Source organism: Halichoerus grypus, chromosome 4 (genome assembly GCF_964656455.1).
Source record: "Halichoerus grypus chromosome 4, mHalGry1.hap1.1, whole genome shotgun sequence".
NCBI lineage: Eukaryota > Metazoa > Chordata > Mammalia > Carnivora > Phocidae > Halichoerus > Halichoerus grypus.
In genome coordinates, this window is record NC_135715.1 from 179,795,261 (window position 1) to 179,939,439 (window position 144,179).

The 144,179-nt window shown below is 43.0% G+C and overlaps 2 protein-coding genes across 2 annotated transcripts; one reads left to right on the forward strand and one right to left on the reverse strand.

Annotated features, from left to right (window-relative positions):
• Window positions 1-1,736: 1,736 nt before the first annotated feature.
• MRPL44 (mitochondrial ribosomal protein L44) lies at window positions 1,737-10,817 on the forward strand. The gene is made up of 4 exons (XM_036098715.2): window positions 1,737-1,995; window positions 3,539-4,007; window positions 7,723-7,901; window positions 10,282-10,817. The coding sequence occupies exons 1-4, from the start codon at window positions 1,817-1,819 to the stop codon at window positions 10,451-10,453; spliced, it is 999 nt and encodes a 332-aa protein (XP_035954608.1). The 5' UTR covers window positions 1,737-1,816; the 3' UTR covers window positions 10,454-10,817.
• Window positions 10,818-19,481: 8,664 nt separating this feature from the next.
• Window positions 19,482-80,172, reverse strand: SERPINE2 (serpin family E member 2). Its single transcript, XM_036098716.2, has 9 exons — window positions 79,954-80,172; window positions 44,799-45,079; window positions 41,993-42,220; window positions 35,882-36,079; window positions 27,527-27,725; window positions 25,820-25,920; window positions 23,641-23,727; window positions 21,180-21,263; window positions 19,482-20,262 (listed from the first exon to the last, which is right to left on the reverse strand). Exons 2-9 carry the CDS (start codon window positions 45,055-45,057, stop codon window positions 20,225-20,227), a joined length of 1,194 nt encoding a protein of 397 aa, XP_035954609.1. The 5' UTR covers window positions 45,058-45,079; window positions 79,954-80,172; the 3' UTR covers window positions 19,482-20,224.
• Between the last annotated feature and the right edge of the window lie 64,007 nt (window positions 80,173-144,179).

Sequence of the window (144,179 nt, forward strand, 5' to 3'; positions counted from 1 at the left end):
CATTGTTGTATTTACTGAGAAACTCTCAATACAGAGACACCTCATTTTAACATATTATTTGTTTCAACTAGATTATTAGATTATTCCTCCCTATAAATGGACTAATAACAGTTCCTTGTGCTGTCTTCTAATATATTTATTTGATGAATGTTCAATGAATTTTTTTTAACAGGCAGTGTAAATTAATGAAACACAAAGACCAATCTTCTCTCATCCCTTCTTAGAGAATTTGCTTCACCCAGAAATCCATTAGCTTGTTTTATGGTATGTGCTAAGCCGCCATTTCCTCTCTCCCTCTCCAAAGAAACCCTTTTCTAGGCTTGGATGAACCATTCCGACAATAGTTAAGAACAGATTTTATTCAGGAACTATTGCAATAAGGGAAAAGAGACCTCTCTATAGAACTGAGCTCAATTCCAAATACAGCATGGACCAGGGGAAACTTATAGCCATGGGGGCTGGGAGGTGTCTGTGAACATTGAACTAAGTGGAAACATCACAGTAAGGGTGGGGGGCAGGGGTCTAGCTAAACCAACTTGACAGGATTCTTCTGAAGGCAGGCCACCTGGGGATAGTGGTGGGTGATGAATTTGATTACATATTAAGGGTAATCAGATATTGAGGGTGGGGGATCCTTTCTAAACTGACTTAGGATTCTTGCTGAAAGTGGGCTATGCAGGCCTGACAGACAGCAAAGCCTAAGGTCGAGCCTCTTTGAAACGAGGGCTTAGGGGAGCCTGACTCAAGTTTGGTCAAGGGGAAAATCTTTGCCAGAGCCTCACATTAGAGATTCTTGAGCTAAGTAGTAACATGCCTGAGTCTGCGTTTCAGGGAAATGGATGAAGACGAACTGTGTCTAGGGAAGAGAGGAAGGCGCAACACGTGTTTGGAGGCCTGGCAAGGAGGTAAGGATTGCCATCAGGTAGCCGCTGTGGACATAAATTGAAAAAGGACTTGGCACCTGGATAAAAGTGGGTTTTTGTGGAAATAGGAATAATTGAATACATAGGAGCCCAACTGGGTAACTGTGGGGGGACAATGATGCCATGAACAAATAGATCAACAGTAAGAGGTGACTTTTGGGGTCTAGATGTTCAGCATGCAACTCAAAATTGGAAATTCAGAGAAGTCTTCCTTTGTGAATTAATATTAGATCAAAACATTTATATTAACAGTTTGGTAGGAAAGTTTCCACTAAAGAGTGGAAGATAAAGGGGAAAAAAAGACTTATAATTCCACTGTTCTCATTTTGATATATTTTTTTTCCCAGTCTTTGCAGGGGCGGGGGGGGGGGTGCTTTAAAAAGTTTGTACTGTTAGAAATTTAAATTTTGGTTAAGTCAATATCCCTTAGTCTAGGGCTCCTGAAAAGAAGGCTTCTGGAGACATGCTGGGTAAATATTTGCTCCTAAATAGTGGCTGGATTGATGTTCTGTAACTCTTAAGACTAAATACATACTGACAATAAGTGTTTTCTTTTTTTGAGACTTTTACGTGTTTACTTTAGACTGAGAGTGAAACAGGTCTTTGCGCTAATGAGAAAGCAAAGAACAAGAAAGCAACTGAGGGTGAAGCAACTTCTTCCACACACTTCCGGATCCAAAGGCCCCACAGTCCGGACTCACCCCAAAGTAAGCCCTAGGTGGGCAGGAGCCAGAGCTCACGCATGCGCAGTAAAACTCAACGGCAGCCCCCCCCCCCCGCCGTGAACTAGTCCCGCCCGGGCCTCGCTCAGTTCGCCCAATTCCGGGGGGACTGGGTTACCGCGCCACTGGTCCGACTTTCTTCCTTCCGTCCTCCATTGCTTTTCCCCTGTAATGGCATCCGGCCTGGGGAGACTGCTTTTGCGGGGGCCTCGCCGCCTCCTGGCGCCGGCCGCCCCGAGTCTCGTCCCGCCAGTTCGGGGCGTGAAGAAGGGATTCCGCGCCGCCTTCCGCTTCCAGAAGGAGTTAGAGCGGTGGCGTCTGCTCCGGTGCCCGCCGCCGCCCGTGCGCCGGTAGGAGCCGTCTCGGAAGGGGTCGGGGTGGGGGTCGAGGACCGGGCGGGTTGCTCCTCGCTAAAGCGCGCCTGGCTGGAGCTTGGGAGGTTTGCGGTAGAGACACCGGAGGAACCTGGGCGCGCGGGCTGAGGCACCGGGGATAGATCTCTGCTTCGGGGTGGAACAAGGGTGCACGCCCGACGCCTGGGAACTCGTCCTTGGAGCCTGTGAGCTGAGTTTGGAGAAATGAGGCCTGCTGAGGCTAACCTTTATGTGGGCTTGGGGTTGCAGTCTCTCTGTTGTAATGGCCGAGAATTCTTGGGAGAGAGAGATAAGAGGGCAGAAAGCATTCCACAGCATCGCGAGAGCAAAATTAAGTATATGCAACTACAAGTGCATTTGCCAGAATAAAAGGAAACCAGTTGAGCTTTGGTTTTTTTTGCCCCAGTTAATCTTGTTTCTTCTTAATCTTGTTCAGTAGTGTCTGGCGGTAGCTTGGCAAAGAAGTCCAGTAGTCTGGCAGAGAAAGACATCTTTATAGCTCCAAATGAGATCTACTGGACCTGAGGTCTCGAACCTTTTTCTCTAATAATGTGACTTTGACTTGTAGTCGTGGCGATGTAAAATAGACGCATCTCATTCTTTTGACTCCATTCGTAGGTATTTGAGTTCCATATTATTGCTATTATAACCGATGGAAGAGTGATTAGCTTTGAAGTTATTACTCCTTGGGAAATTTAGTATGAAACTTTGATAGGTACTTTAATATTACCCCCCAAAATTGAACCAATTTATACATCTGTCCGTAGGAATATACTTGTTCATATTCCTATACTCTTTCAAAACAATATTATTTTTCTAATAGGCAGAAAATAGTATTTAATTCACGTTTCTTTGATTATTGTGAAGTTAGTCACTTTTGGCTTTTATAGTTGGAAGAAACTAAGGATTATATAGGTTAACATACATTTTATGACTTAGAACCACGATCTTTGTATTTTCCTATCCATTTTTACTTAAAAGAGTTTTATTTGAATTTATTGTCTCCTTTTAAAAAGACCTTTTAGCCATTCTTGGGAATGATTACGAACTTTTAACCTACTTGTAATGATACTAGATTATTTAGATGCTAACTTAAATGGGTGTTTTTAACACTTAATAAGAGATAAATATAGCATACTTCTTGTTTAGAGCTTGAACCTGTGAAATTATAACTCCTATTTCATACCTAGGTATCAAGCATAATTCCATGGTTATAGCAGAAGTAAAGAATCTAAAAGGTAGGGTAATGGCTTAGTCTCTGACGTTGAAGAACTTTAATGTGGCAGTTGGCTCAAAGGGAAAATGAATCCACCAGTGAATATAGCAAAGAACCACAAGTTATCATCTGACTTAAATTTTAACTTCCAGAAAATCAAACCGTGGTGTTAAAATGAAACTCGGTCTTTTTTTATTGCCTTTACATAATCAATAAAATTGTATCACAATTAAAGTTTTCGTGTTATTTTAACATCTTGTTCTCTTTACCATCTCTTACTGTCTTCTGTTTTTACATTTTCAGTTCAGAGAAGCCCAACTGGGATTACCATGCTGAAATACAAGCATTTGGACATCGGTTACAGGAAACCTTTTCCTTAGATCTTCTCAAAACTGCCTTTGTTAATAGCTGCTATATTAAAAGTGAGGAGGCCAAGCGCCAAAACCTTGGAATAGAGAAAGAAGCTGTTCGTCTGAATCTTAAAGATAATCAAGAACTCTCTGAACAAGGGACATCTTTTTCAAAAACTTGTCTCACACAGTTATTTGAGGATGCATACCCAGACTTGCCTACTGAAGGCATTAAAAGTCTTGTTGACTTTCTCACTGGTGAGGAAGTGGTGTGTCACGTGGCCAGAAACTTGGCTGTGGAGCAGTTAACACTGAGTGCAGAATTTCCAGTTCCCCCGCCTGTTTTACAGCAGACTTTCTTTGCAGTGATTGGAGCCCTGCTACAGAGCAGTGGCCCTGAGAGGACCGCTCTTTTCATCAGGGTAGGTAATGCTTAATTGCACATGCTGGGACCTGCTTGAGGTGGAAAGGACGAAAACTTTTTTTGTAATTCGTTTCTTTATTATATGATCTTAGAAGGTGATCTGTGAATTTTTCTCCCTACCAAATTCTGAGAAAGACCTAAAGCTTTTTTTTTTTTTTTTAAGATTTATTTATTTATTTGGGAGAGAGAGCACGCACATGCATGTGTGCACATGGGGGCAGGCAGAGGGAGCGGGAGAGAGTCCTAAGCAGACAGCACCGAGTGTGGAGGGTTGGCAGAGCCCGATCTCACGACCCTGATATTACAACCTGAGCCAAAACCAAGAGTTGGAGGCCTAACCGACTGCACCACCCGGGCACCCCCACATGTGCATTTTAGAAACATACTTCTTCATACTATCTCCCTGTTCTGGGAAATGGGATTAGAATATTCAACCTCCACTCCCACTGAAAGTTCTAATAATAAACTAGTAAGACCAGAAATCTATAGGGAAAAAATAGGCATATGTGATCACCAAAAAAATCTAGATTTCTTTTTACATTCCTACCAATACCTTAGGCATTAAAATTGTTTTTCCATCACCCTACAGTTGCTTATTCTATATTGCAGATAATCCAGGGATTCATTCATAGGTGTAAGTAACCATGTGTCTCATAAGGCAACTCTATATCTGTACATTAAAAGATTGAAAATCCCCTACTGAGGACTTAATAAATTAAAAAAAAATTTTTTTTAATTCAGTATAATTAACATACAGTGTTATATTAGTTTCAGGTGATAAATATTTTTTATTAACGAAACTGAACTAGAGTTCTGGTGCTTGGGCAAGTGTTGTAAGGAAATTATTTTGTGAACTGTTATTTTTCTTTTTAACATTTCTCCCCTCATGTCTCCATTTACACATCCTTTATTATATACTGTGTTTTTTAACACAAGTTAATTGCAATATATTGTGAAAATTCACGTTCCTATATTTTCTGTCAACATTGGTAATGTTTTTTATTGGTAAATGAATTCTGCTTTGAATGTTCATAATTTTTCCATTTTCTTAGTCTTACAAATTGAAAATATTATCAAGTCTTAAACAGTTTTAAAAGACAATGTGAAATTATTTAAATGATTTTTTTTAAATCATGAATTTAAATAGTGAAGTACTATTATCTGGAGGCCCATAGTACTTTTTTTATAGGAGTTTCTGCCAGAAGTTACTACTATTTATTCATTAATTCATTTGTTTTAAAAATATTTTTCTTACTGATGAAAGCATATTTCTTAGTTATGAGATAAGATTTTACCTTCAACTATGAATTTTGGTTTTTTTTTTCAAGTTTTTATTTAAGTTCCATTTAGTTAATATATAGTGTAATATTAGTTTCAGGAGTAGAATTTAGTGATTTATCACTTACATATAACACACACTGCCCATCCAAACAAGTGTACTCCTTAATACCCATCACCCATTTAACCTACCCCCCTGCCTACCTCCCCTCTAGCAGCCCTGTTAACTCTCTCTAGTTAAGAGTCTGTTTTATGGTTTTCCTCTCTCTTTTTCCCCCCCAAGTTCATCTGTTTTTCATTTCTTAAATTACACATATGAGTGAAATCATTTTGTATTTGTCTTTCTCTGACTGACTTATCTTGCTTAACATAATACTCTCTAGCTCCATCCATGTCATTGCAAATGGCAAGATTTCATTCTTTTTTATGGCTGAGTAATATTCCATTGTGTGTGTGTATACCACTTTATTCATCAGTTGATGGACATTTGGGCTCTTTCCATAATTTGGCTACTGTTGATAATACTATAAACGTTGGGATGCATGTGTCCCTTCGAATCAGTATTTTTGTATGGTTTGGTTAAATACCTAGTAGTGTAATTGCTAAATCATGTGGTAGTTCTATTTTTAACTTTTTGAGGAACCTCCATACTGTTCTCCAGAGTGGCCACACCAGTTTGCATTCCCACCAACAGTGGGAATCCTCGCCAACTTCTGTTGTTTGCTGTGTTGTTAATTTTAGCCATTCTGAATGTTGTGAGGTGGTATCTCTTAGTTTTGTATTTCCCTGATGATGGGTGATGTTGAGCATAGTTTCATGTGTCTGTTGGCCTTCATGTGTCTGTATGTCTTCTCTGGAAAAATGCCTATTCATGTGTTCTGCCCATTTCTTTTCTTTTTTTTTTTTTTTTGTGTTCTGCCCATTTCTTAACTGGATTATTTGTTCTTTGTGTGTTGAGTTTGATAAGTTTGTTACAGATTCTGGATACTAACCCTTTTCAGATATGTCATTTGCAAGTATCTTCTCCCATTCTAAAGGTTGCCTTTTAGTTTTGTTGATTATTTCCTTTGTTGTGCAGAAGCTTTTTGTCTTGATGAAGTCCCAGTAGTTCATTTTTGCTTTTGTTTCCCTTGCCTCTGGAGATGTGTCTAGTAAGAAGTTGCTATAGCCTATGTCAAAAGAGGTTGCTGCCTGTGTTCTATTCTAGGATTTTGATGGTTTCCTGTCTCATATTTAGGTCTTTCATCCATTTTGAATTTATTTTTGTGTATGGTGTAAGAAAGTCGTCCAGTTTCATTCTTTCACATGTTGCTGTCCAGTTTTCCCAACACCATTTGTTGAAGAAACCATCTTTTTTCCAGTGGATATTCTTTTCCTGCTTTGTTGAAGATTAGTTGACCATATAGTTGTTGTTCCATTTCTGAGTTTTCTATTCTGTTCCATGGATCTATGTGTGTTTTTGTGCCAGTACCATACTGTGTTTTTTTTTTTTTTAACTTATTTATGTGTTTATTTCATTAATATTTTTATTTTATTTTTGGGATGGGGAGGGGCAGCGGGGGAAAAAGAGAGATAATCTTAAGCAGGCTCCACGCCCAGCAAAGAGCCTGACACTGGGCTTGATCTCACAATCCTGAGATCATGACCTGCGCTGAAATCAAGAGTTGGATGCTTAACCCACTGTGCCACCTGGTGCCCCAGTACCATACTGTCTTGATCATACAGCTTTGTAATATAACTTGACGTCCAGAATTGTGATGCCTCCAGTTTTGCTTTTCTTTTTCAAAATTGCTTTGGCTATTTGGGGTCTTTTGTGGTTCCATATAAATTTTAGGGTTGTTTGTTCTGTGAAAAATGCTGGTGGTATTTTGATAGGAATTGCATTGAATGTAGATTGTTTTGGGTAGTATAGACATTTTAACAGTATTTGATCTTCCAATCCATGAACATAGAATGTTTTTCCATTTCTTTGTGTCATCAATTTCTTTCATAAGTGTTCTGTAGTTTTCAGAGTACAGATCTTTTACCTCTTTGGTAAGTTTATTCCTAGATAATCTCACGGGTTTTGGTGCAGTTGTAAATGGGATCTATTCCCTGATTTCTCTTTTGCTCCTTCATTATTGGTATGTAAAAATGCAGCAGATTTCTGGACATTGATTTTGTATCCTGAGACTTTACTGAACTCGTGTATCAGTTCTAGCAACTATTTGGTGGAATCTTTTGAGTACTCTTGCCAGAGTATCATGGCATCTGCAACAACTATGATTTTTGTAATAAAACTTACATGAAAAACTATATGGACATGAAAAGGAATAGTACATTTTGTCTTTTTCAATCCCCATTAAGTTTTTAAATTCTGTTAAAAGTGTACTTTGAATATGATCCTTATTTTCTTTATACTACTTTAAATGTATAAATTGTATTTTTATATGCAGGACTTCTTAATTACTCAGATGACTGGAAAAGAACTCTTCGAGATTTGGAAGATAATAAATCCCATGGGGCTACTGGTAGAAGAACTGAAGAAAAGGAATATTTCAGCTCCTGAATCTAGACTTACCAGGCAGTCTGGAAGCACCACAGCTTTGCCTGTGTTTTTTGTTGGCTTATACTGGTTAGTAAAATCTTATTTATTTATTTTAAAGATTTTATGGTTAGTAAAATTTTAATCTTGACTTCATAACATTGATTGGAAGCCTTAACAACTGACCTTTCACAATTCCTTAATATAAGCTCTAATTGCATTAACAGATTTAAAAAATCTCATTCCCATGATTATCTATATACTGGTTCCTTTTCTGCTGGTCAGTCTTAGGGGAAGGTCAGTAATCTGTGGTTTGTTAATAGTAGCTTTTGTTAACCAACTATACATTGTAGAATCCATTCATTTCAATGAGTAAGAATTTCATGTTAACCTAAACATTTCTGTAGACAAATAAAAGTACTGATTCATAAGTGTTAGAGATTTACCCCTAATCCACACTTGTAACAGCTTCAACTGAGCCTAGGACTGGAAAAGGAAGGGTTTAGTTAGTTGTCCATCAAAATATATAAATCAGCCCACATTGAGACTGTTTTAGTTTTGTTAGTAAACAGTTGGCTTGCCCCCACTGATTGAATATTTAAGAAACTTGGTTAAAATTTAGGTCAGTATTTTTCTGATCTTTATATGATGTAGGATTTTATAGGTTAAAGGCAATGGAAGGACATCACAAAGGAGAAAATGGACAATGTTGTAAAAAGTTTCAACTGTAGTTTTAATTGAAATGCAAAGCAAAATAACGAGGTACTCTTTTGCTTATTAGCTTGGTAAGTCTTAAACACATCCTTTATCAGCAGTTCATATATTCCTAATAGAAGAAAAGAGTGGTATAGTATTTCTGTCAGTAATTTTGACCAAATGCCAGGAGTCTTTAAATTCTTCATGTTCTTTGATTTGGTATTCTCACTTTGGGTGTGTCTCTCCAGGTTACATAAAAAATGTGTAAACAAAGATGTTCATTTGTTTACTCTTTGTACCCCATGCCTAGAACAGTTCTTAGGACATGGTAGTCAGTAAATAGTTGTTGAACTAACAGCATTTTTTCAGTTAGAAAATTAGAAATAACTTTGGTATCCAGTAAGAGGGAAATAATAAATGCACATGATAGAATATAGTACAGCGAGGACAGGTGATGTTGTTAAAGGATTTTTAGTGACATATGGAAGTTTTGAAGAATGCTCTCTTATTTTTAAACGAAGCAGTTTGCCCTATTACTAACAGTGGTTGTCATTGGGTAGTAGAATTATTTAATTTTTCCTAGATTTTATGTAATGGTATTTTAAAAAATGATCCGTGATACACTAAGACCATCATTGGACTAGAAACATGATATACATCTTGTGCTTGAAATTCACTTAGATGATTTTCTCTATTCCATACTATTACAAATATGTATGTGTAGAATTATTACTGTAAAGTTTAACCTATATGATTAATCTTTGTTTCATTTCAAATTACTGCCACAGAAAATAGTTCTTAGCAAATTCCTTCCATGTTGTTGTTGTTTTTTTTTTTCCCCTGTATAGTTTTGCTCATTTTTCTTTAATTTGGTTCTATTCTTCCTTGGCTTTCAAGTCAACTTATATTAAATCTGAGCTACTAAGTAAAGTTGCTGTTTATGAGATTTTCATAGATGCTTCTTTTAGTTGGATAGGTAAAGTTTGGGGTCAGGAAATTTCTTGGAAGTACTTAAATGTAATTGAGAAGTAGCACATCCTTTCCTCCCTGTGGGAACACTTTTACATTTTTGGAGATGAGTTTGCTAGTTATCATAATAGAAATCTCACTAAAGCAGGAATACCCATTTTTGTTTAATTTGGCTTTACTAGAACACCGATAACCTTAAGTGTTCACTGCTACCTCAGTATCTTCTGGGAATAAGTTAGAGCGGATTATAATATATAAAATAATGTTTTAAATCTTAGCAAGTTTTAAAGATCTAAAGCTCTTAATTTAAAATACAGAACTGATTTCTCATTTATTTTAAAGTTTAGATGAGAAACCAGAAAGGCACAGTTTTTTTTCCATAAAATTTTTCCTCATATCACAGATTTAAGATGAATTAAAAATAATGTAGTTATAGTTTCCATGAATATTTTTAATAGTTTCAGGCTTTATAGCAAGATTTTTATATATTCTTTAAATTCTTCCATCAACAACAATAACAACAAACCCATACTTACTTAGATGTGCCTTGGTTTTTTGATTTGAAAAATATTGGACCTAGTGAGTTGTTTATATTTCTATGGAAATGTAAATATTTCTTTTCTAACTGCTATATATAATGAATTTGCAACAAAACTAGTTAATTTTCGAAAGATACTATATCCAAAGCTCCTGTGTTACTTCTGGTAGATATTATTGCCAAAACAAGATTGAGAAACCATAACCCGTTTGTGGACTGTGTCTTATGATCACGGGTAATTTCAGACTACTCTTGGTTTTTTTCTAGTGACAAGAAGTTGATTGCAGAAGGACCTGGGGAAACAGTGCTGGTTGCAGAAGAAGAAGCGGCTCGAGTGGCACTTAGGAAACTCTATGGGTTCACTGAGAACAGACGGCCCTGGGACTATTCCAAGCCCAAAGAGAATTTAAGAGCAGAAAAGGCTATCACTGCCAGCTAACCTGCCAGAATTGTGGCAGCCTGAAATTTGTGAGCCAGAGAATGAGATAAATGTCAAAGATGTTCAAAGCTGGACATTTTTCAAATTGTAAAGAAATAGGTCTTATTTCTCATAATGAGTTCCTAAAATTAAACAGATATTTATCAGGTCATTGATTTTTTTTCTTTTTCCTTTTTGTTTTGTCAAAAGTCTTTTTTGGATGTTTTTCCAGTAAGTTTTTTCTAAAGTCCTTGATTTTATTATTTTATTTAACATGTATAGTTAGGTCTATTTTATTCCCGGCTAGCTTTGAGGTATCACCATAATTTGCATATGTGTTTTACGTGAACTTTCATACCAATAAAAAAGTCACTCTTTCTCTAAAGATTTTACTGTAGTTTAATTTGATATACCCAGGTTGGTGAACTTTGTCCCTTTAATAGGATTTTAGCTAAAAGAGTAATAACTCTTAACCTTTAGAAATGTAAAAGTGCAGCTTATCACAGTTAGATGGGTATTTACCTGACCCCTAGATTCTGTCTAGGTTTGAAATTCTGTATACTAATTCATCTCATAGTTATTCAATTTCTATAAAACAAATAACAGAAAAGATAAACTTTATGCTTTTAAAAGAAAGTCGAAAGCAGCTAACTGAAAAATATATATCAATGTTAATGGAAAAATAAGGCATATATTTATCAATTGAGTATTCCATAATCATAATCATAGCCACTGTGTACCAAACACTGTTCTAAGTATTTTACTGTAACACATTCAGTTTCTAGAGGACAAATCTTAAGAGTATGTCCTTCTGGTTCTTCAATCATTGTGTTGAATTCAGTAATCCTCCAACTGCAAATTCTTTGTTTCTTTGTTTCTTTTTAGCTCTTTGGCAATAGTGGTAATTTTTAGTTTGAATTTGTCAGTAGTCACTCAGGCGTTAACAAGAAAAATGGGACTTGGGAGTTGAGAATAGAAATGTTAAAACTGACAGCACTGGGACGCCTGGGTGGTTCAGTCAGTTAAGGGTCTGCCTTTGGCTCAGGTCATGATCCCAGGGTCCTGGGATCGAGTCCTGCATCGGGCTCCCTGCTCTGTGGGGAGCCTGCTTCTCCCTCTGCCTGCCGCTCACCCTGCTCTCTCTCTCTCTAACGAATAAATGGATAAAATTAAAAAAAAATAAATATGTAAATAAAAATTTAAAAAATCTGAAAAAGAAAAAAACACCTGACAGCACTTTTGCCATAAGATCTTTTTTTTTAATTGAAATATTTTTATGTTCAAAGAGCTAGCATTAAGGTAGATATCTTGGATGAACCATTCAGGGTTAATCCAACTTCCTGAAGCCTGCATCCTTTTACTGATGAAGACGCTGGTGGGACACACTGGGGCCATATTTCCAGATCAGAACGAGATCCCTGGCTGAGTTTTCGCGGCTCCCATAGAGCTGCTGGTGACCCCTCTTGCTTTCTCGGATGCAAGGAGGCAAAAGGCTTGCCATAAAATCTTTTTATAAAAGAGGATAAAGGGGACCTTTGAAACCCCTTTCCTGAGACTGGTCAGAGAAGTGGGAGTTTTGTCGTATGTAAGGGGGCTTTCAGCTATCACAGGTAAAGCAGAGGCTGTTTTCAGAGGGGGAAGTTTGAGAACTACCTAACTGGCCAAATTGGTAGGTTAAATGATTTCACCTTTCTTTTGAGAAACTCCTAACACTTGAACCCAGGGATAGAGGGCCAAACCCAGTAGTAAAAAATGCCACACTCAGGTGCGTCATCTACAAGTAAACGTGATTTGATAAGCATCTCCTGGACACCAGAGAAGAGATCATAGAAAGTTTCTGAGAAGCAAAAGACAGTAAATGTCCTCTAACCACTTACTCATCCAGTATATGCAAAATGTCAGGTTTAGCTAGAATGTAATGTTATTTTAGGTGGACATTTTTTCCAAGGGTCTTTGGAGAATTCAGCTGCAAAGTTAGTAGTCCTTCATTTCCCCCTAAATGGTGCTGATAATGTGATCCCAAATTTCTGTTTAGGGCATTTTGCAGGACCTTATCCTACAATGTTGGAGGGGAACTATCCTCATTCTTTGATTTTTGAGCTTCTGAACCTTGAATGCTTTTAGATATACATGTGGGACAAATCTAGCTCTAGTTCATAAAAGCTACTTTGCAAGTAGAGAGATCCAAATCACTTAGGAAGAATGTGATTTCAACACATTTCTAAGTCTTCCCTGAATTTAAGTTGTACTTTTAAAAGGCACCCACTAAACTATGATGGGCTGGAATGTAGAAAGTAAAACACATTTTCGCAGTTCCACATGAAATTGCTTGATACTTGGAACCAACCTCTAGAGAACTTTAATTTGCTGTATAAGAACCAATAAATACAAGGGGCACCTGGGTGGCTCAGTCGTTAAGCGTCTGCCTTCGTCTCAGGTCATGATCCCAGCGTCCTGGGATTGAGCCCCACATCGGGCTCCCTGCTCAGCAGGAAGCCTGCTTCTCCCTCTCCCACTCCCCCTGCTTGTGTTCCTGCTCTCGCTGTGTCTCTCTCTGTCAAATAAATAAAATCTTAAAAAAAAAAAAGGACCAATAAATACTGTGTAAATGTGATGTGTGGGCAAGAGGAACATAGGTGTGAGAATGTTGTCAACGGAGTGTGTGACCAAGAGCATTCAGTGACCATGTGGAACACTGCCTTTTTGACTAATGTCTGATTCATGTTGGGAAGACAGTCATGACCATAAGGAAGTTGGAGAAATACAGTAGCACTAATACTTGAGCTTGGACTGGCACCATTGAAAGATGTTAAAGTCATTTACTTTGAAATTCTGACATCCTTTCCCACCATTTCTCACTGGCTAGTTCTCTAAGCCCAAAGTGTAACATTGAGCCAAAAATGCATGATTGAGGTCTATAGACTCAATTACATAAGCCTTATTCTTTTTAGTCCATATTGTTTTTATGATATGCATATATAAAACAGGGAACAGCATTCTTAAAGTGTTTTATGTGGTCATGAGAGAGTGAACTATTACTAGAAACTCTACCTTCCAAGTAAAAATGGAACAAATAGGGGCTGTTTTTGTGTGTGTTCACATTTTTTAAACTTTGGCCACAAGGTGGTGTGGTAATCCTACTTCATAGTTTAGTATGCAAAGTGCCCATTGCGGGGAACACTTTTCTCCCTCCACAGGAAGGAGAGATGGATAAAGCAAAGGATTACAGTGAAAACTGACTTTTCAAGGCCTCTTAGAGCTCTAATATCCTATGAACGTGATTGTAGAAACTAGCTGAACTTGTCCCTTAGGATGTTAAGAGTCTGATACATGAACACTTTACCTAAGATGCCAAGGTATGGATGTTTGAGCTCTTTCATATTTCCTGAAAAGAGGGAAAGTTGTAGGGTTGCCATAGATAATACTATGGCCCCTTCTTCCTATTCTTTTCTTCCCTTTTTTTGTGGCAGGAGAAGATGCACTGCAGACTCAAGGGAATCTTTCTGTGCATCTTGACCCTTGATGAAACCAGATGTGGACGTTCTTCCCCTGTGGGGGACCAGCTCACAACTCTCCCAGGCTGAGGGGGGCCCACTGAGGAGGCCCTGCTGGTAGTAAGGAAGTTAACGTGTGTATCCCTAAGCCCACTTGGTTTTCTCCTCCCTTCAGTTGACCCTGGTGTCATCTCCAAATCTAGTGTGTAAAGCCTGTCTACCATCGTCCCCGAGGACCCAGAGCTGAGGCTTATAACTTTGGATGGCTATCAGAGCACCTGGAAGCCATGGTTCTCTCTGTAGAATACCAAAGAATGATTGTTAGATTAAATCCCATCTTGCAAACGAAGAACAAGTTTTTTGTTTTGTTTTGTTTTTTTCAGGAGAAAATTCATGCAATCAAAAATTGTAATCACAAGCACACATGCTCCTGGAAAAAAAGCAGTTTTGATGTTGGTAGTAGCTGTGCTTTCCACTAACACTCATTTGTTCTCGTTCAGGTAGCTGGGTGCCTGTTAATGCTCACTCACAACAGAAGACTAATAGTTTTAAGAGAAATTTCTGGGAGAAAAGCAATTAAGAAAATTAAAAACATTAACATATTCCCCCTTCAACTGAGGAAGAACTCCATTATTTGATTGTTTGCAGAATACATTTTTACCACATCTGTTATATATTAAAATCATCAAATGAACTAATGAGTTTGTTCTAATGAGTTTTGCAGAAGAGATGAGTAATGAGGTCATGGGGTGCTGGAGAAGAATATTCCTAATCAGAGCAATTGCCTGACTTTCCGAAGACACTTCCTCTATGTACGTTATTGATCAGTGTCTACCCAGCAAGACAACAAATCAGTCAGGGCCAGAGATATTTATCAGTAGGCAATAGAGTTAATAAGACAAATACAGTAAAATAAAATCAGCTGATCATCCTCAGATTAACCAACCTGACAGTGATGTGTCTGGGGCTCCTGAAAACCTGCCTCTGGGACTGAGCCGTGGGTACTTGCATTATTCCCTCGTCTATGAGGGACAAGTGCAAAGGCCTACTACCCTTCTCTTTACCTTTGGTAAAGGGATTAAGATTAGAAACTTCAGATGAAGGAGGTATAGCGCTGAGAAATTTAATAATTCACTTCCATTTCGGTACCTCCTATTCAATAATTTAATCTGCAAACACTAATAATGTACCTGCTATCATATAAAACAGTGATTTCTCATTTAACAAATTTCTCCTTTAAATCACATCTGCCTCCTTTTTTCTTCAAGATTTGGGAGAGGGTCCAAGGGACAGTTGGGGAATAATCAGAAGAAACGGGCTTTACAGCCAGTGGCGCCTTCCACTCTTGGGTGGCCTGAAGTGGACTCTTGAGGGACACGGGGTCTCTCAGCGGTCATGGGAGGCCAAGGACAGAGAAGTCCTCCACCAGTTAGTTAACTGGGTCTGCTCCTCTCCCCAGGCAGCCACCGATGACCAGTCCTAAGAAGTGGTGTTTGCCAAACTGAAGGTTGCTGGAGTGGGGGGTGGGGTGGGAGGGATGGGGTGACTGGGTGATGGACACTGGGGAGGGTATGTGCTCTGGTAAGCGCTGTGAATTGTGCAAGACTGTTGAATCTCAGATCTGTACCTCTGAAACAAATAATGCAATATATGTTAAGAAAGAAAAAAAGAAGAAGAATGTAGCAGGAGGGGAAGAATGAAGGGGGGGAAATCGGAGGGGGAGAAGAACCATGAGAGACGATGGACTCTGATAAACAAACTGAGGGTTCTAGAGGGGAGGGGGTTGGGAGGATGGGTTAGCCTGGTGATGGGTATTGAGGAGGGCACGTTCTGCATGGAGCACTGGGTGTTATGCACAAACAATGAATCATGGAACACTATGTCTAAAACTAATGATGTAATGTATGGGGATTAACATAACAATAAAAAAATTAAAAAAAAAAAAAAAAGAAGTGGTGTTTGCTACTCTGGTGGGTCAGAGCAAATCCCTGCTCCTCCCACTTCAGTTTCTTAGACCCTTTAATGTGGAACTCATGGGTCATTCGGTTTTTCACTTTCAGAAGAACAAAGAGTTACTGGGACAAAAGTCACTCCCTTGTGTCTTATGATTGGCATTTTTTCCAAGTTACTTGTCATCAACTTTTTAGGACAAAGACTCAAAGGCCAATAAGACAGAGCTTTCGACTTATTTGGGTCAGTGCCTACTCTTTTTTCCATTGTGTCTCGGGCAGAATGGAAAATCCTCATTTCATTAAGTGTCAGAAGAGTGATTTTACTGGTTGTTGGCCTCGGTTCCATAGGTCTACCATTTTGTTACTTTAGGAAAATTGCAGCCTGTCTCCTACCCACACTCAATGTGACATCTAATCTATATGATAAATTGTTTGCTCATATGTCTACATACATAGCAAATATTCTGACACCCAATTCCAATGTGTGGGGATTTTCCCCCGCATCACCAATACTCAGACACCAGGTGGATATCCTACAATTCAATTCAAATCTAACACCAGCTACTGAGAGGGAGTATCACATCTCACCCTCACCCGTTAGGGGCTCGGGCCCACAAGGCTGCCTCCCCCAACCCCCCACTTCAGATGCTGATTGCCACCCAGGTTGTCACCTGTACTTCTGACCCTTTGGCTATAAATCAGAGAGGTTCCCAGGACCCCCTCCTTGGGTTCTATTAACTTGCTAGAGTGACTCACAGAACTCAGAGAAACATCTTACTTACTAGATTGCTGGTTTATAAAAGGATATAACTCAGAAACAGCTAGATGGAAGAGATGCATAGGGCAAGGTCTGGGGAAGGGCGAGGGGCTGCCCTGCCATCCTAGTGCACCACTCACACAAATCCCCAGGTGCTCACTGACCCGGAAGCTCTCCGAACCTGTCCTTTGGATTTTTATGGAGGCTTCATTACAAACACATAGTCAATTAAATCATCTGGCCATTGGCCATTGATTCAACCTCCAGCCCTTCTCCCCTCCCCAGAGGTCAGTGGGGGTGGAGCTGAAAGTTTCAGCCCTCCAATCACATGGTTGGGTCTCCTAGCAACCAGCCTCCATTCTGTAGTCATCAAGGCTCCCAGGTGTCTCTCTTTGGAGGATACCCTGGCCAGCCCTCCAGGGCTAGCCCTGGCTAGCAGTCCAGATTACTGCAGGTCTGCCTTCTGTGGAAATATGCACGTTTATGTAGGTGAGGGCTTGGAATTAGGTAGATGCCTTGTAACCTCAAGGGCTCCCTCCCATGACCCAGCCTCTCTGGATGCTTGCCTTGTTTGGCCAGAAGTTACTCCATTAACATAACACAAGAGACCTTTATAGCTCTCTGTCACTTTGTAAATTCCAAGGGTTGGGGGAGCTCTGTGCCAGAAATGGGGATGAAAACCAAATACATATCTCTTATTATAAATCACAATATTGGGGCACCTGGGTGGCTCAGTTAAGCCTCTGACTTCATCTCAGGTCATGGTCTCAGGGTCCTGGGATTGAGCCCCGGGTGTGGCTCTGCACTTAGTGGGGAGTCAGCTTGTCCCTCTCCCTCTATGTACCCCCCTTATACTCTCTCTCAAATAAATAAAATCTTAAAAAAAAAATCACAGTATCACAGCAAATGTGATCTTTTATGACAGGTCTGCAATTTTTTGTGGCAGTCTCCATATCTTAAATTTATTTCAGTTTCCCTCAAATAAAGTAGTTTTTCTAAATTTTATCTTTTTGAAGACAAGGCCTATTGACTCATTGAAGTATATCGAAAGATAAAAGTTGAATTATGTAATAGTAATAATTTGAGAAGACCTTTCCCCCAGTCCAGAGATTATCAACAAGTTCTAGAAGCTGCAAGAGTCAGGTCAGAATCTGGGTGCTGATGGGTAAGAAAGGGCTAAAGATGAGCTGGGAAGATCAAGTGAAACAGAGAAGAAATATAGTCTAGGAACCTTGATATTATGATTCCTCTATGAGATTCTTCCAAGTTCTCTATATCATAAATTTGAAACTTTACTATCTAATATACTGAAGAGGCATTCAGAAATGGGACCAGATACTTCAAAATTTAATGTGCTCAGTAAAATATGACCAATTTCTATTTTGGGGGAACAGACTATCTGTAACACGTAACAGGGCCACTCTACTAGGTAATATTGGAAAAGCAAACTCTTGGGGTGCCTGGGCGGCTTAGTCCATTGGGTGTCTGGCTCTTGATCTTTACAGCTCAGGTCTTGATCTCAGGGTCATGAGTTTGAGGACTGCACTGGGCTCCACGCTGGGTGTGGAACCTACTTGCCGGGGCGGGGGGGTGGGGGGGGGAAGTAAAGCAAACTCTCCTGGTCTTTTCTGGAATGAGCACTGCTGGAGCCAAGAGCTCAGGGATTTAGTCTTGGCCCTGTATCCACTTTTAGGCTTCTTTTTTGGACTAATGCCCACTTGGTCCTACTTGCATATCTTGTAAGTACACTTACACAGGTTAGGTATTTGGCCAAGCTAGAATTCACGCTCTCCCTTTCATGATTACCTTACTTGGGGAAAGGACATATTTATCTCTGTACCCCCTAATGCTTGGTGTCCAGTAGGTACCCAAATGAATAAATGGAGTGTATAATTATTGGATCACTGCTAACACTATTTCTATCTTAAACTATTAAAAATAATATAACAGAATGGGACCAGAAAACCAGAAAATGAGTAAAACTGCCTCTAAAAGGCATTAATAACTATACTAGCATGTTCGCTAGAGTACAGGGAGTCTGTGTTAACCCTTCAAAATAAATTTCTGGCATTTACTCTTAATTAAGGAAAGCAATTACCCGCCCCCCTTCCTTTCTCTCTTGGCTAACCCAAGTACCCGTACTTAAATAGTTGCAAACAGCAAAGCTCAGCCCACTTGACAAATAAGAATCACAAATGGCGAATTGTTGGACTGTTGGGTGTAAAGTTTTAATGTATAAAGAATGATGAGTCAAGCTCATGGGTCTTAAAAGAAATGTTTTTAAGTTTTGATACATATTTTAAAGCATTCTGATATTAGATGACTCAAAACGTTAGGAAATTAGTAAAGCAAAAACAACAACAAACTAGGCAAACAAAAAATGGTAACCTTGGAATTGTGAGCAGTTCTCCAGAAACAAAAGAAAACAAAAAATCTTGTCCTATCAGGAAACAAACACTCCGGCCGATCGCCAAAAATGTAACATGCGCTGTTCACTCCCGAGTTCAAAGTGTCTCAGGACCCAGCACCTTCCGTGTGTACTTGCTATAAAACCCTACTCTTTTGGGAACATTCTGAATCCTGCGCTGAGGGAGCCACTGCTGATATGAGGGCTGGGATCGCCCCGGCGCAGCCTCCTCTCCTCCTAGGCAGGGACTTGGAAGCTGAGAGGTGGTGAAGCAGGGAACAGTGTCTGATTGCCAGTGTTAGAGGAAAACAGGAGGACAAGGCCAGGGGCCGTGGGTATTCTGCTGCGTGCCCGAGTGCAAAGGTTTAGTAGAAGAAGTTAAAGTATTTTTAAAAGGCTCTGTTTCTTTTGTTGTATTTTCAATCACAGAGAAATGGCATTTTTTTTTTTTTTACTACTCATAACACTTTATTTTTTACTTTGTACAAAATACAAAAATGCAAATCCAAAGAGTACAGACCAGTAGTGACAGGCACACTGCACAACAGCAAACCTTGTCTAGCAAGACATTCGTATTTTAGACTTTATTTTAGTGAATACATGCATTATAGAAAACAACAACGACAACAACAAAAACACTCAAAGAGGCTAGAGATTTCACTATTTCTACCCCCGAAATAATACTTACTATCAAGACTTTGGATGGGACCAAAACAAAAGAATTAAAAAGGCCAATAATATTTTTTTCATAAAAAAGTAAAAGCTACCATAAAATGTGTTGTTGCGTTTTTTTTTTTAATTTTTTTAAAAATTTTTTCCCCGTCACACTGATTCAATTTCTTCTGAAATGCCACACATGTAAACAAAACAAAACAAAACTCCTGAACTGGACAGTAAATACTCAAGAGGGTTAGCTCAGTAGTTTAAAGGATTTTTTAGACATTTTGAAGCCTTTCTATTCATTTGTCAGTACAGTGTTCCAGCCATCCTGCCCCTTTTTCCCTTTGATATATGTCCCAGAACAGAAATGCTTGCATCATTGAGTCTCTGTTCCCAAGAACTAGTTTTGAAAAAGAAAGTAATGTACAAAAATATTTAACAGAACTATGAAAGATGTAGGAAAGGAGTCTTGTTTTCATTGCAAAGGAGCCTTTGCTTTGCGTGGTTTCTCTTGTACACTCTTCAGGGTTTGTATATCTGCCCCATGAATAAGACAGCACCTACAGAATTAGAAGGAAACAAGGTGTAACTCTATAAAAAACATTTCTTAAAATAAGATAATAAAGCGTATTTGAGGGATAGTCTCTAGGCTGCGAGTAACCTATTGTTCTCAAGCAGTACGATCCTATAGAACTTTCTGCAGTGATGGAAACACTCTATATTTTCATTGTCCAATATGGTAGCCACTAGTCACATGTGGCCATTGAGCCCTTGAAACATGGCTAGTCTGACTAAGAAACTGAATTTTAAGTTTTAATTATTAAAAGTTAAGGTTAAATAACCACGTGTGGCTTGAGGCTCCCATACTGGACTTTGGTGCAGAAGCACACAAATTACGACATTAAAGATACGGTGAGACAAAAGGTTAAGGAACAAGCTTGTGTTAGTCAGCTCTCCACAAAGACAATCTGACTTATTCTTCATAATTGTACTAAGCGGTAAGAACTACTGTTATCCACATTTTAAAGATGAAGCTGAAGGACAGAGCCAACTCTGAACCCATGACTTAGGGAGCCAAGATCTATCGAATTAACAATTCTCGGGCGGTAACAATAGAGGGGGCTTACAGAGGTTGAGGACAGGTAATTTCTTATAAAATTTAACTACTGCATTTACAAAAATGTGGACAAAAAGATCAACAGCTGTCAAAAATCCCCGAAAGGGCTGCAGAGCTCTATGTTAAAAACAAACAAACCAACAAACCTAAAATCAGTGTTTAAAAGATTCCATCACACTCTGTAAACACAGCCATGGTTTTCCTATCTCTTCAAGGTGGGCGGTTCTATTATTCAAAGTGTTGGCAATCGTTGACACAAGGGAGATGAATTAAGAGAAGCAAGGTTGGATTTAACTATGATTCCATATACCTTTCTGAATTCTAACAGCTAGCGAACAATGGAAGAGAAGAGCCGCTTACCTGTAGGATTATGTCGGATGAAAAATAGAAAAGGTCTGTCTACTATAAACCAGGGAGGTGATGACCTTGCAATTAGAATCGCAGCTACGGGAAGAAAAAGAAAATGTATTGTACACCCAGCGTGAGGCCAGCAAGGATCTTCGATGCTGGAGTTAGAGGACACAATGCCCGTCCCATGGGCTGGCCAGGTTAGAACAGGCCCAATGGCCACCATTTACTGAACCCCTCTCATGGGCCAGGCCCTTTCCATTCCGTGTCTCATTCAGTCTACACAGCTACCATCTTCTTTAATAAATGTACTCACTCCGTAGGGTTTTTATGAGGATTCAACGACATAGAACATATTATAAACTCTGAGAAAAGTGTTTGTCACTTAACAAACACCTAATGCACATTCACTCTTATTATTACCTATTTTTTATTCATACCATCTGCCTTGCTGATGAAGGCCCCTTGGTCCTTGTAGCCTAGCCAAATCCTTCCTGTATATCAAGGCCCAGCTTAGTTTTCAACCATTTTGTCTGTGCCTTTTCCTCTGGTGGGTCCCCTCTGCATGGTAACGGAGACCTCTCACCTGGGACCCACCACCCCATGCTGCTGTTCAACCTAGCTGGTGCAGACGCTGGAGTCAGAAAGCAAACTTCCTTAGCCCACAGTCCTAGACATGCTCCCTCGGCCATGCTTACTCACGGTGGCTTCAATTTCATAAGCCTGTGACACGGCCCTGCAGGAGGGTGGGTGCTGGGGATAAAACTGCACCGCTCTTGCCACAAGGGCCCAGTTCTCTTCCTCAAACCCTGGGAAGCACTAATGACTTAGGTTTGATGTCACAAAGGAACCATCTGCAGCTATGTTGAGGTAAAGCACTCAACCCAGGGTTACTGAAAAGCAATCAAGAGTTAGCAGGTCTTGTGGACTGAACTGTACCACCTCAAAATCCCTATGTGGAAGCCCTAACCCCCAAGGTATTTAAGTTTGAATGAGGTCACGACGGCGGGGCCCTGACCCAATAGGACTGGTGTCCTTATAAGAAGAGAGGGAGACACGAGGGATGTGTGTGCCCAGCGCAAAGGCCACGTGAGGACACAGGGAGAAAGCAGCGCTCGGCAAGCCACGGAGAAAGGCCTCAGGAGAAACCAGCCCTTGATCTTGGCCACCCAGCCTCCAGAACTACGAGGCATAAACTTCTCCTGCACAAGCGCCCCTGACCCCATCTGTGGGCCCGCTCTAATAGCAGCCCTGGTGACGGAGCCAGCAGGGCTGGCCTCCTGGGCGTGTGGCCTGGCAGGCACACTCACGAGAGCCCCACGCTCGGCTCAGTGCTCTGCTGCTGCTGTCGTCAAAGTCTTAATTAAGTGCTCAGTGAGGGCGCCATCGCTACATTCTGCACAGCGCCCTGCAGATTACGGAGCCAGTCCCGACAGTAACGCTAATTGGCACAATTAGTCAATAACTGGCAAAATTCAGCTCTCACAATTACCCAGAAGAGACAAAAAGCATCTGAAAAATTTGAAGCACTCGTATTCTAGGCTTTTGTTTTTAATGCTATTTTAAAGGATTACAAATTAAATGTTTATTCTAGAAAGGCCATAAAGTGTCTATTGGGAGCATAAATGGTACCTTTTAATGACCAGAAATATGTGACCCAGGTACAAGCAGAGCTGGGACATTCCCTTTATGAGTTCAGAGTTTGGCCAGATCTATCCACTCAGCCTCAGATGGGTAATTAGGGGGTATGAAAACCAATCTAGGAGTGTTCTATTTTCTCCTTCGTTATTAAACCATGAGGAGAAAGCAGATGTGGATGTTCTACTTATCGAAGGAGGTGGCCCAGCAATCCCGCTGTAACGCAACAGTTGCTCGCTCCTTCTTCACTTTGTCCCGGACAGACCTGACCTGCCTAGTTCCTACTGGTAGTTGCTATTATTTAAGGTTTCAATATGAAGATTGGGATTTTCTGCCAAGAAGAAGCCAGAATATGCTTTAACCTTCTGAGGGCGGGGGTCACCAAACCCCAGCCCTCGGGCCAAGTCTGAGGGGGTCAGATCCTGCTTTTATAAATAAAGCTTTATTGGCACACAGCCACACCCACTGGCCCCCATCAGCTCTGCGGCTTTCCCGCCACAGGGGCGGAGCTGAGAAGCTGCAGTGGGGACAGCACCGCCCACAAAGCAGAAAATACACACTATCGAGCTCTTTACAGAGAAAGCTTACCGACTCTTGTCCTGGAATGTCTCGCACTGAGGGGCTTTCCTTAATGAAACAGACTCTGAGCCTTGAGGAGGCAGGTCCTCACTCTGTCTAAATTCACCCCCGTCACCTGGGGGGCAACCCACACACAGTGCTGAGGGGGGGGTGAGGGGAACCGGGTTCGCTACCTATTGGCTGAGTGGCTGGGCGGGCGACAGCACGCTCGTGCCCCTACACCGCAGCCCGTCCTGGCTCCTGACCCAGTTCTTACTTGTTGCTGCTGAGGCTTTGGTTCCATCTTCGCTGACTTCAATTTTTGCTTTCTGCAAGATGTGAGAAACATGCAGGTTTTCTGACCCTGTTTCCAGAAAATAAAACAAACACAGCATTTGTTTGATACGCAGGCCATCCATTTGGCTGGGGAAGTAACTTCAAATCCATGGCAAATTCCAGTTCTTAAAAGGTGTCAGGAGAAGTGACCTCTTCCAGTCTGGTGATTGAAGGCTGTAGGGTGACGGTCACCTGCCGTGAATTTCAGTCTCTGCTAAGCGAACTGCGGTATCACTTCTGAGGAGGGACTCACCGACCCTGAACGTGTCAGTAGCTCTATCAATTCAACTCTGATCACTCAGCATTGTATAAAAAAATAAAAAGAGCAGAGCTTTAAAAAGGAAGTCCAGTTTTCCAGAAGAAGCAAGGCAGTAATATGATTTGCAAAGGACAGCATATCAGATCCAGAAAGGCCATTTCAGATGGCCTTTACGGATAGGGGAAACTGAGGCCCAGAGGGTGAAGAAATCGGCCCTCAGGTCATATGGCTGGTTAGTGGCTTTTCACAACAAAAGCCAGTCATCTCAAGGCCGTATTAGTGAGAAGACTGTTGAACGTAAGAAGGATTTAGAACAAGACTCAGAACGGCAATTGTGCCTCTGGAACCTTCTAGTGAATTCACTTTCCTTCTCAGCAAAGCCTTATCACTCCAGCAATACCCACTGGCCACGGCATTGGAGGAGAATGCAAACAGAAGTTAATGATAGCCTTGAGGGACATAGGTCTGGAAGCAAAGGGGGAAAAGTGGACTTTCAACAGCACAGATGCTGGGCTCTAATATGACCAATGGGGAATGAGAGGAATGTCTGCAGGGTGCAAGTCACCGGAAGGTAAAGCATAAGATCTCAGGAGAATTTCAGGCACCTGGTCCTCCTTCCGAGCACCTGTGAACTCCCTGTGGCCACGGTGTAGGAGGTGGGCCACAGAAGAGAACCTCGGGGGGAACGTGCTCTCTAACGTCACTGGGCCGAGGAATCCTGCTAAAATGATTCTGATTCAGTAGGTCTGGGTGAGACCCAAGATTGTGCCCTTCAAACAAGCTCCCAGGTGATGCTCAGGCTGCTGGACTGGGGATGAGTTTGGTTATCCAAGAATGAAAGAGCGTCAGAATATCCCTACAGCTGCAAGTTCACCAGGCATGTCGTGTGTAGCCCAAGGACGGGAACACAGGTGTTTACCTGCAGGCCATCGAGGTCAGCAATGAACTTCAAGGGGAAAAACACAAAAGGAGTACAAATAATGTTTAAGCCATGACTTTTCTTTGGAAGGAGGTTGCTGTGCTCCAAATTAAAAGGACCAAGAACTGAGTTATATTCACTAGGAACATAACTCTAGGAAAAGGTACATATATTGGCAAAGGAAGCGATAGGATACCAGGTGCATCCTAGATGCTTTGGCAAAGAAAGGTTCCAATCAGAGCCCCCTGAATTTATACTATTTCGGATTAATGGGCATTAAATGCCAAAATACATATCTGGATATGGTACATGCCTATTGCTTGATGGAAGCAAGTGTCTGAGAGTTTAAAAATCTTGATTCTTCAAACACAGGGGAATAGTTTGCGTTTGAAAAAGAAAGACTACTTAGGAGCTAAATTCGTAAGTAATACAGACGATACACGAAGGTCTTCTTTAACTGTAGAGTCACTTGGGCCTCATATGAAATGTACACGTGAAACATAGGGATGAATGATTTCTGCTAATTTAGATGATTGAGGATGAACAGCATCATTTGGTGATAAATCAGATTAAATCTTGGAGAGTTTCAGGCCAGCATACTCCTAATTTTGATCTTTTCTTTCACTCTTTTTTTTTAATTTTAAAGACTGATTTATTTATTTGAGAGAGAGAAAGAGAGAGCAGGGGGAGGGGCAGAGGGGGGGGAGAGAGAGAGAGAGAGCGAGCGAGCGATAATCTTAAATAGAATCCCCACTAAGTGCAGTGCCTGACGTGGGGCTCGATCCCACGACCCTGAGATCATGACCTGAGTCGAAATCAAGAGCTGGACGCTTGATGGACTGAGCCACCCAAGCACCCCTGATCTTTTCTTTCTGAACAAATCAGAGACCCAGTTTGTAACACAGTCTTCAAGTTTAAGACAAAGTTTTAAATTGAACATACTTGTTATTTTTGCAAAATTTGCTTTTGATGGATCAAACATCTCAGTGATGCCAAGAGCTTTCAGAGGCTCCTTCAGGTCTGTTTGTGCTACGGCTGTGAACCTAGCAGGAAAGGAGAAGATAAGGGAAAATCATTATACCATAAACAATGTAAAATGATATAATCAGTGCCGGTGGGGAAGTGTTGATAAACTGATTCCTTTTTAAGTATGCTCTGAACACCAATCTACATTGTATCTGAAATTGTAGTTCCAAGATATAAGTAGAGAACAACTCATCTCTCAAACACTTAGCTGGCAAAATGAGCAGTACACCGTTGCAGCAAACAGGGGTGGCCTCACCCTCATGTGCTAGAGGCCCCCCCTTTCCAATTCTTAGGGAGATCTGCAGAAACACTTTCCCTCACGCTGATGGGGGGGTATCTGGAACAGTGACTGGAATATCTACAGTTCTTCCCCATTTCTAACCAACCAAACATCATGGTGGCTGCCATATTGGGGATGGTCAAAAGAGAGGAGACACATTCCTGCTCCTTCCTGTTGGGATTTTGAAAGCATTTTACTAGGAAAACGGGAACCAACATTAGGACTTGGTGACAATGCACTCATTCTATTTGGGTGTCACAAGAGTTTCAGATCCTTGAGACCTATCTGGCCTTAGAACCACACTTATGTAAACGTCAGCTATTAAACCTATCATCAGAGGGTGTTTTACCAGGCTTTCTCCCACTTGGTGGAAGAGCGATCAGGGTAGTGAGCAGATCTTCCTCACAGATGGGCTCTGATGATAATTTTACTGTTATAATTGTGCTTTACTTATAATGTCAACCTACCATCTTGTTCATTTATATCAAGCCCTGCCTACATGAAAGCTCACTTCACAATAAAAAAAAATCTTGGGAGGATACTAATACTTATTATGAATGGACTCGTCAGATTATACTTAACTTAGTGACTGGAGAATTAAGAGCTATTAGAACTGGAAGGTATCTTTCCCACCCTGAGATGCGGCTGGTTAAAAGCTCTGGGTACTGGCGACACGATCACAGACGGGACGTTTACTGCCTCTTTCACAGGTCTGGGTATAAAGCATTCTCTGACCTGTTAGAAATTTAGGATTCAGGCAGAATTTGGGATTATTTTCCCCTTGGTTTCAAGTCATAACAGTTCAAATTCCACCAACATTATACTTTTAGGGTGCAATAAAGAACTGCCATAGTATGATACTAATGTAAGAATTCTGCCTGGATGGTTTCAAAATATTTCCTTACCACCTAGCTTTTGGACCTTGGCCTTCAGGAACTTCCAGCTAAAACTTAAGAAGACTAAAATGAAACTCCTTATCAAAATACCAGAAACATGACTAACCTTTACAGTTATACATGTGTTTTTCAGTCTTTTGAAGAAAATTAAATATGTTAAAAGCCCTCAAAATGGTATAAGGAGCTTGAGGTCTTGTGGAGACTCAGAGGCCAGGCCTTCTTTCCTTCCCTCCCCATTATCATTCTCCTGCCACATGAGAGGCACAGGAACTGGGGGGTGGGGGGGAAGCTTCTACAAAAGCAGAGCCTTGTATTCCCACCATGCAATTTCTGGAAAGTAAATCAGCTTTAGGATTTAGGCTCTGCCTTTCCTAGCCTCAGGTCCGGTATTGCTACCAGGGACTGAGCACTCCCATTATTTTCTCTTCAGGGAGAGGCACCACTTACTTGGGCAAGATGACCTGTACTCTCTTGGGCACCATGGCGCTCATCCAGCTGTCTATGGTCTTGGTGCTGATGTGAGGGATGATGGCCGACAACGGGGTGGAGCTCTCGGTTGGCAAGGCAATCAGCATGCTGATGCTTTCCCCGTGGTAGGGCAGTTCAATGAAGTTGTACCATAAATCGTTGGGGGTGCTTGTAGACCCTAAAGAAATCAGAGGCAGGTTCAGTGTATCCCCGATGACTTCTAGAAGTGGCGTGAGTGTTTGCTGATCACATGGGTAGCTTCAGAGGGAAGAGGGCGATTCAGTTTAAAAACTTTTTTCCAAATATAGTTTCCTTAGGAGGATAAAGAGACACTTATTTCTTCTTTCTCTGGTAAAGAATTATCTTTCTTCAATTTTGACATGTCTTAACAGAATGCCTTTGGGCGTCACTAAAATAACATTAATTCTGTTGAGTTGAATTGAACTAGATCATGAGGCATTTAGAATACAGGGCTTTGCAAGAAGCTGACCCTTATCATGTGAATAAAGGAATGAGCTGGAACTGCCTGAGAACGGTTCTTTTGGCTGAGCCCATGTGAGCATGTGAAGAGAAAGGAGAAAGGGATGAACAGCTCCATTGTTTAGGTCCCCCGCCAACCACTTCAACACATTTAGAAGCTACCGTGCCCCATGAGGTAGTACAAGCAGTCCTATTTCACAGCTGGGGAGGCTACAATTAGAGAAATTAAGTAACTTGCCAAGGGACACGTGGGCTAAGAAGTGGAACGCCAGGACTTGGACTCAATATGCCTAATGCCAACGATGACCTTCCTTCTCCACTACCCCGACTCCCTACTCACTCTTCACCCATTCCAGTAACTGTCCTTATGGCTTTTAGATACCTTATGATATTTATACTTACTAATGAAAACCTGAAAACAATTTAGACCAGCACTTCTCAAAATGGTGGTCGTCTGGAGAACACTCAACCTGTATGTCGCCCAGTAGACAAAGAGATTCCATATCCCAGTAAGTTTAGGAAGCACTGGACTGATTCTTCTTGCAGCTTCCTAATATATACCAGTGCTGTAAAGGCTCTGAGATGTTCTGAAGGAGAGCTGTTTAGCTATCCCCAGGTTTCCTGAACTCATTTGCTCCTAGAACCCTTTTATTCCATGTAAAACATTCAAAACATTCAGCAGCTGAGCAGCACAACTGTGTGCTACTGGTGAGAGCCGGTGCTAGTGTGTTCATGAAGGCCCCAGCCGGAGGCCCAGCTCAGGGGTACGGGGCCCACGGAGGCCCCTGACTCCCCGGGAAAGAGTCTTCCATGGAGCGTGCCTTAGGATCCGCCAAACCTTTACATTAGGCATGTAATGAGAGACTTATTAAAACTAACTATGTGAATGGAAAGCCAGCATTTCTAGATTTCTGGCGGATCTCTGAAATGGTTTATTAAGCACTTCAGACTTTTTAAGAACGCAGTGACCTTGGTGAGGCACTTAACCTCTGTGTGCCTCTTACTATGGACAGTGGAGACATCAGGGACATTAAAAGTACGCCCCTCACAGGGTCGCTGTGATGATTAAATGAGAAATAATATGTAAGGCGCTTAACAGGGCCTGGCCTCCTCCACCTCCTTCCCCTGCTCTAGATGACCTAGAAGAATAATGCATTTAAGAAAAAGAGAAAAGAGAAAGCGAGTTTCTCTCATGGTTTTCACTGTCTTTTCTCTGGGGACGACCTCTGCCAGTCACCGCGTGTGAGACAGGGAACTTCAATAAGCCAGTTCTCCACGGGTGGGGGGTTGGGAGGGAGGGAAAAAGGGAGAGAGACTGCGAACTTTGTCTTTGTTACATAACGAACACTTTTAGCTATAAAATATGATAAAGAATAGCAATGCTATTAGAATATGTGACATGACAGGATGACATTTGAGTTTCTCCTTCAGGAAGCAAACTGTGGGCAATTTGGGGGGTGCTCAGTATATCCCGTTCCCATCTGCTGCATTTGCCTGAGGGGCCGCTCAGTAACCCTGAGCGGCCCAGCCTGGCTCCGGATGCCTAGGAACTGTCACTCAAGGTCGCTGCTGTCCCGGGGCTGCCTAAGAATCAAAGATGGGACTCTTTTTTTTTTTTTTAAAGATTTTATTTATTTATTTGAGACAGAGAGAATGAGAGAGAGCGAGCACATGAGAGGGGAGAGGGTCAGAGGGAGAAGCAGGCTCCTTGCTGAGCAGGGAGCCCGATGCGGGACTCGATCCAGGGACTCCAGGATCATGACCTGAGCCGAAGGCAGTCGCTTAACCAACTGAGCCACCCAGGCGCCCAAAGATGGGACTCTTTAACTTTCCTTTTACCTTGTGTAATAAAATGGCCTCGGCAGAAACTGGAAAATCAATGGGAGAGTCAGAAAAAACACCACTTCCTAATGAGCCCTTTAATCTTCAAAGAAAATAGGAGGCCCTGACTCTGGCAGAGCTGTTCTAGAAACTGTGCAGTTTGGGAAGCAGTTAATAAGTGATTGCTCCAGGGCATGAAATAAGGACCTGGAGGCATCTGTTAACCACTTCTAGAAACATTTGCTGTTGTGATAAGAAGAATCGGGGTCATGAATAATGAAAAATTACGAGCTGGGGTGTGTTTTCCAGTGGGGGAGACAGCTTCTACCTCCACCAGTGAATCCAGCCTCCACTGGATACATCATCTTTTTTTTTTTTTTTTTTTTTTTTAAGATTTTTATTTATTTGAGAGAGAGAGAGAGAGAGAGATCACAAGCAGGGGAGAGGGGCAGAGAGAGATGCAGACTCCCCGCTGAGCCGGGAGCCCGATGTGGGGCTCAATCCCAGGACCCTGGGGTCATGACCTGAGCTGAAGGCAGCCGCTTAACCGACTGAGCCACCCAGGCGCCCTCCACTGGATACACCATTAACTGATCAGTAATACGAATAACCGCTAAGTATTTTGTACGCACTCACATCCGCCCAGTGATTCGTTTCTCCCTGGCCCCACTTCTGCTTCTGATCACAGGAGCTGATGGCAAATGTTGGCTAGGATGCCTCTGTACACAGCCCCTCCTCTCCTAACCTGATCACTAAAGGGCTGCTCTCTCAGTGTCTTCTCACAGAGGACCAGGGCTGAGGTTAAACACACCAGATCTGGAGTTCTAGAATCTGGGTTCAAATCCTGCCTCTTCTGACACACTAGCTCTGGGTCTTGGGCAAGTGGCTTAACTCCAAGTCTTAGTTTCTTCGTCTATAAAGTGGGATCACGGTGCCTGGCTTACAGGGTTGCTGTGAAAATTCAACGAGACTGTACCTGTAGTACACTGCTCAGCACAGAGGCTTGCACACAGTAAAAACTTTCATCTACTGATGGGAGAAGCTTTGCAAAATGCGTTTCTTCTTGAGTGCTCGGTCACTGCTCAAACAGATGAAACGCAGCCTCAATCCCCCAAGAAAACCACGGCTGCTGCAGTGGGCACAGCTCCAGGGCAGAATGAATCAAGCAAGGATGGGGATCTGGAGCCTCGTGTCAGAGCAGGGAGCCTGTCTTTGTCCCAGATACCTTTCCATTAAAAGGTCCCGCCCAGGTTCTCCACGCTTTAACATCTGGGAAGTAGACGGAGTGTTCTTTAATGAGGATTAATGCTGGAGTATAGAAAAATGTGAATGAAGCAGGATTCATTCATGCTGGAAACGAGGAAATAGATTAGAAGGGAAGAGAAATCTTTTCTCTTGGATGAATGGGGATCAACAAAACCTTTAATGAGAAGTAACAGGCAAAGAACCAAGTATCAAAAACATGGAGAAGATTTAGAACTTTCTGTAAGTGGTACTTTGAGGATGACCCAGATTTTCTTTTTTTTTTTTTTTAAAGATTTTATTTATTTATTTGACAGAGAGAGACGGAACACAAGCCGGGGGAGTGAGAGAGGCAGGCTTCCCACTGAGCAGGGAGCCCAATGTGGGACTCGATCCCAGGACCCTGGGATCATGACCTAAGCCGAAGGCAGACGCTTAACGACTGAGCCACCCAGGCGCCCTGATCCAGATTTTCTGGAAAGCCCCCTAAAGACTCTGATCCCTTCTTTAAATTCTACAAGGGAGGAAGAAACTAGGCTCATTGAAATGTTAAGAACTCTTTTTGGCCCCTAAAATCAAAGAGAGTATTTTAAATATTGAACATCAGGAAAACTTTATAGATGAAAATCCCTCCAATTACCTTCTACTACAAGTAGCTTTATGGATTTCCTGGGCTCTTGGGGAATTGTTTCAGCTATACTTCAGAAGAAATTGAAATACAGATTTGAAAACAAAAACCAGATCCAGTGCATGTAGTGGTGGTCCATATTCTAGCTGAAATGCAAAGGGGGTCTGGGGAGAGCTGATGGGGAAGGTGTGGTTTAAGCAACTGGGTGAGGATAGGTGCCATTTGTTGAGCTAAGGAACATGGCAGGAGAACCAGATGGGTGAGGACAATAATATATTTCATCTATGGAACTAAAACTTAATAGACAACCAAGTAGAGAGGTATTTGGATAGGTAGGTATGAGTTGGAAGCTCAGAGGAGAGTGGAAGCTTGAAATATATTGTATATTCATATATATATTTATATATACACACATATATACATATATTTGGAATTTTTTGTGGTCTTCTTTCAAAATAAAGTCTTTTATGCCTAAACTCATAACCATAAAATCAAAAAAATTATAACAACTTTGGACTCAGCAATTCCTATCCAATGAAAGTACCTTTATAAATTCTGAGTTTCTAAAGATTTATGCATAAGAATGCTCGCTGAAGTGTTTATTACAGGAAAAATGTAATAATATATATATTATTATATATAATAATATCCATAGAATATTATAATACATTTATGCCATGGAATGTTATACAGCTGATAAAAGGATGAAATAAATCCACATGAGTTAACAAAGTTTTCCACGATATACTATCTAATGTATAAAGCAGATTACAGAATAGAAATTACAGGGCAATCCTATGTATGCAAAAAAGTTTCACAGGCATATTTTCTATATCCATAGAAAAGGTCTCAAATTATATACCTACTGCTAAATAGGGGTTCTTATGCTGGGAAATGGAGTTATAGGAGAACATTTACTTTCTGCCTCATTACAATGTTTTATTTGTAGATTTTGCAATGGGCATGAAATACATTTCTGGGCACCTGGGTGGCTCAGTTGGTTGGGCGTCTGCCTTTGGCTCAGGTTGTGATCCCAGGGTCCTGGGATCGAGCCCCGCATCAGGCTCCCTGCTCCTTGGGGAGCCTGCTTCTCCCTCTGCCTCTGCCTCTCTCTCTCTCTGTCTCTCATGAATAAAAAAATCTTAAAAAAAAAAAAATACACTTCTTCTAAAAAAAAAAAAGATTTCAAGTCCTTTTTTTTTAGTTAATTAGAAGAATTTCTATCCTCAAAGTGCTTCTAGTTTATGGGACATAGTCAGAAGGGTTTTCCCCTCCTCTTTCATTTTCCACCCTCTCTTCTTAACGTTACTAAGTGAATCTTCTCCGAGGTCTTGATGGCGTCTTGGGGGGATGGTCCGGAAGACAGATACATGGAATAGTGATGCTTCTACAAAGGGGCTGAGGGGTCGTGGTGAGGCCCAGAACACCTGCGACGGCGGGTGGGGGGGGTGGGTTGGGTGCTGCAGAGGTCGTGTGAGTGGGCCGGGCGGCCTCTGAGCTCAGCGGCAACGGCCCATCTCTGAGCGCTGGCTGGTCGTGCTGGCCAGACTAGCGACAGGCAGCAAGGGGGTGACCAGCTAAGCAGTCTGTGGTCATGAACACAAACAGCGACAGGCAGCAAGGGGGTGACCAGCTAAGCAGTCTGTGGTCACGAGCACAAACAGCGACAGGCAGCAAGGGGGTGACCAGCTAAGCAGTCTGTGGTCACGAACACAAACAGCGACAGGCAGCAAGGGGGTGACCAGCTAAGCAGTCTGTGGTCACGAACACAAACAGCTGCTATGCTGTCCTCACAGATGCAGGAAGACAGATCCGCGCCGTCTCACTGTGAGAAGCTGCTGTGCTGGCCCAAGAGGGAAACCAGGGAACGTGGGACCCCCGTGAGCTCTGTGGCACGGCCCAGGAAGAGAACGGGTTCCAATTCCCAGTCAGTAAACGCCCGTGAAAGGCGCAGGGAGGAGGGCAAGGAGGACGGTGGCTGTCCACTGTGTTTACTGTGAGGGAACGAGAACGGTGGAGAGCTGGGGTTTCCTTCTGTACTGAATTCAGTGCAGACCAGGAAGGGTCCGATAGGAAGAGACAGGATCACTGGGTCACTGAAAAGGAGTTTAATGACGAGAGTTCTTATAAAGCATGGGTAGAGAACAGAGAAGCCATTCGGGATAGTACCTTGGGCTACAAACATTACCAAATGTAGGCTGGGAGGGGGGAGGGCGGCATGGTGACCCAGAGAGAAAGCACTCTTGGCCACACCTGCTCAGGAGTGGAGACCTTTCTCGCAGGGGTGCGGCAGCCCTGGGCACCGCAGGGAGGGCCTGGAAGTCAATGCCCCAAACCCTCTCCTCCCGCAGTCCTATCACCTGCTAGTTCACCCCACAGCCAACTCAATGGGAGGCAGGGGAGCCGCGACGCAGCCTCCTGGGGCCTCAGAACAGGGGGGAAGAGGATGGAGAAGGGAGGGCGTGACTCAGGGAAGATGGAGGGAAGGCATCCAGCTTACTGTAGTTCTATGCAGTTAGAATCCTTGACAACAAGAATGCGTTTGTGCATTACTTTCTGTAACACACACACATACACTCTTAGACAAACCGGTTCTTAATGGAAAAGCTACCCGGATATGGAACTCCCTCTCTAGGAACGTACTCTAATCCAGAAAAGATGTTCCATTCCTGTAAAAATAAACATATTCGTGTTTCACAGGAATGTCTACAGGATCCTTGCGTTTTAATCTTTCACTACTGACATTTATTTTCCAGCAACAGAAACATACAATCATTGAAGGCCCTTCACTTTTAGTTGTTTTATTAGAACAGAGAATGTGTATAAAGATTGACCTCAAATAAAAGGGCTTTGCTTCAGATACGAGCTGGTGGCTTTGCGGGCATTCCAGTGAGGTCTTCCTGGCAACACCAGTGGGGAGTAGGGAGGGCTGGGCTACCATGGGAAAGAGGGATGACTTTTGGGCAAAAGGAGCCTTTTATTATTCTCAGTTGCTGAGCACGTTATCTTTCTGCAGGGCTTTTAAATACATATTATCTTGTAAAGAAACATTTGAGGGAATGACAAAATTTTACCTAGAAGCTTGATGAACGAGAAGCAAGAAGGAAAGTGACTTTGTTTATTGCAGCCCTGGCCTGAGCCATTCCTTCGCTTAGAGAATCACGCAGCTGGTGAAACACTGAGCAGCACTGAGCTCACAGAGACTGAATATGCCAAGGTAGTACTCAGGGCCCATGTGTCTAGGTACAGATCGGAGACACAAAGGCTAACTTACAGAGGAAAAGCATCAATTTAAATTGCATGACAACTGCTTCGGTGAAACCAGGCTTAAAAAAAGAATCACCAGGCTTCGTTTATCAATACTGTGGCGATGATGGCAGGGGTTGGTCATTGTTTTCTGGATCGTAAAATTGACACATGCTTGTTTCAAAAATTTGCAGATTCAAATAAAGAAAAATAATCACTTGAAATACTACCACCATTCACATTTTATTGAACATCCTCCAAGACGTGTCTCCACAGATGGAGGAATATATAGAAAGTATTTTACGTAAATGAGATGAATCAGCATCTGCTGTTCTAGAACTTGTTTTCTGAAGTCAACCCTATATTGTATCCTCCACTTATGTAAATCTAAATCTATTTATCCCATATGTTCCACTATACGTACATATCTGGCTTTGATTTATTTGCTAGGGTGAGATGATCTTCAGAGTTTACAATCCTTGGTGTGGGATCACTACACAGGCTCCTAGGAAGTCCCCCATCCTACAGCTCCTTCCACCCACCGTGATCGGGGCCCACCTCCCCGCCCCCCCAACCAGAGCCATGACTGGGCTTTGTTAATCTTTGTAAGGTTTGTGACTCTGGTAAGTGGAAAAGAATCAAATTTTTACTTTTATGATGACCCGATAATGCTTTCATAGGCTTAAGGCCTATTTATATTTCATATTTTGTGAGCTATCCTCGCTCTTTAAATTTTCTGCCTAAAAGCCTATATGCTATATATTAATACATAACCTCTGTAAAGAATACAAAACTTTACCATGGACTTTAAAACAATCCTGCCCTCCATTCCCCTGCCCTTTTTAAAAAAATCAAAGTCAGATCTGCTCTTGGATGAAGTGAAAGTGCTGGTGGGGCATGGCCACGCGGACACTTACCGCATCGGAACACGGACAGCTGGGCAAGCATGGGTACTTGATAGGACTTCCCATCGGCTGCCACAAACGTACGTTTCTTTGTGTTCTCGGGTTGGAACCGTGATTTCCACAAACCCTTAAAATACACGGCATTGACCAGGACCAGTCTGGTGAGCGCACCATCGATGAGATTTGGGGAGAGCAGGTTGTCGATCATACCTGGAAGGTCACAGAACAGGCAAGGGAAAAACTCAGGATTGGCAGTCCATTTGAGGGCAAAAGGCAGTGCTGGAGCATGGACAGTGAAAAAAATCAAAGGAATTTTTAAAAGACTTTTTTTTTTTTAAAGATTTTATTTATTTATTTGTCAGAGAGAGAGAGAGAGAGAGAGAGCACAAGCAGGGGGAGCGGGAGAGGGAGAAGCAGGCTCCCCGCTGAGCAGGGAGCCCGATGCGGGACTCAATCCCAAGACCCCGGGATCATGACCTGAGCCAAAGGCAGTTGCTTAACCAACTGAGCCACCCAGCGCCCTTAAAAGACTTTAAAAAGGAACTGTTTACAACACCCTTTTGGTACTTTCTCATTTTTTTTCCTCACTAAAAATGAAAACTGAAAAATTAAAGCTAAAATCAGTGTATCCGAAGACTTTGGAGATCCACTAAAAATGAAAACTGAAAAATGAAAGCTAAAATCACTGAATCCGAAAAGTCTTTAGAGATCCTCTATTTGAGGATCAAGAAATTCTTTTATAACTGGGGCACCTAGGTGGTGCAGTTGATTAACCATCTGCCTTCGGCTCAGGTCATGATCTTGGGGTCGGGGGTCAAGCCACACGTCAGGCTCCCTGCTCAGCAGGAAGTCTGCTTCTCCCTCTGCTCCTCCCCCCCCCCCTTGTGCTCTCTCTCTCAAATAAAATTTTTTTAAAAAAGAAATTTTATATTAATTCCCTATGAACCCCATGTTTTAGAAAATTTTACTCATCTAAATAAGCTATACTTAATTAATGATGAATTTCCCTATCTTTGCTAATAACTGACATGTGCAACCGCCAAGGAGGGTTTGCCATCAGCACAAGACATGCATTTGCCCTTTCAACCATGGGGTGGATTTAATCCCAGTCAAAAATGAAGCTCTTTGGCCTGTGCAATTTTATCAAGGATAAATGTTTAATTTCTCTGAAGGTTTTAGAAATGTTGGGCATTCACTTGGAATCCCTGGTACCATAACGCCTCAAAGCTACTTAGGGAAGGGCTAGAATGAAAAATTAGTGTCTACGTTTATGAGTTAGGGATCGAGTGAGGTGGTAATATTATAGAGATAAAAAGAAATGGGGTCTGTCCTGGAAGGCCTCCCGACTTTGAAGGGAAATTTGCTCCACAAAATGTCAAGGACCATCCATCTTGTTTGTGTCGGGAGTGAAGGAGCAAACAACTGTGATAGTTTCAGAATGTTCTTTGAGGCCACAAAGACCCTTTTCTCAAATGCTATCTGTGCTTGAAGGCTTGGGTTTTCATTAAGGCTCCTTTTGCTCAGTCTTTGAAGATTCAGCTGTGTATGTGTTTATGAGGGATTACTGATACCCAAAGCGATTAAAAATTAGTTTACTAATTAGTTTACAACTAAAAATTAGTTTACTGTAGCTTTTGGCCCCAGCATTAAAAAAAAAAAAATGTAGTGCCATAATATAAATGCAAGTTATAATTCTTTAAATGGTTAGAGTAAAATCAATAGTTTCTGAAGAAGCAAGAATGTCTAATTCAGGTGAGAGAGCTTTAAGTCCTTTTAGATGATGTTCAAGAAGATTCAGATGTCCAACAAACAAACGTCTGCATTAAATCATGGTCAAGAGGCACATCCAGAGGTTGCCCAGACCCCAGGGTCCTCAGTAAGAGCTTCACCACTACTCCTTACTCACACAAGAGGGCACCAATGCCACCATAAATCAGGACCTGAAGGAGAAATCCCCAAGCTATAAACGGTCATCATTCTATGCAAGGGCAGCTTCTGTCCTGTGGGAGGAAGTTACAACTCTGTGCTCCAGCCCATAGCAAACTCCTTACAGTTGGCTCCTGGCAGTGAAGGTGGTATCTTGCCTTTGCTGGAAACATCACCCAGTCCAACCCCTAGGTGCCTTTAAGACATAGCTCCGTTCTATACCTATAATAAACCTCCTCAGACCCTCCTCCCAAGCTCCCAGGAGTTTCCATAAAGCTCAACACTCAGCGCCACCATTATACCTCTGGTATTTTGTTCCAGCCAAATTTAATGTGTCTCTCTATCCCAGCTGGACCATAAACTGCACAAGAGCAAGGACCCTGTCATTCACTTTTAAAACAATCAAGCCTATCTCTGTGTTCAGCACACAGTCAGTGCTCATTAAGTGTCTATAAAGAAATCTTCCCAGACCCAAAGCCTCTGATTGACACTATCAAGACTAGATACAATAACGGGGAATGAAGAAATAACAAGAAATGATAAAAAGGTAAGAAATGTATGGTTTAGAAGCAAGGAAGCATGTAGAGGACCTGCCATCAAGAACTATGTATAGTAAACATGCATCCATCTCGCCACCCACCTATCTACCAATCCATCCATCCACATACCCACCCATTCATCCACCCACCCATTCATCCATCCATCCATCCACCCAGCCACCCATCTACCCACCCATCCATCCACCTACCCATCCATCCATCCACCTACCCACCCATTCATCCACCCACCCATTCATCCATCCATCCATCCACATAGCCTCCCACCTACCCACCCATCCATCCACCTACCCTTCCATCCATCCACCTACCCACCCATTCATCCATCCATACATCCATCCACCCATACATCCATCCACCCATCCACCCATCAATCCATCCACCCATCCACCCATCCATCTACCACCCCACCATCCATTCTTGGATACCTACCTACCATATGCTAAGTACTCTTCTAGGTAAGAAAATAAATAAACAAAAAATGAAGCCCGCCCTCAGAAAGCTATGGAGAAGAGAGAGGGGGAGGTTGGCATAAATGACTCAGGAAAGTGTATGCAATAGTAATAAATACCTCGAAGCAGAAGTACTCAAGGATGTGAGGGCAAATAAGAGGGGGATCTGATCTGGTCAGTGGGGTCAGGGATGGATACCCTGAAGTATTACTTGATCTAATAGCTATAAAAAACAGCCCACACTTGCTGAACATCTGTTAAGTGCTAGGCACTTTCCTAAATGCGTATTATTTACATTCCTTAATGTAATTCCTTAATGTAACCTTAATGTTGTTATAACTATTTTAGTAGTTGTCATTATCGTATCTCCATTATACAGATGAGGACTCTGAGGCACAGGGAGGTTAAGTAACTTGCCCCAGGTTACACAGCTAGGAAGTGGCAGAACTGAGATTCAAACTTAGAGCCTGTACTTTCAACTATGAAGCCATTCCTGGATGGTGTGAAAATGAATATGCATTAGCAAGGGGAAGGGGGAAGAAAAGCACCCCGGGCAGCCGGCTGCGACAGGAGAGAGCCTGGTGAGTTGGAGGGACAGGGACGAAGCATGCAGGACGCGAGCACAGAGTAGGTGAAGGAGCAGCTGAGGCTGGAGCCCCAGGCACGCAGCCCTGGCTGGGCCATCACCCCCTCACACTGGAAAGAACCTTCGTGTCTGGCTCTCCCCCTCTGCAGTGGGCAGGAATGGTCATCTCTGTGGGCCGCACTCACTGGGCAGTCTTTCAAATGTGGACTGTTCCATCTCCAGGGTCCTTGTGGCAGGTAAGTGCCCCTCAGTGAGGCAGATCCCCCCAAGGGGGCAACATGGGAACTTGTGGGAGAGCTTTCAGCTGAATGGCAGGTGGCCAGAGATGCTACTTGTCCTGCGATGTTCCAAACGGTCCCACATGGTAAAGAAGTGTCCTGCTTGTCATGTAGCTTCCAAATGCCCCCAGTGGATATTCACGCTAGCAACAAACCGGCTTATCATCCCCTGAGCCCAGAATCTCACTCTTTTTTCCACATAAACACAAAGGTATCTGTTTGGGGGCATGTTCTTACTGTACACTGAATTTTCTAGGTATGTCACTGCTGTGCACATCAAGCGGAGACTCTTCTTATTGTGTTCTGAAATTTACCGAGAATTTTGCACAGTTTTAGAAAAAAGTGCTTCAGAAATATCAGAAGGCAGCTTGTGGTTTTCATGTCACTGGTATGACATACCTGTCTCAGTCTGTTTTTGTAGCTGTCAGTTCGCAATTATTCTAAGAATACGACTGCTTTGTTACATTCTCAGGTGTAGTTGGTACCCAAGGGTTTACCTACTGAACTACATACATAAATTAGTTCTGTTTTTCCTTGTATTACAGTTTGGCATTATACTAATTTTTAAAAATTTTGTGTACTTGTGGGGCGCCTGGGTGGCCCAGTCAGTTAAACACCTGCCTTCGGCTCAGGTCATGATCCGAGGGTCCTGGGATCGAGTCCCACGTCAAGCCCCACGTCAGGCTCACTGCTCAGTGGAGAGTCTGCTTGTCCCTCTGCCCCTCCCCCCACTCATGTGTGCACACGCTCTAATAAATAAATATAATCTTTAAAAATTGAAAACAATTTAAAAAGAAGAATAAAAATTTTGTGTACTTGTGCACAGGTTACATGAGCTGTGAATTTCATTTCAGGATGGTAGAGTTAATAGTAAAAATCTTTGTTTATAAAGAGGGAGTGGGTCTGTAGGGTTGAAAAACACGCTGAATCTTACCACACTCCCCTCCACAGATGAAGTAAGCAACTGAGTCAGTGTGTGTCCAGGTAGTTTGAACTCTGTCACGTGGCACACAGTGTGACTATTACCAGCACTTTGGTAAAGAAGGCTGGCAGGGGGAACTGACATGCCATCGTCATCCAGCCATCCAGCTCTGAGTGCCAGCAACCCAATGTTCTTAGTCCTCTAGGCCCAGAAAGAACCACTAAACCCTCCACACTCGCAGGTCTCCTGATTGTTCTGTGGTTTTAGGAAGGAAGCCTGGATCTTGCTGTCCAGGACCCTGTGGAGAAGGAATGCCGTGGATTGACCAAAACCACTCTGGCTCTCCTCCATCCTCCCGGGCCCTCCCGGTCCATCTCTGCACTAGTCTGTCGTATGCTCTCAGACATTTGCGTATACAAGTCTGCTGGGGGGTTGGGGGTGGAGGCAGACTGGGGGAGCACTCATTTCAGTGCAGAATGCTAGACCCCTCCCTCAGAGATTCGGATACAGGAGGCTGGGATTCAGTGACCTGCATTCAAAACAAATGCTCTGGATAATTCTAATGCAGGCGCCCTCAGAACCATGCTTGGAGAAAGAGGACCCGACAAGCCAATTTCCTCACATTCTGTCCTTGGGTCCCAATTGAGTCTTTGGGTCCCTTCTTGTGACCTTAACTCTACCTCCTATGAAAAAAGCTTCCCCAGCCTATATCTGCAGTGTTCACTTTCCTTGGTTGTTCTGGACCCATCCCTAGTCCAGAGCATTTCCAACTAGACCTCTAGTTTGCAAATTAACGGGTTTAAGACACCCACGTTAGACATTTCCTCAGTCTAATGAGAGGAGAAATGCATGTAAACACGTAATCATGACGCGGCGTGCAAAGTGCTACAATAACAGGGCATAAACAACGCATAATACATGCTGATTGTAAGCCAAGCGGAGGCACCTACTTCGTGGAGGGGACGGCAGCAAGAGGGAAGGAAAGCAAGGAGACAGATCAATCCCGAATCTCACACGTTGGAGAGGGGCAGTCACAGAAACATAGGAAGGACTGAGCAACTGAACCTTCAGACTAGGCCAGGGCCTGCGGGCAAGGCCTCCAGGAGGAGATGTAGCGAGGAAAAGGGAGAGTCAGCGGGGCTGAATTCTACTCTGCTGCCCGGGCCCCAGGGAGAAACGTCCCGAACAGCACAGGGGGGTGGTGGCAGCAAGAAAAGGGAAGGAAGGTAGACGGAGTCACGGAACCCGCTAAGAGAGCACAGACACACCAGCCAGGTGGGTCCAGGCGTTTCACAACGGGAGGGCCATGGGACCTGTTAGAAGCTCAGAGTCCCCCTCACACTTTCATTCACCAAGTGTAAGATCGTACAAAACAGTTCCCCGGGGAACTGAGGCCACTCACCCCTGGTTTCGTTCTTGACCCACACGTTGATGGAATCACAGGCGGAGGCTGGATCCTCAAAGCTCACATTCTGGACTTCACACTGAAACACGTCTTTGTTCCGGGTGACAAAGGGCACCTCCATCTTGAAGCCATTCTTCACGAACACTGCATTGGCCACGGTCACGATGTCCTTATTCTTCTTGGAGCTGATGGCCTTGTTGATCTTCTTTAACACTTTACCGACTCCTAGGAGAAATGGAAAAATGCAGCAATATTTCCGCGAGAATTCAGAAAAGCTGTTTTTTAAAAAAATATCTTTCTTAGGATGGCAAATAAAGAACAGTATAGACAAGATAAGCCTGAGTAGCAAGAGACTAAGTCTTGTGCTTCCTCAGCGGCCTTGTGTTAAGAAAAGGGGGGGAGGGGATGATAAAATTTATTAGTAGTTCTTAAAAGTCAGTGGTGCTTTTAGCACCAAAACAGCATATTCAAGGCATCTCAACACCTTCCCCACATAGACCTCGTCCTCCTGGGAGACTTTCTTGGTACCAGGTCACTAGGAAGACTGGCAAGCTCTTCCTTACATAGCCATGGGGAAATAAATCCAGGGAATCTTCCTAATTCATTCTTTTTCTTTCTTAACAATCTCTAGTGCTCTTTCCTGCCAAAGATTTAACACTGCTACTTCTTTTTTTTCTATTTTGGAAAAAAAGATGAATATAATAAGCATTAGAAAGACCATTAAAAATTGCCAGGTGCCACCATCCAAGAACAGTGTGGTTTTTACCTGATCTCAAGCTCAAAAAGCATGGGGACTAATTTTATGGCAATGTAAGCTTTATTTTAACACAAGCCATTCATACATACTCCATTTGCTTTTAGAACATGGAGAAGAGGAAAATAAATCATAAGGATGAAATGTGTTTCTCTAGTGAGCTCGAATTACAGATTCTTGGGTTACTCGCTTGGGGTCCTTTCAAAATGACACTTTCCTAAAACAGCCTGCAGGGGTCACAGTGATGGTGTCCTGGAGAGCTGACCTGCCACACGCCGAGTGTCTCTTCTGCAGACCCACTAAATAAGGGCAGGGTGAGTCGGCCCCGGGGCCCAGGGAGGTGACCCTTTGGCCCTTTGTTTGGCTTCTCATGACCCCACCTTTTGTGCTGTTCTGTGGGGCAGGCCTACTTTATCGGTAAGGGAACAGCAGAGGCCGAGACCCAGCACCTGTCCCTTTTGGCCACACGGCCTCCTCCCCATGCCTCGGTCTCCTGCTGGGAAAAGACTGGTGTCGATCTTCCTCCCCTGCCCCAGACTGTTCTGCCTCTGTCCTCGGTAAGAGCATCGCTATCCGGAGTTCTCAGAGGGCCTGAAACCACTCGGGCTCCCCTGAAACAGTCTGTCTCTTGATGGAGCCCCATTCCACAACACAACGGCTAGTGATTCGGGAGAAAACAAGCGTGGGGGAAGGAAGCCGCCCACAGACAACATTCTCAAAACTTTAGAAATGCTGCTTCGAATGAACGTGGCTCAGTGTGGAACACCAGAAGTCCAGTCCCCGCGTTGGAACTGTACTAGCTGACGGGGTCCCGACGGCACTGGTGAGGGCCATAAATTCTAGCAGTGATTCACCGGGAAGCGATAAATCACTAAGAGTTTTCCGAGCGTCCAAGTAAGGGGCAGAACGGTGTGTTCCAAGTACTAAGTCCTTCCATGCTTCTGATAGGTGATCCAACTGCAGACTTATGAGAAACTGAAGGCCATATAAACAGAGCGGGGCAAGTTTAGGCACTTGGGGCTGGCAGCTCAGGAGGTGACCCTGAACACAGCCACCGAGGGGCATGGAGTGAGGCACGGAGCTCTCGAACCCCCGCCTATCCCTCTGGTTTTCCTCTCCCAGCCAAAAGCGTCAATGCAGTCAAGATTCCTAGAACTTTATGAGGCTAACAGGAGTGGAAGAACATGGAAAGGGCAACTCCCTCATTTTCCAATAAAGCAGCGAAGACTCTGACGTGCAGAGGGACTCGCTCAGGGCCACGGTGCCCAGTGGCCCCAGAGGACGGCTGCGGGGCCCGTTCTGCTCCCTCACACGCGGCCCTCACTCAAGAGGCGGGTGCAAGGTAGACTCTGGGGGATGAAACCTGAGCAGGAGCCATGAGGCACCACCCCGCTAGGAGACAGAGACTCTGAAGTGAACACAGATAATTCAAAACAACAACTGAAACCTTTTCCATTGGGCCTGACTTAAAAAAAAAATTTTTTTTTAGCTTTTTATTTTGAAATAATGATAGATTCATGGGAAGTTGCAAAACAATATACAGGGTTATCCCCTGTGCCTTTTGCTCGGTTTCCCCTAGTGGTAACACCTTGTAGGACTACAGCACAGGATCACAACCTGGAGACTGCGTGGTGGAGCTCACAGAGCTCGTGCATGCTGCATGCCTTTTACAGGGATTTGTGTGTGTGTGCATGCGTGTGTGTGTGCGTGTGTGTGCACGTGCATGTGTGTGCATGCGTGTGTGCATGCGTGTGTGCGTGCGTGCATGCGTGTGTGTGCATGCGTGTGTGCATGTGTGTGTGTGCATGCGTGTGTGTGCGTGCATGTGTGTGCATGCGTGTGTGCGTGCGTGCATGTGTGTGTGTGCATGCGTGTGTGTGTGGCTCTCTGCACTTCTCTCACCCACACAGATTCACGTGGTCACCAGCACAGTCAAAACACTTCCAGCACTGGCACATCCGTCCTGGATGCCAGAACGGCACCGGAGAAGCCCCTCCGGATGCAGGACTCGCTTGAGGCCCCACTGGCCAGAGCCCACGGGGCACGCACCATTCACGCTGTATCTCATCACCGTGGTGAGCTGCTTCTTGGTCCTGCCGTCGGCTCCCAGCTGAAGCATCCCCAGGACGGACGCGATCCCGTGGGGGGACACGACCACGTTGTCATGAGGCCGGGATTTGACGATTTGATTGAAAACCTGGATTCCTGTGTTGGAGCCTAGTTCCTCCAGAGACAGGGGGTTGAACTGGGAGCACACGGAGGGCAACGTCACTGTGGCCACAAGGAAGAAGAGAAAATGCCAATTCATGGTTCCTTTCGGCAATGACGACCTGAAAAATGAGATTAAAAAAATATGTGAATTCTTAAATGAACACCTTTGGGGGGACTACTTTATATTCAACTAGGTATGATTCATTGTACTCAGTATAATTGAGTGCTTTGTTAATTTATTTAAAATAGAATAGCATAGATCAAGCAGTTTTTGCCCTATTTTGTCAGCGGGTTGGGGGAGGGAGTGGAAGGAAGCCTCCACCTGGCAGGCTCCCAGTTATGTGCCATTCAATCTTACAACCATCCTTCATCCAATTGAAGCAGTATTTACTGAGAACTAGCATGTGCCAGGCCCTTTTCGAAGTGCTGGGCATACAACTATAAATAGATGGGCAAGACCCCTGCCTTCCTGGAGTTTACATTGTAGAGGGGAGACAGAAATCAGCCAGTAAGCAATAAAGTAACTTCAGAGAGGGATCAGGACCCCGGAATAAAACACTGTGTCTGCAAATGAAGGACGAGGTGGGGACAACATGAGGGACAGCATGGGAAGAGTTGTGATGAGTCCCGAATGAGAAAGAAGCATCCCCCCCAACCCCGCACCTGCCCCCAGCACATGGCCACTGAGGAGGGAGTTGGCGGAGGACGTGAAGAGGAGGAAAGGCCCATAACCCTAAGGCCCAGAGACCCCAGTATGTATGGCTCTTGGATTTCCTTCTAAGGGTCACAAGAAACCACAGGAGGATTTTAAAAAAAGGGAGTGAATCCCTCGGGTCGCTATGACTACCTTATAACCCTATGTCCTCAGACTTTTTTTTTTTTTTTTTTACCATAAGCATGTTACTTTCTTAATTAAGGGATTGTTAATTAAAATAAACTTAAATGATACTCTTAGATCTACAATAGGGCAGAACAATTGGTAAATTTGTCAATTGTAAGAATGGCACTGTTTACACAGATATTCTCAATTACAGTGATTTGTCTGAAATAGATCTGAAAGATTTGTCTGCTTTCTTCCTTGATTACCACTTACGGAACTTCCTTCGGCTGTGACAAGTAAGAGGTAAAAGATTTACATGTATTTACAGAAAAGCAAATACTGTCATTAAATAAGAACTTAAAAGAGGCAGTCGGCAAAACAAAAGCAGAATTCGTGATGTGGCTAATTTGGTTCCTCCCTTGGGGACCTGAACTTCTGCGAAGCACAAGTTTCCAGAGGAGCCAATGTGCCCTCCTGGCACGTACATGGGAATGTCTGCAAAGAATAAGAGGGAGCCTTTTAGGAAACGGGGGACCTGAAGTGCAGGGAAAGAAGGTCTCTGTGCTCCAGAGAAAAGCATACCGGGAGCGTTAGGCAAAATTGGCATTCGGGGTTTTCCTTGTCTTCCTTTCTATGCATCTGTCTTGCTTCCTACTCCAGGTCATAGTAAATGTTCAATAAATACATGTGAGATTAAATGTGATGGCTTATATACTTTCGGTTTTTGTTAATTATTTTTTTACTGCATCAAAATAATATTTATTGAGCGTGACTGAGAAAGTCATCGTGTTCCGTCCCGAGCCTCAGAGTGAGCTTCAAACATTTTCCGAGGAGAGTGAAATTCGCTGGGTGCAGAGTTCCCCACCTGGACCCCCCAGCCCAGGGCCACAGGAGAACCACTAAGACCATCATTCAAGGTGATGTTACAATGTTCTCATATGTTGTGAAACAATCACATTTTAAAAAATTTAGAACATACAGGCTTCTCCAGGGCTTAATTGGTAAATAATTGTGTTAAGACAGCCTGTCTAAATTCAAAACATGCAAGTGACCTACATACGCTCCTACTTGGGGCTTTCCTATGGCCAGCATGGCCTATTTTGACTTTGGCACCTAGGACTGGTTCTAATACCATGACAATCCCCTGAGTTTCTTTCAGCCTGCTGGACGCTGGAGAGCTTCCAAATGCTGACTAGGGAGGCTTTACTCATTCATCTAAAAATTAGACTCTGTGTCCTCCTTGCCTCCCTCCCTCCCCTCTTTCTGGAAATAAATCTCCTCTTTAAAACATAATATGCCACAAAGCCATCACGAGCATAAAACAATCCACACAATCTTTGTTACAAATGGTCAAGTCCGGTCACTAGTGCCAACTTCATCAATCTGGATTGTTGACTCCTGCATCACAGTGTACCCCAACATTACCTCCTGTTTGCCTACTCTCTACTCCCCAAGCCTCCCAAAGAAATCCTCCTGGATTAGCAACTACTTGAATAAAATATTTGAATCTGCACACTCAGAAAGGACATCAAATTGGTTTTGCCTCTTATAGCTTAAAGTTGATTCACCCACATGCTACAGATTTATGTAGACGACTATAAAACAGGTAGAAAGGATCAACAAGAGAAAAATTTAACAGCTCCAATGTCTCAGAGTCAGCAAAGATCGTCTCCCAAATAAATAGCCAACTTATTTAGCAGAATTTTGCTTGGTTATGACTTTTTGCTAAAAGAACAGTTTCATTATGAAGTGGCGGAAGGCTGCCATGGGTGTTTTTCTTGGTTTCTTGGATTTGGGAAGCTTTTGAGAGATGTCTATGTGCAGTCTCATAACAGCGCACCGGGACAGTGTCAGGGCTACGCAGGACTTGGAATCGGAGCTATTTTTGATTGATGTTCTGGGCATGACTTCTTCTTGGCCTCAGTTTCCTAGGCTAAATGCTCCCTAGTTTAAGATCACCTGGCTTACGTACATGTTTGAGACTAAGCTTTCACTCCTCTCCAAAGTTCAGTAGGCAGGAGAGCGGTGCTGATTCATAAATTACTTTGGCTTATAAAATTCTTAACTGATACATATTCATATCCAAATAGACAATCTTTTACGTGAAGTAACTGCTGGAGTTAATCAGGCTCTAAAATGCTTACTCTCTACAATAAGCAGATTCTCATTATGGGAAGAACATAGTAACCTCCTGTTTATTTTTAGGAGAAATTATACTTAAAACTTTCAAATAAGAGAGAAGGAATAAAGCTGTTGCCCAAATGTATTGCAGATCATCAGTATGGAAGATTATAAATCTGTTTAAATGTTTCCATTTCTTGAATAATCTTTTCATAACAGTAAAACATACACACACACACACACACACACACACACACACACACGCACACACACACACACCAAGAGTCTGGCTGAGGCCATCACTGGAGGAGGATCATAAACCTATAAATAAAGCTATCACCAGAGGCATAACCTTTCAAATGTGGGATTCTCTTTCCCCACGTACTTCTAGTGTCTCTTACTCCAAGCCTTTCCTTTCCAGTGTGGGGGATGTCTGGGCAGTAACTGGGGACTGCTCTGAGCTTCAAGTGAGATTTAGTGTAGTAAATAACAGAGTTGGTGGTTTTACAAACGCCAGATCTGGAGCACATCCTAACATTTAGCACCGTCTCCCTTCCCAGTGGCAGACATTAGAGAAACACAGCCTCCCCAGACGCCATCCCTTCAACCATCACGTCCACACAGGCGGTGCTCAGATCTGAGGCTCAGATCCTCAAACCCTCTGCTGAATTTCAGGTTCATACTTTCATCTATTTGCTGCCTGTGTTCACCTGACTGTTCAGAACATTATCTTGGCCTGGAAAATCCTTTATAGGTGGATTATGGAGGGCCACTGGTCTGTGAAACCTGCCAACTGTCCTCTTAAAGGGTCTAGGCCTGGGTCTTGCCTCTGTACTCATGTCTTGGCTTCTCTCCCTTACTCTCCACCTGGTGACACCAGTGCTCTCCCATCTCCGATCACAGCCTGTGGGAGGCTTCCCCAGATTGTCCCAGAAGGGTCTATTTACCCCCTCCTCTGAATTTCCACAGTATTTCCTATCCGTACCCTTCATCTTGTTTTTCAAGTGTGTTTCTCCCTCCCAACTAGACTGGAAGCTCACAGAAAGCAGGGCCACGGGACTTTAGAACCCTAGTGGCCACGGGGTCTTCTTTAAGGGCCTTATCATTGCTAGTCACTGAATCAGAGGTTGACTCATGGGACTAACCCAGCTGCTCAAATGTTTGGTTTGGAATGAAAGGCACTCTAAAAATATTTTAAGCAACTACAAGTTAGAAGATGTCACATATGATCTAGATTTAGAGTTATTCTCAGGAAGAATGAAAATGAATGGGACCCTGGTAACACCGGGCCCTCCTTCCCAAGGCAGACATCTTGCACAGTAACCACCGCTAGGGGCTGGGCGTGAGCTCCCTCTGCTCCCAGCCGCCTTGTCCACCGCTTGCCACCACTCACATCACCTCTCCAGGCTGTGAAAGCTTGTGGCCAGACCCCTGCACTGAATGAGTGCTAACTGATTCAACAAGGGCAGATTAACCCAGCTGGTCACAAAAGGTGACGCTTGTTTTCAATCTAACAGTCTTTTTTTACAAAATAAAATATATTTTACATATAATACATGAGCAAAAGATAAATAAAATGGTATCTGTCAGCTCAAATGATAAATGGTAGGATATCTGTCAGCTCTATTTAGTATAGCAAATAAGATGTATGTAAACAGTTTTGGGGGAAACACTGGAATACTCTTCTGGCTCCAACGCTTAGCCAGATGATTCACATCTGTTTTAGGAGGACCCAGGAGTGTCGAATAAATGGCAAGTATTCCATCCTTTCTCATTCTTTAAAATGTTTCAAGTGATATATTTTATAAAACCTATGTATCAAAATCTTTATATCACGAAAGATTTTAAATATATGAAAAATAACGTAAATCCCTAGTACCCAACATCCTTTATAAAATAATGATCAACTCATGGCTTATTTTATTTCTTCTAAAATCAACAATTGTACTGAGGCAAATTCTAGACATCATATAATTCAAAATATTTTCAACATATATTCTATACCTAAGGAATATATACATATACACAGTATCATTATCCCACTCAAAAATTAGTAACTCTTTACTATGTTTTTTTTTAAAGATTTTATTTATTTATTTATTTGAGAGAGAGAGAGAGAGAGAGAGAGAAACAGCATGAGAGGGGAGAGGGTCAGAGGGAGAAGCAGGCTCCCCGCTGAGCCGGGAGCCTGATGTGGGACTCGATCCCAGGACTCCGGGATCATGACCTGAGCCGAAGGCAGTTGCTTAACCAACTGAGCCACCCAGGCGCCCGTAACTCTTTACTGTGTTAATATCTAGCCAGTGTTCAAAAATGTTTTAATAGTTTATTTGAATCAGGACCTAAATAAGCTCCACACATTGCAACTGGTTGATAGGTCTCTTGCCTTTTAAAAAGTCTTACCCCAGGGGCGCCTGGGTGGCTCAGTCGGTTGAGCGGCTGCCTTCGGCTCAGGTCATGATCCCAGGGTCCTGGGATTGAGCCCCCGCGTCACACTCCCTGCTCATCTGGGAGCCTGCTTCTCCCTCTCCCACTCCCCCTGCTTGTGTTCCCTCTCTCGCTGTGTCTCTCTCTGTCAAATAAATAAAATCTTAAAAAAAAAAAAAAGTCTTACCCCAGTTGCTTTATTTTTAACTTTTTCCTCTGAACTCTTCTGTTGGAAGAAACCAGGTTATTTGTCTTGTAGAGTTTCCCACAGTCTAGATTTTGCTAACTGCATTCCCGTGATGCTGCTTAAGAAGTTTCTCTGTCTTCTGTACTTCTGTTAGTTCCTAGTTAGACCCAGGGCAGGGGTCTGCAAACTCCTGGGCCAGACCTGGCCACACTTTGTGTTCTGGCTATGATTGCACTGAGCTCCCACAGCGAGTTGAAAAGAGTCGCCCAGTTGCAACAGAGACTGTCCCGCCAGCAAAGGCAGAAACAGCTACTACCTGGCCCTTTAGAGAAGGTCTGCCTCCTCTGCTCTAGAGGCTGATCAGGTTCACATTTCTTTTTTGCAAAAATGTTTCACAGAGGTGTTGTAGCGGTGCTGGAAGCAGGAGAAAGTGGCCATATGTCTCTTTTTTGGGATGTTAGATAGAGGCTGCTCATGACCACTGCCTAAGTGCATTTATTAGGATTGCCAAATGATGCTATGGTGGTTCTAACTTTATTAGTTGGAACACTTCTGTAAAAAGTCATTTTCCATAACCAACCAATTCCGTTATCCTGAGGTTCAGCTTGCACAGCAAGGGCAGGATGAATGCGTGATTCCTTTCTTAGATTGTTCTTAAAATGATGAGTTGGTTACCCTGCATCTCAGAGTTGATCAGAGGGTTTGTTTTGTTTGTTTGCTTAGTATAATTATGAACTTACCACTGTTCTACATATTTTAAGGGTCCTGATCCACTGAAATTTTATTATTTTTTTCTGATACTCAAAATGAGCCTCTTCACGTGGAGCTCTCATATAACCTCATAGTCTCAACAGCTTCCTTGTGTTCTGCGTTGACAAGATATTTCAGGTTCATTGTGCACCCTTCTTGCCCTAGGTAGAATCAGCCACTTCCCGAAGGAGTTCTGGTTCCTCTCAGTGGGAGACGGTATTTAGAGACAATCTGAGTATCCTCACCAAACACACTCCAAATTAACTGTGGGAATCCCGGGCAATGTGGAAAATCCAAAATCCACTGACTGCACTCTCTGGACTATAGCCAAATGTTAAAGTTCAAATTATGAAGGAGAGACTGCTTACCTGGCCACAGATGAGGAAAAGATGGGGGAGGGAGCTGGGCATTCAAAGCTGGGCTGGGATAATCAAAATGGATCATCCTCATGTGAAGACAGTTAGTCTCCTGGATCAAACCCATCCTGATGGCTTGTGGGAACCAAACAATGAGAGTGCCTGGAGTGAACAACTGGCATCCAGCATGACAAGAAGAGTCCCCCAGTTTATCTCAGGTGGGAAGGGGCGACAACCAGCCCTTCTCCTCAATGAAAGCTGACCCTTTCTCTTGGACTGGGAAAGCATACAGATATCCCGCTGGTCTCTGTTTGTAGGCTCCTGATTCTTAGAACCAAGACCCCGTATTGTTCTGCCTTTGGACTAACCATTTCTTCTACGGGGGCTATAGGAGGCAGAGGAAAACTGCACATCAGGTTATATGCAATCGTGACATCTCCTGCCAGTTTTCCCCAGAGAAACAAACATGAAGGAAAAGTGCTGGGCTGCCAAAGAGAGCCGTCCAAGTGGCCATAATTCGGATTGTGCTGCCCAGCCGTCGGGCCCAAATACCGCCTGCTCTCCAATACTCTGCCAACAGGCACAGGTCTAACTCTTTGAGGGTGTTTGGCAAGGGGCATTCTGGAGACTTCAGGAGTTGATCCACGGTGATTAAGACTGGATCTGCAAAGTGATAGTGGTTGTTATGCGCGAATAATTGACGTTAAGCCTCAAATACGGCCCTATACATGCAAGAGGACGACTCTGGTCTCTCAGACTTCTGCTGATGTTAGTGAAATGGATTGCATCAAAACCTGTCTTCATTTTCCTAATATCTACCACATTCTCTTATGATAGATGAACAAGCAACACTGAAGTGCATCTTGATACCCCTGGGAAGTGTGCAGAGTGTTAGTAGAATGAGTCAGCATCTTTACAACTTAAGAAACCGGAAATGCCAGCTGACCACAGTGACAGCAGACTGGTGGTTCTAAAATGTTCTTTCACGTTACTGAGAGATGCTCAGAGTCCTCTGAGGATTTTTTTCTTAAATTTTTATCAGACTTCAAAGTGCATGATTGATCTATGACACTAATGAATTTAACCAAAAGGAACTTAAAAGTAGTCAGGAACGAAATTTGCAACCACTGAAATGGATGACAACAATGTTTAAACTGTTCCTTCGAAGAGACACATTTTGTTAAGTACTCTCCTGACATCCAAGTGCCTTTATGTACAGATCATTTGTTTTGAAATCTCCTCTGGGGTAAAGAGGAAGGCTAGGAGGAAGAAGGCAACTCGGGCTTTGTTAGTTGTCTATCTTTTAGAATACAAGATTATGGGACATTTATTCTATTTTCCTCTAGTGTGTCAAGGGAAATTCATCTAAGGTTCAAATTTCAATTTTACCATCCACTAACCAAGACATCCAAGGCAAGTCACAATCTTTACCAGCCTCAGCTTTCTCCTCTATGCTATATTAGAAATCAAATTCCAGTGCTGGTCATGGGAATTCCGTAAGCATGAACAGAAACATGGACGGTAACTAGCATAGTACTCACCTCAGAGTGGTACCCAATGAATGTTCATTCCCTTCCCCTTGTCTTCCTCAAAGCTCAAGACCTGAAATAATCTGATTTTTATTTCAACAGCTATTTAAAGTCTCAACGATCAAGCTAAGAAAATGGGTTGAACACAATACTTCCACCTTGATATAGCCCTGTATCTTTAAAACATATTTTAAGACAGAGTAAGATAATGCTAGCATATTTCCGTGTCTCTATAAGAGAACAGAGGGGTTCTATTACGATGGGAGTAGAGGTGGGTATGTTCCAAAAAATGTTTACTTGTTCTGAGATATGTTTTTCTGTGTGTTGTCTTAGGTCACTAAATCTGATTTATTTATGGTATCAAGTCCTGTACACTTTCTTATTAATAAATTCTTAAGATGCAACAGTTCAAATGGGTGATTCCCTAATTGACAGCCAAGAGATGACCTAAGATGTTATAGCGATGTTGACCAGTGGTTCTCAATCTTTAAAACAAGGTAGCATCTTCTTTAGACATAAACAAGTATTACAGATACTTCCCAAGTAATTATGCTTTAAAAAAGTACTTGTGAAACTACAGGATAAAAACTACTATGAATTCATAAACAGTTCAATAAAATGCAAAATCTTTTTATCTATAACAGCATCTGGATACATTTCCAAAAATCATATTTTGAGGTATTACTTATTCAGTCTCTACTCAAAGCTGGACTAGGAACATGACTTTTTTGACCCCTTAGAATAACTCTAATGTTGTCTATAGGTCCTCAGTTCATAGGTCAGAAATCAATGCTAAGTTATTGCTAGTAAAAAAATAACCAGGAGGTGTTGGAAGTGTATATCGATAAAACAAAAACAAAACAAAACAAAACAGCTTTCTGAAAGGCAATTTGGGGCATGCCTAACCTTACAAATGTATATACCTATCAGAACAGTAATACCCTTTCTGTTAATCAATCTGAAGGTAATAATCAAATAGATTTGGGCCTAAAAATGTTCACTGTGGAGTTATTTCTAAGAGCAGAATCATTGCAATATTCTTTGCAATAAATAATTGCAGTAACAATGATCATTGCAACCTAAATTTTCAATGAAGGGGACACTGAGGGTGACCTTTTATCAGCTTTGTGTGCTTTGTTGCTAATATTTGCAACTGTTACCTTCAGCGGATTGCTTCTGGGAGTTGGAGCCCATTTTCTTAGTGGGCCTTAAGTGGCTTGGAGTTCACCACTACAGCATTCCTTTGCCTCCCCCCCACCCCCCCCCCCCAGGCCAACAGCCACCAACTACTGGTCGAGGCGTAGGAAAGCTTAGCTCCTTTGCCTCCAGGTGGCAGAGACCACCTGAAGGAGGAGGTGACTCTCTGGAGGGCCCCATGGGATTGGGCTGTGGGACCTCACCGCTATCACTCCCTAACTGGCTGTTTCCTTTGCAATTCCCACTTCCACCGCCCCCTTACTGTTTTACCCCAGAGCACTTCCTCAGTGAATCATTCACACTCTCTCCTTGGCTCGGGACCGCTTCTGGGAGAGCATAAGGGTCAGTTCATGACATCCACTCAACACAATATCAACCAGCTGCTGAGAAACTATACTGGAAGAAAATCTAAAGATATAGTAATAGATTCTGGATATATCCCAATGGAAAAAGGAAAACTATGGTATAATTAACTATGTAAAAATAATACACGGCACAGAAAAAAAAGACTAGAAAGATGGATATCCAGATATTATCTATATCATTATTCTGATGGTGGGAAGAGGAGTTTATTATTCTTTATACCGTTCTGTATTTTTCCCAAAATTTCTATACTGAACAGATCACGTTAAAACAAGCATCCCTTTTTCTGTTTAGAAAGCCACAGCAGTGGGAACTTAGATCAGCTGAAATGTATAGAAAGGGGGAGCAGAAAAGACTACAGGGCACAAGAACAGTGGTTAAGTCACAGGATCATACAAACCTGAATTAAAAATGGTAGTTATTGGAAAAGGAGAAAGAGTTAAGAAATATAGTGAGATCCCTTTATATACATTCAGATGCATGTCACACCCCATTCAAACCCACAGACCACTTCATGGTGAGTTTTTTCAGTAAGTGATGGCTCTATTTTGATAAACATGAGTTGACACATTTATATAGCTAAATCTACCTATTAGATATTTAAAGGCAGGGATTACAGTTTATTAATTTTTTTATTCCCTGCATTTACCATAGTACCTGGCATATAGCAGGAACTCAGTATTTATGAAACACATTGTAGTTCGGTGGTAATCACCTGTTCCAATCACTATTTTAAGTAGCAGCAACTGTTAGTGCGAATTAAAAAAAAATCCCAATTTGCTTAAAACTTGTAGAGTACAGCGGCGCCTGGGTGGCTCAGTCAGTCAAACGTTCAACTCTTGATTTCAGCTCTGGTCATGATCTCAGGGTGGTGAGATCGAGCCCCGCACTGGGCTCTGAGCTGGGCGTGGAGCCTGCTTGAGATTCTCTCCCTCCCTCTCCCTCTGCACCCCGCCTCCCCACTCCCTCCCTTCCTCTCTTAAAAAACAAGACAAAACAAAACAAAAAACTTGTGGAGCACAATCTTAAGTACTCAAGAATAATGGCCATCATTCACTGAATGTCAACTATACACCAGACACCCTACCTAGAATTTTACATATTCAACATCCAGCTGAGTCCTCAACTTAAGTAGGCATTAGTATTTATACTTTACAGATGACAAAAAACGGAAGCCCGGAAAAATTAAATAGCCTGCCCAGATCGTGAGGGGTGAAGACACGTCTGAAAATGGACACTCTTAGCCAATGTGTCATGCTGCATCCTGTGATGGAGTTTAAAGGGTCAACCAAGGAAAAAGTCAAGAAACACTGCCTTCTTTCTACCTCTCTGTCCTGTGCTTAAGTCATCAAATACTAGGAGTAAACAAGCCACCACAGTTTTATGAGGCACAAGAATTGAACAGAATGTTTGTTTCTCTAACGCAGTGGTTCTCCACTGGGAGGGCGGTGACACTGCACCCCTCCCCCCCCCCGCCTGGGGGCATTAGGCAATGTCTGGAGACATTTTGGGTGGTCACAACTGGGAGGGGTGCTACCGGCTTCCTGTGGTTGAGGTCAGGGATGTTGCTAAACATCCTACCATGTGCGAGACAACACCCCACACGAGGAATTATCTGGCCGCATGCGTTAGTGCCAAGGGTGAGAGAGGACCTTGCTAGCGCCCAAGAAAGCACCCCTTCCCACTCTCCCCCCCTGCTGTCACGCCATGACACCACCGGCTCTCCTTAATTTGGAATCAAGGCTTCAGTCTGAAGTCAAAGACTGTTTCCTGTCACAGCCACAACTGCAGGGACACCAACTGTCATGGTAGTTCTCCCTAGGACTCTCCATCCAAGCCGTTTCCGTGTGGAAGAGGAGGGCATCCAGCGGCTGCCCTTCTGCCAATGCCAGGGGGGAAGGTTTGTGTTACCAGTAACTAAAGCTCTGGGCGGTCGGCCCACCTCATCAAATCAGGTTCACCTCCAGCGTGTCGTCAAGGAGTTGTGCGGCTGGAGGGGTGGGGACGCCCGGGTGACACCGAGCTTCCAGCCAGGAGCACCGGGGAAAGCGTTTCCACCAGGCCGAGTCGCCGAGTCGCCGAGTCACCAGGCACTGACTTCTCCACAGGAAGAGGATGAGTCCCCAGCCTCCCAATGCTGCGCAGCCTCTGGGAGTCCGACAGCCTCCCCGTGAAGCAGCAGCAGGGAGCCGGGGCGACATAACCAGGCTTTGTCCTCCCCTCTGCTGCCTGGTTGCCCCCCACCCACCCCCACGGCAGTCTTTTTTTGCTAAGCCAAAGCCAGTTCTATCATTCCGGCTCAGGGAACAGAACTACCAGGTACAGAGAGAAAAACCTAAATCACTCACACATACCCTAAATTATTCTTATGGCCACTGTACTTACTCCCTGGGAACTTTCTGCACTAATTACATCTGGTTATGTGCTTTGCTAAGCCAAGCGGAGCCCAAACCCCTCTTTTCCTCCCTTCCCCCATGAAAAGGGAGCAGAGCCCAGCTTAGTGGAAAAGGAGACCCAGCAGGTGAACGCTGAATTAGGTCTCCGAGAGCGCCCTACGCCACATTACCCAAAAATGCCACCCGCAGGAGCTCCCCTTCTGCCTGCAGGGATGCCCTCTTTTTCTCAGAAGGAGGTCCAGAGTTAGTGGCTGTGAGGGCCCTGGCAGTGTTGAGAGGATGTGGGCTTTAATCAGGCAGGAACTGGAAGACTCAGGCATCCTCATTTCAGCCCGCGGGAAGAAGGACAAGGAAGCCCATATTCATCTGTGTAGAGAGGACTCTAGATTTCTAAGGCTCAAATTCACAACTTGGTTCTTTTGCAGTCAGGGTGGGATTTCCAAGGCTGCCACATAAAGAGGGGTTTGACGGTGGCTACAGTTTGTCCACTTACTTTTCACAAACATTAACGGACAACAGGGTGACAGGCACGGTGCCGAGGTGAGAACATGGACAAGACAAACTCAGCACCTACTCTCCCAGAGCTGAGGGCCTGGAGCCAAGGTTCTCAACGTGGGCAGCTGCATCCCTCAGGGAACATCTGCAGACATTTCTGGTTGTCACAACTGGGTGTCGGGGAGGGTGCTACTGGCCTCTAGAAGGCAGAGGCCAGAGATCCTGCTCAACATCCTACGAGGCTCAGGAGAGCCCTGCACAACAAGGAATTGTCTGCTCCAAATGTCAACAGAGCTGAGGGGGAGCTCTGAGGAAGGGCCACATAGGGGGGACTTCGGAGGGTGAGCTGGATATGATGGGACAAAGGGGGACACAGTGGAGGGCAAGGAGGAGTATTCCAGACAGATCTCAAGTGCAAAAAGGTCTTGTGTTAGGAGGTATCATAAATGGATGGGGAAACTGAGATTCTGGAAGTATCCTTCTTCTCCCACCATCATCATCTTACAGTGTTTCTAAGACGACGTCAAATCTGGGGCCATAACCGTGACAACCAGCTCATCATGACACACACCAGAGGCCAAACTAGACAGGAGCTGTAAGAACCATACACACTCCAATGTCCATCCTGTCCCACTGCCTTCTTTCTCAACAACGAGACCACTGCATTAGCAGAGGCAGGAATCAAAACCTTATTTGTTCTTAGACTTGATACTAAAAGCATGACTCAAAAAAGGAAAAACTGATAAACCAGACATCATCAAAATTAAAAATACTTGCTCTAAGACTCTACAAAGGTGATGAAAAGACAAGATACACACTGGGAGAAAATATTTGCAAACTGCACATCTGACCAAGGACTAGTATCTACAATATATAAAGAACTATATTAATGCAACATTAAAAGAAAAATCAAACACTCCAGGCAGAAAATGGACAGAGACATGGACAAACATTTCACTGAAGAGAATATACAGATGGCCAATAAGCTCATGAAAAGGTGTCAAACATCATTTGCCATTAGGGAAATGCCAATTAAAACCACAATGGGCCATCACTACACAGAGTAGCAAAATAAAAGTTAGTGATAATGCCAAATGCTGGAGAAGAGGCAGAGAAACTGGATAACTCACACGCTGCTGGTGGGTATGTAAAATGGTACAGCCAACTCTGGAAAATGGTTTGGCAGTTTCTTACAAAACTAAACACCATTTAATCATATAATCCAGCAATCTTACACATTTGTGAAAACTCATGTTCACACAAAATCCTGCACACCAATGTACACAGCAACTTTATTTGTAATAGCTGCAAATTGGAAACAGCCACATGTTCTTTAATGGGTGGATGCTTAAAGAAACTGTGGCACATCCACACCAGGGGATACCACTCAGCTTAAAAGGAATGAACTAATGGTACACTCAGCAATTTGGATGGATCTCAAGGAATTATGCTGAGTGAAAAAAGTCGATTCCCAAAAGGTTATATACCATATGATCCCATTTATAAAATACTCTTAAAGTGACAAAAGATGGAGAACATATTAGTGGTTACCATGAGCCAGGGAGGCTGGGAGTGGGGGGCTGACACGCAGGGTCCTTATGATGGAGCTCTTTGCTATCTTCCCTGTGGTGGTGGGCACACAAATCTACACGTGATAAGACTGCAGACAAGTAAGTGCACACACACACAAATGAGTGCCTGCAGAAACCTGAGGAAGATGGATGGCTTGTACCAGTGTCAATTTCCTAGCTGTGGTATTTACTCTCATGTATAGTTATGCAACGTGTTATCACTAGGGGAACTAGGGAAAGGGTACAAGGATCTCGCTGCATCATTTTTTATGACTGCATCTGAATCTACAACTATCTCAAAATAAAAAAGTAAAACAAAAAAAGTAAAAAACAAAACAACCTTATCTAAAAATTTTTGTCAGCAAACAAATGCGCCTGAAGACAGATCTTTTTTTTTTTTTAAAGATTTTATTTATTTATTTGAGACAGAGAGAATGAGAGAGAGAGAGAGCACATGAGAGGGGGGAGGCTCAGAGGGAGAAGCAGGCTCCCTGCCGAGCAGGGAGCCCGATGTGGGACTCGATCCAGGGACTCCAGGATCATGACCTGAGCCGAAGGCAGTCGCTTAACCAACTGAGCCACCCAGGCGCCCCAGATCTTTTTTAAATTTACTTTAATTCTTTCCCCAATAGGCATGCAAAAAAACCTCAATATTCTAAAAAAAAAGATGCCAACAATATGTTTTTGCATAATTATGCCTTTTCATAATTCTTTGATTAGTCTTCTTGGCCTCTGCAGGCTCCTGAGACAAACCACACAAGTTCAAATCCCAGCTCCATTATCAATTAACTATTTGACTTTTGACAAGTACTTCACATAACCGTGCCTCAGTTTCTCCATCTGTAAAATGGGTATGTATAATAGCAGTCTTGCCTAATGAGCTGTTGCGGAGAGTAAAACAGGGTAGCACATCTCAGGTTCTTTAGACAGTTCTTGAAGATATTAAGAGCTCAACCAAAGCCGGCTTCACCATTACTGCCACTTCCTACCATCATTGTGGTGCCTCAGGAGTCCTTGGGTCTCTCCTCAGCCTCTTAAGGCCTGCTGCACACCAACCTATCTTCATAGTTCTCTCAATTGCAAAACATCCCCAAATTCTAATTTCTAAAAATCAAAATTTTAAAAGCTGTCTTTTCTATTTGCTTGTGGTCTTTTTTCAGTTGTGGGCCATTTCCTTCATTTCTTTGCTGTAGGAGGAATTCAAAGGTCTAGTATGTGATTTTATCAGAGCTCGGCAGCTGGTCACAAGTCCTCAGGGAAGGTGGCCTTGTGTTCCAGGGGGCAGCAGCCAGGGTCCATGCAGCCTCCAAAAATGGCCCTGGTGATGGGGTCAGGAAATGACTGATGGTCACTGGGTGACTTTGGAAATGGACTCAGGCTCTGGGGACCTTGCTTGTGTTCTTTCCAAGACTGCCAGGCTCAAGAATAAGATAAAATGTTCAGCTAAAACTGAAACAGGGTGGGATTAGATTAAAACAATTAAAAAAAATTTTAGTGCAGTGAAGCCAGATGAGACTTGCCTTAGTGGTCAAAAGCCTCAATGGTACAAGTCTGACGGTAAGCTGACTCTCATCTCTGTTCTACTTGCTTAGACAGAAAAATATCTAATATAGAAAATGCTTGATGATTTCCCAAAGAAGCCATTTAGAAACAATTCTGAGCTACAGCGGAAAGCCTGTTATGATGGTAAGCAGAGAACAGAGGGACTACAGGAGAAATACCTTACTAAATTTTAGCAAGCAGAGCCGACTTAAACAGTTTCCTTTAAAAAAAAAATTAAGTAGAAAGACATATAGAAGTCCCCTCACCCATTTTCATAGAAATTCTAAGATGGAGGGGAAAAGTACATAGTCATCCCTAAACTTGCTGTTCTTCCAGGTTCTACAACCCAATTGGTGTGGTACTCTATCCATCCAAGAATCTAAGCTGGAAGTGTGGGAGTCACCCTTCATCCTTCCCTTCCCCATTTGACCCCACAATAAACTCTACCACTCTCCCTCTGACACAGTTCCTGAATGGTCTACTCTCTCTACCTCCTTTGCCGCCAGTCAAGCCACCGGCATTCCTGGAATAGAACGGTAGTCTCTTATATCCAACTCACTGTCTGTACTACCCCAGTGACCTTGCTGACCAGGAAGGCTGACCACGACCCTCGGCACCAAGACCAGCGTTAAACCCTCTCATGGCATCCCCAATTCTTATGATGAAATGAAATTCCCTCCCACAGCCTATGAGTTGACCTGCCTTGTCTGGATTTGGCTTCCTTCTAGAGAGACACTTTCCTCTTAGCAGTTCACGGGAGCTGCCAGGCTCTTTCCAGCCTCAGGCCTCCATGCTCATGCTCCCCCTGACTGGAAAACTTGCCATCTCCCCTTCTCTTTGTGCCTGTGAGTGAGGGGAGGCCCCTGTCTGTCCTGTTCCCCACTCTTCCCCAGCGTCCAACATAGTACATGGGGACACTCAGGTGCTCAATATGTCAAGGCATTGATGAAAAAGCCAGGTTTTCAACTATGACCTTAACTCCCCTCATGTACTAATGTCAATTACAGAAACCACCATTTTAAAAGCAGCTTGTATTCTGAAGTATTTGGGGAAGCTTTTTTTTTTTTTTTTTTTTTAAGAAATTCTAGAGCAAGGCTTCACAACTTGGGTACTATTTACATTTTAAGCTGGATAATTCCTTGTTGGGAGGGACAGTCCTGTGTATTGCAGGATGGTAAGCAGCATCCCTGGCCTCTACCCATTATATGTTAGTAGCACCCCCCACTCAATTGCAACAACCAAATGTTCCAAGACATTGACAAACATCTGGAGACACCGACAGATGTCCCTGGGGTGAAAGGGAGGATCGATCACCCTGGTTGAGAACCACTGATCCCAGAGAAAAATTAAAAATTGGTGGTTAGGACTTTAATGCTGACCATAAAATACCTAATTAACCCCTATTTTAAATCACATTGAGCAACAATGCATTTTAATAATTATCTAACCACCATTTACAACATCATTTCAGTGAGAACATGCATTCCAAATCCCCAGTAACACTTATGAATGACCACGGAGAGGCTGGTCGGTCCATCCTGAGAGTCAACTTAGCTTTCTGCATCAGTACCATAGGTGATGTCTGATATGAAATGGCTGGCAAAGCATGGTGGGAAAGGAATGGGAGGTAAGAGAAGAGTTGGGGGAAGGATGGGGTTCCCCACGTCTGACATGATCTTTTGTCTGTATCTGGTACGTGAAAACAGGAGAGAGAAACAAGAGAAACAAGACAACGCCTTCATGCTTGGGGTCTTTCATGAGTGCACAACCCACAGAACCCTCTGACAGTCAAGCATCCTTGGTCTTTTTGTGGTGTGGCACAGCCCAGGAATGAAATGTGAAGGACTGGATCTCAATACTGCACAGACTCCCTGTCCATTGCCCACCCCTTTGACTAATGTAATGCTACTGAGCTTGGAGCACCTCTTCAGGAATGCAAAATGACATCCTAGTTTTACCTGCCACACTGCAACAATATTTTCAATTATTGGCTAAACTGCAAATGCCCCATGAGTCATTTAAATAAATCTCACATGTATGAAATAGTCAATTGTGTTCTCAGAGCAATTCCCAGCTGTAAAAATAGAGTCACACGGAACATATTTTTTCTGCAGCTAATTGAAAATACTGCACATATAATGCATGATTTAAAGCACCCAGGAGGAATTTCAATTTGCATTCCCTATTTTAAAATGTACAATCAAGAGCTGTCTTAAAGCGCCCTACACATTTAAGTCAATATTGCTTGCCTGAAGCCCCAGCCACCTCTAAATTTTCACACTACTAATTGATGACTGAGGATTTTAATGCTCCCAGCGACTTTTAAAACAATGGCTTTAATAGGGCTGCGTTTCCCGAGAAAACAAAACAGTCTCAGACTTGACAGCTTCAAATCTCTGCAGCCCAGACAAAATTCCCAAAACAGCAGCAAGATGCCTGCCAGGAGCAAGGGACTGTGTGTAACATCCTTCACTCAGGAATCCAAACTGTGATCTCTTCAGTGCCTACAGCACTGTCCTGGAGTGCGAAAAGATGCTTCAATATTCTCGATGGTTGATCAAATGGTGGCTGGCAGAGTGTGTGGCCATAAAGAAAGGGGCTGTCAAAGTAACAGGTACCAAAGAAGGAGTGCCCAGACTCTTGGGGCCTGGGGAAAGGGAGCTGCAAAATTCACAATCATTTTCCATTTCTGACAGAGCTTTAGAGGCTGCAAAAATACTCTTGTGCTTTCTCAGTCAACAAAACAGTTCCCTTGGTCCTGTGCCCTGAGTAATGCACAAGGGTAGAAATGACAAAATGAAGGGAAAACACAGCCTGACCTCGAGAGCTATGGGCGAAGTGGAGACAGAAGCACTTAAGGGACTCAGAAGCCAAGTGGACCTGATACGTAGTGTTAAGAGTTCCAAGCAAATGAGAAAAGTGTCAGTTAGCCTTTACTTTACATGCAACTGTATTGCATATGACCATTAGCATCTCGTTATACAGAAAATTAGTCAGAAGAGATGAAAACCAGAAAAGCAGCCATAATGTCCCCTCTCAAGACAAGAGTGACCAGCAATGGCGGCAACTGACAAGTGATAACCAAACTAGCAAAGAATTAAAAGCATCGGAATTTAAAGCAACAATGGACACTCAATATATATTTATTCAATAAATGATGGTACCACTCACAAATTAGTGTTGTTCCTCAGGTATGCAAACCTTTAACCCCTAGCTTTTGTTCTACAAATTAAGAAACAGAATTTAGATAGAATGAAAGGACTAAAAAATGATCTCTTTTAATAACCTGTCACCAAGGGCTAATGTCTTATATTATCTGTAATTAAGACACAGACAGCCCCCACCACTTGAGAATGAAGGCATCTACCGTGTGGAACTGTGTTGACAATACTTAGCCTCCAGTGCTCATGGACTAGGAACTTCTTCACAGGCCATCTGGAACTGACCCAGATTGAGTTCTAGAACTTGGACCACCGACTGTCCAGTGTGCTTTTGTGAGATACTTACCAAAGAACCTTCCTATGGCAAGTGGATTTCCTATGAAGGTTCTGTTAGAGTGGGGAGTAGGTTAATTGGCTAAAGGACCATCTTCTCATTCTTCCATCTCTTACAAGTGTGGTAATTGTGAGCCTCTCTGATCTGCAACATTCCTGGGGCTCCTGATGGAATCTGAGTTTTTCTTTGGTGCTGCGTGCTGTGCAACCCCCTAAGGGATGCCATCTAAGGGGAGCCCACCTGAGAAGTCAGCTTCTCCGACATCATGGAAATAAAATACAACAACATTCAGTGATCCATCCTGTGTTTTGCTTCTCCCTTTGGCACCACTGGGTACTTATTTATGATCTTTTATTTTCCAGGCAAACGAGAGGAAGGCAGGATAGGGCTGAACTTGTGTTGAGGAGCCAGGGAAGGAAGAGAGCAGTATGGCTCCATCAGCCTCCTGATATGCCTCCATCTCCTTGGTAGGTTCACGGACACAGATCAGGAACGAAAGGCTCAGGGCAAATGGACAGGCAGCATCTTTCCTATCCTCCCTCTAAATAGATTAATGATATTGTATTAAAACTGGATTCAGTTGTGGATACAGAGCCATTACATTCCATTTGTCATTAGATGGCCGTAGGGCTGCTTTGACGTTAAGTTTGGCAGCCTCCAGAAAGTGATCCTATGACACCTGGGCACGCTTTCCTCTCTTCTTCCTCAGTTTCCCGTCCAGTTCTGGTGACTAAGCCCCCTCTTTACCCAGTCTTGGCTTGGGAGACCCAAACAGGCTAACCCCATCTGAATCTCTCAGTGTGAGTTTTCGGTATTTATTACAAGTGAAATAGTCATGCAGAGGAGGTTGGGAATGGGTGTAACAGGGAATGGTTCCCTGGTCCCCTCATTTTAACTTCTGGAGGGAAATTATATGAGGCAGACATCTTCTGAAATAAATACACATGTATCTATCTATAGGCGAAAGATCTAGAAATACTTCTGAAATAGGAAGAGGGAATGAGGGATGGGGAAGATCAAATAGTCAATAACTTTAAGAAAGGCTCCTCTGCTGTGATCTCTGATCCTCTGCTCACTTCTTTCAGTACAAAGAGTTTGTAAACAAACAAAATCCCAAAGTAATATTTTAAAAGATGACCCCTCTATATTTTCATGTTTATTTCCAGCAAGCAACCATCAAACCAGCAAAGTTCTGCAAAGCTCAGAAACCATCTGAAGTAATGGGAAGCATGATTCCAAACTTGGCTTTAGCTACCCAAGTACCGAGGTTCTTCCTTTAGCCTGACTTTATTTCTCTTGCTGAGCATCTTGCTAATGGCTTCTGAAGGGATTTTGGGGGGCGGGGAGGGGGCGTGTTCAGCTATTTCACAGAAGAAACCTGTGTCCACGTTAACACAATTGTGGGATAGGCCTATAGACTAGTCCCGGACCTGCTTGCATCAGACAAATTGCTTCGGACAAATCGTACAAACTGTGACTCAGTTTCTTCATCTATAAAATCAATGATAACCCTCCTCTCCCATCCCATACCTCAGAAGGTTGCTGAGAGGATCACATAAGACACCATCCTGGACAACGACGTGACTACTCTTAGGCATCACACAGCTTTTCCTCACAAGACCAGCTTTTTACTTCCCCACATCCAGTGCAAAGGCAGAAGAATAAGGAATTCTGGAATTAAAAATCGATGACTTAATGAAAGTTCTCTTTATTTCTGTCTAACCTCTGCTGTAAGATATTGATTGCATGGAGGAATCTCTAGGGATGGAGGAGCTGAGCTTCTTTTCAGCATCAAGTCACATTTTATAGGGGAGAACCATCTCTCCAATTTCTCATAGCCAGCTACAGAGACGATGTTCACTAACAGTGGAGCTGGGGAGTAGCTGCACAGGAGATGGGTTGAGGGAAGGGCATTTATAGAGCTCCTACTGCGTTCACAGCCCTGTGAACATGTCATCTCATTGAATCTCACATGAGCCCCTCCGGATACAGCTGAGGTAACAGAGATGCAGGGAGACTGACTAATCTGCCCACATCACACAGCAAGAAACCACACGGATATGCCCACAAGTCAGATGCTGCCAGAGGCTTCTCCCAGAGAGGGCAGAGCTGCTCCTGTCACCTGCCTCTTCGTTGTCCAATCCCTGGTCCTTTCATTTCCTCAGTCAGAGCTCAGCATTGGCATTGATCCCATTCCCCAGCTTTCGTCTTTCCTTTTGCTCCCACATGGTGTTCCCAGTGTATCTGACGACCCTCTCCCACACTGGAAAGACACTCCATCTTGTAGGGTGAAAGTCTTTATTTCTTTGATTAAGTTCTAATTACCATATGTGCTGGAGTAGATGGTTCTCTCCCATTTAAGACGGACTTCCTCTTTTTCCCAATGAGAAGATCCCCAACACCTCCCGCTCCTGCCCACCCAAGTTTTGGTCAACCTGACTAAATAAACTTCATGATGAACATGTGAAATCACATATATTATGATTTAGAAATGGTACTTTTCTTTCCATTCTCCCCTTCCATGAAGCAATTTAACTCAGAGGTTTCCCAGACATCTTCTCCAAGCCTGTCATCACTCCAAGTTGTCTAACAACTTTCCCAAGCACATCATCTCCTTTTTGTCCAAGTTGCCTATGATACAGCACTTTTCAAATCTATGTGCCACACTGTCACTGAAAAATCTCTCCGAAGCCATACGAAGTCCTTCACAGGCCATCGAGACAGTTGCCTTCATAGAAGAAAATATATACACGATCGCCACGGCATGTTACTGTGTGACTTTTTAAAGTGCCTTATAGTCTTCATGAAACTTCATTTCACAGAGAGTAGCTATCTCCTCAGCAAACCCATTCCTTCTCCTCCCCAAACACAGAGCTAGGGCTACACTTCCTAGCCTCTGTTGTACGTGGGAGTGTCCATGAGACTGAAACGTGTTCAATAAAATGGGAACAGGAGTGATGTATGCCACTCTTAGACCTGGCCCATCAAGAGCTGCCATATGCAAACCTCTGTGACCTTTCTGCTCCCACCAGCTTGATGCTGCCAAGCATCATGACCTTGGAAACTGCCTGCTAGATCAGGTGGAGCCGGAAGATAGAAAGAGGCTGGCTCCCTGAATCACCAGGTTTGGAAGAGACGTGCCCATTTTGGGCATTATGCAAATGGAAGTTTGTGAGATGGTACATAGTTGGGTTTATTTATTATAGCAATCAGCATTATCTTAATGAACACAGCATTTAAAATTTGGCAATTGTGAAGCCATGACCTCAGGAATAATTACTAAATCTGTATTCTAATTCTGTGCCTTTTTTTAAAAAAAAACCCTCTTGTACAGTGCAACCTCTATGAACATTCAGAATAAATACTGATTAAGGGGATGGCAGGCTTATGTGCCCTTCTCCCTTTGTTTGCAAGACTCACTCATAAGTCTCATCCATCCAGGGCTTTTGGTGAACTCTGACTAATGAACTTATCATGATGTTTGCAAATGGGAGATTTTGAAAGGACCCTAATATATAGCAACCCCCAATTTCCCTGAGGAGTGATCCTGGGGAAATTTTTCCTTTCGTATTCACGCACACAGTTTTCAAATTAGGAAGCACTTTTTTCACAGAGAAAAATTACACATTTTGGTGCCTCTTAATAACTTATTAAGGCATCACTTTGGCACTACTTTTGCCTTGCACGCCTGACCAGGAAGAGACCAAGCCCTGATGCAGTTTTATATTCTCCAGTGTCTTGTACTCATGAGCATTCAATGAAAGGAAAAGCTGTAAGGCTTTACACCTTTTCGAAGTTGCCCACTAACATTCTTTCCTTTTCTTTTTTTTTTTTTTTTTAAGAGAACTGATCTCTCCTCCATGAAGGAGTTACCTCCTTGTATTTACTCACGGAGAGCACTTGAAAGACTAAATGGCCAACGCTTATTATTATTACAAATCAGTAAGTAGCAATTGACAAAATTTAGAGCAGAAAGGGTTTTGTGGAGAATAATGCAAAAGAAAAAAAATAAGGACTGCATTACCCACGAGGGCTAGCTAGACATTTGCGTTTATCAGCTACTTGACAATATTTCACATTGTGCATAGACTTACCTCTCCCGTGCACGACCATTGGTAGTAACTGATATTTAAGAACCTTCTATGAGTAAAGGGCTTTAGCATTAGCACTGCTGAGCCTCCTAGCTTCCTGGAAAGCTGGGCATTCCTACCTTTATTTCATGCAGAAGGAAACAGAGAGCCGGAGACTATCCATCACTTGCCCTCATTCCCGAATCTCATGGAGCCTCCGGGTTCCTCATCTACAGAACCACCGTGGGCCACCAGCCTTTCAAGGCTGTCAAGAGAATGCAGGGGGCCATGCACGTAAAGAGCTTCCACAGCCCATGACTTACGTTGGCACCACGACTAGACTAGTCATCGGGATCACACACTGCTTGCTCTCCTGAAGTCCTTCCCCACAAAGAGGGAAGGGAGAGGGCTTCTGTGCAGCCTTCCCAGTGACTGAGCCCACACTAACCCCTCCGGTCTGGCCTCCCAGACATCTCATGCAAAGCACTCATTTTGGCAGTGAATTATTACTGACCTAGTGCAGTACTGGGGGTCAGTCAGGCTGATGGGTCTGCTCCAGGGGAAGAAGAGTTGATCACCATGGTACTTGATGATAATAAAAAGCTAACCAATTTTGAGGTATTTTTACCACTGCACTGAAATCCTCTACAGAAAATGTACCCCCTTGTTGCGTCCGCCCGCGACAGTGTACCATGGTTCTTGAACTGTTAAAGGGTCACCAATCTGTGAAATTGTTCATCTTGGATTGTTAAAGTATCACAGGTATGCCCTTTCTAATCGAAACATATAAGATCCTCAAAGGTCAACCTGTGTTGTGGAGACTTCTAGGTCCCTCAGAGTGTCTGGCTGAAAAACTAGTTCTTAAACCAAATGCACCCAAACACAATAGGGCTGCCACTTTTGAAGCCTTGTGTGGGGAAGATGCATCAGGAATAAGTCTTGGGGAATCTCTTTACTCTCTGGGAATAATCCTCTTCAAGAAGATGGGGGTGAACAACACAGAGAAGAGGAGACATGAATCTGCCAAGTGGCTCTAAGGGATGGATGGTGAGTGTCCCCAAGTCAGTGGGGTACTCTGGGGGCTAATCAAGGGCAGATGATAGGTGATGGCAGTTCTGGCTGCTGTACCCAGACTTGGTGATTGGAGAGGTGACAAGGGACAGGAGCAGAGACCCGAGTGCTCAACCTGCCTCAGCCCTGACCTTGCCAAGTGATTTACGTCACTATTTGCTATCTCCCTGTCTGTGAAGCAGCAACAATGCTAGCTTTCTCTACAAAGAAGGGAATATCCTCATAAGCTCCATTCTCCAGCTCTGGAAATGAAGCCCAGAGAGGAAAGTATTTTGTGGACATCAAACGACTAACTGTAGAGCTGGGGCTTAAACCCAGGTTCATCTGATTCCCAAGTTCACCCTGTCCAGCATGCTCTGACCTCTCATGTGTGGGGCCCTGCACTGTTGCCCAGACACCACTGTCTAGTTTCAGTCACTCCCTGAAAACAATGTTTCAGGATGAAAGATCTCCATTGTGGAGACACGCAGACTTGGGAGTGAATATCCCATGGGTGAGATTCTCAGCAGGGTGCTCCACACACCCCAATCTCCGTTTTCTCACCTGCCAGCCAGCACTAATTTCAACCTTCCAAGGGTGGTTGAGATTCAATAAGATCATGTATAAAATGTGCCTAACAGTACTTGACACACTCAAGATCCACGCTCTTTCATTTCCTACTTCCCTTTTGGGGTCCTCGGCATCAGGTAAGCCAGGAGGATAAGATAAACCAAAAAAATCCTCGAGGGTTCCTAACAGGGGAGATAAAACACAAAGAACCACAACACAAGGTAGAGAGTAAGACAAAAAGCATGATTTTGCCATTGTACATGTAAAAACTGCATACTTATCCTACCTAAAAGAAATTGTAGGCTAATGAGTAACATACATGCATGGAAACAACTATGTGTTCAATACTTGCTGAATTAATTCACCATTGAGTATGATTAGCACTTGGATACTCATGATTTACCACCCTGCTGCACAAGGACAGGTTGACTATGCATACTTTGGCATCTCTGGCCAATCCTCTAAATTGCTATTTTAATTAAGTGTCATTAAGAAATGAACACAGGTTTGGCATAAGATGATATGAGTCTATCTGTAAATTAATTTCAAAGAGAATATCCACACCTTTAGGGAAAGGAAGCTCTCCTCATAATTAAGTCGTCACACAGAATCAATCTCCCTGGCACCTTGTATCCCATTGTCCGAGCAACAATTCAGGTGTGGACATACACTGAGTGCTGTACAAAATCCCAAATGGCTATTTGCCAGTAAAATCCTAAAATCTCCTACTAATGGCAGCAGAAAATACATTTCCTATCCGGGAAGGTTTGCTGAGGCTAGTCCAACATTCATAGAAAATCTTCTGTATATTGAGGGAATCAAGTCATAATTAAAGGACTGTGTGTTTAAAATCTATTCAGTATGTGTTCAAAATGATTATTTCTGGGTATTTGGATATCAGTGGATATCACTGGATACAGGACTTTTTCACAGTCTGAAAAACAAGAACAAAAAGAGACGACTCTGGGTACCACATCTGCAAAGACCCAAATGTTAAACCAAATAGATTATTTTTCTGCTGCCGAGACATTTATTAATTCTTCATAATTAACATATATATATATATATATATATATAAAGCACCCAACCTGACAGGGCTAGCCTGCAATGTGCCCCGAGAAAGACCTCCTGGTACCAGAGCTGTTTACATTTCCTCACACAGGTGTGAGAGGGAGTTTATTTCCCCGCACTGACCATCCTTTGCTCCACAGCCAATATTAGAAGAGCTGGAAGCCTGGGGAAAGGACAGATGACCAGCTGATCACTGGGAGTACTGCCTACCGAGGGTGTTACGGGTCTGGAAACCAAGCATGGGAACACACAGAGCAAGTCCCTCATTCACCGGATCAAAGACACAATGAAAACATGAGTCCTGGAGGAGAGAAATGCTTACCTGGACTACGGTGACAAACAGAACCCTACCGCCATGTCATGTCCTGGAAGGCAGCTCCATTCTAGCCCCTGTGCTCAGCACCTGAAGTATATACTCCACCTCATCCTCCCAAACTTAAACCACAGTTACCTTCATGTCCAACTCACAAATGAAGAAACTGAGGCTTGGAGAAGTTTAGTAAATCATCTATGGCCTCCTGATCTCGAGCTAGTAACTGACAGAATCTAGATTCAGACCAGTCTATTGGCCTCCAAACCTTCCATACTCTTAAGTACTACACTGTATTAAGGAAAGAGAGGAGGGGGACAGGGGAGGGGAGGGGAAAGTACACCATTTAGACAGGACAAATTTTGAAAAAAAAAGGTAACTATTTAAAAAAAAACTATAAGGGGTGCCTGGGTAGCTCAGTTGGTTAGGCGCCCAACTCTTGATTTCGGCCCACGTCATGATCTCAGGGTCATGAGATTGAGCCTAATGCGCTGGGCATGGAGACTGCTTAAGATTCTCTCTCTCTCTCTCTCTCCCTCTGCCTCTCATCCCCCCTCTCGTGCACGTGTGTGCACGCACTCTTTCTCTCTCTCTCTCTCTCAAATAAAAACCTATAAAAACAAAAGTTATATCTCAAACAATGTTCTAAGCTAAGTCTCCACACATTTGTGAAGTTCAATCAGGTATTTTTTTTTAAAGATTTATTTATTTATTTGAGAGAGCATGCATGAGCACAAGTGGGGTGGGGGGGCAGAGGGAGAGGGATAGAGGATCCTCAAGCAGATTCCACTCTGAGCAAGGAGCCTCATGTGGGACTCGATCCCAGGACTGAGATCACAACCTGAGCCAAAATCAAGAGTTGGCCACTCAACCAACTGAGCCACCCAGGTGCCCCTCAATTAGGCATCTTTTAAAAGTCATGTCACAGTCCTTGTTTGATTATGTTGACTTTTATCCAGCTCAGCCTAAGCTATTCCCTCAACTCTGGATAAATGCACTCTACCTTTTCAGTCCAAAGGTCAGTACTAATTTTAGAGTTCGACTCCTAGGAAAGAAAAACAAAAAACAAAAAACAAGTGTCTAAGGAATAAACTGGGCGGGGGTGTGGGGCAGCAACAGGTCTAAAAAGCTTACTTCCAACAGAAGGCAAAAATATTAGCCTCTTTCCGTGAGTTTTGGTTGTGTTACTGAAGGATATCAAGCATCCAACTGAGAAGATGGTCTTCTGAAAGGAGGCGTGTTATTTGACAAGAACTTATTTTTGAAAAGTTATAAATATTGATGAGCTATAAATCTTGGAACATTCACGGTCTCAGCCCACAGTTCGCACCTTTACACACCTGGGTTCAGGCTCTGGCATTGCCACATACAGGCTGCGTGTAGGACCATGGATACTTCAGCTGCTGCACACTCCTCTTTCCCAAGTGAGCGAGTGGAGGATGCTACTATCTGTCCTACAGACAGGGATGAGGCTCCAGGAGACAACAGAGAGCCTCTGCCAACTGAAAACAAATACTACTGGCAGTTGGGGTAACCTGCCTGTCCAGCACACCCCTCTCAATGCTCTTTCCCCTCCCGACCACAGGTTTGAACATGTGACTCACACTTTGGCCAATCACAGTACCCCATTCCCCTCACCACAGCCATTGGTCCAGGGAAAGGCACATGACCCAAACTGAGCCAATCAGAGTGCCTCCCTAGGATTTTTCCAACTGGAACTGGCAGGAAGCCCCTCTTCCCTCTTGCGTCATTAGGCTGGTCCCTGAGAGGATAAAGACCACCTGCAAAGAGACACAGAGGGAGAGAAGAGAGCCCTAAAGCCCTGAGTCTCTGGTATCAGTCACCTCCTGCACCAGAGGCACCCCCCCATCTCAGGGTCTGCAATGGAAGCCACTAGGTCGCCCCTTGCACCCCATCTTTTTGCATCACTTACCCTGACTTGGGTTTCTGCACTTGTAACCAAAAGATAATGCAGTAGTTAATAGCTCATATAATCTGAACAGTGACCAAACCCTCAAGATCGTTTCTTCCTAAGCAGATTCCTTATTTCAAGAATGAAAAATAAATTTAGTAGAAGAGGCAAGCACTGCCATTATTTATAGAGCATTTTCTCAAAAGAAAGGAAGAAAAATCTATTTTCATTTGCAGTCACCTTAGTCATTTTCAAGTGGGCTTCATATTTGGTGTTAAACTCTCTCACATACCCACACCCACTTTCAAGATTTGGTCCATAAAAACTTAGGCAAAAACAAGTGGTTATTTTCTCTGTAGCTATATTAGTTGGCACTAAATAGAAATGAAAGTGGGGGGAGAAAGCGCTGATGCTATTTTTGGTATGCTCTTAAGAGAAATTCCCCAGGTTACCAGAGTTCTCGCTGCAGCAAGTGGGGGAGGGCGTTACAACAACAAAACAAAGTACATTTACCAAGATTTGCAGTCGCTACAAGAAATCCTTTCTGCCTTTTCATAGGATTTTTTCCCTTTTATATTAAAATCTCCTCCACATTTTCTTTCTCCCAAGAATTAACTAATAAAAATAGAAAGGCACAGTGGGTTCCAATTCTGAAATTATCCCTTCTGAAGCAAAGAGCAACATCTACAGTCAACCTGAAGCAAGAGCATGAGGTGTTCCTGGGCTGACCTTGAACTGGGGTGTCTACCCCAGCCTTTGAAGGAATTCAAGGATGAAATAGGGGACATGTCTGCCCAAATGCAGGAATGGAATTGCAAACAGAGGATTGCTTAGGCTCAGTGTACATCCCCACGCACAAAAAAGAGCCCCAGAAGGAATGCCAACTTCTCTGGACTGGGCTTACATCCAGACCTAGAAACCTAACAGCAGAATAAGGGGAGAATCATTGACTGTGTAAATAGACTCGCCCTGTTGGGTGAAAGGCAGCATTTCTCAAAAGAGAAATAAAATCCTACTACTCTTTCAGTGCTCTTAGATGAACTGTGAACTTAAAAGATAAGAAATAACCTGAAGATGTAGTTTACTGCATTTGAATCTACTCCATACCTAAGGGTAATTTTTTTTTTTAACCCAACTTTGACTTTCAGATCAGACATACAATCTACTCATGAGGAACGATGGTTTGGGAAAGAGAAGACAGGCACATTCATGGGTAGAGACAGTGGTTTACAAAGAAGATCAAGTATAGGGGACCCAATTTATTTAACATTTTTTATAAATGCCTTTAAGTGGGGATACAAACTAAATCTTCATGTTGGCCCTCAATGCTATTTCTGAGTACTAAAGAGCCAAGCTGAGTGATTTCATAGATTTAAAAGAGAGAGAAAGAGAGGGATAAGAATTTCATGTAGAAAAACATTAAATAATGCATTTAAGAAAAAATTTCATCTAGATCTGATCTTGATGAGAAAGCTGGACCAAAAGGGAAAGTAAGTCAAGATGTTTTAGGTTTTGTTTGTTTTTTTTTAAATTTTATTTATTTTTTTGAGAGAGAGAGAGAAAGAGAGGGGTAGAGGGAGGAGCAAAGGGAGAGGGACAAGCAGACTCCTCACTGAGCGTGGAGCCCAATGCAGGGCTTGATCTCATGACCCTGAGATCATGACCTGAGCTGAAATCAAGAGTCGGATGCTTAACCGACTGAGTCACCCAGGCGCCCCAGGTTGTTTTTGTTTTTTTTTTTAATGACATCTTTGATTTCATCACACCCATTGTATAGATAAAACATTAAGTTCTAGACGATTAACTATACAAATCATTGGCACAGCCCAGACTCTCTCTCAACATAGGGCTCTTTCCATCAAACTTGACTGAAGATATTAGCCAAAAAACTACTGAGGCAAAAAAAAGTCAGCAAGAAGGCACGCATCACCATCACTGAAAAGGTTAACGGAAGCCAGAGAGAATTCTCCTACCTTGTACAAACCACAAAATAGGGCACAGCCCAGCCAGTGGATCTCAAGGAAGACAGAACCAAGCCAAAAGAGGTTCAGATGAGGATAACTGAAGTGAATATAGGGACAGAAGTACTTCTGGGTTAGACTTCTGCTTTTTTCTAAGTAATGTTCTATCTCAAAAGACATGATTGATCAAAAAGATTTTAATTTTTTAATTTTTTTAAATTTTTTTTGCTGTGAAAATATATATACTTAATGCAGAAGTACCAAAACAGGAGTGGAGGTCCTCGTGGGGGAGTGGGGGTGGAGAAGCTCCCCTCCAAGCCCAAAAGATAAGCACTCCTTCATAAAGTTTGGAGTAAACTTATGAAAAATAGAAATATGGTTCAGTTCAGATATCCATTAAATGCCCTTGGATCATGCACCATGGTGAGTGCAAATGAAGCCAAAACACAGGTCCGTCTTCACTGCACTTAGAGCCTAGTGGGGAAAGCACGTAGCTACAACGCGGTACCTCCCATCGGAGAGGCCCCCACGGGGCGGAGCGTACACGTGTGTGCACACGTGCCAGGGAGGGCTGGGGGTAGCGGTTTTCAGGAAACACTTTGTGGAACAGATGATACAGGACCCGAGTCTCGAAAAGGGGGAAGTGAGCCAGACAATGAACGCAGAGGATGGAGAAAGAGACTTCTAGGCCGAGGTCCAGTAGGAGCACAGGCGAAGAGGCATGGCAGCGCCGCAGTGTGAGGAGTCTGCAGGAAGTTCAGTTTTGCAAGAAAATAAAGTTTGGGGAAGGGCACGAGGCGGGGAGGGGGAAGGACTGGAAGAAAATGTAGACTTCGTCAGGTCATTGCAAAGGGCCAGCAGCCCGAGAGGTTGCTGGGAAGATGGTGGAGCACCGCGGCAAGTTCCCTGGCTGAATGCAGAGGACTTCTGCCACACGAGGGTCCAGAGAATGATCTCGGGAGCACGCCATAGGACTCTGGGCACCAGGGGTTAAACAGAGCCTGCCATGTTCCAAGGGCTGAGGGCTCCTGGGGCAGCCCCTGTCTCTGTATTTACAGTCTCCCCTACTGTGGAATCCACCCTGTCCCATCTGCGCCCAAGGTGGTTGTGAGGAAGCAGGAGGGTGGTGAGGTCTGTGGAAAGGGTTTCTAAACAGCAGAGACTGCATCTCGACAGGTGAGGTAACGCTGGAATTATGTATACCCCACTCTCCTTACAGAAGCTCAAAGGCGTGTTGAGAAACTGAGGGACAGCACCTCATAAAGACAATCGCTTACCTCTCACTGGCGCTGCCTAGCCCGTGATACCACAGGGTCAGGGTTTGCCCCAAAGGCAAGAGGGAAGCAGGGTGGTTATCAGGAGGGACACCAGCAGATTTGGATTTGGAGGAACCGAGGAGAGTCACCCCAGCACTGATGTGGGAGACAGTTCAAAGAGGTGCAACGCTAGGATGTGAGAAATCTGGCAGGAGGCTGTACACTTAGGCCACCAGGGATTCACAGGCTGCCGCTGGCCTCCCCGGCCTGTGGGTGCAAACTCAGGAGCCCGTGGGAGCCAGGAGACCGTAAATGAAGACCACGGGTCCAGGGAGAACCAAGAAGCAAGCGACCGCCAGCGTAGTTGGGCGCTGGAAATTCCACACGAGCCAAGTGTTGCCACACGGGACTGGAGGTCTCGTGTTCCAGGTCTTCTGATTTTTAAGAGAAGCTATAAATGCAAGTGGCATTTTAATATTTCTAATATTAACTCAATTTTTGTATATTTTGTTCAGGCCAACAACACATCTGCCAACTGGAAATGGCACGCTGGCCACCATTTTGCCGGTTCTGGCCTCTGAAGCAGGGCCGGGCCACTGTGACTAGAGCAGAGGGTTAGGTGATTTCACAGCATGGAGAAGCAACGGGACTTGGTGACTGCATGTGGGGAGTGCTGAAGGAGTCTAGCCTTTCCGGAAGGTTTCTGCTTTAATATCCTGGTGACTGGCAGAGCCGCCACCAAAAAAAAGGCAAGGCAAATTTTGGCCAATGATGGAATGGGTCTGGGGTGGATGGTGAGAACTAAAATCAGTCAGTCTTGGACTCACTGTGGGTTGTTTGCCTACGAGGCTGGATGGATAAGCCCACTGGACTGTAGGTAACTAGCTGGAGACACCAATCTGGGACTTACTTTGTATTGGAGATAGCTGAGGCTTGGGGAATGTGCTTCACCCAATGACTCTGTATAAAGCAGAACAGAGATCAGGACAGGGCCCTGGGTAACCCCAGGAGGTAGCGGAGAGGCAATGGAGGCAGAGGGAAAACCAGGGGGACACGGCAACTAGGGAAGAAAGGAAAAGTATCCAAAAGGAAGGAAAGGTCCATATCCAATGCTACAGGGAAGTCTAGAGAGAATGTGCAGGATCACTGTTCAGGAACTGTGGGGTCTTCTCCTATTTGGGGGAGCCTCTGGCCAGCTCACAGGGAGCTGAGAAGAAAGCAGAGAACGGGGGAAATGTTAACTCATTTGAGAAGCCCGGGAGACACAGTGGTCACTAGAGAGGAGGTGGGGGTGCAGGGACAAGGAAGATGATGGCATTCTAAAAATACTGTTAAATTAGGAAAGAGTTCATGGAGAGACCCTAGGCAGTGCCACAGGGAGGCCTTCTCTCTAATCTTCCCTGAGTTCCCTGCCCCAACTTGATTTTTTTCTATTATTCTACCCTATTCATTTTATCATAGCATAATTATGTTTGCTTTTCATCTGTTTCTTCCCACAAGAATGACCGTTCCAAGACAGCAAGGATCTGCTGTATTTATCACACTTCAGAGCCAAGTAAAGTGCCCGGACACAGCAGGCACTTAAGAAGATGTCCTGGATGAGGGGGTAAATTTGGAAAAGTTTGTAGGAGGGAAATGGGGTAGGACATGGAGAGACTTCAATTCAGTGGCCCCTACTTTCCAGGTAGAGTGGGCCATGAAGTCACCTGTTAAACCGGAAGGAGGGAGGGAAAGAGGTCTCTTGTGTTGAGCAAGAGTTGCAATGGGAGCACCAGTTTGCAACCTGGAAGGCAGGAACTTGTGATTGAGACACTGAGACACTGATGTTTCTGATTTCAGAAGATGAGCATCTCTGAGCGAGGGCAAGACTTCAATATAGTTAGAGGACTCAGTTGCTAGAGCGGGTGGAGGTCACTGGATTTGAGATGGTCAAGGAAGTGGGAATAGAGAGCATCCCCTACATGGACTTTGGGACAGGAGAGGGAAAAAGCCCAGGAGCCAAAGTCCCTGAAGGAGATGACTAGCTGGCAGAGGACGGTCACACAGAGGGGTGGGCGGGACATGGCTCATTTCCAACTCTAATACCTCAATCTCTCACTGGTATTTATTCACCCATGGGTGGAACTTAAAAACTAATGTCCTTTGGAGACTGAGTCATTTTTTGTTCTTTTAAAATTACACTAATATGTGAAGTTCATAGGAAGCAGAGATTTTCCGCATAGATTCATTTTTGTTTAGAATAAAGGATGGATGACATCTTTATGACCTTCAGTAACTGCCCTACACTGTACAATATTTTCAAACATCATTTTAATCTAGAATCAAAATTTGGGGGTTGAAAGGATGCTTAGATTATTTAGGCTAACACCTTCATTTGCATAGCTGAAGATAATTTTTGCTGAAATACTGCAAACAGCAACAATTACTGATTTAGATATGCAGACAGCATTGAAAGTATCTTCAATTTTTGAAGTTTGCTTTTAGATATACAAATTAGCAATGCTTACATTTCTTCCAGTTATCTCTGTTCAACTTGGGATATAAAATCTCCAAAGTACAAAATTATCACGTAAATTGTTCCTGAACAGTTCAGAGAAGTAAACCGCTTCCTGGCTTGAAAGAGCCAGTCAAACCTTCAAACACCTTTTTATGTTGATGCTAAATATAAGAACGTTCCCTGCAAAGTGGTCAAAGCAAGACACAGCAGCATTTGAGATTTCTCGAGAGACACACATGATTATTTTTCGTTCATTAAAACATTAAAACCTTCAATAGCATCTCCCATAACACCTGAAGGTGGAGTGCTGTCTTATGTAATAGAAGCCTTCCATCCCCGCTCAGTTCGTAGGCAAATTAAATACCTAATTCCGCCCAGAATTTCTGAGTACACTTTCACCTTACCTGTAGCCACTAATCAGTGTCTTGATTTCCATTTCTACAGATGATGAAAATAGCAAAAATCTGCTCCATAGGGTTGAATTGATTGCCAGAGGCCAATTTAAAGGCTCTCCCCCAAACCACGGGTCACCCCAACCCTGATCGGGCAGCGGTAACCACAGAGTCGGTTTGTCTTTCCCCAACAGGCAGCGCACACGCAAAGTACAGGGTAGAGGACGCCTGCCTAGTACCTGGGTACCTCAGGTTCAGGGTCACCGGCGCCAGCGAGGATGCGCCCGCACAAACCACGCCGGCCCCGGGACTGTCCCCAGCTGCGGGCACACCTGGACGCCACAGCCGTCGCGGCCCCTCCTCGCCCGGCCCGGGTCCTCCTCCGGCTCCCCGCGGGCCGGGCACAGAGCCGGGCGCGCACGCAGTCTCGGCCGAGGCAGCCCGAGGGAGGCTGAGAAAGTTCCTCCGCCTCGACGTCGCCGCCCCGGGGCCCCGCTCGCCCCGCACGCCCCGCAGCCTCCGGGCCGGGCGCAAGGTCGCGGAGCGGGCGGCGCGCAGAGCCCCGGGACCGTGGCCGGCGCAGGGGGCACGCCGGCCGCGCCCCTCCCGCCCCGGGCGCCCGCGATCGGCCGCGGGGCGCGCAGCCCGTACTCACCACCCCTCGCTCGGGATCCCCAGGTGGCGGCGGCGGAGAGCGGCCCGAGCCGGAGCCGGAACCGGAGCCGGAGCCGAGTGGCGGCGGGGCGGAGAGTCGGAGGACGGAGAGCGGTGGCGGCGGCGAGGCAGGTCGGGGAAGCGAAGAGGCGGCGGCGCCTGCACTCGCCGCGCAGCCCGAGCAGCCCGGCAGTCCCACAGCGCAGGCTGGGCGGCCGCGGCGGCGGGGGCTTTATCGCCGCCCGCCCCGCCCCCGCCCCTTCCTGCCGCCCCCGCCCCCGGCCCGCCCCGCCCCGCCTTCCCGCCGCCTCCTTTGTGTGCCAGCGGGCCGCAGCGTCCCAGCGCCGGCACGCCGGGACGCCCCCACTCCGGCCGCGGCCTCGCGGCTGCCGCCCCCAAACACTCCAAGTCGTGGGGTTGCGCCCGGATCGCGCCGGGAGACGCGCCGAGCTCGGGGTGCGGCGCCAGCCCCCGCCGAGCTGCACGTGGGTCGACGGGGTCCGGGCGTGTGTGGGGACAGGGAGGGACCCAAGGGCTCGCGGCGCGTCCCGGGGACGCTGGCAAGTCGTCTTGGCTGCCCCCTGGGGGAGACACGGGGGTGCCCCGGGACCGTGCCCACCGGTCTGGGTGATGGGGATAACGGTGCCGGGTCGCGGCCAGGGAGGGGCAGAGCGCCCCTCGAGACGCTTCGCAGGGTGACCCGGAGCCGACTTCTCCTGGTCGGCTGGTCGCCGTAGGCGGATGGCAGACAAGGGAGTCTAGAAATCTGGATTCGTGGCTGCGGTGACAGCGTGAGGTACCCGCAGAGTCCTGGCAATCCAGCCCTTCCCAGTCGGTAACTACAACGGCTGGGACCTTGTGCGCAACAGAGGCGCAGCCCCCGGAGGCAGGCGACATATCACCCTCTGGCTTCCAGCTGTATTACCCAGATCTCATACACGCAGTCCTTCTTCGCGTCAACTTGGGTTTGTGGGGACACAACTTTAATGACATAATTTATGTTGCCCTCAGTGCAGAATCCTCACCGGCAGGCCCACGGCCCCGACTGTGAGAAGGAAATATGGTAAATCTCCTAAGACACAGCCGTAAAATAAGGTTGCATCTCCTGGTGAGAGCAACTTGGATGATCTACAATTGGTGTATAGGCGGCCATGCTAGACGGTGTGTGTGTATGTGTGTGTTGGGGTGAAGGAGTCACTTTTAAAAGTGTAAAATCGGGGCCAGCCTGAGGGTATTCACAGACTCTCTTACAGGGAAACGTGCTATGGGAGGCTTGGCTCCCAGTCCACAAAAAGGAAACCTGTTTCATTATTTTACAGTCGTGCCTAATAATCATATTTAATTACAGGGCAGGATATAAAAGCTTTTTCCTTGTTCTGTCTGCCTAACATGCTCTCCCCCCGGCCCCCGTGATCGGCTTATGACTGCCTCCTTATACCTCAGGTCACAACTCAAATGTCACCTTCTCTAGGAAACCTTCCCTGATCACTTGACCTAAAGTCACTTCCAACTTTTTCCAACTTACTACTTTCTTCATAGCACTCATCATCCTTTGAATTTTTTTTCTTTTACATTTTTCTTGGCTAGTTCTTTTCCACCCTTCCTCATTAGAAAATATACTCCCTACATTTGTATCTTTGGGGTAAATACCCAGTAGTGCAATTGCTGGATCGTATGGTAGCTCTATTTTCAACTTTTTGAAGAACCTCCAAAGTGTTTTCCAGAGTGGCTGCACCAGCTTGCATATGGTGATTAACATAACATAATAAAAAAAATAAATAAATAGAAAATATACTCCCAGAAAGCAGGGAAGAGAAACCAGTTCACCATGGTTTTCACCTCACCCCATCCTTAGTGCCTAGAGCCAATATGACAGGTACAGTAGTTGCTCAATAAATATTTGTTGACTGGTAGGTGAACGAGGGCCAACTGACTATTGACATGGTTAAGTATTGCTCCAGGCAACGGGTTAGGGCTTACTCTAGACTGGGAGGCCCAGCTGGACCTGGGAGGAATGAAGTGGAGGGAGAAGCTAAGAGCAGAAAAGCCCAGAGCTGTGTTTGAGCAGCTGGGAGTAGCCTCTTCCAGATGGAAGGGAGTCATTCAGGGAACTAGTGGATGGAGAAATAAATTAGAACAAAGAAATGTGGGTAGAGCCCGTTTAGGAAAGCCTGCCTGATGCCCTGCATCCATTTCTGGCCAAATCACTTTTTTTAATTGAAAATCTTTATTGAGATAATTGTAGTTTCTCATGCAGTTGCAAGAACTAACACAGAGAGGTCCCTGGTATACTTTGTCCAGTTTTCCCCAATAGTAACAGTTTGCAAAACTATTAGATGATATCCCAATCAGAAGATTAACATTTGATATATTGATTTATATCTCAAACACTTTGGTTAATTTTTTGCAAATTAAAATTTAGAGTCAGTTTAAGTTTTTGAAGGAATGCACAGGTACTATTTTAAAGGGTTTTGGTCTCTTGTTTTAATGGAGCCAACGTTTTTTTAGGGATAAAACGTTTTATTTTCCCAATTAGAGCGTAATTAGGGTCTGGTCTCTTCAGCTATAAAAGACAGTCAGAAGTCTTTGGGACTTACCTCTTTCGTTTACATTTTAATGACTGCCATTCACTTCCCTGTTCTGCCCAGTACTGTCAAAGGAACATTTTGAGCAATACTGTCCATGACTTGTCAATTCTGAAATCAGACAGGATGCAGTGTTAACTAATCTGCTAAGCTAAGCCCAACCACGAATGTGCCTTTCTCTCTCCTTGGACATTGGATGGGACTGCCAATGAGTGTCTCCCAAAGGGAAGTGATTCAAGACAAAGACCCATTCTGCCACCAGGATATGTGGGGAATACCAACTACGCTTGCCACAGAATGTGCATGGCTGGTGTTGGCTGGCCCTCCTGATTCCAGCAAGAGGACACAGAAGCAATCTCCTAAGCTTTCCATGACGTTCAAGTGACAAGGCACTTTGACATCCATCGTTAGAGGTTTGCCCCAAAGCAGCTGTGTTCCTGCTTCAGCTGGTGCCCAGGAACAGCCACTCTTCTCGTATTTGACCCTCTTTGAAGTGTATTTCTCATGGATGTATGCTTTCAACGTGCATTTTCCTCCTGTCTCTACCTTGGTCTTATTTGAGAAATCCAAATTATTATCCTACCTGCCTCTTCCTTTGCGATTCACAGTCACAGCAGAATTTCATTTTGTCCTTCAATTGTGTGGCTTGCCTTAATTCTCAGATAGAGTTTCAAATTGTTTATTCCTTAAAAATATTTCAAAAGTGACCTGGAATTTAGCCAGCTCCAGCCAGTCTCTGAGTTTGGCTTTGTGTCCATAAGCTGCAGTTGAGAGAAACGCACGAAATGCCCAAACAGAATAAAACAAATGATCTATTTAGTCTCGTTTCCTCTCTTGGAAGAGATCCAGTGTTGAGTGCTTTGGAAGAAGATGAAAATCTCCCTGCCCCACCCCCACTGCTCCCCCATACACCCAAACAGTATGACCTTGTATTTAAGGAAAAACTATCCCTACTTCCCAATGGGTGATGGTGTTTTGTCTGGAAGAGTGACCAATGTCAGGATAGTAAGATAATAGTCACTCCTCTGCTATCTAAACTCTATTTAAAACACATTACACCACAAGACTACTTGTTACACAACATTATGGATGCAAATGTTGTTATGTAAGATTGTTTCAACCGGGGGAAAGGAGGCTGCTTATAACAGTTCACTTGGACAATTAGTTTCTGGGACTGTTGCATCGGTGTAAGTCTTTTTTTTTTTTTTTAAGCTTACAGAAGGCATTTGTCTTTTTTATTTCCCTTACTGGTTGGCTTTTAAATAAATCCAATTTTCTTTTTCTATAATTTCTGAAACAGATGAAGGCAGAGCATCAATTCACACTTTCCCATTGTCACTACTTTTCACAAGAGCTTCAGAGAAAAGATATCAGTAAGTGCGGCACCGAGTATTCTTTTGTCCTTATATTTGACCAAATGGGATGGAAAGCCCTCGGTGCTGAGGATCACTGTGATACTGCCCCATTCAATCCCCAACCTAGGTCTTCTTCCTTTCACCGCCACACGATGGATGCTGCCTCCTGACCCCTGCCCCTCTCTCCGATCTACCTTCTTTCCTGCGTCACTGGGTCTTCTGCCTGTCTCACGCCCTTCATCCTTCCCCCTCTTGTCTCTCGCAGCCCCAGCAGGCTTTCGCCATTCTTTATCACCCTTGATCTCTTGGCAGCATTTAACTCTGGTGTTTTGCCCATTTTTGAAACTCCTTAGCCTATTCTCTCTCTTCCAGTTGCTTAACCAGCCTTTATCTTACCCTCATCAAATCCTCCTCCACCTTGCGTGTTGCTGTGCATGCCGCGGTCAGCTCCCTCTCCGCAGCACACTCTTTCAGGGGAGTGAATGTTGACTGGTCGTGGCCTGTGCAGCGTCTATTCCCCCTGTCTTTTGACAGCTGAATCTGCTTTCCTTTGGAAAATCACTTCTGCTTTCTTTCTGTGCCACATTGTTGGGAATGGAAGACAAGGTGTCCTTACTTCCTTTAGCGAAGCTGTGGGTATATGACCAAGGCAAGAGGATCCCCTCCCAGGACTTTGAATCCTGAGTAGGGAAAGTAATTGCAGCTGACTCGTCTCAGCCTGACGAGATGGTTCGTGAGTTCTACACCTGAGCCCCCAGCACCGTTGTGGTTCCTGCCCCTTGTGAGTAAAGGTCCACAGTGGACTCTTCATTTCTTTGAGTCTTTTCCACTTTTTGCTAGATTTGGTTTCTTTTGCTTGCAACCAGGGACCCCTAACAGATGTATCCTTAGATGTGTGTAGCTTTGCTTAGTTCTGAGTGCGTCCCACACCCGTATCTACAGATGACCTTGACCTGTGTCCCCCGTTCCTACTCGAGTATCTCCAAATGCCTGGTGGACACCTCCACCTAGTGTCCCGTTGTCACCTCCACCTAATGAGTGTAAAGCCAACTTATTCTCTGCACTCCCTAAGTGTTTTGGAGGAATGACTGCCTTCTTGATCACTGAAGCCAGAAAGATGAGAATGTGTTCTGACTCCTCCCCTTTCCTTTATCCATCCATATCCAGTCATTCTCTGCTTTCTATTAAGAGTTTTTCCCCCAGGGCGCCTGGGTGGCTCAGTTGGTTAAGCGACTGCCTTCGGCTCAGGTCATGATCCTGGACTCCCAGGATTGAGTCCCGCGTCAGGCTCCCTGCTCAGCAGGGAGTCTGCTTCTGCTTCTGACCCTCTCTCCTCTCCTGTTCTCTCTCTCATTCTCAGATAAATAAATAAAATCTTTAAAAAAAAAAAAGTTTTTCCCCCAAATCCCTCTTATTCTCCCATCTCCTCCCTCCCTCCTCCTCCTCCTCCTCCTCCTCCTTCTTCTTCTTTTTCTTCTTCTTCTTCTTCTTTACGAATTGAGACCCTTATCACTTGATACCTGGACCACTCCAATAACACCTAGCCATTCCCTCAGCTTTCAGATTTTGTTGCCAGCTTTAATCATGCCGCTCTGACTTAAAATAATTCCATGTTTATCACTAAGGTCCAAATTCCTTGGCTTAGGCAATCTTCTGTAGAGGTCATGGTCACAGCTTCTGGAATTAGACTACCTGTGTTCAAATTCTCTTCTCACCACTCTGTGATTTTTTTTTTCAAGTAACTTAACCTCTGAGCCTCAGTTTCCTTATCTGTAAGGTGGAGGATTATATAGTATAAGCTTAACATAGATTTATGTGAGAATTAAGTAGTTAATCCATGAAAGGGGTTTAGCTGAGTAAACTAAGTAAGTGCTCAATAAAAAATTATTACAATGAAAGCTCTCCACGATTTAACTCCAACCTATCTTGCTAGCCATATTTTCTCGTTTTTTCTAAGATGGTCCTAAAGGCTTTACTAATCAGAATTACTCACCTAAATTCATACTGTAGTTTTCCACTACTGTACCATCATTCAAACCGTCCTTTCAGCCGCGTATTCCCTTCTCTCGTTCCACCTGTATCAGTTATCGACTCTTGCACTACAAATTCTCCTGATCTTAATCGCTTAGCCATTTTGTTTGTTCACGATTCTGTGGGTTGGCAGGGCCAGGTTCAGCTGAATGGTTCATCTCTGACTCACCGGTGTTCAACTTCACTCGTGCAGCTGCAGGATTCAAGGTGGCCTCACTTACATGTATGGATGCTCAGCTAGGACAGCGGGAACCCTCTGCCACCCATCTCCTCCAGTGTTTTCATCTTCATGGGCCTCTTCCCCTTGTCATATTTCAGACGGAGGGCATTCCCTCTACAGATTTTCCAGCAGTACTCAGACTTCTTTACATGATAGCTCAAGACTCCAAGAGGGTGAAAACAGGAGTTGCAATACCTCGTAAGGACTAGCCTTGGATTTCGCACGATGTCACTTTGGCTACATTCACAGCAGATCACAGAACGATCTCAGGCTGAACGAGAAGTAGACTACCTCCTGATGAGAGAGGTCATAGGCACCTCGGGCTGCTATAACAAGACACCACAGACTTGGGGGCTTAGATAACAGCTATTTATTCTCTTAAAGTTCTGTGGGCTAGAAATCCTTGACCACGGTACTGTCAAGGTTGGTTTCTGGTGAGACTTCTCTGCTTGTCTTGTAGATGGCTGCCTTCTTGCTGTGTGCTCGCATGTTCTTTGAGAGAGAGAGAGAGGGAGGGAGAGATAGATTTTGTGTCTCTTCCTCTTATAAAGACACCAGTTCTATTGGATTAGAGCCCCACACTTATGTCCTCATTTAACCTCTATTACCTCCTTAAAAGCCCTATCTCCAAACATAGTCCACTGGGGGTTGGGGCTTCAATGTAGGAATTTTGGAGGGACACAACTTAGTCTACAACAAGAGGAGTAGAAAAATTGCATGGCAAAGGCGCATGCAGGATGGGAGGGATGGCTGTGCCCACTTTTGGACATCATCCACCACCCTTCTCCGCCACTGAAATAATTTCCATCCTTCACAATTTCCCCCCTCAGCCTGGCCGGCCTTGATGGGTCCTCACTCAGCACTCCTGCAGCTCTAAGTGTGGGTTGCTTAGTTCACATGACCACATCCTGCCCTGGATGTCAGCATTTGGTGTAGGCTCTAGGCTCAAGGCAATGGCCATAGTTTTTTTTATATCTTTAGGTTCTCATACAGTGCCTGGCACAGGAAAAGCCATAATAGATGTTTGTGGAATGAATCAACAATGCAATTAATTTTAGTGTTCCAAAAACTGGTGGCCACTCACAGACCAAGCGAGGTTTGGCACTTGAGCAGCTTGCATGTTCTCAGTCTTCCATTTCTTCCAGCTCTTCAAACTCTTGCACATGGGAGGAACTCAGAAGACGGCACACTGGGAGCCAAAGAGCCTGGGTTCCGGTCCCAGGGCTGCCACCTCTACATTGTTATCCTGGGCAAGTCCTTTGATTTATCCCAGGCCTCAGTTTTTTCATGTCTACTAGAAGAATAACAATACCTTTTTTGGGGTTGTGAGAAAGGAGTATGATAATTTAAGCGAAAGTATTTTGTGAAGCATAGACTGGGTGGAGTAATGAACAGAAATTTATTTTCTCACAGTTCTGGAGGCTGGAAATCCAAGATGAGGGTGCAAGCATGGTTGGTTTCTGGTAAGACTCTCCTCTTGAGGGGCGCCTGGGTGGCTCAGTCAGTTAAGCATCCGACTCTTGGTTTCAGCTCAGGTCATGATCTCAGGGTGGTGAGATGGAGCCCCACATTGGGCTCCGAGCTGGGCATGGAGCCTGCTTGAGATTCTCTTTCTCCTCTCCCTCTTAAAAAACAAACAAACAGACTCTCCCCTTGGGGGGTTGCAGATGGCCTCATTCTCAGTGTGCTCACATGACCTCTTTGTGCTTATGCAGAAAGCTAGAGAAAGAGAGCTCTGCATCTCTTCTCATAAAGACACTAATCCTATTAGATGAGGGCCCCACCCTTATGACCATATTTAACCTTAATTTCTTCCACAAAGGCCCTATTTCCAAATTCGGTCACACTGGGGTTAGGGCTGCAACAGATGAATTTGGGGGCAGGGAGAGAAACAGACAGCCCATAACGTTGCTGTTGTTAATTCCGAAGCACACGACTGATCTTCATTAGTCCGGTTAGGTTCCTTGCTGATTCTGCTCCATACCAGCACCTTCCACATGCGTGCTGTAGTGGTTGGCACCTTGCCGAAATCGGTAAATGATAGCATTTGTTATTGTTTTCCCAGTCCTTAAGGACAGATGTTGGGGGAGGGGAAAGTGAAGCTAAGTGTTCTGCGATTAAATAGAGGAAAGGGTCTGTGCTCTTAGGTCCTGACCTTTACACCCGGTTCCAGCGCTTTCTGAGAACTGTGTTGGTTTGTCTCCAAATGCTCAGGAAGACCCCTGAATCATCAAATTACACTCAGACTGAAGAGGGGAGAATAACCAGCCTTCTCAAGAAGAGCTTCTGAGTAGGAGAGAATAGCTTCTGAGTAGGAGAGAAAAAAAAATAATTTTTAAAAATTGCAGGCTGCCGAACCAGCTCCGCGGCTAGTTACTGGGCAGGAGCTGACATGCGCTGCATCTCCTTCCACAGCAATGCACTTCTCACCGGTCCTGGCCGCCAGCCTCCCACTGCGGGGAAGGACCCTGTGTCCCCCCTCCCCCCCATCTGCTTCCACTTATCACCTCTCCTCACGCACCATTTTAGATTTAATGAGGATAATGATGCCCTCATCTCTGTGAGACCCTGAGGACAGACTGGTTTGTTTTGTTTTGTTTTGTTTTTAAGTAGGCTCCATGCCCAGTGTGAACATGGGGTTTGAACGCAAAACCCTGAGATCAAGGCACACCTGTGTGGCTCAGTCCTTTAAGCGCCTGATTCTTGATTTCAGCTCAGGTCATGATCTCAGGGTCCTGGGATCAAGCCCCACATCAGGCTCTGCACTGAGCGTGGAGCCTGCTTGAGATTTTCTCTCTCTCTCCCTCTGCCCACCGCCCTCAAAAAAAAAAAAAAAAAAGAAAAAGAAAACCCTGAGATCAAGTTAGATGCTTAACCAAGAGAGCCACCCAGGCGCCCCAAGACTTATTCTGATTAAAGAATAAAAGCCAATTATTAAGTGACACCAGACACGGAGATCCATAGTCACTTTTTTTTTTTTTAAAGATTTTATTTATTTATTTGAGAGAGAGAGAATGAGAGACAGATAGCAAGAGAGGGAAGAAGGTCAGAGGGAGAAGCAGACCCCCCGCTGAGCAGGGAGCCCGATGCGGGACTCGATCCCGGGACTCCAGGATCATGACCTGAGCCGAAAGCAGTCGCCCAACCAACTGAGCCACCCAGGCGCCCCCATAGTCACTTTTTAAGCAATAACTCCTAAAGGACTGCTTGGAGACACTCTTCAGCCTCTCCAGTCTACCCTCTGCAGACTTCTAAAGAATCTAGAAAGAAGCAACTTTGCTGTGAGGCGGTCTGTGTGAGTTTTGACTCATTGCATCTCATAACACAGTCTGTCAATGCCTGTGTCATCTTAGCATTGAACATCTTTTCAGCAATTCTAAAATGAAGAGGGGACCTTATAGATCCTCCGTCCAGCATTTTTTTAGAAGTGTAGTCCAAGGAAGGTCTGTAAGATCATCTGAGAGATTCTTGTTAAAAATGCACCTGGGAATCCATCCCAAGATCAACTCCTTCAGCGTTCATCTGAATCTGAGTATTTTAAACAAGCCTGCCAGATGTCACTTACACACACACACATCTAAGCACCGATGTAGTCTGAGCCCTTACTTCTGAAGATGTAATTTTTAGACCAGTAGTATCAACATCACCCAGGAGCTTGTTAGAGATGCAGAATTTCAGGCCTGCCCCCAACCTACTGAATCAGAATCTGCATTTTAATAAGATCCCCACTTGAGTCATACGAACATTGAAGTTTAAGGATACTGGTCTAATCCACTTACCTAATATACAAGGCAGCTGGGGTCCAAGAACCCAAATGACTTGCCCAAGGCCACATAGGTAAACCAGGAGGCCATGTAGATAACTGGGTAAGAGCCCTTACTGGGAGTCAGATGGACCAGTGTTCAAGTCCCAGCTCTCCCCTTTGTTACCCCAAAGTCTTAGGTAATTCCCTGCATATAGCTATAAGCCTTCAATTAGTTGTTGTTAAAGTAGTACTACTACTTCATAGGCCTGATGAGAAGATACAATAAAAAGCACGTAAAAAGCACCCAGAAACAACTTTTACGATCACTATTCTGAGATGTCCTGATTCTGTGCAGCCTTATAGACATCCCATATAGGATGCAAGAAATGAGATATAGTGCTTTAGTAACTTCGGTCTTTTTGAGATTATTATGTCTAATTTAGATTCTAGGGTTTGAAAGAATGAGGACAAGGGTTTCCTCATTTTTCCAGAGAAAATAAATAGAATGTGGTACAGCTGGGAGATTTCTCAGACTCCTGCTCTCCCAGCACCCTAACTTGGCTTCTCCGTGATGTCCTGCGGAACCAACCAGCCCCTGGAGAAACGTGCAGGTGGCTGAGGCTTTTGCCCACACTCGTCCTCAGCTTTCGGGTGCTTCTCCTCCTTTGTCTCATTGCTGTAGGCATCCTCGGGCCCCCGGCATTCTCATGTGGGCTCCTTACAGATTTCCTCCCTCTGACTCCTGGGAGGCCTAATAAATTCGGGCCCTTCTCTCCACACGTCAAAAGTCACCTGCCCTGTGCTTCATCCCAGAGGACTGGCCAACTAAGGTGATAAATCAAGTTCAACACTCACCTATATTTGCATTTTAATGAGATCTTTTCTTGTCTTCAACCCTAAATAGTGAGCACCGTATCCCTCAGCGACGCAGACATTTTTGAGTGGAGTGACAATGGGACCCTTTTACATTCCACAAATCCTGCCAACTTGTGCAATAACTAGCAGCACGGGACAGAGAGATCTTCCCTCTCTCTGTCCCTCCCTCCCTCCTTTTCCTTTCTCCCTCTCTCCTCATTCTAAAAACCACATTTTTCAAAAAAATAAACTTTTATTTTACAATAATTTTAGATTTACAGAAAAGCTGCAGAGATAATATAGACAGTCCATCGAACATCGGTCAAAACTTAGAAATGTAGCTGTCACGCTGTCATTAACGGAACTCCAGACTTTGTTGGATTTCACCATCCTTTTTCCCCCTGAGAAAATTATTTAGCTGTCATGTCTCTGTAGCGTCCGCAGTCTGTGACAGATTCCCAGTCTTCCCTAGTTTTTCATGATCTTGACTGTTTGAGGAATACTGGGCAGGTGCTTTGTAGAATAAACCCCCAACTTGGGTTTGTTTGCAGTCTCCCTCACGATTAGACTGGAGTTGTGGGTTTGGGGGAGAAGACCACAAAGGTGAGGTGCCCTTCCCAGCAAAACATATCAGGACTGCATTCTATCAATAGCATCACTGGTGTAGTTAACCTTGGGTAAACTAGTGTTTGCTGTGTTTCTCCACTGTTAAGTTCCTATTTTCTCATATTCTGCTCTTTGGCTACCTGTCACTCAGTTCAGGGCACACCCACAAGGAGGTGGATCTCCACCTCCTGGAGGTAGCAATATCTACTTAAATTAAATGGGAGATCTTCCATGGGTGAAGATTTGTCCCTTCTCCCCATGGAGATTTATTTAATATATTTAATTCAATTATTTATTTATGAATATGGACTTATTTTTATTTATTTTAGAGTTGGGTCTGTAATACCATACCACCCTATTCATTTCATTGCTCAGATTTGTCCAGATTTTGCCACTGACAAGTTCTCTTCCATCCCTGTGACATGCCCCCATCCTTTTTTTTTTTTTTAATTTAATTTTATTATGTTATGTTTGTCACCATACATTACATCATTGGTTTTTGATGTAATGTTCCACGATTCATTGTTTGCATATAATACCCAGTGCTCCATTCAATACGTGCCCTCCTTAATACCCATCACCAGGCTAACCCATCCCCCTACCCTCCTCCCCTCTAAAACCCTCAGTTTGTTTCTCAGCGTCCATAGTCTCTCATGGTTCGTCTCCCCCTCCGATTTCCCCCCCTTCATTTTTCCCTTCCTACTATCTTGTTTCAGAGGTACAGGTCTGTGATTCATCAGTCTTACACAATTCACAGAGCTCACCACAGCTAATACCCTCCCCAGTGTCCATCACCCAGCCACCTCATCCCTCCCACCACTTCCACTCCAGCAACCCTGTTTGTTTCCTGAGATTAACAGTTTGTCTCCCTCTCTGGTTTTGTTTTGTTTCATTTTTCCCTCCCTTCCCCTATGATCCTCTGTCTTGTTTCTCAAATTCCTCATATCAGTGAGATCATATGATACATGTCTTTCTCTGATTGACTTATTTCGCTCAGCATAATACCCTCCAGTTCCATCCACGTCGTTGCAAATGGCAAGAGTTCATTCCTTTTGATGGCTACATAATATTCCATTGTATATATATACCACATCTTCTTTATCCACTCATCTGTGGATGGACATCTAGGTTCTTTCCATAGTTTGGCTATTGTGGATATTGCTGCTATAAACATTGGGGTGCACGTGCCTCTTTGGATCACTATATTTGTATCTTTAGGGTAAATACCCAGTAGTACAATTGCTGGATCATAGGGTAGCTCTATTTTCAACATTTTGAGGAACCTCCATACTGTTTTTCAGAGTGTCCTTTGATAACATTTTTGCTTTCTGGAACTCCAGGATGCTCCAGGCTCATCTTACTTACCTACCCAACCCTAGAATCAGTCATTTGTTCAAAGAGCCCAGGTTCCTGCTGTTGGAGAACAGGATTGAGAAACCAAGATCTGGGCACTCTGGGTGTTTATTGCTACTAAGACATGGAATGCTTTTGGAAGCTAAAGTCTTGGTATTATACCTGTAGGTATTAAATAATCCACATGGTCCTTCTTTAGCCCTATGTCTCAGAGCTTACTTACTCTGATTCACCCATGAGAAAAGATTTTCATGTGTTCCTGGGCACACAGCTTGGTAATATTTGATATCCCCTTGCATCTTACTCATGGGAAAGAATTTCCTGTACCATACCGCAGCAGTACAAGCAGCTCAATATAGCATTTCTCTCTGACACCTATTAGCACATCAAGACAGGTACTCATATAATAAATCCAATACTCAGGTCAAAATCTGGAATATACCTGTGGCACACTGGTTGCTAACCAATATGTAACAAATATGGTTGTTTATAATACATAAGTTACCTACAAAATTCTCATTCATTCATTTTTAACAAATACTTACTAAGAAATGGCAGCAAAAGAGAGAGACATTGATTGAGTAGTCATACGCACATATAATGACAACCACAAATGCCATCCCCCTTTCTTGCTCACAGAAATTGGATTTTGTTCAGCCATCTATTCATCTGTCTCTCTGAGAGCTGTTTCAGAAGTAAATCCTGGTTAATCTTAGCCAATCATGATAATTCCATTCTATTTGCCAATGTTTGGTTTAGAGGTAGAAATAATTTACAGGGAAGTCAATTTGTGGGACAGTTTCTGAGAAAGATTGTCTTGATAATGAAAAGAGATTCATACTGAAAGAGATCCCTTCTACTTGCTGCCCAGAACTACACCAGCCATCTTGTGACCATGAGAAGAACTAAGGCAACATGCTGAGGACAAAGAGACAAAAGATGGAAAGAACCTGGGTCTCTGATGATGTCATTGAGCTGCTCCTAACCAGCCCAAGGGGACCCCTACCCTGGATTCTCTTGTTATGTAAGATAGTAGGTACTCCTTATTGTCTTGGCAATTTGAATTATTTCTTTTACTTACAGCCAAAAGCCTCATAATAATCATGTCCTACTTTAGAATATTTTAAAACAATTATTAACTTTTATTTAGATCCAAGGCCCTTTTCAGAACTCACCCATCCACCCATCCATCCATTTATTTTTATTTTTTAAATTTTATCTTATTATGTTATGTTAGTCACCATACATTACATCATTAGTTTTTGATGTAGTGTTCCATGATTCATTGCTTGTGTATAACACCCAATGCTCCATGCAATAAGTGCCCTCCTTAATACCCATCACCGGGCTAACCCATCCCCCCACCCCTCTCCCCTCTAAAACCCTCAGTTTGTTTCTCGTAGTCCATAGTCTCTCATGGTTGGTCTCCCCCTCCGATTTCCCCCCTTCATTTTTCCCTTCCTTCTCCTAAATATATACTAATAAATGGCAGCAAGAGAGAGATAGAGAGAGAGAGAGAGAGACATTGAGCAAATAATCACAGGCACATATAATGACAAACTATGATAAATAAGAAGAAGGGAAAGTATAAGGAACTATGTGAGGATAACTGAAGGATACAATTTAGACTGGGAAGAGGGAAGCACTAAGGTAAGACTTCACTTAGCAAGTGATGTGTGAACTGAGGTCTGAGAGCCATTATAGGGGATGGAAGGTATTAAGGATGGGGTACTGCATGTGCCAAGCCTCCAGGTGGGATGCAGCATGATGCCCTGGATGAACCTGCAGGAGATCTGTGGAACAAGGGGAAAGATGGGGGAAAGACTAGAACATCTAAGACTAAAGAGGTTGGCAAGCTCCAGACAACAGAGGATTGATCTTGAAGACCATAGTAAGGACTCTTCTCTCGCTCCTAAGAGAAAAAGGGATAATGAAGGGCTCTGAGAATCATGACTTAACCAATTATTTTTGGGCATCTTTGGGCTCAGTCTTGCCATAGTCTTGCATTCAAATGCATAACACTGTCAGTGAGTGTTCTAATCATTACTTGGGCCTCTTAAAGGGGATCCTTGACAGAAAGTATGAGAGCTCTCCCAGTATCTATTTGCTCCTCTCCATTTTCCAGGCTTCCCTGCAATTTGGTTGGGCCCATGAGACTGGGTTTGGCAGTAATGATGTAAATCCTTTCCAGGTCTGATTCTTAAAAACATGTGTGTGATCTTTCTGTCCGTCCTTGCTTCACCTGCTACTGTGAACTTGGAGGTCATCTTTCTGGACAGCAGGATGTAAAAATGCTGTGGTGCCTGCAGAGATCAGACTTTGGGTGAGTGAGAAATAAGACCCTCCCCTTTTAAGGCCCTGAGTTTTCAGGGTTTCTTTGTTACTGTGGTGTAATTTAACTGTATTAGCTCCGTAGAGCTGCTATAACAAATTACTACAAACTGAGCGGCAACCGAAATTTCTGGAGGCTAGAAGTCTGAAATCAGGGTGTCAGCCGGGTCGTGCTTTCTCCAAAAGGTCCAGGGAAGAATCTTTCCTTCCCTCTTCATAGTTTCTGGTCCTTCTGGCAATCCTTGGCGTTCTTTGTCTTGTAGCTGCATCACCCAATCTCTGCTTCCATCTTCATATAGGTTTCTTCTCCATGTGTGTCTGTCTCTGTCTGTGCCTTCAGATGGCCTTATAAAGACACCAGTGTTGGATTTAGGGCCCAACTCAATCCAGTATGACCTTATTTTATTTTATTTTAAAGAATTTATTTATTTGAGAGAGAGAGAGTGAGAAAGAGCACGAGGTGGTGGGAGAGGGAGAAGCAGGCTCCCCACTCAGCAGGGAGCCCAACGTGGGGCTTGATCCTAGGACCCTGGGATCATGACCTGAGCCGAAGGCAGACACTTAACCACCTGAGCCACCCAGGCATCCCTATGACCTCATTTTAATGGAACCAATCAGATCCACACAGACCCCATTTCCAAATAAGGTCACATTCTGAGGTTCCTAATGGACACACATTTTGGAAGGACACTATTCAACCCACTACAATAAACTAACCCAGGATATAATTTATAATACACAGCAGTATTTCTTAAAACCACCACTTCTATCATCCCCAATTCCAGGGCAGCTCTGGAACCTGTCACCTCTTCCTTCTCCCTCCCTTCTTCGACCATTACTCTTCCCCAGTTTTCAGCCTGCAGGGCCATTGTTCTATCATGCACTTCACCTTTTCTCCCACCTTTATGTGTACCATCTCTCCACACATTCATCTTGATTTAAGATCACAACAATCCTGGGAATTGGGCTGGCAAAGGCAGAACAACCATAGAGGGCAGAGCAAAGGGGAAGAAATTAAGAAGCAAAAGCCAGAATATTTTAGTGCATGAGTTAATAGGTTCCCATCAAATCTGCATTTCAGGAGATCATTCTGGCCACAGTTGAGTCTGATAATGGGGAGCAGACAAGAGCATGTGTAGGTCAGGAGGCCATTGGGAGGCTATTGTAACAGTCTGGAGAGCTCGGACCAGGGTGATGGTAGAGGAACGCAGGTGCAGATATAGTCCAGGGACAGTACTGATAAGACATAAGAAGGGGGTAAGGGAGAGAATCTGACCAAAGCTGTGGACCCTATTTTCAGTGAAATTCACATTCAAAAAAAATTTTTTTTAAGATTTATTTATTTATTTAGAGAGAGAAAGTGAGCATGAGCAGGAAGGGCAGAGAAAGAGAGAGGGAGAGAGAATCTCAAGCAGACCCCACACTCCGCAGGGAATCCGACTCAGGGCTCAATCTCAGGACCCTGAGATCACGACCTGAGCTGAATCCAAGAGTCAGACACTTAACTGACTGCCCCACCCTGGCGCCCCTCAAAAATTTTTATACAAGCATAATGACTCCTGTTACAGACTCCTGAAACCCGTGCTCATTCCTGAGCTTAAATCCTGGTTCTAGGGAGTAGTTTCAGACCGCCAGAAAAACTGCCTCTTCATTCCAGCTTCTGATAGCTCCTGGACACCAGCCAGGCTAAGGTTCTTCTTTGTGAGCCTTGTCTGGAGGGGTTCCATGTTGCTCCACATGAGTGAAGCCGTCAGCTTCAACAGCCCAGTGTTTGAACGAAGCAGAGCCCTACCTGCCTGGAGATGGGCCAAGGGGCAGCCACAGAAAGGGCTTTCATAACTATTCTTTCCCATGAGCAGAGAAAAGATGCAAATTCCAAATGGGAAAAGCCAGTGGATATCCAGGGGAAACCTGGACCACAGTTAAGAGGCAGGTCCCCAGTAACAGAACGTCTCGTATGGATGCCAAGAAATGGGAGGGTGTGTGAGACGGGGTAGGGCTGGTGGGCCCCGTGACCCCCAGCTCTGCTTGTGTGGAGTCAGGCAGCTCCCAGCAGCCCATCCTCGTGACTGCAATTGCATGTAAGTGCCGTCAATCTGCACTCACCACAGCCTGCCCCTCACCACGTGGGGCCAGTCAATAAAATTGGACTTCTCCTTTGCAGCCTGTGTTGTGATGACATGTTTAAACTTGGTCCCCAAGCATGTGGGGTCCCCGCCCACAAACTCATCGGGAATGGGGGTAAGCTGACTCAGCTGGGCTGGGGTCACAGTGACTGATACAAGGGGGGAGTGACCATCTGGGAGATCCTGTCTGAGGAAGGGAGCCAGCCATCTTAAAAAGATTAGGTTTAATGTGACTGGCATCAGGACCCTAGTGGTCCAGTTTGGGGACTGAGGGTACAGTAGTAAGCTCTCTGAGGAGTAGTGGCAGTCAGCATCAGTGGGTAGTAGCATTTTCAATCCAGGGAGAATGTATTTGGAACCGAACAGTGTTACTGACAAATGGCTGGTAGGCTGAGGAACAGGGTTCCACTCAATGGGGAAAGAAGGGGACAGGAACAAACTGGGCAGGTTCTCAGGGTTCTGGTCCAGCAGGGGATGGATCAGGAGCCTGGATGGACATAGTGACTGGGCACATGAAGTACCGAATGTGAGTGGGACTGTTGTGGGGTAGGGAGGAAGTACATATGTTCTAGTTCTGGTTCTGGAACTCTTGTGTGATCGTCTATCTAGGTTCAGGGCCAAACACTGAGCCTGGCCCTAGTGGTTTGGGAACTGCTAATATGTCACTGGGCATATCTCTCATTGGCTCAGGAGCTCTGCCTGAATGACCCATCAGGTAACAGGTGGCCGGTCCTCGTCCTGAGCACGTCTGAGGTAGTCAGGCACTGACGCTGTTTGGCACATGGGTTCCCGCTGAGGCTCAAGACCAAGCCCAACCCCCCATGCAAAGCCCAGGAGGCTTAACTGGATTTCCTATACCTGCCCTTCCACCTTCCACCTTCCACCCTCCCCCAGAACCCTCAGGCAGCTTCCCACCAGCCTGAGTTCTCCATCTCCACCTCCAGCATTGGATTTTGCCCCTGGGAAGACAGTGATTTCCAGCCCAGGCCATGGAACCAGATTACATTGTCTGAATTCCAGGCTCTGATACTTCCTACATGTGTGATCTTGAGTATATTTCCTCACCCTTTGAGCCCCAGTTTCTTCATCTGTAGGTAAGAAAAATAACCCTAAAGCAAGGGTGAATAAGAGAATTGAATGAGATCATGCATGTAAAGCATCTGATGCAAGGTCCAGCACATATAAACACTACTTGCTTATTATTATATCTCACAATTGGCTGAGCTGGTTGGGGGCTGATCTTACAGCTGGGGCTGCTCGCCAAGCTTGCCCTGGATCCTCCTTCTTATGGCTTCTGCCCCTTCTCCAGCAATCTGAGATGCTGAGATGCTAATATACCTTCAGGTTGAGATTCCTTAATACACTCTAGGTAAACTGTCCTTGTCTTGTATGAAGGGATGTTCATGTGTATATATTTGAGAGGAAAGATGGGGATCAAACCCAAGTTAGCTCTATAGGATTGTTCCTTTTTAAAAAATCATTTCCATTCTGAATGAAGAACAAATAGACTTCTGCTTCTTCTGGGAACACAGTGAAAGTGACACCTCTTCTTTCCAAATAGCTTGTTAAAGGCTGAGTACATAGGACTGATGGCAGAAGATTGTCTGATCATTCAGCTTGGTTCATAGTGGGATCAGGGATAGGTTTAAGAATGGTAAGTATATGAGAAGATATTTATAGGAAGGGTAATGACATCTTATTCTCCACCATCACCAATAATAATATAAGATTAAGTTAAATTCATTATAAGAAGAAAGATTCAGTTGAGGTACAAAGAAAAGAAGACAGAGAGAGTTCTAGTAAGAACTAGCTTGGAAAGTACAAAAATTGGAATTGTTCTAGGTATCCTTGAAATCACATTTCACATGGGAAATGCTGTGATGTTAACACAGGCAAGCATCCATTCTGGGTCTGTTTAGTCTCCATGGTTTCATAGGGAAATAATAATTATTATGGCATTTGTTAGTGACAATAGATTTATTTCCTTCTTTGCTTTTCATTGTCTGTGTTCCTTTTCCCTTTTCCATATATGCTCTACTCCCTTTTTCACATTGCCTTAGTGATTATAACAGGATCTTCTTAATACCAATTAAGCTGAAAGCTAATACCCTCTCTCCTTTCAAATTGTCCTTAAAGTACTTTGTCTTCCACCTTCACTCCAGGCCTTGTCTGTGGAGTGTTTTTGACAATATTTACAAGTCTCTGCATAGAGCTGAAGATGATAGAGGACGAGGGGAAGAGGTTTTTGCTTTAGGTTTTATTCAACTTCCCACAGTCTCCTGAGCTTGGACTTCTGTGTAGACTTCTATTGTTTGATTTCCCAGCACTTTTTTCATGAGTCAAGTTATGGAACCCTGATGTAGCTATTTCCCTTCCCTTCACACATTCTCTGCCCTACTGGGAGCAGTCCTCATGGGCCTGCCATTGTGGTGCCCCAGCCCTCCCTTGGGCAAGATTGAGTAGGTGACACAAGTTAGACCAAGTAGACACTCTCTTCCTGGAATTGGAATCATAAGCAAAATGGTACAGAAAGGCTGAAAACAGCTGAAGGTTGTTCATCATGACAATAGCAACTTGAAGAGGTGACACATTAAATAGTTTCTAGCACCCTATCCCTGGAGCTCTGCTGTTCCTAATCTTTCTGGAGTCTGCTATGTTTTGTTTTGTTTTTAGCTTCTCTGTTGATCATGAGAGCCATCCCATATCCTTCCCAGTGTGTTCCTTTTTGTTTAATTTAGTTACGGTTGATTTCTGTGTTGTAAACAGAGAACCCCCAAAGACACTCCGACACACTGTTCTTTATGAGATTATAAAAAACAACAAAACAATTCCCATATGTCCTTTTAAATATTATCTTTTCTTGCTTTAAGGCATTAATAAAATGTTGATTATTGGCATGGAGATAGTTGTAACATTTTGGGGGAGTCACCAGATGGTGACATTACATATTATTTCCTAATCCAATTTATCTCGAAATGTGTGTGTTTGTTAAATCTTGAGGAAATGCTTTATCATCATGATTACATTATAGTTCTGCTGTCTAAAAACCTAGCTATAGAGTGTCTTGTGGGGACAGAATTTGGATGTGATGAAAACGGTTCTTTGGCAATATCTCAGAAGCAGGCACCCTAACTTCAAAATAATTTATGTCCAAAATGTCTGAAGGCAAACAAATATCCTCAGTAGAGGAATATTTCCTAAGTGGATGCAGCCAATATGTAGATTTTATTATAGCTCTGTCCCAGGAACCAATGACTTACCCATTGCTGTCACTTACACATAAACCTTTCACAGATTATGATAAATGTTTCTTTGATACATAGGCTCTCCTCTCAGCAAAACCCTCAAGCAGTGGACTCTGACCAGAAGCCATATGGGTGGTGGCAAAAGACCTTTCCTTTGGATAATAAGGGAGATTGCAGATTAAATTGTTATGATCACGCAGGGGTTAGAAAAGATTTCTACTATTATAATAGGAGGTCCATGGACATTTAAAAAAAATTAACCAGAGTTATTTTGATAGATCAGACCAAAAGAAGAAAATAACACTGAACCCAGTACCATTGACTGTTAGAAACTCTCACTGATACATATCAAAAGGAAACAAAATATATTTAAGAAAGAGTATTTTCTATTCTGCTCTAGTTTCGGCTCTGGGGTTTCAAACAGCAAACATTAATTAGCTCATGAGTTTCTGGGTTGGCTGGCTAGTTCTTCTGGTCTTAGCTGGGCTTGCTCATGAATCAGGGATGAGTTGGGGGGCTAGCTCCTGACTGGCTTTGTGATCTTGGCTGTACTCACATGTTTGGTGGTTGGTTGGCTGTGTGCTGGTCTAGGATGTTCTCAGCGGGAACAACGAGGTTCTTCTCTACTCATCATCCAGCAGGCTGGCCTCTGTTTATTCAGATAGCCATGTCAGCGTTCTGAGAGAGACGACAGGCAAAATATTTTTTTGGAAGTCTGAGCTTGGAACTGGTACACAGTCACTTCTACCTCAATAGGAGGAGCTATGAAATCATATTACAAAAGGTATGGATATAGAGAGGCATAAAACATTGGGGGCAATATTAATTTCCCACACTTAGGAATGTTGCAACTCTGCTAGTCTGGTATTTTTTGCAACATCAAATGGGAAGAATGGGCAGAGAGGGGTAATAAACAGAAAGGAGGGGGTGGAGGAGAGTGAGAGTTCAGGTGGTTTGAATGTCAGAAAGAATTTTGGGGATTTGGCAAATGAGAGGCTTCAAACAACTTCCGTATAGAAAAAGAAATGGGTGTGAGAGGAAATACGGTTTGGATATGTGTTTTCATGGTTTAGGAATTTGATCCCTTCTGATACTCTGTAAGAGATGCAAATAAAGAATGAAATTTCCATTAAGATACTTTTCGGCTATTGAGCCATGCATTTTTCCATGCAGCTGTGAAAGAAGGAGCTTTGTGGGGTCCCAGGACTTATTTGGATTAAACATTTAGATTTCTAAAGGAAGATCTTAAGAAAAGAAAAAAGGTTCTTCCGAACTAGAGGAAAAGCAAAACATTGATTTCCTCCCTGCCAAGGAGGTCAATCAATCATATTGAGATATTTAGTATTTTTTTTAGCACTATAAGGTTTAGCATGTCAAAATTTTGAGCAAATGTAGTGCTCTCTGAAAACTTTGTGATTTTAGTTTTTCCAAATACCCATGGAAATGTAAATAAATGATGTATTGACTAATTCCTAAGAGTACGATGCTGCCAGTGTATTTGAACGTTAGACACCTCCTCTAAGCACATACCCTTTTGTTCACCCATTTCTGTCCTAATGGTGCTGGTGCTTGAATTCTGTAATGATCCCTATAGAATGAAAGGGAGATGCCCCGGAAGCCAAAACTTGAGGGCTTGAAAGTTAGCCTATCTTGTATCCAGATCCTGACTTGAACTCTACTATGTGAACTTGGGCATGTGTCTTATCTGACTGAGCTTTTTTAAAAATCTTAACATGAGGATAGCAATCCTTTTGCACGAGTTTATTGTAAGAATTAGGGATAATGTATAATCAGTGTTGAGTACATAAGTGTTTATCTTTGATTCCTCAAAAAGAGGCTATAGACCAGCCTTTACTGAGCCAGTGTCAAAATACCAGAGCTTCCCCAAATTTGGTAAAATAAGCCTGTCTGAAGTCCAGGGTCAGGAAGCCATTGAACCAACAAAGATCTCTCTTCTCATTATTGCTTGTAGGAGAGAAACAGAGGGATAGCTACCGATTTGGATGCTGGTGCTCGGTGTTAGGTGCTGTGCTACTGGTAACATTAAAAAGAAATCATCAGATATAGATTTTATTTTCCATGTAGTTATTCCAGATCTCAAGGCGCTTACAATTCAGGTGGGAACAAAAGGCAACAGAAAACGTTGAAATGCAGCAAGTATTCATCAAATGCTAAATTTGGAGTTTTAGGGCCTTCAAGGGGAGATTGATAAAGGCTGAGTGGCTACTGAAGGTGAGGCAGTCTCAGGGTAGAGAGATGGCCAAGAGCTGCTCTGAACAAATGCCTTGGGGGGGCAATGTAGATTAGAAAAGAAGGTAGAAATTAGAGAGACGAGGGGATGGGGGTGGGGAGGCTGATCAGGTAGGAAGAAAGTAGGTGATGGAGGGTTTTGAAAGCCAAGCTGGAAACCCTTGACAGGCAGATCGCTAACAATTCCTAATTAAGTGAAAGAGATCATGAAGATCACTCCCTGGTGGGGACTTGCAGATACCTGAGCAGAGCTTGGAATCAAGTGCTGGCTGGCAGGGAGTCAGGCACATGGTGATGGAACATGGCCCAATGTGGCGGTGGTGGTAGGGGCAGGAGAAAGTCAGAGACTCTTCACTATGGGAGTTTGAGAGAGCTGTAGGTTCTTCTGAGCCCCAGCTAGTCTAGACTGACCAGTGCTATCCTGGCTCAAACTTCGGCCTTGGGCAAAGATTCAGAAGGCAACAGCTGTCCTGTTGGATAGCGGATGGGTAATCTGAGATCCCCTTATTGTCAACTTTGCAGAAACCAGGGTAATGCCTATTTGCTGCTCACAAGCAATGCCTAGTCCTTCAAGTACCTGAGAAATGGGAATGAGAACAGCATGTCTCACCTGGCAGCTCATACAACAGCTACAATTTTCTTTCCACCCAATCTCTATAATAAGAGAGAGGGAAATTTCTCTCCCTATCCCTGGGCAAGGGACAAATAGAAAAGTGGAACGTGGGATGGAATAACATGGGTCATCCCCTCAATTACTAATGTTTATTTTTGCCTTTCCCAGATTGTCAATTACAGATAAACTGGCTCACACAACACTTCAGCAAAAACTCAAGGTCAAACAAGGTCTCTGATTGAAGTGTCAGTGGGACTTCTAGAGCAATACTTTTCCACCAACTAAAGGATGAGAACTTGAATGTTTTTCTGTGACTTCTAAATAAATGACATCTGTGACCAAGCTGGCATTCAGCACTGAACAAAGTAGGGAAAAGACTGAACTGAAGAATCCCAAGAGTCAAGGTAAATTCCCTTCTCTTCTGAGACATTTTCTGATTGAGAGGGTCTGTCATGATGGATGAAAGGGAGGTGGGAAGGCTGTATTATTCTTGAAGGGGAGCGATATTAAAATTTAAAACTTAGATTTTACCTGCAAATAGCATCCATAGGAATCAACAATTTAAAGCAAATTAGAAGGCATTCGAATTTATTTATTCAGCAAGTAGTTACTAAGGGCCCACCCTGTGCGAGACTCTGTCCCAGGAATGAGGAATAATATATCAGGAAAGGAAACAAGCCCCAGCTCATATGTGGTTGACAAGCCAGTGGGGGAAGATATACAATAGCCTATAAAAATGTACTCTGTCAAGTTGTCATAAGTGCTAAGAAGAATTAGTCTGGAAATGGGGATAGGAACAGACTTGGTAAGGTGATACGCTCTTTTAGACAGAGTGCTAAAGGCAGGCCTCTCCAATGAGGTGATATCCGAGGAAGTGAGGGACTAAGCCACCTAAACACCTAGGGAAAGAGCGGCCCATGCAGAGGGAGTAGTATATAGGGGTGCCAGGTAAAATATGGGATTCCCAGTTTTAATTGAATTTTAGATAAAAAACCAAAATTTTTTAGTATAAGTATGTCCTAAATATTGCATAAGACATATTTATACTAAAAAAAAAAAAAATCATTTACCTAACACTCAACTTGAGCTGGGCATGCTGTATTTTTATTTGCTAAATCTGGCAGCGTTTGCCAAATCTTGAGGAAAGAGTATGGTGGACGTATTCAAGGAATGCTGAGAAGGCCAGAGACAGGAGCAAGAGGAGCCTGATGGGAGTTGAAGTCCTAGAGGTGGCAGGTGGCTGGGTCCCAGAGAGCCTGGGGCCACTGTAACAACTTTGGCTTTTCCTTTGAGTGTAACAGTGGGAGGCTTTGAGCAGAAAAGTGTCGAAATTCACTCATTTTTTCCCCCAAGTGTTTAATCAATTTCATTCAATAATCATTCAAACAAATTATTGAATATCTATTAGCTTTACTGAGGTAGGACAGTGTTGGGGTCCTATTTTTGCTTTCCAGGGCCTCATCCACTATCCAGGAGAAATAACACTTAACCAAACAGGTAAGTAACAGTATAAATGCTTGGGTCAGCATGGGCAGTTTTGCCCAGAGTACCATTGGTGGATGGATTACTTGGGCTAGAAAAGTCTGGGAAGCATTTTGGAGGAGGCTGGACTAACTGGTCCAGGAAGGATGGGGGGAAGGTTCCTATTTTCCTTCTATTTCAAGCCTGCAGGTGTTGTTCTTTAAGATATGGATGGAATTCTGGTGGGTATTTTGGCCTTTGTATCCATCATGTCCTGGGAATGGTGCTCCTTTAGTACACCAAGCCCAGACAGCACTTTCAGAACCGAATGGGCAGCAGGATGAGCATCAGTCCCCAAGTAAAGGGTCAGAGGGCCAGAACACTGATCCAAGTCAAAGTGGATCTTCTCTACCTTGACATACCATATGTACAGCCCTTGTCTAGAGTAGGAATGTGGACTTCAATAAATGTACATTTAATACAACAACCATTACTTTTCCTTAGGGATTCTTGCCTCTGGGAAGTTAGCACCCAGAAAAATTCCTGGGACACCAGAGAAGCTTATAAATGTTTGTGGAATAAATAGCCAACTTTTGCATCAATTCTCAGAAAGCATTTTGAAGTCTTTCTAATGGAGTAATCAGCTTAATCAATTAGCTTTAATTTAACTCATTTTTTTTCAGACTGCCTGAGTGAACACAGAAGAGATCACATGTTCTGTGGCTTCTTTGAAATGGCCTGAGAACCTCAGAGAAGGGCCATGCTCGTAGTCTGGAGCCAGAGGACCGAGGGGACCAGAGCCTAGGTCTTAAGGCCTCCTGCACCTGTAGCAGCCTGGGAATACAGTCAGTGTAGACTCTATCTTCTCTGGTAAAAACTCAATTACTGTAATGGCTGGTGGTATTCTCTGAAGATGGGCCAGAAACAAATTCATGGAAACTCCCTAATTTCATTTACCAGGCCTGTTATAACAAATTACCACAGACTGGGTGGCTTAAACCAGCAGAAATGGATTCTTGCACAGTTCCAGAGGCTGTGCCCTGTCTAGTCTTTCAGAGAGAATCCTTCCTTGCCTTTTCTATCTTCTGGTGGCTCCATGTGTAATTAAGCTATGGATCTTGAGCTGAGATGAGCCATGTGGGCCCTAAATCCAATGGCAAGTGTCCTTTTAAGAGAGAGACAGAGCATGTTGGGACAGAAGAGGGAAAGGCAATGTGACCACAGGGTCAGAGGTTGGAGTGATGTTTGCCTTCTTATTTCCTAGCATGAGAAGACTGAAGTGACTGGATGTAGCTTAAAGTTGAATGGGACTCTTGCTTTGCCCATTGGTACAAGTGTTTCCACTCTGGGAACTAGGATCTTTAAATCCACAGAAACTGGAATTATTGGGACTAAAAGCACATCCCTGGGCATGATGGTAAATGAGACCACTCCTACTTCCACCCCTTGGTTCTGGATACATGTATTCTACCTTCTATGGACCCAACACCATATAACAGTTAGTGAGTTAGAGTATATGCTGAATCCTGGGGGCAGGGGGCACCCTTGCAGGGTGTCATCTCCAAGCTGGCACCTTAACTGCACCTTCAAAATTCCATCCCGTTGCTCTATCAGGCTGGCAGTTTATGAGTGGTCCAGTAAGTAATAGAACCAGTAGATCCCAAGATCGTGTGACAACTTCCATACCTCTTTTCTGTAAAGTGAATTCTTTGGTTCAATATGGTATGATATAGGACTCATATCAGTGGATCAAATGCTCTGTAAGCCCTTGAAAGTGTTGCTAGCTGAAGCCTTGGGGAGGGAAAGGCAGACCTAGACCCTCTACAATGTGTTTATATGTCTATCAGGATCAATCACTGTACTTTCCATGGTGGAAAGAATCCAATGTAGTCCTCACCAAGGGATGGTGTCATATCACAGCAGTTGCAACAGAGGCTTCAGTCTATCCCACAGGGAGCCCGGGAATAAGAATGGGCCCTCAGGTTTGTCTTTATTTAAGGCAAGAGGGCTGAACCTTCATATTCACTCCCCTGCCAACCAGTCATTGGATGCTGGCTGTCTCCTGGAAGGCACAAGATTTGGGGGGAAGCAGCTTCCTTTAGCTGATATGGATTTCCAAAGAGCAACTCCGCTGAGAGCCTTCAGCCCCAAACTACCCCAACAGATGGCGAAGGATCTGGCAGCACAGTATCCACTGGGGCTCATTTATCTTCCATGAGTGGGACTATGTTTGCCATTGTTTTTCCTCCCTGGAGAAATGGATTGGCCCTGAATGGTCCTTACTTAGGGCAGTTAGCATTTTGTTGGTGGTTTCGGCAGGAATTATTTCGATGGAGTGTTGGGAGATAATTAAGAAGTAACTCTGAAATTAGGGGACTGAGCTAACGAGTGTAAACCTCTCATGCAAGAAACTTTGCTGAGAAGAAGGATTCTGTAGATTTGGGGAGAATGAATTAAAATACCCTTCCTTCCCCAGTGAGTGTACTTCCAAAATAATGGCTGGGGTGATAAGGGAAAATTGGAAGTTTTTTTCCTCTGGGTGAATCTAATTAGTCCCCAGGGGAACTGAATCTGTAGCTCCAGCTTCATTAGTATCATCCCAGCTGAATCAACTGGCTGGAGAACAACCAGGCTTCGGGCAGACTGTAGCAGTCAAATCTAGAATTATCCAAGAGGTCAAGTTATTTACTAAGTCAGACAGACGGGGTGGGTTTATGTTCATGTTATCTACAAAACGGTTACATCATAGCATGTGAGGTCTAACACTAGGGAGTCTACAGGCGGTTGGCTGAAACTTTGAGAAAATATTCCTATTTATGTCCAAAACGGAAAATAAAATTTTTTTAAAAATGAAGATGACCATTAGTGGCTCTGGGATATCTTGATGGGACAGATTTGAAAAAGGTCAATGGATTCAGATGTGAGCAGGACTTTCCATGTCATCAAATCAGCAAATCCAATGCAATTGTACTTTCTGAGCATCATTTTTCTGTTTTGTGTGTAAATATGGAGAACCAAGCTCATTATGTTATAAATATAACTGATGAAGGAGGTGGAATTTTCATCCACTCATGAACTATTCGAATCACTTCCTAAGTCCTGTGTTTTATAATTTTTTCACCTGCTAGGAAGATGTGTCCTCAGTTTAATCAGGAAGGAGTCAAGCTTTCTTGAGCAGGTCTAGGAGGCTAGGAGAAACTGAACAACCTCAGTTTCTTATCTTGTTCATGGCAGATGGATGGGGAGAGGATGGGTAAGAGTGTGGGTCTCATTCTAAATAACAGGAAGAGCCCCCTTCTTATGAATATAAGAAGCATTGTCTTCAGTTGATTGAAGAGTTGAACCACGTATGTACCAGGGTCAGGCAGGGTTCATCCTTGGACATCGAAATATGTCCTTCATCAGAGAACAGTCTAGACTGGCCTCATGCTCAACAACATTGAAAACACCTCTGTGTGTCTGGAACCTTTTTCTTACGCCCCTCCAAACTCTTCTCATGGCTATCTCTTTTGCATCCTTCAGATCTCTGAGCTTCAATGCCTCTTCCGCCTAAAGTTGGGAACTATCATTTGGCAGATAACAGCTGTATCTGAAGTGGATACTTCCCTGTTACTCTCTCTCAGCCCCTTAACTGTCTCCTGTATGTGTTATCTGTAGCACGGTTTGCAATCTTTTTTTTTTTTTTTACATGTTCACCTATTTCAGCCACTTGAATGTAAGCTCCAACAAGGGCAGGGACCAACTATATTATTTCACAGGCAAATCCCAATGCCTGGTACCTTGTGATTAATCAATAAATTCATATTGATTGAATAAATTGTACTGAACAGTTTGTCCTGAAAAGGATCATAAGGTAATGGCAATACTTCATTTTAAAGTCAAGGTATTGGGCTTGGTCTTAGCTTTGCCATTAACCAATTCTGTGACTTTGGACAAGACCTTCAACCTCTCTGGGAGTCATCTATAAGATGCAAGGCTAGTAGAGGTTCATCCTAACTCCAGAGTTATGTGACTAGAACTGAAACTGATCGTGATTATCCTGGAGTTTTGTGTTTTCACGCAGTAGTCTTACTCAAGAGTTTCTCTTTCTAACTGGTTTATGTACCTTATTTTTTATGGATCGGCTTGTTTTGACCCAAGGCATATCTAAGCCAAAATTGAACAAGCCCTTATTGGAAAAATATGTCCATGTAATTAAATTCCAGTATTCATGATTTCCAAAACCACTTTACAGAGAAAATATGGTCAGTCAGTGTAGAAATCCCCAATACAAATTAAATTAAGCAGTAGGGTTCATTCAAAATGATTACAAATGATACAGGAAACTCAAAGATTTGTGATCTTTTCAAAATATTTCAAATGTTTGAAGAAATAACAGTATTTACTGGAGTATCAATTTGTTCTTTCATGCTAAGAACAGAGATATTGAAAAGTTGAGAAATACCCTTACAGCCTCACTGGTGAGGACAAAGGCATTAAATCATCATCATATTTATTCTTTGATCACAGAGAAGTGATCATCAGGGTTCATGGAAACACATGACCTAGACATGAGTTGTCACTTGAGCAAATGGCATTGGGCTCAGGTCCCTTCATACAGGTTGATGTCAGTTTCATCAGTATCACAAGTAGAAGGAAGTCATGTCTAATTTTTTTAGTGTCTGTGGTATGAGCAAGTCTTTTCTGGCATTGAGATGTTTGCTGGTACCCAGTTATTCATTTTGTCACTCTTAAAACTCTAGTGGTGGCTTCCAGAAAGAAGAAATGGAAAGCAAGTCCCAGCATCTATAATCATTAGTAGCATTATTTATAATTTCCTAAGTAAGTTGGGATCAAGTATTTAGTTGACTTGGAGGCATAAATACTACTCATAGGACTGAAGTACTGAGTCAAAGAAGTAGGTAACAGGTTGAAAGCAAGTTCAGGTGCAAGGGCTCAAAACACCACCTCAGCTGAGAATGACTGGCCTAGAAGTGAGAGCCCCTACACAAAGAGGCTAGACTTTATCCGTGTGACCATGGATGACCTAGTGCTTTTATTAATAGTGCACTGTGACTGGGCCTATGGTTTGGACTTAAACCCAGAGAGAGATTAAATGCATTTCTGTGTTTTAAGAGAGATTAGAAACCTGTAAACCAATGGGGCGGTCCCAGAGGGAGCCGACTTCTTTCAAATCTGAATTGCATTGACATTGGCTAGACAGATCTTTGAGCCAGTGGCTACGGATGGATTTATTCAGGCCTCAGCTTCAAGTCTCAATAAGAACAACAACAACAACTATGTTCCTACATGTAAGTAAACACACTTTCAACCCTGGTTAATCTGGCCCAGGCAAAAAATATTTCTTTCCAACTGCTCTCTTAGAACTCATTAAGATTAAGAGGCCTTTTGTCCTCCTCTTCCTCCTTCTCCTTTGCCTTCAGTCCTCTCTTGTCTTCATTCCCTCCTTGCCCTCCCTTACAGTCTTTTTTTGAAAATTACTCCAGAGAGTGAAACTATTTGCCTTGCCCATTCTTTATTTCTAGTCAAGAAGACTCCAATTTCTCTCAGCCTCAGAACTTTTTAAAAATGTGAGTTTTAAAGATTCCCTTCCCTTCATATACATAATATATAAGAAATATGTATATATATATATATATATATATGAAATATAGAGTGTCTATTAAGTATAGAAAAATACATAATATGTTATTTCTTTATAAATTGAAGATATTGTGCAGTTTCCATATTTGCCTTTTTTTTTTTTTTTTCAGACTCTAAGGACGCCAGTACTTCTCCTGTCCTCTCCAGTCCCCATGACTGAAATCTATCCAGGAGTTTGAGGCTTTGATTTGTATTAAAAGGTTATCATGTGAAGCTGTTTTTAGTCACATACAACCCAGTGAAGGAGTTTATTTGCTCCTTCCTAAAAGCAAGTTTTGCTAGGGCAGACTGTGGAGGAGACATACTAAAATGGGAACTGGAAGATGGGAGGAATTGCAGATAATGGGTAAGGCAGAGCCTCTGACCCCCTCCCCTTATTCCGTCTCATCACCTTCTCAGTTTCTGCCAGAAAGAAATGATCCATGCTCAGTAGGTTAGCCTCCCTTTGCTTTCCTCAGCCTGGCCAATGACCAAGAAACCCTAGGTTACTTCTTTCTTCTGGTATATTTTATTCAGTCATGTTTTGTTCTCTACAACATGCCAGGCATTACGCTAATTGCTGGATGAGCCTTGACACACAAAACACATCCCTGCCTTCCCAGGGCTTATAAACTAGAATCAACAGGAAACAGGCAAATAAATAAACCTATAATCAACTGTGGTTAACTGTATGAAGGAATCTAATAGGGCTCTAATCTAATAGTGAATAACTGAGTGACATATTATTGTACATGGGACAAGAGAGCTTCTCTGTGGAGATGAAAATGTAGGAGAGAAAGACCCAACCACACGGATAAGAAGATGGGTGCTCTAGGCAGGGGAATAGCAAGTGTGAAAACCATGACTCAGAGGGCAAGTCAAAATTTTAAAAAGAATGTTAAACCGTGAATCATTTATTCTACTTGGGTCTTGAGCAAACGTCTTCAGGCATTGAGTGTTCATCATTAGGTGATTTATAGTTTTCATACTGGTTGACTAGTTCTTGCGCTGAGGAATACTTGACTAGGATAGTAAGATAGTATTTAAAAAATATTTTTCCAAACTATGGGAAGAGCCCAGATGTCCATTGACAGATGAATGGATAAACAAGATGTGGTATATAAATACAATGGAATATTACACAGCCTTCAAAAAATGAAATCTTGCCATTTGCAATGATGTGGATGGAACTAGAGGGTATTATGCTAAGCGAAATAAGTCAATCAGAGAAAGACAATTATCATATGATCTCACTGATATGTGAAATTTAAGAAACAAGGCAGAGGATCATAGGGGAAAAGAGGAAAAAAAATGAAACAAGATGAAACCAGAGAGGGAGACAAACCATAAGAGACTCTTAATCATAGGAAACAAACTGAGGGTTCCTGGAGGGGAGGGGAGTGGAGGGATGGGGTAACTGGGTGATAGACATTGGGGAGGGTATGTGTTGTAATGAACACCGGGTATTATATAAGATTGATGAATCACAAACTATACCCCTGAAATAAATAATACATTATATGTTAATTTAATTTAAATAAAAAAAATAAAAATAAAAAATATTTTTATTAACTTTAAGAAATTACAAACTGGAGGGGGGAAAAAAGGAAGTTCCTGAGGTCTACATGAAATATAATTTTCTAGGGGTGCCTGGGTGGCTCAGTCAGTTAAGTGTGGGACTCTTGATTTCTGCTCAGGTCATGATCTCAGGGTCATGATCTCAGGGTCCTGAGCTGAGGCCCCATCAAGCCCCCCATCAGGATCCATGTGTGGAGCCTGCTTAAGATTCTCTCTTTCCCTCTGTCCCTACCTTTCCCCTCCAACCCCCCCCAAAAAACACAATTTTTCATTAAGTAAATTAAAAAATGTTTTCTTTGGATTCTAGGCATTGTTTCTCATTCATCTTTTTGTTCTTACTACATTTCTGAGTGCCAGGTTTCAAGTCTCCTTTCAGTAAACATCTCAGAGAGGAGTAATACTACTTGGGGAGAAGAGGGTTTGCAAATGTGGTATGGGTTACCACAACCATCAGGAGTCGTCAGCAATATCTTGTGTAGGAAAGAGGAGGCTAGCTGAGCTCTAAGCTTATCTTCAGCTCTTCAGCACCTGTGCTGGTCAGGAAGTTAGTGTCTTTTGTACTAGGCATCTCTGTGTATGCCTGTTAACCTCTCTTCCTTCCAGAAATTGTCCCTCCCATCATATTGCTAAGTTGTTGGCCCTGTTTGCCTTGACTCTAGGGTGGGCTCATGACCTAAGATTGGCCAATCAGAGTAGACCATTACCCTGGCCATGGTGATTGGTTTAGCCATGAGTACATGACTCAAGCAAAAGCCGATAAAACTCTTTTGCCAGTTTTGGTATGTGAAAGCTGGAGGAGATTCTCTCCTAGGATCAGAAGCTTTAAGGACAAAATGGGTTTAGGATGATGAGCAGACACCTTGCTTCCAAGTAGAGAAAGAGACTGACATTAACACTCTTCAGAGGTGAGTGGAAAGATGGAGATGGAGAGAGGGAGGGAGAAAGTTCAGGCGTCACAACCTGCCCCCCGCCCCCCATCTCCCCATACCTGAAGCAAGATGCATTTCTTAGACTTTCCTGACAACGTTTTACCTTTTAGGCTTAAGTGCTAGTTTGAGTTGGATTTACATCTCTTACAACCAGTAGATACATACTTCCAAAGTAATATATATATACTTCAAAAGAGTGTGTGTATATATGTGTGTGTGTGTGTGTGTGTGTGTGTGTGTGTATTTCATTTCCACTAAATCTTGCTATATAAAGTAGATGTAAATTCATGTAAACTTTCCACTCACCACCAAACATTGGCAATTTCTCATGTAGGACAGCTAAGTAGTTTTCTTGGACTCACTCAAAATTTGTAAGAGAAGACTTTCAATTCTTTAAGTACAGATTATCATCCAGAAGAAAAGTCAAAGAGTATGTTTGCATCTGTGTTAAGAGCAAACAGTGCTAAGAATGAGTTGCTTAGGGAATTAATTTTCCTTTTGAATGTACTTTATTACAACCCTATTACATAATTGGAGGTATTATTTTCAAACAAACCTCTGTTCTCATCTGTAACCAGAAAACTATCTCTTTCTTAGGTTGAGAAACAAGCAGAAATATTTTTTTTTCTATTTCCTGGATTTCTAAAGAAGAGTCATAAATTGGAGAGGTTGGTGGTCTGTATTTGTGACTTGTGCAAACTGCTTCCACATCTTCCTGAACCATCAAAAGACAAATCACTGTTGAAAATAGTGGGGTTGTTGCCAGGCCACTTAAGCCAATCCTGAAGATGAGTCATTAGATTTAAACCCCAGGAAGAGAAGACTCAGAAGGAGAGGAGATGGGTCCATGACCTCCATTTCCATCCTCCTCCACCACAGTGAAGAAAGAAAACCCAACACATGGTAAACTGGAAACCCTGGGTGGGGGTGGGGGAGCCTAACTTCAGAACTACTTCTACCAAGGTTAGGAAATGAAAATGAATTATCATCTCTAAGTTTCCTTGCTCAAGTAAGACTGTCTCAGGGTTCTGGTGAACCATAAAATATCTTGGATTAACGAAGCAGCCAAGAGTGGATATTTTTAGTGATTTTAATACTCAAAGTCTTGAAATTCCACTTAAGGAAAATGCATTGAGTCTTTGGGAAAATAATAACCATTTGGCTTTGGAAACCTAATTGTATTTCTGCAAAGTCAAGTAGGCCTGGGAAGTCATGGAACTCTGTTTTATAGAGTAGTACTTCTTGTTTTTTTTTTCTCCTTCCTCTTTAGTCATTTAGTGAAAACAACCAAATATAATATTATAAAACTATGGGGTAAATCAGAAAGTATTCAAGCTGGAAGAGAACTTAAACTATTCACTTTCTAGATGAAAAAAAGAGCGACTCATGGAAGTTGTGACATTTGCCCAAGGTCTCATAAAGGTCTGACAGTTTTTGCTCCATCACCAGATGACTACATCAGCCTTTCTTAAAATATGTGCATTGGAATACTGGTGAACAGTTGTTCTGTGCAAAAAGAACTTGCTAAACAAATGAACTTGGGAAATAACATATTGTAGCTCTTCTTGGAACATACTAATGACCCAGATGTTTTACAGTAAAAAAGAAAAAAAATAAGTTTGCTATATTTATCAGGGAGTTTGCCCAGTATATTTGACCAAGAAACCCTTGTTCTGTGTAACACCCACCAACTTGAGTAGATCAAGTTTTCCATGCAGGAAAGACTGATATGTCTGTTTGGTGTTTTCTCTGCCACATGAACACAGGCTCCTGGGTACATTGTTAACTTTGTTCTGGGCTTTATTGGTCTAGTTTAGATTTTATTTAAAAGGTTAAATTGAAAAATTAAATTTTCTATGGAGGAAAACTTTTCAAGCATATTGTTTCTGGTCCTTTTACAGCATGACTTGGGAAATACCAAAGTGCCATAACTCAATGAAATTCAGCATGTGGTTCTTGGAATCGAACAATCTGACAATTAACTGTCTGAGTAAGCTTGAAATATGAATCCATGAGTCAGCATGACCAAGCCAACTCTGCATGGGTGTGCCTACAGACCAGGAGTTATTAGTAACCCTGAGTGGACCTGTTAGCCAACATCTTACTGAACATCTTCCAGTGAAATTGCTAAATCTTTCTAGGGCTCACCAATTCAAATGTCTTGAGGCAAGAGCATAAATGGGTAAAAATGTAATATAGAGTGGTAGAGACTATATTGAATTGGGAAGCACTTGACCCCTAAAAGCAAAAGAAAAAGTTTTTATACTGTGTCTTCCAAACAAAATTTATTTGGGGGCTGAATTAATTACAAGCCATGACAGTGTGTAACCCCTGACTTGACCTTAAAAGGGGAGGCAAGATTTCAGTAATAACAGCTAGAATGATCTAGAAAATAGTGGCATTTTGCTAGCTAGTAAGATTAGAGAACAAGTAATTGGGTTATCAACATCATGATTTATAATTCATGGTTATAATCCAGCTTTATCTTAAAAACAATATGCAGATCCATTGCCATGAAATTGGCAGAGAGAAATATAGTTAGCATCCAAACTAAGACGGGTCATTATCAAGTCTTCCAATGGTTCAGAACATACTGGAGGAGGCTGGCAATGCTTTGGGGCATCATTTTGGCCAAGAGTCACATTGTACCAGGGAAATTCAAAGGGGGTCCTATTGTAGGGATTTTTCATTTGATAGTACGAGTGCTAATAGGAAGTTTGCTGTGGTGAGATTAAACCTGTGGAATTTTCTGGACAAATCAAAACACCGTAACTTAAAACAAGAAAAGATTGCTAAAAAGTGACTGAATGGGTGAAAATCAGTAATCACCTAGAAAATTAGAAGGAGATAGGCTTATTTCGTTTGTAGGAATTGCCAGAAAGCTGCTACAGAAAGAAGGTTTTCAGGAGAGAGAGGGTTGTTATTGAAAGATAATTTCTGGGCGCCTGAGTGGCTCAGTCGGTTAAGCGGCTGCCTTCAGCTCAGGTCATGATCCCAGGGTCCTGGGATCGAGCCCCGCATCGGGCTCCCTGCTCAGCGGGAAGCCTGCTTCTCCCTCTCCCACTCCCCCTGCTTGTGTTCCCTCTCTCTCTCTGTCAAATAAATAAATAAAATCTTTAAAAAAAAAAAAAAAGAAAGATAATTTCTTTTTGGAAAAGGTCTTAAATTAGGATAAATGCCCATCATCAGTAATTGTGAAAGTGCATGCCTTTCTAGACACAGAAAGAGCCATGATCCATACAGGTTGCATTCTGATTCAAGAACATCATTAAACGTCTTCTAAGAACTTCAGGAACACGGGAAAATCCATTTGTGAGTTTTCAAAAGGTGCTGATGTTTCTTCTTTGGCCTCAGAAAACCTCCCACAATGCCTGTTACTATGTCGTACTCCGAGTAGGCACTCAACATATAGTCGAAACGTGTTCCCTAGCAGAACAGTAATACTGACTAGCATGGACCTTATAAGCCCTTTCTGTGTATGAGCAGGGAATTGAACTGGGTGCTTTATATACAATGTCATTCATTCTTCTGGCAACTCCTGTTTTATAGATAAGGGGACTGAACTTCAGAAAGAGTGGGTACCTCATCCAAGGTGCCATAACAAAGCTAAAGTGACAGAGTCCCGATCTAATGCCCATATGCTTTTCAACATACTGTGTAACTAGATATAAATTTACAGACATGGAGACATTTGAGGAACAAGTGGGTTTTGGGGTGGGAGAGAGACTACAATCTAAGAAATTATTGGACTGCATTCGGGAAGGTACAAATTGAGACGAGACTTGAGGAAAGAATGGAAGAGCTTTAGAGGGGCGAGAGGGTGTTACTGATTAAGATTACAAAGAGCTCAATGTTACCCATCCTATCTGTGCTTTAAAACCAGTTAATGCAACTATTTGTAGCTATGAGGCTGGGAACCTGTTGAGAGCTTGGGTTAAGAGTATGCAGTGGGTCGAATAGTAACACGCCCCTCCTAAAAAAAGGTATGTCCAAGTTCTAAACCCTGGAACCTTAGAATATGATCTTAGTTGGAATAAGGGTTTTTGGGTTTTTTTTAGATTTTATTTATTTATATGACAGAGAGAGAAAAAGCGAGAGAAGGAACACAAGCAGGGGGAGTGGGAGGGGGAGAAGCAGGCTTCCCCGTGGAGCAGGGAGCCCGATGTAGGGCTCCATCCCAGGACCCTGGGCTCATGACCTGAGTCGAAGGCAGATGCTTAATGACTGAGCCACCCAGGTGCCCCTGGAATGAAGGTTTTTGCAGATGTAATTAAGGTAAGAAAATCTAGACGAGATCATGCAGCATTAGGGTGGGCCCTTAAACCTAAAGATGAGTGTCCTATAAAAGATGGAAAATAAGACACAGACGCAGAGGGAAAGCCATGTGAAGACGGAGGTAGATATTGAAGTAATTTGTCCATAAGCCAAGGAATACCAAGGATTGCCAGAGCCACTAGAAGCTAGGAAAGAGGTAGAGAACAGATTCTCCCTCAGCCTCCAGAAGGTGCCAGTCTTTTTCATGCCTTAATTTCAGACTTCTGGCCTCCAGAACTATGAGAGGATAAATTTCTGTTTTTAGCCACCAACTTCATGGTAATCTGTTATGGCAACCCTAGGAAACCAATATGGAGTGCCTGTCAAATGTGTGTCTGTGGACCTGCTTCCTGTCGCTCTCAGGTTTCTCTCAGGGGTTCATGGAGCTTCTTTAGAGAAATGATTTGAAAACAGGGAAACTGAGCTGGATATTCTGGTTCAGAAGCTAGAGAAGATGCATTCCTTAAAGTGACCACTTAGGCGGTAGCTTTTATGTTCTCACTGTGGAATTGTCTAAACTGGCACCCAAAACCAGACCATTAGTTTGAATTCTCCAACTCCTCATCTTGATTATTCTTTAATTCCTTTATGGCTTATCCTTAAGCGATGCAATCAATATCAGTTTCCTGGTTGGTAAACTGGACTGCACCATCAGCTGCTTTATTCAGCCATTGGCCAGAAAGATTGAGTAGTCTGCATTTAGGAAATGTCACAGGCTTGAGATATACTAAGCCTGAGGGACAAGTGTCACAGCTGCTTTCCAGTTTTTCTATCCCAGAGGTTGTTGCAGATTTATCCTTTGGTGTTAAAGAGTTCGTGATGACACCCCACAAAGGGTTAATGTTCTGGCATCACAATATTCAGACTCACGATGCAAAGTCTCAGTGGGCACCGGCAGCAAGCCTGCTGTGGGAACAAACCCCCAGGGCTCTTAGAAGATGCTCTGAGGAATAAGCTTTAGGTTCAGATGGCATGAAATTCAATTATATGTATATAATGTAGAATTTATGATATATATATATATATATATGCATCTATTATATGTTAGATATGTCTATAATTATATGCAATATATTGTGTTATACATATACATAATATAGTGTTGCACATAAATGCTTTCTGTTTAAACCTAAAGAAAACCTCTACCTAATCTTACAGAACTTAAAATAAAAATCCTGATAAATTAAAAATATTAACAAGATCCAAAGTTTTACGAAACATAAAACAAATCAACAAGTTGAAGAACATGTTCAAAATATCTTTATATTATCTCATGTTCATCATTTTATTTCACTTCACCAAGTGATAACATGATGTATTGTAAGGGGGTGTTGGAAATTAGTAAAACAACATGCATATATTGCAAAAAAAAAAAAAAAAGAAGATGCTCTGAGACATACCTTTAGTGTTGCCATAGATTTAAAACACGCACCATGGGTCTGCAATGAGCTAAAGCACTTTTTCTCAGTGGATAGATCTACCTAACCTATGCTACCCTGACAGGCTCCTGTGGGTGCAAGGCACTCAGGTACAACATACAGATATGAACAGGTATGAAAATGAAGTATGGCCACCATATCAGAGATTCTGGATTGTGGACTGTCCAAAGTCACATCTTCAGACCTTTATTTCCTCTTCCACTCTCTTCTCATAAGGTTTAACTACAGTGTTCTCTCTACAGATTCATCCTTGCTATCTTTTGAAAACATCTGCTGTCTTTGCTAGTAATAGGGAGAGATGTGCTTTTAGCTGGTGAAGAAACAGTGCTGTTTTTTCACCCTTGCTAATGCTAAAAAAAAAAAATCCAATTTACTCATTCTAGTTTTTCAGCAAATATTTATCAATAGCCTCTTTGTGCTGTTCTCTTTTAGGTATTAGAGAGAGGGCAGGGATTTTAACAGACCAAATTTTTTCTCATGGAGCTGGCAGTCTGGTGGGGAGAGACTGACAATGCACAAATGAATAAATGTACAGTCGTTCAGGTGGTGATAAAGGGCTATGAAGAAAAAACAGGCAAGGTGAGTGGGGAGAGGATGTTGGTAGGGGTCTTAATTAGCTCAGGCTGCCATAACAAATACCATAGACTGAGTGGCTTAAACAACAGAAATTCATTTGCCCATAGTTCTGGAGGCTGGGAAGTCCAAGATGAGGGTACTCGCTGATTCTGTTCCTGGTGAGAACTCTCTTCCTGGCTTATAGACAGATACTTCTTCACATGGTGGAAAGGGGGCACTTATAAAGACACTAATCAGATTGAGTCCCCATCCTTATGACTTTATTCAACATGAATTGTTCCCTTACTCCAAGGATAGTTCTATTGGGAGTTAGGGCTTCAACATATGCAGACTGGAGGGAAACAAGTCAGTCTATCACACTGGGACAATGAAAGTTGCTATTTATTTTTCTCTTACGTTTCTTTCCTCTTCTGTCTCATATACCATCATCTGTTCATTCAGTGCACCTATGCTGAGCCCATGTAGAAAAAATAAAGGCTAAATTCTTATGTCTAAGAAAATATTTAATAAAGGAGGAAAATAGCTAATAAGACTGAGAAAGAGGGGTGCCTGGGTGGCTCAGTCGTTAAGCGTCTGCCTTCGGCTCAGGTCATGAGCCCAGGGTCCTGGGATGGAGCCCCGCATCGGGCTCCTTCCTCCACGGGAAGCCTGCTTCTCCCCCTCCCACTCCCCCTGCTTGTGTTCCCTATCTCGCTGTGTCTCTCTGTGTCAAATAAATAAAATCTTTAAAAAAAGAAAAGAGTGAGAAAGAGAGAAACAGACCTACCTATATATCAGAGAACAGAAGAAGAAAGATTTGGGAAAAATATAAAAATTGAAATAATGTATTTCTGATAGTTCTCTGTCTGAGATCAAGCTGGCTGTCCCAGAACCTATTCTTGCAACCCTTCCAGGGCTTGGGACAGCGCTGGAGTGTCTCATCCTTCCTGGAGCAGGGAATAGGACTCTAAACTGAGGATATCATTGCTATTTTAGAATCTTGACTTTAGTTACCCGAAGAGTAATTAGTTTTCTACTGATGCATAACAAATTTCCACAAAGAATAGCTTAAGACAACACCCATTTATTAACTCTCAATGTCATAAGTCAGAAGGCACACGCTGGGTTTTCTGCTGAGTCTCAAAGGGCTGAAATCAATACATCAATCAAGCTGAATTCTTGTTTGTAGGCTCTAGAGAAGAATCCACTCAAGTTCATTCAGGTTATTGGCAGAATTTAGTTTCTTGAAGTTGTGGGATTGAGGTCTCCATTTCCCTATTGGCTTTTATCCAGGAGCTGTTCTCAGTTCTTCCAGGCAACCCACATTCTTTGCCACATGGTCTCCTCCATCTTCCAGTTAGCGAGCGTACATGGCATCCTTCTCCAGCTCCCAATCTCTGACTTTCTCTTCTATGATGCACTGGAGACACTCTCTGCTTTTAAAGGGCTCATTTGATTAAGTCAGTGCTACCAGGATAATCTCCTTATCTTAAGGTCAGCTATGCCATATAACATCACTTAATCATGGGAGTAAAATCCACAGTATTCACAGTCATGTGAACTATGCAGAGAGTACATATTGGGCTTGGAGGAGGGGACCACCTAATAATTGTGGTAGGCAGTACCAAAACTTAACAATCATTAGTGTTTTAAAAGACTTCCCTTTTTGTGGAGCAGGAGGGCCAGACAATGAAGCAAAAGTCTACATGGACTATGCTTGAGTTTTATTTGAGTACATGAGCTGATATGCGTAGAAACTTGTTTTTTTTTTTAAAGGTTTTTTTTATTTTTATTTATTTGACAGAGAGAGACACAGTGAGAGAGGGAACACAAGCAGGGGGAGAGGGAGAGGGAGAAGTGGGCTTCCCGCAGAGCAGGGAGCCCAATGCGGGCCTTGATCCCAGGGCCCTGGGCTCATGACCCCAGGGCCCTGGGCTCATGACCTGAGCTGAAGGCAGACACTTAATGACTGAGCCACCCAGACGCCCCAAGACTTGTTTTTTGACTGCAGAAAGAAAGAGGAGAACTTTTGTTTTGCCTTGTCTTTGTCAGTGGGTGTCTACAAGTAGGGGGAAAGAGTAAGAAAACTAAGAAAACTTAGCCTATACATTCCCCATCACCACCATGAACTAACTGACTCTGAGCCCCTACAGAGAACGAAGAAAGAGCATAGGTGAGAAGCAGAAGATGACTGAGTTCAGGGAATTAGGAACACACTGATTCTGTGGATACTGCTTCAGAATTTTAGTAAGAGTGTGGAGGACCTAAAACTTTCAGCATACCCCACAGCCCTCCACACCTTTGTTAACTTTAGCCTCCAGTGTAAAAGTACACAGAAGAACAGCAGTGTGGTCAGAGCTCCAGGCCCTCAGAACACCAGGGGAATGGTGGTGTCTAGGGCAATCAATCCCGGTGATTGTTCCGCATTGGGGAGATAAGTTTGAGTGGTTTTCTTAAAATTAAAAAAAATTTTAATAAAAATTTCATTTTTAAGGAAATATCAGTTGCATTTTATAATCCTAGCTCAGACTGGGAATCATGAAATTAATTTCTATTTTACCATCCCTTATTCCTAGAAATAGTTTTATCATTTCTCTTTCTAGAAATTGCAATGAAATGTTCACAGACTTATTTTGCTTTGTTGCTGATAACATGCATACCGTGAAACATTTTTCTTTGGTTCATCCAGTTGTTTAAAGCCTTCCTGATTATATTACTTAAAGTTGTGGACTGCTGCCTCCCAGGTACCAGGGACCTTTATGAAGACTTCAATTAGTTCCTTCATTTTAAAGAATGTCCAGAAATCAACAGGGATAATTACCCCATATTGTGTTTCCAGTAGTATATAGATCATATAAAAGTAGACAAGAATGATTTTTACACTAGTGAGATCTAAGAGCCCAGGGTTTAATTATGTCAAACTTGCTTCTAGGTTGTTCTTTTTAAGAATGGCTTCACTGAGGATCACCTATCCTCTCTCTTGATTGTGAAGAGAGGCTCTGCAGTATAGTCTCTTTGGTAAATGAGTGGTGTCATTTGGCTGGGAGATTGAGGATGGGGGTGTAGTCTTGCCTGTGCTCAGGCAAAAGCATGTAAGAAGCATTGGCTTTCTCTCTGTTTCTCATGCTTACTCCTATTTCAGGGTCTTTTCACATGTTGCTTCCTTTGATCTCCAAAGGTCTTGGCAATTTCCATCACTCCAGTGGGTGCTTGGGTACCACCTGTCCTTGACCTTCATAGCTAAAGTGGTTCACTGTTGCTGTTGATCAGGTAGCCCCATTTCATTTTCTGCATAGCATTTATAACTATCTGAAATCATTATGTTGCATGTTTCCTTCTGTAACCTGTTGTTGACTGAGACCTTTTATATTGTTTTTAAATAGCTGACTTAGGTTCAAAGCTGAGGACAAGTAAGTTGTTATATACCCCTGAATTCTAAAAATTGCCATAAAAGATCAGGCCCAAGTCCCTCCCTTGTGTCTAACTAAGTAACTGCAGATATGGCCCTGTTACCCTCAACAGATTGGGGAGGGCGTTCTGGAAATGGACAGGGATGGGGAGAGAGATAGGGAGTCGGGACTACTGGCCTTGTGGAAGGTGGGAAGTTACTTCCTTCACTCCCACCACCATCCAGCCCAACCAAGTGACCCCAGAGTCTCCAAGAGATTTGTTCCTAGAGCTGGGGGATTTAATTGAAAGAAGGCTGATATCTGCTCCCTGGATAGATGATAGATGATTGACCAGCAGTAGAATGGGCAGTGTGGTGAGGGAGTAACTATAAGAGTTTAATGTGTTCTGGGGGGAGTCTGGGGTCATTGATAAACACAGAGGCAGTTAACTCCTTCTCACCTGGAATTACCTGAAGGTGGGATGCTTAATAGAGCAGATGGAGCCAAAAGAGTGAATATGGACTATGGTCTGGGGTACCTGACAAAACTGGTATTTCCCACGGCCCCTAGAAAACTTGGAAGAGAACCTCCGGGGTTCCTGATGCTCTAGGTCAAGGAGCACAGAGGTAGGAGGAAAGCACAGAGTTGTAGTCCTGATCAGGTAACAGGGAGGTGATGTCCTCTGGGGAATGTTGGAAGGGGCTCAGCGTCCCAACACACAAGCCATGGTCTATGCCAGAACCTAATCATTTGTAGACTATTCCATTCTACAGACGCTGTTCTAATGAAGATTTATCAAACTGGTTCAGCTCAGAAGTAAGATAGAAAAGTGACAGGGCATCAGCACTACACCATCAGCTGGGAGCTTTGTTTGCCTAAAGTAGGACGTCTGGTCACTTACTGGCATACCTTAATGACCATTTCATTGTTTGGGAGGAGTTTCAGACGTAGGAAGACATGTATCCAAGATTTTACTGAGGCAGATATTTCTTAAATGTGAAGAAAAGATTCTAAACAAGAGTATGACTCAAGAGGGAAGGGCATTGGTGAGACTGCATAAGGCAGGAAAGGACGTCTCTAAAACAACCAAATAGCCTCCCAGGGAGCTCTCCAGTGAGCATACATTTGAAAAGGTCATGTACACAAAACTGAATGAGTAAGAGATAACCAAGAATGAAAAGCAAAGGAGTGTGTTGTAAAAACTAATGACTAGGCTCAATTAACACTGTGAAAAGTGAAGGAAACAAAAGGCATAATGTCTATTCTCAGAACAGAATATGAGAAAAATGGCTCAAAACAATGTTTTGCAAGATGGTGCAACATTAGCAGGTAAAAGAAAGGTCAGAATTTCCTTGTTTCTGTCTTCTTTCTGTCTCTTTGACCAGGAACAGTGGACATTGAACTGGGTGAATATGGAACAGGTATTACTGAAAAAGACATGAATTTTTCATAAATGGAAGATCTGTCATGTTCCTGGATCAAAGAGGGTAGGTATTCCACTATTGCCACAGTTATGTATAGAGTTAACAAAAATTCCAGTTAAAATCCCCAGAAGTATATGTTCCCCAAAGCACATGTCCAAGAATTACTGTAGCAGCACAATTCAAGTGTAGCTGAAAACTGGAAGTAATCCAGCAGAATATATAAATAAATTGTTGTGTAATCCTAAAATGGAATACTATACAGCAGTGAGAAAGAGCAGATACATTTTACCACATAAATAAATTTTGCAAACGTAGGGTTTATAAAAGAAGTCAGACACAACATAATACATACTGTATGGCTCCATTTACATAACGTTCAAAATCAGGCAAAGCTATTTATACTGTTAGAAGTCAGGATGGTAACTACTGTGGAGGAGTAAAGACTGGAAGGGGCACGAGGGGCTCTTGATTTGGAAACTAATTAGGAAAGTACTAGTTTTGTAAAAATTCAGGTGTACACTCGTGACTTGTGTACTTTTCTGTAGATATGCTATGTACTCATGAGATGTGTACATCATCTACAAGTAAAGAATTGGTCCCACAGGATTTTGTTTTAGAACTTGACCAAACTCTTAAAGAGTTTATTTGGAAAATTATAATGGTAAGTGCATGTATTAATCAGGTTCCTCAGAGAAACAAAAAGAAAATGTATATATGATTCATTATAAGAAATTGACTCATGTCATTGTGGAGGCTGAGAAGTCCCAAGATCTGTAGTTAGCAAGCTGGAGATTCAGGAAAGTCAATGGTAGAGTTGCAATATGAAAGCTGGCAGGTTGGAGATCCAGAAAGAGCTGGTGTTTCTGTTTGAGTCCCAAGGCATGAACAAAATGTCTGGCTCAAAAGCAGTCAGGTAAGAGCAGTTCCCTCTTAGCCTTTTTGTTCTATTTAGGCCTTCACCTGATTGGATGAGGCCGAGCCACATGAGGAGTGCCATCTGGTTTACTCAGCCTAGTAATTCACAGATACCTCACAGACACGCTCAGAGTAACACTTGACCAAATACTTGGGTACTCTGTGACTCAGTCAAGTTGACACATAAAAATCAACCATCACAGTCCAATGCATATGGCACCCATATGCATCTACTTGAACCATACTTAATCTCCAAATAAAAACAATAACAAATTCATAATTCCACCTAACGTAATCCAGCTATCCTATATACAACTAAAAACACACTAACTAGTAGGAGAGGTATAGTCCTTGCTCTTCTTGATATCCTATAATTTAAATACTATTATGAAAAATTAACAATATTTGAATATTATGATATAAATAATAAATAGAAATATTATGTTACATGATAAGGGAATAAGAGAGGAAAGAAAATAGAGATATTTGATATACAAGCATATATGTGTATGTATAGATATACATATATGCGTGTAGAGATATCTGCTGTATTTGCACATATATGCATATATACATGTATATGTGTGTATATGTATATATAATAAGATACACACATATTCATAACAAAATAAGGAAAAAATACTCATTACAATTACAGTCTTCATCTCTGTAACTGGTCATGTCATCAAGGCTGATATTTATAGCTACCTTCTTCCACTCTCTAGTTTGTATTTCCTTTGCCTTCAGCGTATGCCTCAGCTAGTTGTGTGGTTCTTTGGTGGGATGGGCCAAACCGTCATTTCCGTAGGGTCTGGGCCATTAATAGTCCTGCCTAGATTGGGTTGTAGTTTTCCATTGACCTTAATTACAGAGCATGGCAATACTAAGGGACACCGTAAGGGATCTCTTGTATTCCAGACGTAATATTCTTTCCTCCATTGTGGAGTTGTGGTCCAGTTTCAGGCAGGCAGTCAATCTCCCCAGACAACAGGAACTCCCGTCTTTGCCTGATGATTCAGAAACACGAGGAGGCCAAAGTGGCTGGGTGGCAGCCTTAACTTCCAGTTCAATGGAATCATTGTTGTATCTTCTGGTTGAAGCATTCCTCCCTCTGGAACTAAGACCTCTAGGCCAGCAGAGCCTATGGTCTCTGGAACAGGAAGCAAAGATTTTGCTAATGGGTCGCTAGGGGTAATAGTGGGTGGTACCATTCTCATTTCCACCCCTGATTATGAGACTCTGGAATCCTGGCAATGGAAGATGCAACACTATATATTGGACACTGTTTCAGAGAATATACAGCCCTCAAAAGAACTTTGCCTTAGCTAGTGCTGCATACTCAAAAGGCCATATTACTGTTCCACCAAGTCAGCTGTTTCAGGATGGTGGGGGGAACATGGTTAGACCATTGAATTCCATGAGCATGGGCCCACTACCTCACTTCATTTGCTGTAAAGTGGGTTCTTTGACCAGAAGCAATGCTGTGTGGAATACCGTAACAGTGGAAAAGCCATTCTGTAAGTCCACAGATGGTAGTTCTGACAGAAGCATTGCACATAGGGAAGACAAATGTGTATCCAGAGTAAAAATCTACTCCATTAAAAAGAAAACTGTTCCCTCCATGATGGAGGTGGTCGAATGTAATCAATCTGTTACAAGTCAGCTAGCTGATCGTCCTGGGGAATGGTGCCATACTGGGGACACGGTGCTGTTCTGTACTGCTAGCTGTTGAGCAGTCAGTGGTGCCCATAGCCAGCTTGACCTCAGTGAGTTGAAGGCCACGTTCCTAAGCCCATGCATAACCTCCATCTTTACCATCATCCCCACTTTGCTCACAAGCTCATTAGGTGATCACAGAAGTAGCTGGAGAAAGAGGCTGATTCATATCCACAGAATGGGTCACTTGATGATTATAATCCTCCTCTGCTGAGGTCACCCTTTGGTGAGCATTCACATAGGACACGGGTATCTTCTTGTTTTTTGCCACAAACTTCTTCCCCAAATTTCCTTGTCACCAATTTTCCAATCATGTTCCTTCCAAGTCCCTGACCATCCAGCCAAACCAATGCCTGCAGCCCATGAATTGAAATAAAATCACACATCTGGTCATTCCTCCTTCCAAGCGAAGTGAACAGCCAGGTGTGTTGCTCAAAGTTCTGGAAGGATTTCCCTTCACTGCTGCCCTTCACGGATGTTCCAGACTGCTGCAGCTGTCTAACTTTCAGGTGGTACCCACATATTGTGCAGAATAATCTGTCAAACATCTAAATCTTCTCTCCTTCTGTCAGCTTATCATAAGGAACTTCCCATGAAGTGCAGGATGGGACAAAATGTCAGTGTAGCAGGAGAGGACCATCAGAATTTTAGCCACTTCTCTGGGCAACTTATTTGTGCCTGCAGGGTCTACTCAGACCCTGTCATGAATAGACCACTTCCATTTGATGATGGAGTGTTGCTAGGCATGCCCAACTTTATGGCTTAGTAGGTCCCACAACACCCAGTTCATGATGGGTAGGTCAGGTCACATGGGAACTTGGTGGCCCATGGTTAAGTGTTCAGTCTGTGATGGCCCTGCAGCAGGGCACAAGCTGTTTCTCAAAAGGGGGGTAGTTATCTGCAGAGGATGGCAGGGCTTTGTTCCAAAAGTCAAAGGGCCTCACCTGTGATTCACATATGGGGGCCTGCCTAAGACCACAGCGGCATCCCTCTCTGCCACTGATGCTTGAAGAGCCATTGGACCTACTGGATGCTATGGCTCAAGTAACAGTGCGGCCTGTAGAGAATCCTATACCTGTTGAAGAGGCTGCCCTTGTTCTGGGCTCCACCCAAAACTAGCAGCTTTTCAGGGCACTTAGTAAATGGGCCTGAGTAACACACTCAAGCGAGTAATATGTTGCCTCTGAAGTCCAGAGAGGCCCACTAAGTATTGTGCTTTTTTTTTGGTTGTAGGAGGGGCCAAAGCAACAACTTATTCTTTACTTCAGAAGGGATATTTGGACATGTTCTTCATCACTGGACCCCTGGAAATTTCACTGTAGTAGAAGTTTCCCAAATTTTAGTTGGATTTGTGTGTCCCACCCTTTGACACGCAAATGTCTTAACAGTAAATATAGAGTAGTTGCTACTCTTAGTTTGCTAGGTCCAATCAGCATAATGTCATTCATGTAAAGTCACCCAGATCCTTGCTTCCTATAAGTCATTGATGAGGAGTATCAAATGGTGATGTTTTGAGTGTCTTTCTTGTCAGATCACTGGCTGTCTTCACATGACCACACAGAACTGAATCTTGTAGGAGCTACTGAACTTAGAAGAGAATGCCAGACCTCAGATGAGAATCACAGCCCTACTGACACCTTAAAACCCCTTCAGCCTTGTGAAATTCTGACCTACAAAAATGGTGAGATGATAAATTGGTGTTGTTTTCAACCACTAAGTTTGTGGTGATTTAATCTATTGCAAAGCAAGAGGAAATTCATATAGTAAGAATTGCTTAGAATGTTTTGGAAAAGAAGAATTTAAAAAGGCTTATTATGTAAGATATTAAAGCTCACTTTAAAACTTTGATAATCAAAGCAGTGTCAACCTTTGCACCAAAAAGTGATGTAAAAAAAAAAATCACCAGAAAAAAGCAAGTAGTTCTGTAATCAACTATGTGCGTATATCGATATTTTGTCTAATATAAAGAATGATTTTCAACAGCATTGTTGGGAATACTGACAAAACATCTAGAGGTAAAATTAAATTTAAAATCTTATCTTGCAGCTATGACAAAAATATGAGAGTTAAATCCAAGACATAAGATTATGAAAAAAGTAGAGTTGGAGAAAGATCTATAAGTATAAAATATGGTGACATATCCCATGAGCCTTAATAAAATTCACATTCCTACTTCTGGGCAAATATTCTTAGAAAACTCAGAAATGAGATAAAGATTTTTGAAGAAAGATTTTTCTTTTAGCATCATTTATGACTCCCAAAAATATCCAATAGGGAAATGTTTACATAAATTATGCTGTAGTAATTTAATATTATGTACACAGTCTCCAAAAAACAAGAGTCTAGGTGTATCAGACCAAACATTTTTACTAACAGCAGACTGTAATAAAAAACCTTTAACTTATGTTAAGTGGAAAAAAAGAAAAACCTATAAAATTACTTAAATATAACATGTTTACATAGAAAATTTAGAAAACATATTTTAAAAAGAAAGAAAATACAAGCTCTGTTTAATCTCATCATCCAGCACTAAGCACTGTTACTATTTTGTTGACTATCTTTTTAGACTTTTCTCAATGTGTACATACACATTTAAGTATAACTTTTAAATAAAAACTATAATAACACCTTATACCATATTTTGTGACTTACATTTTCATTCAATAACATGATAAACATAAACATAACTTCATGAAAATAATGTGACATTTTAAGAATGTGACTAACTTCGTAGCATTTCCTTTTATGTAAGCGATTTACTTAATCATTCCCATATTATCTCTTTTCCCCACTTTTTCTTTGTAATAATACTTAATGCTGTGAAGAATAATCTGGTAATCAACTCACATCCTTAAAAAGTTACTTTAAAGTATGTGGGGTTTTTTTAAGCCTGAAGATATGATAAATGTTATAATTCATAATTAATGTGAAATTATAAACATGAATGGGAAATGAGCTCTAAGATGATAGAGAATTTACTAAGACATTTACTTTAGTTTTTTATTTCCAAATATATGAAAACAGCTTTTAAAAATGAAAAAAAAAATATGCGTAATTAGAAAGTCAAATCTGCCAGAAAGTTTTCTAAGGAAAGCAGCTCTATGGAGAGGGGTGAAGCTTGTTCATTGTGTAATTTAGGTGAAAGAGCAGTATTCCAGTGGTGTTGCTTTTAAAACCTAATCTTAGAATGTACAGATCATCTCTTTAAGGTAACATCTCCCACAAGGGCCTTGGTTCTCTAGAATTTTCCATTCAATTTTTAAGAAAAGAACTCTCCTTCCTGGAAGGGTAAATGCCTGTCTACTGGGGCATCGACTCCTGGGCTGAAGGTTGTCTTGACCTATTAGGCTATAGACTTCAGTTGTCCACTTTGACCCTCTGTTGTACCTAGAATTCCCACGTTCAAGCTTTCCTGTCGTTCTCTTTTTTTAAATTTTATTTTATTATGTTATGTTAATCACCATACATTACATCCTGTGGTTCTTGAAATCAGGGCAGTCAGTCTTCCTTCTCAGATGCTCACCCATCTCTGCCTATTCTTGACCACCTGGATCGTCCACAATGCCTACATCTGCTTTCCATTTTTTAGAAATGTATTGACACCTTAAATCTACTGAGAGTCCCCCCTTTCTCTTCTTTGTTGTAAGTTTATACCTTTAAAAGTTATTATTATTATTATTTACTATTATTCCCTTTGCAATAAATTAGCGGAGGCTCAGGCAGGAGAGGAGATAGATGTATGTCTAATACATCACTTTGAACCAGAAGTTAACTATGTGTTTTAAGTGTACTTGATTATTGATTCTAGGATGTGCAACCTGTGGATTCAGCAAGTTGGTATCACTGAACTTCAATTTCTTCATCTGTACAATGGGTTTAATAAAACAGGGCTTGTACTTAGATGGGATCAAAGGAAATTATCACATGCATGCAAAACGGCTTTATGAAGCCCCAAAACTACACACAGCTGGGGTTTATTTTACTCCGTCAGTCTTCTCGCATGTGTGAGATGGTTATTTCCTCTTATAACCTGGCTCATAAAGGAGATTTCTCAAAAAATATAGACTCTTTCTCTTCTAAACCTATTTTATGCTGAACAAAAAGATCATAGAATTTTTAAGTCATCAAGTGTATTTTTTCAAAAAGAGGTTACTTTTTGGATCACCTGTATGGTGCTATTTTCTTCCTCTTATTTCAAAATGTCACAGGTCTTAGCAAAATATCGTAAAAGGCAAGACCATGCTAGGCTGCCTTTCTTTTTTTAAATTTCAGTAAGAAAACCAATTAGCTGGTAAAAGGAGAATAAAAGTACTTGTGAAATCTTTAATCAATGTGCTAATTGAAAAAATAGTTCGTTTTCCTTGTTGTTGTCAGATCATTAGGATCATGTTGTAATTCATCAGCCTCTGAAGAAGAAGGAGGAAATGTGAAATCGCTCAAGCACCTTGGCTCCTGATATTTTTACTAGACATAACTTTCCTATAATGTCTTGCCTGATGCATTCTAGCTGACCTAAAGGCAAATTCAAAATGATCAATACAACCAAGCTTTTATTCTCTCTCACTTGCTGGTGTGATTCTGTGCAGTTCACTTTTTGGTGATTAATAACTAGCTAAGGCAACTTGCCTGTGGGCCTGCACAGCATTTCCTGTCCAGTAATCAAGCCATTAATCTGCATGTATCAGCAATAGGCATTAATCATTAATACTAAAATACAGCGTTGTCATTAGGCAAGGGATTAGGAGTGTAGAATGTGTCCATTGCTAAAAAACAAAGAATTCAGTATCCATTTCCAGGTCCCCAAATTATGCACCTGAAAATCATTACGATACATAGCCTGTTACTGCAGTATTAACACAATTAAGAACCATTATTTGCTTTATATGTCAAGTCTGCCCTTCATTTCTGGGGTGGGGAAACTGAAATACGTGTCAGTTTGTGATGATCATATACCTGAGTACTAGTGGTTATTTCCATAACCTAACCCTAACCCCACCCCCCAGAAGTCATAATTCTTGGTTATTTATTTTTTTTTACAGCTTTCAGTGGACTTTTTTAAGCTTTTAAAAGTCAGTATAAGTTTTTTCTAATTACATTTTAATTTGTGTTCAATTGATGGGGCAGAAGAACCAAATACTAAGGGATTTATAGAAGTTGGAATGCAGACATTTCTTTATTCCAAGAAAGTTGCAAGTATCTTCTAGACTAACAATTCCTGAGCTTGCATGATTATAAGGATCACTTAAAGAGTGCATTGGTGAGCTACCCCAGAACTCAGTGGCTTATAATGGCCATCCATTATTGCCTTCAAATCTGTGGGCTGACTGTGTGTCTGCCAGTCTGCTTGGCTTGGCTGATCTTGGCCAGGCTCACTGTGTGTCTGCAGTCAGCTCTCAGGTAGATTTGCATGGTCTCAGATGTATGATGGCTGACTGGCTGTCAGTTGAGTGATGGGGTGACAGAGGCCACACGTCTCTAATAATGCAGCAGACTAGACAGGGCTTGCTTACCAACGAGTAAGAGAACAAGTGGAAATAAGCAAAGCCATTTGAGGCTTAGGCTCGGAACTGACTCAGCGTTACTTCTGCCCCACTCTATTGGTCAGAGCAAGTCCAAAGACCAGCCCAGACTCAGTGCGGGCATTTAGGCTTCACATCTTCTCGGGAGGAGCTGCTGTGCCACATTACAAATCACATGGATACAGGGAAGGATGGAGGGTTTTGAGGATCTTAAAGAAAAAAAAGTATACTCTAGGGATTGTTTAAAAATACAGATTCCTGGGCCCTGCCCCAGATACCAATGTCCATCTTAAGACTACAAAAGGTTGTGAATTCTATTCAATTCCATCTCCATCTGGTGCTCTCAGAAAGATCTACAGAACTTTCTAGTCTACTGTATTTCACTCACAACCTCCTCCCTCTCTGAGATTGATGAAGTAAGTGAAGACTTCTCCCAACCCTATTTTTTTCTGCAAAATAAACTAGGTTGAACTATTTAGTTCTTCTTTCAAAATGTAGGACAATAACATCTTCTGGGGGTAGGCTGTAGCTCTATGGTGCTTGCATGCCAAGGTTACTGGCCATTTGGTCAGACTCAGCTTTCAAAATACGGCACTGATAACCTTACTGAAAAATAGCAGTGAATTCGTTCCCTCGGCAAGTATTTATTGAGTATCTAGTATGTACTAGGTTCTGTAAATATAAAGATATTAAATACAGCCTTTTTGCTTAAACATTGGGTTTACTAGAAGAAAGAGGAGGACTTTATTGCCAGAAAACTTTCTAGGAATGTCTGGGAATTAGTGGTATTAAGCAAATAATATATTTTACTACATATGTATTTGCTCTAAACATCAACAAAATCCCTTACCTTGAAAATTCAGGTAATTTTTAGGCTGCAGGAGTATTAAAAAATGTAACTTAATGTTCAGATTCAAAATTAACACCCTCAAATTCTGAACTCTTGTGTTGTTGGATTTTTTTTTTTCTTTCTGGGGGGCATCTTGGTTATTTGGCATCCAGTAACATAAGGAATGGGATAAATCTTAACCTAAATTCACAGGGTGATTGCAGGTTGAAGGCAACACTCATTCTCAACAAGGACCTTGGTGTAGATGAGACCATTTCAATGTTCAAACTTAACGAGCCATATCGGTGTCTCATATGTTTTCTAGTCTCTAATAATGGTTCTTAGATAATGAGACTTCTTCTTCCCTCCGTAAACTTTTCCCTGATTGCCTATTAAATACATTTGGGATGTATCAGTATACAAAACAAAGGACCCTGCTTTTGTAGCATACTGAAATCCAAAGGATTCCCCAGTCTTCAGGGATTATCAGCGTTAATAGCAGTACCTTATGCTTAAAGGAAAAATTTAATAATTATGGGAAGTAGGACAGGTACCACATTGTAGGAGTGTTCGTTTTATAGACTTCCCAAGAAGGTTTTGATTTCGGAAGATATCAATTGCACCTCCCCTGAAACATGATCTATTTAAATTATGAAGTGCTGGACAATAAAGATGGGAAATGCTCTCCAAGGAGACTGGGGATCTGAGAGTGTCCAGGGAGGAGCATGGGAATTGGGGTATTCCAGGTTCCCAGAGAGGTCAGGCAGGAGCCTGAGGCAGCGGAGCTGGAGGGGGCCCTGGGAGGCAGCCCTCAGCCAGGGCCCACAGGAAACAGAGGGCGTGGCTGGCTCGGGCTGAAGGAAAATTCCAGAGCCTAGAGGCAGGGCCTTGGGGACGTCACTGTGTCTTCAGCCTGGGCTTCATTAAACAAACAATAACAAAACAACCCTCAGAACACAATAACAACAAAAATCACCCCAAAAGTGGGAGTCTTCAGAAATAAAACAAATAACATGGAAGTAGTTTATTTTGTTACAAAAGAGCAAAAAAATTATTTCGGCCTTCAGGCCTTGTTAATAAAGGAGCCTTCAGAACAGAGCGAAGATCCTGCAGAGGAAGCAGGCAGGATGCGAGGAACCCCAGGGAGCCGCCGTTTGGGGGAGAGCCAAGTTTGGCTGTGGAGGGTGGTCTGGGAGGGACCGGCCTGAAGTGGTCGCCAGGAACCTGAGCAAAGGAGGCTCTGGGATCAATCTGAGAAGCTTGGCTCAGTGTGTGGTTTGGGCCCCAGCACATGTGGTGTCCAAAGAGCTAGGAGGTTTAGAAGCTCTCAGGCCCCCTCACAGCCACATCCGTCCCGTCTCCACGCCCTTTGCAGCCACCTCCTCCGGGAGCAGGTCATGGCTCCAGTGACTATTACTCAGTTCTTCTGCCCCTTTAGGACCCTCAGAGTTTGAACAGATGGAAAAACATTGAATCTGATCATTGAGATATATATACAAGTGTATACACTGGCTAAGGCACGTATATTATAACTATAAAATTTATTGCTTATAGTGTCGACCTATAGGTGCAATGTGCATGTGCCTATGGCAAGAAAAATTGTGAAGCTAGAACCAAACCAGAGAGAGATCATGAAATTGGAAACATTCTAAGAAGAGAGTGCATTTGGCCAGTCTGAAAGTCAGCGTAGCTCAAAAGTCAGGCATTGGGATTCCAGAGTCAACCCTCTTTGGTTTTCCTTGGATTTCTGCCACTTACTAGCTGTGTGACTTCAGGCAAATACTAAACTTCTCTTGCCTAGGTTTCCCCTCTTGTAATCTGTGGGATATGCTTCATGGAGTTGTTTGAGGGTTCAATGAGTTCATATGTGAAAAGACTTCAGAAGAGTGTCTGGCCCATCATAAACACTCAATAAATGATGGCCATTATTCTCTGCTTTGGACAAGTTGTCAAAATGGTTGAAGAAAAGTTTGTCACCTATTTAAATGCTTCCAAGGGCAAGACAGGTAAGGCCCATGTGTGAAATCAGGTAAGAGAATCGGAGAGTGTGTGACCAGTCCCAGATCTACCCCTTTCCTGCCAACTGCCAAATCTTCTGATTTGTCAAGAGAAGTTGGATATCAGGATTTTTATATGAAACCTCCCAGTTTTCAAATATTGGAAACAATCTTCAATTTTTTTCCAAAGTCTGGGCAGAACCATCAAAACTACATGTGACCTGTGTCCTGCCCCTGGGCAAAATTTTTTCTCACTGCTGAGGAGCATGGTCTGACACAGTCCCCGACATTTGAGCAAAGATTACCTCGGGGGAGCACCAAGCAAGTCTCACTGTCAGGGAAGAGTGTTGTGGTTGGTGAGTGTCAAATCTAAGCCCACTGCAGATGTCTCCTTCTTGTCCTTTCTAACAAAGAAGCAGGATCATTATCAGACACATAGTCCTATAGGCCATCACACCTTAAAAATGAAACCCAAAGGGCTGCAGTTGGTGTTCATCTCCTCTGGAAACCGGGTAGATTCGCACCAGGCCACCGTCCTAACCACATCCCTTGGTAACTAGAGCAAGCTCAGCACGTTTCTATCCCACTGCTGTTCTGCCCAAGGTCTTGTCCGGGGCACTGAGTTGGCTGCAAAGAGAAAACAGATGCCTGCTTGGCCCAGAAGGACTTTTCTGCAAAGGCAACAAAAGGTAGATAGACTTCAGATGTTTGGGAACCGATTCAGGCCCAAACTCGTGGGTCAGCGAACACTTCCATAAAATTCAGTTCCTCGGGTTTTGGTTTTGGTTTGGTCACATTTCCTTAAGTATGGCCTTTCTCCCAGTACTTATTTATGATACTGACTCTTAAGTTTTGGGATTTTGCAGATGGGTGGTATGGCATAGGAAGTGCTAAGTCTAAATATGAGAAGCACCGCTCTATGTAAATGTATACAATAAAACATATTCTACATTTGAGAATTTACTGTTTTAGTTGTTTCCTGGCTAAGAGCCAGCTTTTGTGCAGCTGCTTGAAACTGCTCAAGTTATTACTATAGCTTGCAGTGAAATGAATCAATATTAAAACCATAGAGATTCACACAAGTCAGGGGCTTCTCTAATAACCTTGGTCTCATGTTCCCTGTCTTCTAGTTTGTTGTTGTAACTATGTGTGCCCGCTCTTCTTGCAGCCCCCTTCTGAAGGCAGTTCAATCTCTATTTTCACCTTGCCTACTGCCCCCTTCTGAAGGAGGTTCAATCTCTATTTTCACCTTGCCTACGGCCTACTGCCCCCTGCTCACAATAGACTGGACCTCTGGTCTTTGCCGTAACAGAAAAGAACTATAAGGAAATCCAGCCATGAAGTAGCTTGCTGGATGCTGCCTAGAGCAGATTTCCATGGTGAAGGTGCCACACTGTCCCCAAGAGATCTATTCTCTTGGGGACAGTGAATGAGAAATTGACCAGGGAGAGAGGAAGGGAGGAGGAAGTATGCTTGGTCTGGGGGACAAGGTGGCTGAACCACTTGGAAGATAATAGATACTCAATTTGTTGGAGCAAAATAAACCATGATTTCTCAGAGGAGAGTGTCCCACTTATTGATCACTCATTCATTCACGCATCAAAATAGCTTGAGTGTGTAAATATCTGTTGATTCCCTAGGCACTGTGGGAACACACTGGAGCTCATTGTTAAAGAATTTAAGTCTATCTGGGCCGTGAGATAGAAACTTAGACTTCAATTTAGAAATTCAATAACAGAAAAAGAGTTGTGATTTCTTGGCTTTTCCAGAACCAGCCTCCTTTCAGGTTTTTCAGATATCAGAAAGTACAGAACTGTTTTTGAGTCTTCTCCAATTACTCTATTTTAAACATAGCCTGTCTCTCTCCTTCTGACTTTCATCACCCCTGCCCTATATTTCTTTCATCACATTTAACACCTTTGACCATAATGTGTTTGTTTACTTCTTTGCTGTATTCATTGGTTATTGCCTGTTTCTCTCTGCAAAAAATTTAAGCTTCCCAAGGGCAGAGATTTTTGTTTTGTTTCCTGATACATTTCAAGTATGGAACAGTGCCTGGAACATGACAGGTGCTCAACTGGGTGAATGTAGAATGAAAGAAACTAAAAAATCACAGATGAAAATGGTTCCAAAATCTTCCTTACTGCCTGCCTCCTTAACTATGATATTCTTGAAAGAACATAAACTGTTTTGCGGATGGGGGTGGAGAGTGTTATATTGAACCACTCTCATTTTGCTGAGTTTTTAAGTTGCCCTCAGGGCCTACTAAGAAAGGTAGGACCAATGTCTCCAACTCTGGGGTCAAACACTGCAGATGGATGCCTGTTTGAATTCTGGCGAGTCAGCTCTTCTTTGCTATCAGCTGACCACAGGTCCTTTCTCACCACCACTCAGCGGAACCTCTTCCTGCTTCGAATTCCAGGCCTGCTCAGTGGTGGACTTGAGAAATCCAGAGAAGGAAATGTGCTGTATTTGTGTTGGAAATAAGACTAAATAAGTAAGCTTTAACTTTGAGATCTTATTTTCTAACTCCTAATCACATCAGGAATCTTTTAAGCTAAGTTTCCTATTGCCCATTGATGGATGGAGGAAATGAGAACTAAGGAGAGGCCTATTCCCAAAATTTGTTCCAGTTCACATGGTTTATCAGTGGAAGGGATGGGGCTAGACTGAGGGCTGTCTAGTTTTAGAGTTAGCACTCTTTTCTTACTGTCTTTTTGCTTCAGTGAGGACCTGGAAATGTGTTCTTTCAAGTAATAGTAATGTGTATAAAGTTCCATTCATGACACTTACACTGTCGCTCCTGAATGCTCATGGGGCTTAACTTCCTGGTTCTCACTTTTTCTTTCTTTCTTTTTTTTTAAACCTTCCTTTAAAGTTGAAATTTCAGGTGGCAGGGTTCTAGACAAAGATACTTTATAGCATACACCAAGGAGTGGAACGTGCTCTTGTTCCTGGAAGACAAAGGGGTCCCTTTAGAAAACCAAAGAGGAATTTTCAGATTAGTGCTTGAGTCCAGAACAACATGAAAGAGCAGATATTTGGACAAACAGCTCCCTTCAACATGGGGCAGATGCTTATGATTACGCCAGTGACAATGACTTTGACTAAAAATCAATAGAGACCAGCTCCTTCATGCTTTTCCAGATTGGAAGGCAATGCTCCTTCCCAAGGGGAATGGTTGTGTATCTGCTCCTGGCATGACTTTAGAGGCTTAAGAGTAAATGAAAATAAATTCCTAGGCTCCCTGCATAGTGAATTAGAAAAATGAAAGAGAAAATGACTTAATGAGATCAGGATAACAATAACACCCTTTATATTATCAAAAATATAAACAAACATTCCCTAAATTTCCCCGTTCTCCATGGAGACTCCTGCTTCGGCCCCCAGGGGTCTGACAGCGACAAATAGCCCAAAGCTTGGAAGCAAACACACACTTTGGGCTGGGAAAACAAACTTTTACTTACACAGAGCCCAAGGGTTCAGATTTCCTCTCAGCAGTTCTAGAACAGGATTATACTCTTAAAAATTATGCCTGGCTTCTGCCCAAATTAAAGGGTTCAACGGTTGCCTTTTCTATGGCCAGAACCATCTTTGCATGGTTCCCACTCTTTTCTTTCATCTGTACTTCCTTCCTTCCTCCTTTCCCAACGTTGTCCTTATTTTTCAGATAATTTGGCCTCAGACTTTTGGTATCCATTTCCAAAAGGCTGTTTTCTTACTGACTTCCTCTTCACCATCCTTTGGTGGCAGGTGGTCCTTTGGAAACAGTTTTCCTTATCCTACAGCAGTGGGAAGAGGGGGTGTGACACCAGGCTCATGGGGCAGATCCAAGGACTTTCAGATTAAATTCTTTGGTTGCTAACATAGAGGCCTGAGGCCATTCTCAGAACTCCAGTGTCTCAGCTATTATTTATTTATTAAATCCCTCACTAATTCATGCTTTCTATCTCCCAACAAATGGCTTCATGCCTCCTTTCATCAGGGCTCATAGATAAATAAAAGCAGGACTTTCTGTCCTCTTTGGAATGCTTCCTCCTCTCTTCATTTAGTTAACTCTTATTCATACTTTAAATTTCAGCACAGTAATCACCTCTCCCCAAAATCCTCCTCCAGCCTATAATTTTAGGCATTAATGGAATCCTTCCCCTTTCCCTTTTTATATGGGATCTTTTGATTGTTGATTTTCTCCACTAGACTATAAGCTGGATGTTCGTTTTGCTCACCATTGACTACTCAGTATCTAGTGAGTGCTCAAAAAACAATTGTGTGGTATATGTAGACTGAGGAGACAAGTCAGAAGATGATTACAATATTCAGTGTGATGGCAGTGTAAACACCAGTGTTCATCTACTGTGGATTGGGTTGTGGAGTAGGTAGGATAAGGAAAAACTTCCAGAAAAGACCCTTAAACGGAGCCCTTGATTATGAGGAGGTGGGCCAATGAAGAACACAGGGGTGGAAGCTTACAGTGACAGCATTCCAAGCTCGGGTGACACCTTGAGCCAAACCTTAGAAGTGGGTCAGCGCATGGCTGACTTGCTTGAGTAAAGGCAGAAATCTCAGTGAGGCTGAGGTGCAGGGTACAAGCTGGGGAGTGGACTTTTGGCAGTAAAGACTAGACATGTAGACTGAGGGCACATCATGAAGGCGTTACATGCTATGCTAACAAATTCTGACCTTATCCAGCAGGCAATGGCGAGACCACTGAAGTATTTTACTTAGGGTAGAGGCGTGAGGCAGACATGTGTGGATCCTGACCTGTGTCACAGGTTACTGGAGGATGGTCAGGAAATTCCTGGTGCTGCTAGTTAGGGAAGCAAGTTGCCAGGAGAAGTAGGAGTCCCAGAAAAGATGGGGAAGCTGTTGCCTTAGCGTTCTGCAGATGTGAAGGAAGAAATCTGGTTATGATTAATAAAGGAACAATTTTATTTCTACCTCAAAAGCCAGGGTTTTAGAAACTCATCTTTCATTTTCTGGGGGGAAAATGTAGTTTGGGAGCCTGGATGGCAGGCACATAGGAGACAGGAACCCAGAAAGACAGGTATCACTACTCTTTTCTCCCTTGGCGTGAAGTTCAGTGATTATCCTTCATTTCATGTAATGGTCAATGGGACCAGCCATTTTTAATCTTGCCATGATGCTTGGTGTTTTAGGAAAATGCACACAAAAGAAATCCTAAGGAAATGATGCACAAGAGAAGGAAATACGTTGTGTTTTACCGTGGAAATAATTTATGACTCAATCATCATGATTTAATTAAGACTCCCTTGAAGTTTCTCCTTCTGGGATGTCTGAACACTTGGTTTTCATTCTTTTGAAGAATTCTTTCCCTTTTACATGTGGACTTTTAATTTTACCACTTGCCAAACTGCCTCTTTCCTCTTAGCTCAGAATTACCTCCAATCCTCCCACTCTGAGCCCAGGAACCCTAACCCTCTTTTGGCTCACCAGCCTCTCCAATTTCTTCGATGCCCCTATACCTGCTCTGGGAGAAGGGATCCCAACCTGTGAAAGTTCTTGCCCAAACTCATGTCATTCTTAACGTTCCCAAATGTCCCACCAGCCTCTGCTAAAGAAGAGGCAACACCTCACAGGGGCAAGAATGTGCTTCCTGTGTTGGAATAGGATGCCAGCTCTTCGTGTGGGACTCCTTAAACGGGCTGGCAATATGTGGTCCATTCTAGGAGAAACTGTGAACTGAATGACCTTTGGCTTTTTCTCACATCTTAATTTGTCCCCAGATTTTATTCCTTGTCCATGTTAGCCTCATCTGTCATCAGTCACAGAACCTTGCCCTGGAAAGACCCTGTATTTAAAATAATAAGATTTGATTAGAACTCTCAGTCGTAGTACAAACCATATGGACACTGAGTAAGGTCTTTCTTGGACTTTCCCCTCATTCATAAAAGCAGAATCCTCACACTTACCAGCACACTGGCTATGAGAATCAACTTCATGGTACATTTACAGGTACTTTGCAAACTATAGAGTGCCATGTAAATATGAAAGATATTGTTAATAGTGATACCCAAAGCCTGGAATCTGCTGGACTGCTTCTACAGCCTTCCCCTGTTTCTCCTAAGTCACTGCAGAGGCACTCAGCCTGGAGAAAATTTCTCTCCGTCTTGTGTGCTTGTCCCTAATCTCCCTTCTTCCTCCAATGGTCCTGTATATATTTCCCTTAGGCTCATATTTTCTACCTTCAATACTCTACCTAGATATTCAGGTAAAGTTGTGTATCTCAATGAAGTAGTAAAAAGAAGAAGGTAGTGTGGCATAGTATGTACATTGTGATAAATTATGTATATTAGATAAACTTATATACATTAATGAACTAGTAAGGGAAGGTATACCGTGTGGTATGCTGTGTGAAGGTCAAGAGGCCACAGATTCACATCCTTCCCTCCCTCTGCTCCCTTACTTGTACTGTGATTTAAGCCAGCATTTCCAACGATATTATAAAGGAACAGAGAGATCCAAGTATAGGATATTCTGGGTTAAACAAAGTTAAATAAATTTCTTTGCTACAGGATTAATGTGCACTGAGAATATACAGGAAGGGGATTTATGTATCTTTTTTCAAACTTCTTTGATCAATGAATGCCTTTTTTCTCCCCCGCAAAATGAAGCATCTAGGTGACTAGTATTTTATGGTGTGCACTTAGGGCAAGTCTGCCTTTAGCAAATTCTGAAAAATGGAATAATGATCATTGGCCCTAGGATAGCTATCAGGATTAATTGAAGTAGTATGTGAAACTGTAAGCAAGGGTTCCAGTTATTGAAGACAATAGCATTGTCTCAGCATCTGAGAGCTGTTTCCCGGTGATGCCTCAAAAATGTCATGGTGTCGACAAATGGGGAACGCAATCTCTGAACACGAAGTGATTCTCCCTGCCTCCCTGAAAAGGGGCTAACAAGCCTTTCCCATCATCCAGTACCCTGGGGAAGCCTACCCCTGATCAGACCATGGGGGGCACAAAATGCAGACAAGATTTCAGGGCAAAGAGCACAGGTTAACATAGACTGAAGACTCTGTGATGATACTAAGGACTCTCAAGCAAGAAGGGAACTTGGGAGATAAAATATGGAACATTCAAGAAAGGATATAGATGGGACTCACATAGAGCCATAGTCATGCTGGTTAAGTTGGAAACCAGCTCTTTAGTGAAAAGGAGCTAAAACCCAATACAAAACCCAGTGTCCCTCCTTCGTAGTTTCTCATGTGTAACTGTGTTCAAGGCACTGGAACTTGTTCTTATTTGGGGCACGGGATCGGTCATCCTCAATCGTCATCAATGGCTTTTATCTTTGTCATAAATCTTAAATTAAGATTCCCTCACATGTGCTCAGAAGTGGGGATCTGGTATGAGTAGACCTGACTTGACCTTTTAGAGTAAGATTCTGGCATCCACAGAAGGAAAAAAAACAGGTTAGCAGTGCCCACAGAATGTTGTCTTTAAATTAATAACATCAGTCACAGAAGGCATATACCAGATGGCATACCCTATATGCTAATGCATTATCTCATTCATTCGTCGGTTTGCTTCACAATATTCTTTGAGCTCTGATTCCCTGATATTTTTTGAGCACCTTTTCTCTGATGGGCACTGTGATAAGTGTAGGAAACCCAAAATGAACACAACAGACGAGGTCTTGACTCTTATAAGCCTATGTTCCAGTGATAGAAAATATTTTTTTATTTAATCCAGAAGGAAGGATGGAAGGAAAAAACCTCCATCTTATCCAGGCAGCCTATGTCATTAGCGTTGTGATCTTTTAAAGGCTTAACATTGATCCTCTAGTCCAAAGTTCTGACTCCAACTTAAGATTTCCAGGCAACTCCATGTGGGTGGATAGCAGCCCTGTGTCAGGCTTCTAAGGTGTTTGGAAAGGCAGGTCCTTCTGGAGCACTCAGCTCTTTGCTGTTAAGTGCCTGTTTTGCCAGGAATTAACCTGTGTGCAGTGAAAGATCACATTCATTTTTTATCCTCTTGGACAGAGTCTTTACTCTGAAAGATAAGGCCCTTTTGCCCTGATTTGAGTGGAAGCTTGGTCTAGATCTACCCAAGATGATTGGCCAGTCCCAAGCAAGTGGGCAAGTTGGACTGTGAGTCAGAGTCCCACTGAGGAATGTTCCTGGCACAAAATCTTCTCCCTCAGTTTACTTCCCACCTCTTGGTGTTTAAACACAAGAGGATATTTGAGCTGAGATGTCTCTGAAGAATTTACTGATTACTATTGTATGACTAGAAAGTCTAACGTTCCATTCTGTACTATCATCTCTCCTTTGTATACAAGTTATCTAGACTGTAGTAGAAATGGATTCAAGTTTTCTTTATCAATTATCATTGTTACTAGAAAGAGGACTATAATAAATGGATGAAGGGTGATGCCAACAGTCCTTTTGAAGTTCAAATATCACAGAAAAAAATGCATTGTTTTAACTTTCCAGATGGGAGGGCAAAGCAGATAAAAAAGAAAAAAAAAGAAATGAACAATTGCAATAAATGGCATCTTGACAAATGGTGGACATTTCCCATAAATTTGATCTTCACAGGATTCAATGACAAGCACAGAGATTTAGTGCGATTGTGAAAAATTAGGGAGCCTGGGAAAATAATAAGAGATGCTCACAGACCTCAGGGATGCACCTCAGTCTGAATGTGTTTTTCCTCATGCTATTCTAATACCATTTGCTTTCAGCTTTCTTTTCATGAATATGTGAAATACTGCATCTATACAATGGCTTCAAGATCCTTCTGTCTGGTCCTTTGACTCTTATTTTTTCATTCATTCATTCATTCATTCATTCATTCACTATGTAGGAGAGCACCTCCTAAGTGCAAGGCACTGAGAATTCAAGAGTTTCAGAGTCTGCTTTCAAAAAGTTTATAATCTAGAAGGGGAAATAAAACATCATTCTGATATCATAGATACTTGATATACAATGAAAAATATACAGGAAAAGAATAACTGGAATATAGAGGAAAGAGAAACACATGGCTTCACACTCCTTTCTGCTCAAGTCCTTCCTCTGAGGTCACAGCCAGCATAGGGCTTAAGGGCATGGCTTTGTTTGGGTTTGTTTAGTTTTAGGCATGGAGCCCAACACGGCTAGATCTCACAACCCTGAGATGAAGACCTGAACTGAGATCAAGAGTTGGACACTTAACCAACTAAGCCACCCAGGTGCCCCAAGGGCATGGCTTTGAATCGGACACG

Bases quoted from the DNA above. Each gene is read 5' to 3' on its own strand.
- MRPL44 (XM_036098715.2), top strand. From the start codon at position 1,817: ATGGCATCCGGCCTGGGGAGACTGCTTTTGCGGGGGCCTCGCCGCCTC. The intron at 1,996-3,538 runs GTAGGAGCCGTC...TTACATTTTCAG, and splicing joins CCGCCGCCGCCCGTGCGCCG to TTCAGAGAAGCCCAACTGGG. The intron at 7,902-10,281 runs GTTAGTAAAATC...GTTTTTTTCTAG, and splicing joins TTTTTTGTTGGCTTATACTG to TGACAAGAAGTTGATTGCAG.
- SERPINE2 (XM_036098716.2), bottom strand. From the start codon at position 45,057: ATGAATTGGCATTTTCTCTTCTTCCTTGTGGCCACAGTGACGTTGCCC. The intron at 27,726-35,881 runs GTAAGTGTCCGC...TGATTTCTTTAG, and splicing joins GCTGTCCGTGTTCCGATGCG to GGTCTACAAGCACCCCCAAC. The intron at 21,264-23,640 runs GTAAGAACTGGG...TTCTTCCCGTAG, and splicing joins CAAAGCCTCAGCAGCAACAA to CTGCGATTCTAATTGCAAGG.